This window comes from Panthera leo, assembly GCF_018350215.1.
Source record: "Panthera leo isolate Ple1 chromosome E1 unlocalized genomic scaffold, P.leo_Ple1_pat1.1 chrE1_random_Un_scaffold_57, whole genome shotgun sequence".
Classification (NCBI taxonomy): Eukaryota; Metazoa; Chordata; class Mammalia; order Carnivora; family Felidae; genus Panthera; species Panthera leo.
Genome location: NW_024962228.1, coordinates 1 through 141391, shown reverse-complemented (window position 1 = coordinate 141391; position 141391 = coordinate 1). Strand labels below are relative to the sequence as shown.

The 141391-nt window shown below is 45.7% G+C and overlaps 3 protein-coding genes and 5 long non-coding RNA genes across 27 annotated transcripts; 2 read left to right on the top strand and 6 right to left on the bottom strand.

The window, feature by feature from the left end:
- Positions 1 to 16: 16 nt before the first annotated feature.
- Positions 17 to 7933, bottom strand: LOC122212792 (integrin beta-3-like; the record flags this gene model as incomplete). The annotated part of the gene is made up of 6 exons (XM_042926755.1): positions 7907 to 7933; positions 6797 to 6992; positions 5409 to 5661; positions 3687 to 3849; positions 2899 to 3060; positions 17 to 112 (listed from the first exon to the last, which is right to left on the bottom strand). Coding segments are annotated over exons 1-6 (897 nt in total), but the record flags the coding sequence as incomplete, so codon positions are not given.
- Positions 7934 to 28197: 20264 nt separating this feature from the next.
- On the top strand, positions 28198 to 105389 carry LOC122212783 (integrin beta-3-like). 18 transcript variants are annotated; one of them, XR_006199317.1, is made up of 15 exons: positions 28198 to 28369; positions 45852 to 45937; positions 53441 to 53636; positions 54772 to 55024; positions 56580 to 56742; positions 57369 to 57530; positions 60317 to 60412; positions 60838 to 60927; positions 61631 to 61765; positions 63221 to 63650; positions 68616 to 68687; positions 69418 to 69498; positions 72755 to 72996; positions 73090 to 73144; positions 74598 to 74651. XR_006199317.1 is itself a non-coding variant. In XM_042926746.1 (12 exons), exons 1-12 carry the CDS (start codon positions 28213 to 28215, stop codon positions 75531 to 75533), a joined length of 1851 nt encoding a protein of 616 aa, XP_042782680.1. In that variant the 5' UTR covers positions 28198 to 28212; the 3' UTR covers positions 75534 to 75847. The 18 variants fall into 18 exon arrangements, 10 of the variants coding, with proteins under 10 accessions (XP_042782680.1, XP_042782685.1, XP_042782679.1 ...); XR_006199315.1 differs by having other exon boundaries at positions 74521 to 74651; XR_006199313.1 differs by adding an exon at positions 71456 to 71558 and having other exon boundaries at positions 72755 to 73144; positions 74521 to 74651.
- On the bottom strand, positions 69391 to 71761 carry LOC122212787. Its single transcript, XR_006199319.1, has 3 exons — positions 71720 to 71761; positions 70193 to 70337; positions 69391 to 69496 (listed from the first exon to the last, which is right to left on the bottom strand). It is a non-coding gene; the product is annotated as an uncharacterized LOC122212787 (long non-coding RNA).
- On the bottom strand, positions 74906 to 75634 carry LOC122212791. Of its 2 annotated transcripts, none has more exons than XR_006199324.1 (2): positions 75553 to 75634; positions 74906 to 75106 (listed from the first exon to the last, which is right to left on the bottom strand). It is a non-coding gene; the product is annotated as an uncharacterized LOC122212791 (long non-coding RNA). The 2 variants fall into 2 exon arrangements; XR_006199325.1 differs by lacking the exon at positions 75553 to 75634 and adding an exon at positions 75433 to 75521.
- On the top strand, positions 81715 to 131909 carry LOC122212785 (leucine-rich repeat-containing protein 37A2-like). The gene is made up of 14 exons (XM_042926753.1): positions 81715 to 87832; positions 90100 to 90171; positions 95428 to 95499; positions 110969 to 111040; positions 111604 to 111678; positions 119512 to 119630; positions 121657 to 121934; positions 122202 to 122402; positions 123990 to 125057; positions 125440 to 125544; positions 129723 to 129772; positions 131321 to 131375; positions 131455 to 131597; positions 131699 to 131909. The coding sequence occupies exons 1-14, from the start codon at positions 81915 to 81917 to the stop codon at positions 131799 to 131801; spliced, it is 8331 nt and encodes a 2776-aa protein (XP_042782687.1). The 5' UTR covers positions 81715 to 81914; the 3' UTR covers positions 131802 to 131909.
- LOC122212788 lies at positions 88765 to 102499 on the bottom strand. Of its 2 annotated transcripts, none has more exons than XR_006199320.1 (4): positions 102458 to 102499; positions 100931 to 101075; positions 100180 to 100234; positions 88765 to 88929 (listed from the first exon to the last, which is right to left on the bottom strand). It is a non-coding gene; the product is annotated as an uncharacterized LOC122212788 (long non-coding RNA). The 2 variants fall into 2 exon arrangements; XR_006199321.1 differs by having other exon boundaries at positions 100931 to 101071.
- On the bottom strand, positions 105644 to 118107 carry LOC122212789. The gene is made up of 2 exons (XR_006199322.1): positions 117980 to 118107; positions 105644 to 105844 (listed from the first exon to the last, which is right to left on the bottom strand). It is a non-coding gene; the product is annotated as an uncharacterized LOC122212789 (long non-coding RNA).
- LOC122212790 lies at positions 120199 to 121662 on the bottom strand. The gene is made up of 2 exons (XR_006199323.1): positions 121181 to 121662; positions 120199 to 120861 (listed from the first exon to the last, which is right to left on the bottom strand). It is a non-coding gene; the product is annotated as an uncharacterized LOC122212790 (long non-coding RNA).
- Positions 131910 to 141391: the final 9482 nt, after the last annotated feature.

Genomic DNA, 141391 nt, shown 5'->3' with positions numbered 1-141391 from the left:
CTGAAGGCACAGTCACCTGGTAGAGACTGACTACATTTTCCGTTACAGCAAAGATCAAATTGATGTTTTTCTGGGATAGCTTCTCGGTCATCAGCCCCAGAGAGGGATAATCCTGTAAAACGGGAGGATGTGGAAGTCAGTTAAGAATTCACCTGAATTCTACACCTTAGAACTTGGCTGATTTGGGCTGTGGCCCAGACGGTGGTGGTGCTGAAACCTTTTCACGCCATGATCAGTGTGAGGCAATGGACTAAGTGGCAACACAAACCCAGTTGTGAACTCCAGGGACAGATGAAGAGGCAAAGGCTGGTCAAAGCCAAGCATCTCAGGGCACCTGGCTGGCTCAGTTGGTTGAGTGTCTGACTCTTGATTTTGGCTTAGGTCATGATCTCACAGTTCATGAGACTGATCCCCGCATCAGGCTCTGCACTGACAGCGTGGAGCCTACTTGGGATTCTCGCTCCCTCCCTCCCTCTCTGCCCCTCCCTGCACACTGCGTGTGCTCTCTCTTTCTCTCAAAATAAATAAATAAACATTAAAGAGAACCCAGGCAGCTCAGTTGGTTGACGGGGTCATGATCTCACGGTTTGTGAGTTGAAGGCCCTCATCAGGCTTGCTGCTGTCTGCACAGAGCCCACTTCTGATCCTCTGTCTCCGTCTTTCTCCCCTACCCCACCCATGCATGCGCACGTGCGCGCTCTCTCTCCCTCTCTCTCTCAAAAATAAATAAAACGTTTAAAATAAATAAGCATAGGGGTGCCTGGGTGGCTCAGTCGGTTGAGCATCCGACTTCGGCTCAGGTCATGATCTCACGGTCCGTGAGTTCGAGCCCCGCGTCGGGCTCTGTGCTGACGGCTCAGAGCCTGGAGCCTGCTTCCGATTCTGTCTCTCTCTCTCTCTCTCTGCTCCTCCCCCGCTCACACTGTCTCTCTCTCCTTCAAAAATAAATAAACATTAAAAAAAAATTTTTTTTTTTCAACGTTTTTTATTTATTTTTGGAACAGAGAGAGAGAGACAGAGCATGAACGGGGGAGGGGCAGAGAGAGAGGGAGACACAGAATCGGAAACAGGCTCCAGGCTCCGAGCCATCAGCCCAGAGCCCGACGCGGGGCTCGAACTCACGGACCGCGAGATCGTGACCTGGCTGAAGTCGGACGCTTAACCGACTGCGCCACCCAGGCGCCCCTAAAAAAATTTTTTTAAATAAAATAAATAAGCATAGAAAGAAAGAAAGGAAGAAAGGAAACCAAGCATCTTTCTTCCTACTGGACTTTGATGCATTCACACCAGTTAGTTGTCAGGCCTCGTTTTTTCCCCCCACTAATTCGCTTAACAAACATTTATTGAGTGATACACATATTACAGTCTCTGCTGCCAAGGAGCTCAGAGTCTAGTGCCGAAGCCAGGTACATACGACACAAAGCGAAGTGCAGAGAGGGGCATCGCAAGGGAATGTTGGGGCTCCGAGGAGAGAGGGGCGGGTGACGAGCGGGAAGGAAGGAGGGAGCTGCAAGGCAGAACTCCGAGTCTCCCTACTCTCCATCCAGCATGTGTCAAGCCCCATTTTGAAGCTTCTTCTTGTTTTGCAACTACTGACAAACGCCTCAGCCTGGCGTGTGTAATCCTCCCCAACGTGGTCTCAGCCTTCTGGTCCACACGGCATACACCTCTCTCCCTCTTCCGCTGACCACTGAGCTGCCCCCCCCCTCCCCGCCATGGACTGGCCTTCTTTCTGGTAACCCTCCTCCTTCCTTAGGACCCAGCTCAGGTCCCACCTTCTCTGGGAGTCCTTCCTTGACTATCCCAGTTCATGATGAGCTTTCCCCCTTTGAATACCTAAAGCCCTTATTGAGCGTGCTACCCCACTGCACACTAATCAATCATGCATCTTGTATTCTTGGTAGCACGTCTCCTCAACTAAACCAAAAAGGGTAGGACCTTACGTAGTCCCTTTATCCCCCTCAGCCCCTGGTAAGGTGCCTTGCGTACATTAGGTGTCAATGATTACTGACTCACCCAGTGCCCGGTCCTGCCCACTTGGACATGGCTGACACCAAAGAACCCAAGCCACAATGGGGATGCTGGTGAACTGCGAACATGTCCCTGGGATCCTAGACCTTGCAGAGAACTCATGAGATCATCCAGCTTGGGGGCGGGGGCGGGGGGGGGGGGGGCGAGGAACTCCCGCCTTTACACAGGTGTACCGTTAAGCCACCTAGACAAGGAGGGGCTATACTGTCTTTAAGAGACGTAGAGTTCACACCTCCCCCCAGATGCCCAGGTATCAGTATTCTGAGGGTCTTACATTTCTTCCTGGCTTACAGCCACTTAACTCCTCTCCTGTTACTTGACCTACTAAGGCCATAGAAAACAACTTAGAAGAAGTCGTCTTCTGTATCAGCTACATCATCCTTTCACCTTCTTCCTTTTTGTCCCTTTAACCTTTCCTCACAGGAACAGATCGCCATTCTTCAGATGATCTTTGTCTCTTTTTCCTCTGTCTTCTTCCAATAATCACAAGTGAGCGCGGTATTCCAAGAAGAGGCTAATCTGTGCACAGTAGACAGGAAGGCCCGCTTCCCAGCTGGACCTGCAAAAGTCCTTTGGGTCCATTCTGGATGCCATGCTGCTGCTGCTGCTGTTGCTTCTGCTGCTGGAGGCAGGGGAGGTGGTGGCGACAATGCCACAGCCAGGACCACTTATAATGGCTGTGCAGGCCGTACCGGGGGTGAGGGTGTCCAGTTGGTATGGGGGGCAGCGGGAGGACAGGCTGAAACAAGCCTTGCACCCTGCCCAGGGGAAGTGCCGCCATTTCCACATTCACACAAAGACTCTGCCTGGGTTAGGGCAGCCTTGGCCAGAGTGAATTGGGACCATAGGTGGTACCAAGAATCTCACCATGGTAGTGGAGGCAGAGTAATGGTTGTCACTGCCAACGTGGCACTGCCCATCATTGGGCTGGACAATGCCTGCCAGCCTTCCATCCAGTGCAATATGGGTCTTGGCATCAGTGGTAAACACCAGCAAGTGGGAGGCATCATTCCTCCAGCCAATCTTCTCCTGTTAAAAAAAAAAAAAAGCAAAAGAGAGAAAGCAACTTAAGCCACATCATTGGTAGAAAACAAAGATCCAAGGACTTCCACGCGTGAAGGGCTGAACAAGTCGTCTCGAAGAGGGGCCTCAGTCCCAGTCCTCAGAACACAAGCCAGAGCTTTTCCAAGTTGAAGGTTTCTGTCTCTTAGGAAAAGAGTCTCAGCTGATTAGTTCAGGCAGCTGAAAGACACCTACTTCAACTCCAAATATAACTTTTCCAGTGATAATCACATGGCCCATCTAGAAAGCCACCGGCAAGTACGAGCCCGGGCTGGGCTAGAGAAATCCCAACTGAACACCTGCCCGCTTTGCTAAGGTTCATCCAGCCTTGACTCTGACACCCTTCTAGAAAAGGTGGGAAGATGCTCTTCCCAGAAAACATCTGGGATCACTGAGGTTCAGAAAAACGTCTGCTCTGGCCAGGGAACGATACAAACAAAGGCTGCATAACAGGAGAAATGTGCTGCTCATACTATACAAAACTCTTTGTTCCTCTCTCTTATTTCGCACAGAAACCCCCACAGTTGGACCACCTTCTTCCCCATTTTAATCTACGCCAACCACACCCGCCACTCCCTGCCGTCCAAACTCACATCACAGACTGTAGCCTGCATGATGGCATCAAAGCCACCCTCTGGGGCATCTCGGTTCCGCGACACACTCTGCTTCTTCACTTCCTCATTGAAGCGGGTCACCTGGTCAGTTAGTGTCAGCACATGTTTGTAGCCAAACATAGGCAAGCAGGTGTTCTTCATACTGGTGGAGGGAGGGAGATAATTGAAGCAGAAACCCTAACTGGAAAAGGCTGCATGAGGAGTAAGAGGGAGAAAGGGGGAGACAAGCATGGGTAGCACAAGGCCCAGGCCGATTCCATACAACCGCCACTACCCAGACTGTTCAGACTCCAAACCCCTCTAATGACCCAAGTCATCATGGTGGCTTTGCCTCCAGCTGGCCTCCAAGATAAGATAGTGAGCTATGGAACCAGTCTGCCTGGGTTCAAGTCCCAGCTCCTCCACTTACTAGCCATGAGACTGTCATATGATAGGTCAAAATGAGAGGGTCAAAATGATAGGTCATATCTCCTAAGAGTTATTGTGAGGCTTCCATGAGTTGACTCACGGAAAGCGCTTATATCAGAGTGAGGCTCCAGTTGTTACCATCACCTTGGACTTAACACCTCTCCAAGGTAACACTGACACAACAATAAAGCAAAAGCTCATCAACAACTTCATATCCGTGAACCACCAACAAATTGATAGATCTGCAGCAGACTAAACCAACCAACAGTTTAACTGATGGCTGACATCTTTACTGGGGAACTTAACAACCCAGACAGAAAGTCAAAAGGGTACCTCGTATAACTCTGAAAACGAAAAGGTAAATTCATCCATTGTCTGGCTCAGTAACCATCCTTTGAAATGATTACACTCCATGGATGTTCAGGGTCTTTACCAATTAAATAAGCCATTCAGTTATAAGCCAAAGTGTCAACAGAAACACACATATCAATTTTCAGACTATTAGAGAGGTCAGTAAATATCATTTCCACTCTTTTTATATTCCTCCAGGACTTAATCCCCCTTGCATATTAACTCTGTAGTACTCATAACCTTGATGATGAGGAGACAATGGAATCAATCCTTCCGAAATTATAATTCCTCTATTTATTCATCCATAAATGTCTCTCTACTTTTTTATCTCCTTTCCCTCTCGTTTTCTCTTGTCTCCTACTTCTTTGTAACAAGACCAAGAAGCTGATGAGTTTTCTTTCTGGAAATTCTCCACCCTTTCTTTTTTTTTTTTTTTTTTTTTGAATTTTTTTTAATGTTTTATTTTTGAGAGAGAGAGAGAGACAGAGTGCGAGCCGGGGAGGGGCAGAGAGAGAGGGAGACACAGAATCCGTAGCAGGCTCCAGGCCCTGAGCTATCAGCACAGAGCCCGACACAGGACTCAGACCCACAAACTGTGAGATCATGACCTGAGCCAAAGTCGGACACTCAACCGACTGAGCCACCCAGGCGCCCCAATTCTCCACCCTTTCTAAATGCCCATCTGTCTAATCCTCTTCCCAAGAGTCACAAAGATTTTGGCAGTTACTACACTCCAAACAGCCTTGGATTCTACTGCCACAATGCTCCGGATCAACAGGCCAGCTCACTTGCCAGACAGGAAGACCAAGGTAGAAAACAGACAGGATTTGGCCAGACGGCAGCCAACGAATCTACCCCAGAGCTAGAAACAGGCAACAGGACTTGCACCTGCCTGAGACAATGGCAAGTGATGCTGCCCTGGCTTCTCGGAGAGGGACTTACTCATAGCAGGGGTTTTTGAGGGCCTCTGGTGGGGAGATATACATGTACGGTGACACAGGCTTGTCCACAAAAGCCCCAAAGCCAATCCGCAAGTTACTGGTGAGCTTGCGCATCTGGGAGGCCAGCTTGGTGCCCAGGTTCTGGATGCTCCACAGATCATCCTTCATGGAGTAAGACAGGTCCATCAAGTAGTAGATGTCCACAGGGTAATCCTCCACCTGCCGGACTTGGACGGAGAAAATCTTCGAATCATCTGGAAGGCAAGAGGATGTTTGTTTTTCTCCTTTTCCCGCTCTAAGACTTAATAAGTGGATTTGGACACAGTTGGGATTGAGTAACTTCTTGATCAAACCAGACTGGAAAGCCCTGGTCCTTTCTCTTCTCCCCCTAATTCTATTCCTCTTACAATTCTTGATCCTCTTATTTTATTAATTAATTAATTAATTAATTAATTTATTTATTTATTTATTTAGAGAATGAGCAGGGGAGGGGCAGAGGGAGAGAGAAAGAGAGAGAGAGTGAGCGAGAGAGAGAGAGACCCAAGCAGGCTCCATGTTTCACGCTGAGCCAAACACGGGGCTTGATCCCACAACCGTGAGATCATGAGCTGTGCCAAAATCAAGAGTGGGATCCTTAACCAACTGAGCCACCCAGGCACCCCAATCCTCTTATTTTAACCTCTTTTTTTTTTTTCCACCTAAAATTCTCCACCCTTTCTAAATGCCCATCTGTCTAACCCTCTAGGTCCCAAGGGTCACAGAGGTTTTGGCAGTCACAACACTTTCAACTCTGTAAAAGGCACGAACTATGTCCCACCCTCCTCTGAACCCCCTAGCACCTAACACATGCCTTGCATGAAGAGGGTATTTGGTAAAATTCTTCTTGATGTAATTGGAGAGTCTAAATCAATGCTTCAAAAAGCCTGTCTCAGCCTAATCCTTGTCCCCCGAAAGTCTCCTGCCCCTATTTTATCTGCTGCCATGCCTTTGCCCTAATCTTACCTGGAAAGGGGGCTTACAATTACAGATTACTTTCTCATTTTGTATCTCATCGGAGCCTCAACACAAAGCTATAAGTTAGGTAAAACAAGCATTGGGAAAAGAAGAAATAAACATTTTTTCCAGTTCCTACTATCTTAGAAGAGTTAAGTAACTTGCGCAAGGTCAGATAGCTAATATATGGGGCAGTCAAGATTCAAACTCAGATCTTTCTGATTTGAAGTCCCAATACCTTTCATTTTCTTCTGTTCTCCTGCCCATACCACCCCCAACATCCTTCTCTTCCCACCCCATTTCCATTGTGAGCTACATCCCCAAGGTTCAGGCCTCCACCTTGTACCCTGTGCCCATCTGTCCGGGATCTCTCCCCAGAAAGAGCCCCATCCCTACCTGGCCGGAGCCGGAGCGCAATCCTCTGGGGGCTGACTTGAGTAATCTGGGAGCTGTCTCCAGAGCCCTTGTCGCTGAGGGGCCTGGCCTCTAAGATGCGGGCCTCACTGACGGGGAACTCGATGGACTCCAACGCACAGTCATCCTTCAGCAGATTCTCTTTCAGGTTACAGCGGGGCGAGCCCAGAGGGAGGGCCTGTAAGACAAGAGCCCAAGGTGAGGCCCTGTGGTCAGAGCCATGTGGCTCTCTGCGTCCTCCAGGCTTTGCCAACTCCCAACAGCCTAGAGTTTACCCAGCACTCCGGAGCTAAACCAGCATAAATGAACTCGGGTGGTCCCTCCTAAGAGAGCCCATTGTACAGAAGGGGAAAATTGAGGTACCGGAAATGCTGGGTGAGCGCCTGTTGGTGGATTGATAGCTAGGAAGAGGGCCAGTAGAGTAGGATGCCTGCTAGACCAGCAGTTTTCAAACAGAAATGCAACCCGCACGTGAGTCCCAGAAATCAATGTAGAGGATCTCAACCATCAATGTATTAAATAAAGTACAGAGCACAGGAGTAGACTGGCAGAGACTCTTCAGCACTGCCTCTTACTAGCTGGCTCCGAGGGCGAGTCACGGAAGCTCTCCATGCCTCGATTCCTCAGCTGTCATGTGAAGATAATAATAGCGCCCCACACAGGGATGTTATGCAGGACTAAATAAGACAATGCACATGAAACACAGAGTATAGTGCCTGCCTGAGGATAAGTGCTCAATAAAAGGTAGCTATTGTTATGAGATGCTCTATAAATAGTTCCTGGATAAGTCGGTTATAAATAAACTCCACAAGCTGGGGCGAATCCCATGATGCCAGGCACTGACCAGAGCCTCCCCTATCACTTTAAGCTTCCTCCCTTACCCTGGACACAGGGCATTGAGCGCCCTTCCAAAAACCCTGGCGTATATCCCACAGCCCTTGGAAGCTCTGTGTGTGTCTACACTGGAGTACTGAGTGGGGGGCATGCTGCACTGGAAAGAAATCAGGAAACAGGCTCAATGCTAGGTCTACCACTAATGAGCACGTGACCCCAGATAAGTCATTTCACGCCTTTGAGCCTCAGTTTCCTCACCTGTGGGACGAGGGGGTCAGGTGACATGGTGTTTTCAGTTCCTTCCTGCTCTGACGTCCAGCACATTTAGCCAGCACTAAATGTGGGCACAGATCCAGGAGGGCTCCTTGCCAGGTTGGGAGAACTGGCCGGAAAGCCGGAAAGCCCTTCCCTGGACCTATTTCACAATATTTAGGCCTTCAGGCCCTCGATCCTCACCCCCATCCCTACCCACTCCCTCTCACAACCATTTCCAGAAGTCAGCTGAACAGCCCGCACCAATATCCCAGAAAAACTGGTGTTAACATTTACTGAGAACTCACCGCATATCCCGCACAGCGACACGCACTTTATGTGGACACAGCTCTGGTTACAGTTCCCTCGTGCTGGAACTGTTGTTATTTTCTAAGTGAAAAACCTGAGGCCCGGAGGCTTCACAAATGAGGAACCCGATCTTGCAGGAAAGACATCTAAGGCTTGGAGAAGTTAAGTAACTTGCCCAAAGTTACAGAGCTAAGAATGGCAGAAGAGAGGTCTAACTAGATTATCTGACTGTAATTATCCTCTTAAAGTGATAGTTTGTATTAAATTCTGTATAGAGTGAGGAACAAGGCAGAGAAACAGGAGTGTGGAAGCGACGGTCCTGGGAAGAGTCACACATGAGAAGGCCCGGGTAGGGAACAGAATGCAGGATGGGGATGTGGCTGGTGTGGGAAGGATAGATAATGTTCTGCCTCCTTAGCCCCTGCAGGTGACTAGTAGCCATATTGCCAAGGGAGGGATGTGGCCACAAGGAACCATCCATACTCAAAAAATCAGGACTCTGTAGCCTAAAACTCCTCCTGATGCTTGAAGTCTCTCTCCCTCTCATGCCCAGCCCTTGCCTGATAGACTGAAAGTCTTCCCCATGTGGAGGGAAACATGAAACCAATAATGCTATAGACTGAATGCCTGTATCCCCCCCAGAACTCACATGTTAAACCCTAACCCCCAAGGTATTAGGAGGTTGGGCCTTGAGAGGTGATTAGGTCTTGAGGTGGAGCCCTCATGATGGGAGTAGTACCCTTAGAAAAAAGGCCCCATGGGGCACCTGGGTGGCTCTGTCAGTTAAGCATCTGACTTCGGCTCAGGTCATGGTCTCACGGTTCGTGAGTTCGAGCCCCGTGTCGGGCTCTGTGCTGACAGCTCAGAGCCTAGAGCCTGCTTCGGATTCTGTGTCTCCCTCTCTCTGTGCCCCACACACACTCTCTCTCTCTCTCAAAAATAAATAAAACATTAAAAAAAATTTTTTTTAAGAAAAAAGGTCCCAGAGAGCTCCCTGGCCCCTTCTGCCATGTCATAGCAAAAAGACAGCCACTATGGCACAAAATTTGCTGGTACCTTGATCTTGGACTTCTCAGCCTCCAGAATTATGGGAAATAAATGTTCTCAAGCCATCCAGCCTGTGGTATTTTAAGTTTATTTATTTATTTCGAGAGAGAAAGAAAGAGTTAGCATGGGGTGGGGGGCAGAGGAGCAGAGAAAGAGAGAGAGAGCCCTGATGCAGGGCTCGATCTCACAAACCGTGAGATCGTGACCTGAGCCAAAACCAAGGGACGCTTAACCGACTGAGCCACCCAGGCCCCCTATGGTATTTTTGTTATAGCTGCCTGAATAGACTAAGAGAAACGGAATGAGGACCATCCTGGCCCAGGCAAAAAGGCTATTAGCCAGACCTAATTGTAAAAATAAAAGAAATGGATCAATTGAAGTGAAGTGACTTATCCAAGGTCACAGCTAATAGTAGTCGAGCCCACACTCCCAGAATCCTATCTTTTCCCCATTTTCAACACCAACCTGCCTTTGAAATTTTTTTTCAAGTTAGGCTCTCGGGAGTCTTTCACTCTTGTTTACTCCCTCCCATTCTGACTGCTCTTTTTTGACCTTATTTATTTCTCCTTTTTGAAAATCACCCTCCCCAACTTGAAATCTGACATTCTTCCTCCACGTTGGGGCCTCATCAGATTTCCTCCCTTCTTTTCTTCATGAAGTGTTTATTGTTCACTATATGCATTTCTAAGGAACTGGGGCTAAGGCTCCCAATGATTACAAAACTGAAAGTGTTTTCCCTGCCAAAGAGTAGCGTATGGTCCAGTTCAGCAATGACAGAAGCATCCAGGGACTAACCAGGAAATGACTGCCCAGTGGCGTAACAGCAGCAGGATGGCTTCATCCTTGTAACTTATGGTGTAAGTTCCAAGAGGCCTGTAAGAAGAGGAACCAGAAGGAAGTGAGGTGTGACAGGGAAGATTTTCCTTGGGAGATGGGCTTGAAGTGAGACCTTAAAGATGCCCCAAGGCTGGTGCTCAGCCCCAGGGAGAAAGAAGGTCTCGAGCAGGGATTTTACCAACTCCTTCAATAGACACTGGGTGCCTGCTGTGTGGATGGCACTGGCTTGGGCCTTGGGGATTCACTGCCCAGCCATGGTCCCTGCCCTCATGGAGCCTACAGTCTAACAGGAAGACAGACATTAAATGGTTGTAATCACGTGACAGAGAACAGCCAACATTTTTGGAACACAGTAGCAGTTATGCTTGTGTTTGGCTGTGAGTCACGAAGACCAAAAGTGGCTTAAAAGAAACAAAAGTGCATCTTTCCCTCCCGTCGAAGTCCAGAGGCTGGCCGTCCACGGCTGGGATGGCAGCCATTCTGCACAAAGCCCTCCGGACCCAGGCTCCTTGTACCTTATGGCCCCGCTGTGTGTGACCTCTCTTCATGGTCTAACATGGCTGTTCTGGCTCAGCTACCGCTTCTACCGGGGGAGGAGCTCCGGAAGCATTTCCTACTTGGTGAGCCTCCTCGGGCACCAGCACGACCTCTGTGGTGGTGGGCTTGTTCACGCGAAGACAGAAGAAACCCCTGTCCTCTTAGTCACCCCTTCCCTCCCCAGCCTCCCTCCGGCCTGACATGCCAGTCAGCACTTGCCCCACCAGGGAAGAGGTGTGGGTGAAAGGCGACCTATTTCCAAGTTTTTCTTTGGACTGACTTCCAGGATTTCAAACCATGACCCGGGCCATGTCTTCGTCTGCTCGGGCTGCTGTGACAAATTGCCACAGACCAGGGGGGCTTAAACAAAAGGCATTTATGTTTCACAGTTCTGGGGGCTGGAAGTCCGAGATCAGGATGCCAGTCTGCTTGGGTTGGTGAGGACTCTCTTCCTGTCTTCCTGTCGTATCCCTAGAGAGGAGAAAAAGTGGGGAGAGAAGGAGAGGGAGAGAAGAAGAGAGGCAGAGGCTAACCCCATATGAGGGCTCTACAATCGTGACTTTGCCCAAACATGGTTATCAAAGGCCCCACCTCCAAATACCTTCACACTGAGAGTAGCAAGCTGGGGCTTCAACATACGAATTTGGGGAATTCAATTTGGGAACCGAATTTGGGAACATAATTCAGTTCTGTAGCAGACCATATACTCTATAGGAATAGGACTGAGCCCACTGTGGTCCCTTCCACCACCCTGAGGGGGGGCCGACTGTTGACCTAAGAGGGTGGCCCTTCAAGGAGGTCGAATGAAGGTTGGGGGAAGGGCCATCCCAGATCCTGTGCAGATGGGAGGAGGGCTCCGGCCTGGGGCTAGCAATGCCATCGTCCCCGTGGGGTGACGGCCAGTGATGGCACACGGAACAGCTGCTTTTGTGGAAGGATGAAGGCGACTGGATGTGCCCACAGGCCAGACTTCCCATCTCCCAGCGCCTGGGACAGTAAACACAGACCCTGGTGTAGCTTCCTCACCACCCGAGCCCTGCGGACAGATGCTGCAGAGGAAGCTTCCTGCTCCAGCTCAGAGAGGATGGGCAGCTTCACTGAAAGTTCCCACCATCAGAGGGGATGAACCAAAGCAGGACACAGGGAGGAGATTTAGGGAAGGTTCCTGCTTACACTCTCCCCTGCTCTGCCCCTTCACCACTGCCCGTCCAAAGGTCATTGTGTGCGTCCTGGCTCCTAAGCCCAGAGCCTGTCCTGCCCCCTGGAGACAAAATGGGGAAGGCAGTCACTAGGGCCAAGGTGATTACGGAATGGGGTCTGCTGAGGCCACAGGCAAATTTCAGAGAGATGACGATAAAGAGCATTATCAACTTAGCGAACACCTACTATGTGCTGGGCGCTGTGCTAAGCACTTCACTTTTTCTCATAGCAGCCTGCGAGATAAGAGTCCTTATCCCTGTTAAGATTTTTAAGACATGACAGAGAATGACAAGCTCTATTCTTTAGTCTCTTAATTTCCCTGCTGCAGTCGAAGGCTGTAGCATGGTATAATATTAATATTCCCAGAACGCCATTTTCATCAAGTTGCTTCCTCAATTAGGACTTCCAAAACCTCCCTAAAAGCTACTGGTCACTCCCAAACTTTTCTGTCAGTTTCTTCCTTTATTTGGCCCTATGCTCCTAGGGACACCACTTGCTGTGGCCAGCTGACCTCTTTCCCCTCAGTTAGCTCCCCCATTCTGCTTCCTCCTCCTCCTCCCTTCCTCCTCCTCCTCCTCCTCGTCTCCCTCCTCCTCCTCCTCCTTGTCTCCCTCCTCCTCCTCCTAGTCTCCCTCCTCCTCCTCATCTCCCTCCTCCTCCTCCTTGTCTCCCTCCTCCTCCTCGTCTCCCTCCTCCTCCTCGTCTCCCTCCTCCTCCTCGTCTCCCTCCTCCTCCCCGTCTCCCTCCTCCTCCTCCTCCCCGTCTCCCTCCTCTTCCTCCCCGTCTCCCTCCTCCTCTTCTCCGTCTCCCTCCTCCTCCTCCTCCTCCTCCTCGTCTCCCTCCTCCTCCTCCTCCTCCTCGTCTCCCTCCTCCTCCTCCTCCTCGTCTCCCTCCTCCTCCTCCCTGTCTCCCTCCTTCTCCTCCTCCTCGTCTCCCTCCTCCTCCTCCTCCTCCTCATCTCCCTCCTCCTCCTCGTCTCCCTCCTCCTCCCCGTCTCCCTCCTCCTCCTCCTCCTCGTCTCCCTCCTCGCCTCCACGTCCTCTTGATCCATCTCATTCCTCCCTCCTGATGCGTGCTCTTCTTTCTGCGCAAATGATTCCCACCCTTCAAGACCCAAGTCAGGCTGCCCCCCCGCCCCGCACCCCCAGCTTTCCCCGCTGCCAGAGGTCTGTGCTAATTATCGATGGCCACAATTTAGTCTCCTTAACACAGCTGTCAAGTTGGAACCCAAGATATCAGAGCTAGAGGAGACCCTGGAGACTTCCAGTGGAGTGTAATCACCCGAGAGCAGCATTTCGCGTAGTGACATCACGTGCCTGGGTGGCGGTCTGTAAAACGTCCTTGGTTACCAGGGCTTTCAGGTGGAAGGTGTGTTGGTGGAGACTGCCAGTGGTGCAATACCCGCCTCACACCGCTAGATGGCAGAATTGCAGCGGCATGTTTCCGCTGGGCGCCCAGGTGTGATCGCACAGCTGGACCCGAGAAGCGGAGGAAGAGGAATTCTCAGGCTGGGCTGGAAGGAACCCTAAGAAGTCACTCAGTCCATCACTATGCCTTCAGGAAAATGGGGGGTTTATTCACTTGCAAAGACTCACAACTATTAGCCAGCTTGCTTCAGTAACCCCACAAAATTTTGCAATGAGGGGTCAAAGGGAGGACACTATCCCGGACACGTCCAGTCGGCTCCTAAGTCGCTTCCGTGCTCGTCTTCAGTCCCACAGGTTGCAAAATGAGGAGGATGATGAGCTCATCGTTAATCCCTTGCAGCTTTCTGATACTGACCATTTAGAACTCGACAAACTTCTTGCTATTCAGTTTTAGTCCATTTGCTCTCTTTTCATAGTCATTGTGGTTCTAGAACTTTCAGTGGTAGAAAGCATTCACTCAGAAGAACTATGGAGTGCACCGTAGTAGGTGCTTTGGGAGATTAACAAAACAAAACAAAGTTTTGAGTTTAAGCTCTCTTGGAGGACAAACAACCTGCCTGTGAATAGTTAAACTACGTTAAAAGACGAAATAGAAGAAAGGACACCAGGCAGTATAAGTCTATGTATCAAAGGAGAGGCTTGGGATCCCACAGAGCAGTGGGAGCTCAGAGGAGATGTAGTCAGGGAGGGTTTCCCAAGAGGTGTGGCAAGCTTGGATCTCCACCAACTAGAACCAGTCTCTGTCTTTTAGGACTTGGTAAAAAGAAATAGGGAAGAATGAAAGGACAGGGAGAAAAAGAACTGGAGAATGGGACGAGAGGCGAGCAGAATGGAAGAGAGATAGAGGGGTGAGCAGGGACCACACTCTGGAGTGATGTGCACCAATTCAGAGGTAGAGAAGACATATAAAAACAATCTAAAGGTAAACTGGGAAAGTACTTTCTTTTCTCCCCTAACCTTGTAGAACCACAGAATTATAGACTTCCAGGCTGGGAAGAGACCTCTAGTTCAAACCCTTCCATCAGAGCTGTGTAACATGACTACCCATTGTTCACTCGAATACTTACCGTGATGTGGGACTCGCCACCTCTCAAGGTAACCCATTCCATTTGAGAGAAACTCTAATATTCTTCTTAGTAAGAATCTGATATTTACACTTCTGAGATTTCTATCAAATGGTCCTGGCTTTGTCTTCCAAAGTAACCCAGAAAAGATGTAAGAACATTCCCCATGACAGAAGTTGGCATTTCTTCTTTCCTCAGCTGAGGGCCTACCAGCAGGTGCTTGTTCCAGGCCCAAATCCTTGAATCCATTTAACGTGGCCAGTTGCTTTCTAACTTGTTCTATCTGGGGCTCAGTTCTCTCTTAGCAGTGTACTTGCACACTTAATTTTTTTTTAATGTTTATTTTTGAGAGAGACAGACATGAGTGGGGGAGGGGTAGAGAGAGGGAGACACAGAATCCGAAGGCAGGCTCCAGGCTCTGAGCTGTCAGCACAGAGCCCAACACAAGGCTTGAACTCACAAACGGCGAGATCATGACCTGAGCCGAAGTCGGACGCTTAACCGACTGAGCCACCCAGGCGCCCTACTTGCACACTTTAGAGTCTGGAAATTAATCTTCTGGACAGAAAAGATGTAATTGAGGTCAAAACTGCCAGCACAAAGGACTGTACTCTTCCCGTTCTTCTTGCTCTGAACATATGCACATCATATTCTTATTGATTCTAACATTAAAAAAATTTCCTCATTTAGGACTTATGCCTTCTTGGCCTTATTGCTCACAGCCCCATGCCCCAAGTTTATGTTCACAATCAGCCCTCAGCTGCCCCTCCTTCCACCTTTACGGATAAGAACCCTCAGAACCTCTTTCCTCAGCTCCATCGGCCTCTTTGGAGCTCCTTCCCCACCTTTTTCCTTATTTAGTTGTTTGTGATTTGCTTTTGAATACCATCCATTCCGCTGGTGCTAGGAACAGAGATTTAACCATAAAAGGCCCTTGTGGGCATATTCATGCTCTTTTTCCAAGAAGATTTATACTTTTCATCATATTTTCAAAGGGGTCAGAGAACCAGAAAAGGTTAATAACCATTGTTTCACAGTCTTTGTGGGATTCTGTTTATCTTTTCCCTCATTGTTCTGACATTGCATCTGGTGTGGCCAGAGTTCCTTCCAGACTACCATGACCTCTAAGATAGCTCACCCCCTTCTCGAAGGACTCTCTTCACTTCTGCCTCTCTCCCAGACATCCCTGAGTCACACTTAGGTTTAAAGAGGCAATTCCACTTCCTCTGTGGCCCCCCTTTGAGCTGACTAAATGTTCCTACCAAGCTGGACCCACGTGGGTGTGCACCACTGCCCCCCTCCCAGCTGGAGCTCGTTGAATTTCTACCGTCACTTCTCTTCCCTTATCACATTCGATGGCCTCCTCTGGGCTTCCAGACAGTGGGTTCCCTGTGGATGTGAGTCTTCTTGGTGGGCAGTATTCTCATGCCTACTCTCCTACCAGTTTCATTTTTCTTAGACAGAGTCCATTGTCAAATGGAGATGAATCCCATCTCATAAATTTTTGGTCATCCCCAAGACAGTATGTGCAATTTCTACAAGAACTTAGTCATTCTGTGTTTATATGAATCTTATCTGGTGCCTCTGGCAACTAAGGGCCACAGTCAGTGTGGAGATAGGGGCTTGGGGTTGTCTGCGTCTCAGTTTTCTCTGTGGCACGTGAGACTTTGGTCCCAGCCTTTGAGGACCGGGAACTGCACATCTGGCTGGGCTGGTCTCAGGGCTCCCTCAGCCTCCTGACCCTCAGGCTTCAAAGGAGATTTAAAGGTAGCCCCCTGGGCCCTACCACCCCTTCTCCCATTCCATCCCAACCCAGGCTCACTGTCTGAACTCAGCTCCTCTGTGCCCTACATGCTATGGAGAAGCCAGGGCTAAACATCCAGCGTTGACAGCGCGGTTACCAGTTGGAATGTGAAGAATTCCACACCGACTTCATGCGTTTTACTGCTGGTACTGCAACTTTTCGTTTGCCTTAGAATTTCGTCTTTGTGACAGTTTGCCAGGGTCTAGTCTCTTGTACTGAAAAAGCTGGCATGGTGCCAGGACTTTGTTGTTTAGGAAATTGAATAGAATCTGGTCCTTGCCCTCAAGGAATATCGAGACTGATGGGTAAGCTAAGACATGTTTTGTGCACAAACACGAAAACATCAAGCAGAAGACAAAGGCTTGTAAGACTGATACTCGCAAAGAAGTGGGGGGGGAGCTTGAGAGGGAGAAGCAGGCTTATTTCCAGTTAGGAGATCACAGAAAGCTCGTTGGAGGAGGAGGAGCTGACATTGAAAGAGTAGAGGTGGGGGAGGGGGGGGTTGATCCACACCCACAGAAGCGGTAGAGCAGTGGGTTAAGAGTAGAATCTCAAGGGAGTAGATCCCAAGCACTTGGGTCACTCAGTCGGTTGAATGTCCGACTTCAGCTCAGGTCATGATCTCATGGTTTGTGAGTTCGAGCCCCGCATCGGGCGTGTGGCTGTCAGCGCAGAGCCCGCTTCGGATCCTCTGTCTCCCTCTCTCTCTGCCCCTCCCCTGCGCATGCTCTCCCTCTCAAAAATGAATAAACATTAAAAAAAAAAAAAAGAGTATAGTCTCAGGGTCACAATGGGTCTATGCTCAGGAGCGGTGTGACCTCCAGCAAGTTTCTCAACCTCTCTGAGCCTCAATTTCCCAATCTACAAAATGGAGATAACAGTAGTACTGACCTCATTTGGTTATTAGGAGATGGATTAGTGAATGAATACATGTAAAACACTTAAAACACTGTCTGTCACTGTTTGAAGGATTCAGTAACTATTAGCTCTATAGGGGAGAAGAATATTCTAGGAAGAGGGAACAACTCCAGCAAAAGAAGGAAAATGGAAGAACAATTCTTCTTTAAAAAAAAAAAAAATTAATTCCAGTATAGTTATCATATGGTGTTATATTGGTTTCAGGTGTACAAGATACTGATTCAACAATTCCATATATCACCCAGTGCTCACCATGGCAAGTGCACTCAAGAGCTACTATTCTTTTGGGAATAATAAAATAATGATAAAAGTAATAAATATACCAAAATAATAAAAATACCTTGCAAACAAATGGAGAAGAAATAATGTTCATTAGAATACAATTGCCTTTACTGCATACCTATCCTGTGCTAATTCTCTTCTGTGCTTTCCATGCAATGTTCATTTACTGTTTTTTTTTTTTTAATTAAGATTTTTTTTAAAAAAGTTTAATTATTTTTGAGAGAGAGAGAGAGAGAGAGACAGAGTGCACGTGGAGGAGGGGCAGAGAGAGACAGAGACACAGAATCTGAAGCAGGCTCCAGGCTGTGAGCTGTCAGACAGAGAGAGAGAGAGAGAAAGAGAGAGAGAGAGAATCCCAAGGAGGCTCTGTGCTGTCTGCACAGACCCTGAGGCAGGGCTCGATCTCGCAAACCATGAGCTCCTGACCTGAGCCAAAATCAAGAGTCAGACGCTTAACCGACTGAGCCACCCAGGTGCCCCATTTCTTCTTTCCAGTACTCTTCCTGGGGCAGGCATGATTATCCCCATTCTACAAATGAGGAAACTGAGGCTGATAGAGACTAAGTATCACAAGAGCACTTAGAGAGCGAGCAGAAACTTCAGGAATCAGACCCGCATCCGTTTACTGCCTAAGCCTGGGTTGAGTTTCTAGCTATAGTCTCCTTGCCTTCCTTGGATCCCCCTTCCCCACCCCTGAGTCCTTCACCCCACAGCTTTGCATATACAAACCTGCCAGCAGGTTAAAACAAACAAACAAACAAACAAACAAACAAACAAACAAACCAAGGCTACAAACTCCAAAATACCAAGGTGATTTGGAATAAGGAAGTGACCAGAGACCCTTCCCAGGGAGCAGACCTCGAAGGAACCGGGGAATGCTACTCTGGGCTCCAGTTGAGAAAGTGAGAGGAGGGGACACCTCCCCGGTGACCCTGTCCCTTTCTTTGTAGCATCTGAGGCGTCTGGTTGAGCTGAATTTGAGGGTTGCTGGGTGGGGGAGATGGGACAGGAAGAGAGTATTCCAGGGCAGAGTCGGAGAGGCAGTGAGTCACTGGTGTGATAAGATCTGCTGCTTGGGTGGATAGGTTACTAAATTTCTTTTTTCCTGCAGGTTTGGACTTGTTAGGAGTAGTCCTGATACACAATCACTCCAGCATTTATTTGCCTTTTTTTTTTTTTCTATCTCGATAAGAAATACAATTAAAAATTGCTGCAGATAGATAGGGCTGGGACTTACGGCTTAGAGCCCGCGTAGCTCGTTTCTTGAATCTTCGGCGAGTTTGTCATGTGCTTGTCCTCCATGTGTTGCCACACTCCAATTAGTTTTTGAGGGACTTTGAAAGTTCTGTCCTCTTGCCTCAAAGGGCACCCATGGTCCCTGCCAGAGTGTCCCAAATGTCCATTATCAACCACTTTTGGCGGGCGTAGGCATTGAAGGGTCCTGGGTGTAGCTTGTTAATTGAATGTTTGGGCTTGGGAGTTGGAATGCCAGGGTTTGACGCTGAGGACTATGGTTTATCAATGAATGAGCTTGGGCGAGTGGACTGTTCCTTTCTGTACTTTATTGTCCTCATCTGAGAAATGGGGATAAAAACAATACTCATCTCGCTGAGGGGTTCTGTGAGGATTTTACAAGGTAACATGTATGAAGCATTTAGCACAGTGGCTGTGACATAATAAAATTGCCCTCAATTGGGGCGCCCGGGTGGCTCAGCTGGTTAAGCGTCCGACTTCGGCTCAGGTCATGGTCTCACGATTCGTGGGTTCGAGCGCTACGTCGGGCTCTGTGCTGACAGCTTGGAGCCTGGAACCTCCTTTGGATTCTATGTCTCCCTCTCTCTCTGCTCCACCCCTGCTCGTGCTCTGTCTCTCTCTGTCTCAAAAATAAATAAGCTTTGAAAAACAACAACAAAATAAACCCTTAATAAATGTTGGCTATGAAGTTGTTACCACTCTGTCATCTTGCCTTATTCAGTGGATTGCCCAGTAACAGTTCTGAGGCAAGAGGAAACATCACATTTTGTGATCCGGGCAAAGGAAAGCTCCAGAAAGAACAGGGCCTTCATTAAAGTAGGATGGTTTCAGTTGAAGATTTGATCACGTACAAGTTCCGCTGAGCATTTAAGGGTTGGGGGTGAGGGTGCAAGCTCCTAGGGAAGGACCAAAGAAACAGGATCAGGAGGACAGATGAAAGGTGGTTGGGAGAAACTAGCGAGGGATGGGGAATAAGGCCCTTGGGGTGGTCACAAGTGTGAGCCCCTGAGGGGAGGAGAATGGAGCAAGAGGGGTGGAGAGGAGAGTGGGGGGAGGGAGGGCCAGAGAAGTGGTGGTGTTCTCCTGCCAGGGGTCCTGGTGAGGGTGAAGGAGGCATGACTCTCCCCTTCCACACCTTCCTCAGTTCCTCAGGCCTCGTGGCTTCCAGGTCAGGGCCTAGGACCGCAGGTCTTACTGGGTTGGAAACAACAAGAGCCATGGGGAAGTGAGCCATACTGCTGATCACACTCCCAGCTCACCATCATCCCACTCTTTGTCATCCTTTCAGGGAAAAGCTGAATCCCAGGGGCCCTCTGTTCGGCCCAGACCTTGGTCTAGTGCCCAGGTTTTTCCGGTGTGGCTGCCGTATCTCAGAAGTCAGCCGGGCATGGCTGAGAACTTCTTATAATTGTCAAGACAGGAAGTGGTCAGGACCTGGAAATAGAGCAGTCCTAGGGGGTGGGAGGGTAGGGAGAAGGCTTTTCTGGTGGAAAAAGGCCTTGGGTGCCTCCATGGGCCATAATTCCCTTGCGTAGACTTCCTGGGCTTGACCTGGACTGCAGAGACCCTACGGGTAACTGTTTCTTTGTAGACTTCCCAGTTTTATCTCAGAAGTGGGCAGCGCGAGAATGTTGTATTCCAATAGGAATTTCTCCCATTAACATGGCAATGCCCACCTGAAACATTTGGGGGTGTCTGCCATCCTGTACCCACACTTAGTGTGAGGGAGACAATGGGTTGTAGAATCAGGTCAACCGGTTTTTGTTTTTTTTTTTTTTTGTAATGTTCATTTATTTTTGAGAGAGAGAGAGAGAGAGAGAAAGAGAGAGAGAGAGGACAGAGCATGAGTGGGAGAGGGGCAGAAAGAGAGAGAGATACAGGATTCAAAGCAGGCTCCAGGCTCTGAGCTGTCAGCACAGAGCCCAGTGCGGGGCTCAAACTCACAAACTGTGAGATCATGACCTGAGCCAAAGTCAGATGCTCCACCGACTGAGCCACCCAGGCACCCCAGATCAACCTGTTCTTCGTTCTAGCTTTACTACCTTCCACCCGGGTGCCTTGACTACTACTGCTACTAATTGCCTCTTTATCCCTCCAAGCCTTACTTTCTGCCTCTGTTAAAAGTTATTATGCGGTTATTATGAGGATTAAGGAAGATGATCAATATTTGTAAAGAAGGAGGTATACAAAAAGAGGAGGGTATATATGCAATGTACTATTGTATATGTGCCAAAGATCACCCATGGATCGGTACAGGGGCAGGGAATCTGACCTAGGAGCTGTCAGAGGATGCTCAGTTTGACCAGCAACAGCCTCACCCATAGCCTATAATGTCCTCCCACCTTAACTGGGCCAACATTGCCCAGGGGTCTAGCGATAGGAGCAATGAAGAAGCAGATGGGTGTCTTGACTTCTAGGCAGAATCTGGGGATTTTGACTAGGAATCCAGCAGAGATGAGTTGATCCTAAGGTGGAAAAGCTAACTCACATTTATTGACTACTTATACTACATGCCAGTGACTGTGCTGTCTTACGTTAATTTTTTTCCCATCTAACTCCCATCTTGCAGATGAGGAAACTGAGGCCGAGTGAAGTTAAGTAACTTGCCCCAGGTTACTAACAAATGGCAGAGCTAGTTTTTGAATCCTGGCCACCGGACTATGGTGAGTTCAATCCTGACATTACTCTCTCTTAAGAGGGGGAGTAAGGAGGGGCGCCTGAGTGGCTCAGTCGGTTGAGCGACCGACTTCGGCTCAGGTCATGATCTCGCAGTCCGTGAGTTCAAGCCCCGCGTCGGGCTCTGTGCTGAGAGCTCAGAGCCTGGAGCCTGCTTCCGATTCTGTGTCTTCCTCTCTCTCTGACCCTTCCCTGTTCATGCTCTGTTTCTCTCTGTCTCAAAAATAAAATAAACATTAAAAAAAAAAATTAAAAAAAAAAAAAAAGAGGGGGAGTAAGGAGAGCCTGAAAGGGCTAAGACATGTGTCTGGAGCCCAGCTGCAAGCTTGTATTCACTGGAGCAGAGACTCAATGACTGGGGATTTAGAAAGACACAAAACAGGAATTGGGTGCCAGAAGCCAAGCAGCAGCTCTGTTATCAGAACATGGTGTTACCCTGGCTTCAGGGTTGGTTGGGGAAAGGGCCTGAATTGGTTTCAGATGGAGTGTAAGCAGTTACGCTATGCCTTCTATGGGCATAGAGCCTGAATCCTTGAGTCTTGGCCAGGTGGTACCTTGTATGCTGAGCTGGGATGCAAAGTCCTCGGCTCTCACTTTTTTTTTTCTCAGCAGAGATAGTCCTGGTTCATGAGAGGATGCACCCCAAGACAGAAGTTGATTGTCTTGGGCCCAACTGGGCTCAAGCCCCAGGAGGGCGGGCCCCTGGTGTTCTTTGCTACTGTATCTCGAGAAGGACCTGGAACATAGCAGGTACTTGATATGTGCTAGGGAATGAATGTAAAATGCCAAGGCTGAGCTCCTCTCTCCCCAACTATCCTGATAAAATCTAGGAGTACTTTCTCAGAGAGCTCCCCGGAGTCTAGACATTCCAAGCTATACCAGTTTTAGTCATTTTGGACTCTAAAAAGTCCATTTTCCTTCAGGCCAAAGGAACAGCTAGGTCAGCCTTTTCTCAATGGACAGAAGGACCTCTGCCAAATGTGTAGGAGGAGAAGATTCTGAGCCAATTTGCGACTCCACACTTTGTCTCCTTAACTACAGGAATGGATTTGCATTGAGAGATCTACAGTCTTTCCACAAATAGTAACAATAATAATTACATATTCCTCTGTGCTTTTCAGAGTCCAAAGGGCTTTCACATCCATGGTCTCATAGAACCTCATAACGATGTGTGTGTGTTGAAGGGCGGGGGTTAGAGTTAGAGTGGGATTGGTGGTGAGGAAAAGGGCAGGGACCAGATGGGTTATTTTTTACAGATACAGGAAATGACTATAGAGAAGATTTGGACTTTTTCAAGATCACGTAACTAGTATGACTTTTAAGGCAAGCATGACTTTTAAGGCAAGAGGTCTAGGAAATGGCCAAAACCTGGTTCCTCCAATGAAGATCTGAACAGGGGTGGGGCTTCCCCAGTGGGGCAGATAACTGGTGAGAGCACAGGTAAAGGATCCCTAGTTTGGTGTCAGCTCAGCTATGGTCAGGCAAGGGGCCAGATAACATGATTTTTGCCTCTTAAAGGGGCAAAAGTCTTGGAGAAGATCTACATGTCATGCCTTCAACACCCCTCCCCTCCATCCACAGACTCTCAAGAAGACCGCAGAATGGACGCTCTGTGTCCACCATTGTTGCTCAATTAATATTTTATTTCATTATTTATTTATTTAATTAAAATTTTTAACATTTGTTTATTTTTAAGAGACAGAGCACGAGCAGGGGAGGGGTGGAGAGAGAAGGGGGGGGGGGGGACACAGAATCCGAAACAGGCTCCAGGTTCTGAGCTGTCAGCACAGAGCTCGACGCGGGGCTGGAACTCATGGACCACAAGATCATGACCTGAGCCGAAGTCGGGCGCTTAACCGACTGAGCCCCCCAGGCGCCCCAATATTTTATGAAAATTAGTTAAGAAATTAGTAGAAAGTAATTAGTAGTTAAAATTAGTTGCTAAGAAAGTAAGAAAAAAAAAATAGAAGAGATTCTCTTACATGCTGAGGTCCTACTGGGCGATGTAAAGATAACGAACTACAGTTCCCGCTCTCCAGGAGCTCATTGTTCAGCAGCGATGGAGAGGTGAGCGTGAAAAAACTCATAATCGCAGAACTTCTGCTTCTGACTCTGACAAAGTGGTATGGGGCTCTCTCTCCCATGTTAAACAATACATTTAGACAAAATGTTTGAGGAGCTGCTTTGGACGCCGAACTAAAACCACCGAGGGAAGGGAAACACGTGCGGTGAGCCCTACGGCTGCCCCACTTTCTGCTTGGGGGGACTGTCTGGATGGCATTGCGAGGAAGTGAACCTAAGAAGTGCATGGCGGTCTCACCCAAGAGCACAGCTTAGAGCTGGAGGCTGCTGAGGGGCTGTCATCTGTGGGGAAGGTTCTTAGAGTGGTAGTGGCTGACTGGAGAGGCGCCCCCAGAAGTCTGCATGGGTGTCCTCCGGGGTCTTTGGATGAGGGAGAAGCAGCACATGTACACGGTGAGGTTCTGGAAGTCTTAGCAGAAGGCAGCTGGGAGCTGAACAGAAGTTGCACATCGCCTAGAGACGTTGGAGTTTCAGCTCAGTCGGAGTGCAGAGACCTCACTGAACAACTTGGGTCCCTAGATGATACAGGAGGTCTACACGCTTTAGGAGTAAGGACCGTGTTCTATAGTCAAAAATAAAAACGACTCAAAATTAAAAATATATATAAAAGACTAGTCTTGTAAACGAATAAAACCAAGCTTGACTGCGTCAAGATTATTTGCCAGTAATTTAAATGCCTAATAGGACGACACTCAACGCTCTTCAAGGGAAGATCACATAAACTCTAAAATGAATCATCTACAATGTGTAGTATGCAGTCTAATATTACTATATATTTGAAGAAGCAGGAAATTGGGACCCACAGTTTTTAAAAAAAGCAATCAAGTAGAACAGTCCCTGAGAGGAGTCAGAATGAGCAGACAGGCATTTTTAAAGGATTATAAACATGCTTAAGGACATAAAAGGAACCATAGATATAATAACTGAAGATATGGTGAATCTCAGCAGAGAAACTGAAACTATGAAAGAGAAGTGAAGGGAAATTATTCGAACTTAAAAACACAATGTCTGAAAAATTCCCTGGATAGGCTTAGCGGCATATTAGAGACTGCAAAATATAGAATTGAGAGACTTAAAGAGAGATCAATAGTCTAATCTGAAAAACAAAAAGAAAAAAGGGATTAAAAAAAAAAGAATAGTGCCTCAGTAGTCTGTGGGATAATATCTAAATATTTATAATTATATAAATAATTATAAATATTTAGATGACATCTAAAATATGTGTAATTGGAATTTCAGAAGGTAAGGAGAGAGAACGAGCAGAAAAAATATTTGAAGAAATAATAGCTTAAAAGTTCCTATATTTGGTGATTGGAGTGCCTGGGTGGCTCAGTTGGTTAAGCATCAGACTCTCAATTTTGGCTCAGGTCATGACCTCATGGTTGGTGAGATTGAGCCCTGCATCGGGCTCTGCGCTGACAGAGTGGAGCCTGCTTAGGATTCTCTCTCCCTCTCCCTCCACCCTTCTCCCCCATGCACACGCTCTGTGTCTCTCTCTCTCAAAATAAAAAAAATATTTTTAAGAAAGTTCCTATATTTGGTGAAAAATAAGCCACTTACATATTCAAAAGACTCATCAGCCCAAAGCAGGATAAATACCAAGAAAACAACACCTATTCGCCTTATAGTCAAGCTGGTAAAAAAAGCAAAGATAAAGAGAAAACTTAAAAGCAACTGGAGACCATCCTGAGACAGTTTGAGCAACAAAATAATGATGGCCCTGCATTATGACTTGTGGAATAAAATAAATATCCACGAATTCATACTGATATAAGTAAATAACTGAAATTTTATTTTATTTATTAAAATGTTTTTAACATCTTTATTTTTGAGAGAGAGAGAGAGCATGAGTGGGAGAGGGGCAGAGAGAGACAGAGACACAGAATCCAAAGCAGGCTTTAGGCTCTGAGCTGTCAGCACAAAGCCCAATGCGGAGCTCGAACTCACAAACTGTGAGATCATGACCTGAGCCGAAGTCGGTCGTTTGACTGACTGAAGCACCCAGGCGTCCCAATAATTGAAATTTTAAAATAAGAGAAAAGGGGCAACTCTTCCTTATTGTGGAACTCCAATTGCTAGCAGTGAAAGGAAAAAAAGGAAGTAGAGATCACTCTTAATCAAACACCATGGGACCGATAGCAGTCAAGAACCATTAACAGGTGCTAAAATTATTGAAAGTATGAACAAAAACATATTTGTATAGAATTGAAGTGTCTTTCCATAAAACATTTATTTTTTTTTTATTTTTTTTTTTTTTATTTTTTTTTTATTTTTGGGACAGAGAGAGACAGAGCATGAACGGGGGAGGGGCAGAGAGAGAGGGAGACACAGAATCGGAAACAGGCTCCAGGCTCCGAGCCATCAGCCCAGAGCCTGACGCGGGGCTCGAACTCGCGGACCACGAGATCATGACCTGGCTGAAGTCGGACGCTCGACCGACTGCGCCACCCAGGCGCCCCAAAACATTTATTAATTACAAAAAGGAAAGCAGTAACTTTATGGTGAAGAAGTCTGGCACACACCACCTGAACCATGTGACCGAGGTTAACATTGTGGTTAACATTGACCGAGGTTAACCAATGACCGAGGTTAACATTGTAAGTAACAAGACATACTGTCATCAGGTACCACCTGATATGACGTGTCCACGAGTACATCATTACTGTGGTATTCTGTCTAGAATCCCTCAATACAATCATGAGAAAACATCAGACCATCCCAAACCGGGAAACATACTGTAAAATAACTGGCCTAACAATTGACACAAAAGTGTCAAGGTGAGGAAAGAAATAGGCTGAGAAGATGTCACGTTGGATCCTGGACTGGAAAAAGGACCTTAGTGGGAAGATTGGCAAAATCCAAATACTGTATCTCGATTCGTTAATACTATTGTGTCTATGTTAATTTCCTGCGTCCGATAATTAGGACTTGGTAATAAGATGTGGACATTAGAGGAAACCGGGTGAAGGATTGGAGAGAAGTCTTTAGTATTTTGTAATTTTTCTATAAATGATTTCAAAACAAATAAACAAAAACCAAAACCAGAGGGAAAAGACAGGGGAACCACAATGTTAGGGGTGGCTGACTGCTCATAAGAAACAGTGGAGGCCAGAAAACAGTGGAACGACATCTTTAAAGTACAAGAAAACCACCTCCCCTACCGCTGTCAACATAGAAATGTAGATCTAAGAAATATTGCAAACGAGCAGGAAACGAATGAATATTGAGCATATTTGTTGCCAGGAGACCTTCACTGCAAGGTTTGTTAAAGGAAGTTTTTCAGGCTGAAGGGGCTGGGGAGTGGGACAGCAGGTTTGTTGAACCTCCGGTGCCAACAGAGCTAGGCTGAGGAGACACCTGGGTGATTGGGAGATTGGTTATAATTGTGGGAATTGAGCAAATAAGTAAATACGCGGGCAGACATGTGACCAGGCCGTGTGATCTGGATTGTGTGCCAGGGCAAGGACAGCACTGTGAACATGGTTTAGAGACTCTTCCCCAGCTGAGAGAGGCATGTGCAGCTGGTGTCTCAAACCCCGGGTCAGGAAGCCCAGCTACCCTTTGTGGGCTGGCTCCTCCTCTGTCCCCTTCAACTTGCTAGTGACATTTCTGCTGATGGGTGCTGCTCTTTTGCTGTATCCTAATGTTTAGGAGGTCTGAGGAGGAAGTGCCCACCTCTGCAGAGGGTGGGGCTGGAGGAACGGGCCCAGACAAGCCTACCTGGAAGAGATTACATCGGGGATATTTTGAAAGAGAAGTGTAATTTTCCAGGTGGAAGATTCAGGAAGGTCAGTCAGATGGAAAGCCATGGAGTGTCTGAGAATGCCAAGTTAATTTCCTGGGCTTAGGGTGGGAGATGAGGCTGGAAAGCTGAGTCAGGGCCAGGTTTCAGGTATCTTGCGTGTCTCGAGAGGGCTTAGGGAAGCCCAGGGGCAGGTTGAAAGCCCTTAGGGGAGCCCAGGAGCTGGAGAGACTTCCATATCCTCTTTGATGCATCAGGTTTGGTTTTTATGTCATTAGAGCTACCCATTGCGTCAGGAGCACCAGCCCCAGCCCCTGGCGGTCTGCTGCTCACATCCGCGGCGTTTTGCCCCTCTGAGCCGGCTGATTTCTGGTCTTGGGAAAGACCCAGAGACCCAGGGGAGGGATTGGCGGGGGGGGGGGGGGGGGGGGGGGGGGGGGGGGGGGCAGGCAGAGAGTGGGAAGGAAACCTTGGAGGAAAATACGATAAAGCTGCAAAGCCTGTGAGTTTGCGTTTGCAGGAAGTGTATTGGCCCTACGTTGTTGATCACTTTCCATACGCAAGCCAAGTATTTGTAGAGAGAGGCCCTTTATGGACATCATTGCTTACACAAGCTTGAGATGCGGTCTTGTCAAGAGGCTTTCTGGAAAACCAAAGTAACCCAAAGGGGGAAAAACAGTGAATAACGAAGGACTAGACCGGTGCTTGGCATAGAGTAAACATTCAAAAGGTTGTCAAATAAACAAATTAAAGTGTGCATGAATGAAACTCAAGGTACAGAGGGAAAGTGCCTGGGAGTTCAGGTGAAAGAGAAAGCCCTCAGGAGGTGAGACTGGGTCAGGAGACGGGCCACAGGCTCCTGGCTTTTCTAAGCATACCCGGGATCCGGACGCGGACCCCGGGACCAGGATGTCTGCGGAGAACGTGCCCACGACCCCGCTCCGGTCCCAGCCTCGCCTCTCGAGGCGGGTCCCGGCCAGGCAGGGGGAGAGGAGCCGAGGTTTCCCACCACCCCCTTGCCGGCGCAGGGTCCAGGAAAGAGCGGGAGGGGAGGAAGCGCGAGTCGGCGGCCCGCCCCGTTTGTCCCACCCACCGCGTCCGCTCCCCTCCCCTCCCCTCCCGCTGCGGGAAAAATGGCCGCGGGCGCCACTACTCGCTGTGGGGCGGGCGCGGCGGCGGCGGCGGCGGCGGCGGCGGCGGCGGCGGCGGCGGCGGCGGACGAGATGCGAGCGCGGCCGCTCTGGGCCGCCGTGCTGGTGCTGGGGGCGCTGGCGGGCGTCGGTGTCGGAGGTGGGTGAGGCTCCCGCGCTGCGGGGACGCGCCGCGCATCCTGCCGCCGCGGTGTCTGCGGACTCGGAGCCGGGAAACCCGCGGGCCGCCCCCACGCGTCTGCGCTCCGAGTGCGCGGGGCCAGGCTGGGCCGCCGGAGCCCGCAGCCGGGGAGCTTCCCGACCCCGCGGTAGCAGGGCTCAGAGGCCACCTAGGGGCGGGTCCTCCAGGACGCCGGAGCCCTTAGGGGAGTCGGGCGCCTGCCCCCGGCAGCCTCGGCGCGCGCGCGCGCGCGGGGGGTGGCGGGCGCACCTTCGGGGCGGCGCGCATCGCAGGTGGTCTGGGGCGTGCGGAGGCCGGCTGGCTCGGGTGGGCGCGGCGAGCTGCGGCTTCCCGGGGCTGTTCCCGCGCGCTGTCGAGGGATGTGGTTGTAGCTGCTCGGGATGAGAGTGTGTGCGCGCGCGGGTGTGCCCGCTCCTGCACATTCCTCTCTCTCCTTGGGTTACACTTTCTCCCAAGTTTTCTTTTCTTCTTTTTCCTTGGTGGCTCCCGGCAGGAGCGGTTCGGAGGAGGGTGAGGGCTCTGGCTCCCACCCTCCTCCTGGGTCCTGGGTTACAGCAGTGCCTCCGCTTCCGGGATCGCCCTCCAGTATATGCGAGGAGCCACACCACGGGTCCCTGTTACTGGCTTCGATCCCTGGCTTTGTCTCTCCTGCTGTTGCACACACCATGCCAAGGCGGTTAGCATTCGATTCGGCCTCATTGGGCCTGGGGAGCGGGTGGAGGGGCAGAGATTACAGTCTAGGGATGCTGCCCGTGGTCCTTCCGGAGCCCTAGTGACCTTGCCAGGGAGAACTCTGGCTCCTGGTCCGCTAGGGCGTTCCTCTGCAGAGGACACCCATGTGTACATATATGTACTCTTAATGAAACCAGTAGTACTCCTTGTAAGACCATTTAAATCCTGCAGGAGGTATTTAAAAGAGATAAGTCCATATCAAAGATAGCTCTTCAGAAATACTTTGATGACTGCCTTCAAGATCTTGTGTGTGTGTGTGTGTGTGTGTGTGTGTGTATAAAAGATTATACAGGACAAGGCAACAATATTAAAAAAAACACTTTAGTGTATGGTTGACATACAAAAAGCTGTATATATTTAATGTATATGACTTGATGAGTTTGTAGATAAATGTACACCCAGGAAACCATCCCCACAATCTGTATGAATGATATGATGGGGGAGTTACAGATCATTTATAGGGGACTAAGCTGTTTTTACCGAAGCTTCCCATGCGATAGATGCTCAAACATGTCAGCTGATGTCTTCAGCCTACAGTGAGCAGCCTGGTGACCATAGGACAGAAATACGCATCTCCAGCCTTGTGTCCTGGGAGGTGTTAGAGCCGCGGTTCAGATGCTGCCTGGTGTCGACGAGGGCAGTGGGGCTGCCTGCTTCCGTGAACTTAAAACATTTTCTTTTTACGTCTACAGCTTTCTGAATTTCTGAATGATTTCTGAGTCTAATCATTATATTCTTATAGTCTTAGAAGGAAATAAAGTAACCTAAGGTAGAGCCTAGCATCGTGCAGGTGCCAGTATTAGTGAAGATGAGGAGTGTACCTGTCATTTTGGTGTCTCTTCCTCCACCCCTCCCTCCTGGTCTTTTTTGTAGATCTGGTTTACAGAGTTGTAATGATCCATATAGGATACCACCACATTGACATACTTAAGTTTGCATTAAATATCCTTTGGGAGATCTGTTCACAGATTCGTCGTTGATTGGGATCATTCCAGCTGTTGTGATGGGTTGTGCTGAGCCAGCCCCAGACTCCTTCTGAGAGCCAGGGTGGAGAAGTATTTAAGAGCTTGCTCTCTAGAGTCAGACCTCCAAAATAATAGACTCCTGGTAAAAGCAATTTCAATTACGTTTAAATCCCCTACCCCAGGGTTGAATCCCCCGCTGCTGGGTTGCAGGTGTTGTCAGATTCCTGGGGAAGCAGGAGGTTAGGATGAGAGCGGAAGAGGGTTGTTGGTCCACACAGTGTTGAAGGGACACACAGAAAGAGCTGGGTGGTGGCACAGAGAGGCTGTCCCAGAATAGGAGAGTCTGGTATGGGGAGAAGCGAGGTCGTTTGAGGGTAGAATTGAAATTTGGAATTTACATGCAAAGATGATCTTTCTGGCTTCACCCAAGAGGTATTGGGTTTTGTGGCTTCCCGAGTTTAAGTCTTTATTCTAACCTGAGACCTGAGGGACAACTAGTTTTGTTTGCTGTCACCATCTAAGTTGATTAGTTCTGAGCTGAAGTGCTAATTTCTTCTTCTGAGTTTATATCCTGGAAACTCTCCAGATGAAGCTTCTGCAGGAACCTTCAGGGCCTGGAGAGACATGGCAGGAAGGCTTGTTGGCTGGGGAAAGGGACAGCTATGGTTTAAAACCAGCCAGATGCGTGTTTAATTCTTGATTTTGCCTCTTATTGGCTGTGTGACCTTGGGCAAGTTACTTCATCTCTTGGGAATCTCAGTTTCCTCATCTGTAAAGTGGAGAAAACAGTACTTCGATGATTATGCCAATTAAATGAGATAAAGGCACAAAATAAGCATTCAACAAATGGCATTTACTATTTTATTATTATTATCAGTTATTATTTTAGAGAGAGAGAATGTGAGTAGGGGATCGGGCAGAGGGAGAGAGAGAATCAGCACAGAGCCCTACACGGGTCTGGATGTGGGGCTCGATCCCATGACCCTGGGATTATGACCTGAGCCGAATCAAGGGTCAAACGTGCAACCGACTGAGCCACTCAGGCACCCCAAATGGTGTTTACTATTGCCATTATTCCTATCCATGGTACCTACCATGTGTTGGAGACAAGAACTATTACTGCTTCATGCAGGCATGCAACCCAGGCTCCCAGAGTGAGACCAATGGAGTCCCTTATTCCATACCCTTGTGACATTCCGCCATTGGTGGTGTGGCATATCTCAGCCACTCTCACCCAGCAAGAAGCCACAGAAGAGACCAAGGAGAAAAGAGGCCCATCATTTGCTTTATATACTAGAAAACCTTAAGTTCTGTCTCTGGGAAAAGAGGAAAGTGAAAGACATTCACAAGATTTCAGGTGCTGTGAGGAGAAGGACATGTCTGTTTTGTTCAGTGCTGTAGGCCCAGTGACTGGCACCCTGGCAGCCAAAATAAATACCTAGGGAAGGCTAGCAAAAGGCATCTGGAGGTGATGTGCCTCATTGCAAGAAACCCAGTATTTGAATATCTGCACTGATTCACAGAGGAGCCTCCAGTGTTCCATCTGGGCATTCTGGAGATTTTTAGAATACAGCTGAGACCATGAATTCTTTGGGCATTTGGATCTCTGCACTATGGTGCCTTAGACCTCTGTTCTCAGGGGACCCTCTGTGGATTGTCTGCTTTTCTCCCCTCTCTCCTGGGAGGAGACACTCAGGAGGGAAGCTTTCTCCTTTACCTCCCTCAAAACCGTGTGAGTGGTAGAGATCTCCTGGGGACAGCATAAGATGGGGTAAGGAGGCGACAGTGAGAAGGGGGAAAATGGATATGACTCTGGAATTTCCTAATAGAAATTCTTCCTCTGTAACTCCCCACCACACTCAGGATCTCTGGTTATCATCCCCTCCCAGCCCTGCGAATCCTTCTGCCTCTGTTGGCAGAAATAGCCAAGAAGCATGCCCACAGGAACCACAACTCATGAATCAGCAGACAGATAATTAACTGGGGGAGTGACTGAGCAGCTTCAGGGATAAACCACTTGGCCTGAGCCAGCCCCCTCTGCTGCCCACAGAGCTGGCCTGCTACTTCACCCCATCGCCTCGCCTCCTTGCCCCTGAGCTCTGCCCGTTCCTAGATGGGAAGATCATTGTGTTTGAAGGAACTCGGTTCCTGAGTGCCAATGCAGGTGGGAGTGGGAGAATGATACTGTCTATTCCTGTGTAAGCTGCTGCTGTTTATTGCAACGTGAAACTATCCAGCAAAAGAAATGTGTAAAATCTGCCTTTTTCCCCCATGTACATAGTGTCTCCGGGAACACTCTTTTTATTATTTATTTATTTTTTAGAGAGAGAGTGTGCACATACAAGCAGGAGGGGGGGCAGGAGGTAGGGAAGGGGCAGAGAGAGAGAGAGAGAGAGAGAGAAAGTCTTAAGCAAGCTCCACGCTCAGTACAGAGCCCAATGTGGGGCTTGGCTGGGGGCTCCATCCCATAACCTTGGGATGGTAACCTGAGCCAATATTAAGAGTCAGACACTTAACTGACTGAGCCACCCAGATGCCCCTCCAGGAACACTCTTTTTAAAGTGAGGTTTACTGGAGGGTAATTTACATGCAATAAAATCCATCCTTTTTAGGTATATGGTTTTTTGAATTGTGACACACGTTTAATCAAGTATCCATCACCATGATCAAGATACAGAATATTTCCATCATCCCAAAAGGTTCCCTTGAACTCCTTTGTCATCAGTACCCTATCCCCACCTTTAGTTCCTGGCAACCTCTGATCTGTTTCCCGTCCTTACAGTCCTACCTTTAATGGAACGTCATATAAATGAAGTCATAGCCCATTAAGTCTGCCTTCTTTCACATAGCGTGACACATCTGAGATTCATCCATGTTGTGGAGAACCCCAGAAAGCCCAGGGGTTATCTAGGTCTACTTCATCTTCCTCAGGTGCTGAGGCGGTTACCCTGATGGGGTTCCTGGGTGGCTCAGTCTGTTAAGCGTCCGACTTCAGCTCAGGTCATGATCTCACAGTCCATGAGTTCGAGCCCTGCGTCAGGCTCTGTGCTGACAGCTCAGAGCCTGGAGACTGCGTCGGACTCCGTCTCTGTCTCAAAAATAAATAAAAACATTAAAAAAATTAAAAAAGAAAAGAAAGCAGGGGACCATGTGAATGAAACCCAGATGCAACTTTCCATTTCTAAATTTTCTAACGGGATCAATGCCTTTGAGCCATGTATAACCCATTTGATTTCCCCAGTGCTAAGTAGTGATCTCTTCAGGATATTGGAGAGGACTTTGCAGCAACCAGCACTTTTATTATTAGTCTGGAAAGGAATGCGTATTTTGTGGCCAAATATGGTACATCACAATCCTTGTTAAGTAAACCTGGAGCTATTCTACCTTTTAAAATTTTTTTGCGGGGGTGGGGGGCACCTGAGTGGCTCAATTGGTTAAGCGTTGGTCTTCACCTCAGGTCATGATCTTGTGGTTCGTGGGTTGGAGCCCTGCGTTGGGCTCTGTGCTGGCAGCTCACAGCCTGGAGCCTGCTTCGGATTCTGTGTCTCCCTCTCTCTCTCTCTGCCCCTCCCCCATTCACACTTTTTCTTTCTTAAAAATAAATTAAAAAAAAATTTAAAAATTTTTTAAAAATGTTTAATTAAAATTTTTGATAGCATATCTGAAAATAATAAGTCTTCCTTCTGGTTTTTAGTCATATTCCCACAAAAAGACTAGTCTCCTTCCCCGCCCCCCCCACCCAGCATTTCTTAGCTCAATTGGTGAAGACATTCAGACATTCAAGGAGAGAATGAGGTGATATGTGCTCATTTTAAGAAAGTCAAACATTGGAGAGTAAAATGGCTAGTTTCCCTTTAATTCTGTTCTCCCATAACGTTCAATATTAAATAGATGGTGTGTTCTATTTTTTTTAATGTTTATTTATTTTGAGATAGAGCACGCGTGCTCGATCACAACTGGGGGAAGGGACAGAGAGAGGGCGAGAGAGAGAGAGAGAGGGAGAGAGAGAATCTCAGGCAGGCTCTGCAGGGTCAGCACACAGCCCCAATGCAGGGCTCGGATTCATGAACTGTGTGAGATCATGACCTGAGCAGAAATCAAGAGTCAGACGCTTAACCGACTGATCCGCCCCAGTGCCCCCAGGTGGTGTGCTCGATTCAGATTTTCCTCCATGTATATATAATAATTCTCATGTGTGTTCCTATGCCTCTACCTAAACTTGTGCTATTTCTTTTTTTAAGCTTACAAAAAACACCTCCTTTCATGCAGGAAAAAAAAAAAAAAAGTCAGTGTGAAAAGATCTGCGGGTCGGAAACTGAGAAACCTATATTCGATTCCCAGCTGTGCAAGCTTTTTCATCCGTTTGCTGGGTGACTTTGCACAAGCCATCTTCCCCCTGAACCTGGTCGGGCTCTTGGTGTCTCAGGGGCTGCAAAATGGAAGGAGATGGAGGGAGAGACTTTGGTTCACACCTGCCCCTCCTCACCTTCAACTGGAGAAGCTTTTCCTTTAACTAATTCATATCATGGAACTCCATGTAAAGATTTCTTTGTGGGGGGTGGGGGGCAGGGAAGGGGGAGATCTACAGTTAAAAACAGGCTTGAAAAATTTCGCACCAGAAGAGAGCTCCAGAGGTTTGGCAAAAGGCACATTCAGTAGCCACTTTAAGAAGTCCCCGTAGTTATGGGGCGCCTGGGTGGCGCAGTCGGTTAAGCGTCCGACTTCAGCCAGGTCATGATCTCGCGGTCTGTGAGTTCGAGCCCCGCGTCAGGCTCTGGGCTGATGGCTCGGAGCCTGGAGCCTGTTTCCGATTCTGTGTCTCCCTCTCTCTCTGCCCCTCCCCCGTTCATGCTCTGTCTCTCTCTGTCCCAAAAATAAATAAAAAACGTTGAAAAAAAAAATTAAAAAAAAAAAAAAAAAAGTCCCCGTAGTTAACCTAAATCTCTGTGCTAAATGGGATTCCTGGGTCGAGAAACCCCGGGCCTGTGAGATCCACCCGTGGTTTCAAACCCTTGCTTTAGCCACTACACGAGGTAAGCTCCTCCAGGTTAAACCTCTGCTGGAGCTGCGGGAGGGCGGGTGTGACCACCTCTCTGAGATGAGGGGAACGTGGCTACATATTGAGACTGATGAGCGATCTGGGACTGCTACATATTGAGAACAGACCATACCCTGCTCTCTCCCGGGCGGTTCCTGAAGGGAGTGGGCCAAAGTCTATTCCTGAGTTCCCGCTGGATTTCAGATTCAAAGAGGCTAACGGGTGCTGATGCTGCAGATGTCCCGGCTTGTCGGAAGCCTGGCATGCTCTGGGGAGCCTACATGTAGGTGAATGCCAGTGTACAAAATGAGACAGGACTGACGACATTCAGAATTAGCTCTAATTTTTTTTTTTTAGCTTATAAAAGTAATTCCGCTTGTAAAAAAAAAAAAAAAAAGTTGAAGCAGTGCAGAAGTAGGATAATGCAAAGTACCAAGTCCTTTGTAGTCTTGTCCTTAAAGATACCCACTGTTAATAGTTACTCCAGTTTTTTTCCCCCATGTGTGTCACCATATGCAGTTATTTATTCTTATTGTTATTTCTTTTAAAAAAATTTTAAAACCTGTTTTGAGAGAGAGACAGTACAAGCTGTGCAGGGGCAGAGAGAGAGGGAGGCGTAGAATCCAAAGCAGGCTCCAGGCTCTGAGCTGTCGGCACAGAGACCGACCCGGCGCTCGAACTCGTGAACTGTGAGATCGTGACATGAGCCGAAGTCAAGACGCTTAACCGACTGAGCCACCCAGGCGCCCCTCGAAGCATGTTTTATGTCAGTTTATATCTTTCCATTATTTATCCTAAGAGATATAATTCTTGCCAGAAGGCATACTGTTATATGGATGTAGCAGAATTTACTTAATGGATTCCCTGCTGGCGGACTTTGGGATCATTCCCATGTATTTGCTACTACAAATAAAGCGGCAGGGAGTCTCCTTGTTCATTGTCTGCACCTTTGTTCAAGTGTTTCTGCAGGTTCAATTTCTTGAACCGAAGCTGCTGGGTCAAAGGACATGAATGTTTTACATCTAAATTGTAATAGGTTTTGCTGAGTTGTTTTCCAAAACGGTGGGAGTAATTTGCCTTCCTACCAAGACAGGGTGGGGAGGGGAGGGGGTGGGGACCGTGAGGACCATTGCCTGCTGTCCGTACCCACCAGACGTGAGCTGGAGGAGGAGGAGGAGTAGCAGAACTGGACAGCTGCATGCCAAGGAGGTCACCAACAGGGCACCGCTGGGCTGGGCCTCAAACAGAGCTTGGTACCAGCTCGCTTCTTCTCTGTGCTGAGTGTGTCACTTGGGAGGTGGGGCCTGTGCTGATAACATTTTCCAGAGCTTGAGATGCAGCATTTGAATCAAATGTCTGTCAAGCTGTTAAGAAGAAATGGGCGTTTGTGCATTGTGTGAGTGGTCTTGGGCCCAGGGATGCTAGGCCTCCTAGACTGGGAGTCACTCGTGATGCTTTCTGGCTGGAATATAGACGTCCAGGACTGGCGGAACCTTGAAGATCTTCTAACCCAACACTGTTTGCTTTACAGAGAAGGAGAAAGGGAGACCCTGAGCGTTGAAGGGACCCTCCCAAGGTCATACAGCTCGTTTAGTGGCATTGGTAGGCTCTAGCCCTGGGGGCTCTTGTCTCCAGGCCAGCGATTTCTTCAGCATATCCTTTTAGAGGCAGAGGGTCCTGTGAGTCTGACCCTGGGGCAGGGCTGGGGCAGCGGTGGGGATGGCATTCCTAACGCAGGAAGCAGTTAGAGGGAAGGTGAGGAGGAAGGAAGCCAACATTTACTGAGCATCCACCACAGGTGGTTCTTCCACATAAATTATCTCATTTAATCCAAACAACGCCTGAGATAAGTACTATGTCCATATTTGGGAGCATGGGGAAAGGAAGCAGCCATTTGGGGTCTCCCGTGTTTGGCCGATGTGGCTGCATCAGGCCCTTTAAATACCAATGAGCAATTACGAGTCCTTGAGTAGAGACTACAAGAGTCACTGTTGTCGGAGCCCCAGGGAGACGAATGGGCCTGCTGGAGGCTACCTAGCCGGCCGAATGGCAAAGAAGTGGCTTTGGACCTGAGATCCCCTGCCTACAGTTCTGCTTGTTTTCCCCACCACGTTCACTGTTACGCAATAATAATGATCATTGATTTTACCACGGCTGCCCTATGGTGTTGCTCAGGGTCTGGGTGTTAATGTTATATGACAACCATACAGAAGGTAGGACTCGGTCCGAGGAGGGGCCTTCTGCAGTGTTCTGCACACGGCTACCTCATTAACCCAGTTGGAGATGCAAACCAGGCATGATCTGGCTTTACTTACGAGGGCAGGGCCTACTGGCTGAAGAGTCAGTGAAAGGGTATGGCCGGTGGTGAAAACATTCGAACTTTGTCCAAGCAGGTCCACTTGCTAGGGAGCAAACCTGTCTTTCTACCGTGCCCCACATGCCATCCGGCAGTAAGTCCTTGGAACATGTCTAGGGTCTGACCACACTGTTAACACCATTACTATCCCGATCCAAATCCCTGCCGTCTGTTGCCTGAATTATTGTAATAGCTTCCTAACTGGTTTCTTTTCATCTTGTTCCCCTTAGGTCTGCCTTCCTTTCAGTGGCCAGGAGGACCTTTTCTCTACTCACGTTTGCTCAAATTCCTCTCGTGGCTTTCCATCATATGGAGAATGAAAGCCATACTCCTTACCATGGTTGTAGCTTTCTAGCGTTTTGGTCCCTGACTGCTTCTCCAGCCACTTCTCTGCCTCTTTCCTCCTCCCTCTCTCTTCCTGCTACTTCTTTAACAGGCTGAAGTCCATCTCGCACTTGTGGATTCTTTCTGGAATGCTTGTCCCCTAGATCTTCTCATGACCCACTTGTATCATTTTGAAATGTCAACTCAGAGAGGCCTTTCTTTTTCTCTTTTTTCCCCCTTTTCTTAATTGTTTTTTTTATTTGAGTACACTTGACATACATGTTACATTAGTTTCAGGTGTGCAACGTAGTGATTCAACATCTCTATACATTATGCTACATTCCCGAGTGTAGCCGCCCATTGTCCCCATGCGACGCCATTGTAATACCATCGACTGTATTCCCTATTCCCATGACTTACTCATCCCAATGCTGGAAGCCTCTATCTCCCAGTCCCCTTCACCCATTTTGCCCATCCACTTATCCCCTTTTCCCTCTGGCAAACATTGTTTGTTCTCTGTATTTATAGGTCTGATTCTGCTTTTTGTTCGTTCATTAATTTGTTTTCAAGATTCCACATATAAGTGAATCATATAGTATTTGTCTTTCTCAGTCTGACTTATTTCACTTAGCATAATACCCTCTGGGTCCATCCATGTTATCACCAATGGCAAGATCTCATCCTTTTTTATGGCTGTGCAATATTCTAGTGTGTGTGTGTGTGCGTGTGTGTGTGTGTGTGTGTGTGTGTATTACATCTTCTTTATCCACTTATCTATTGATGGACACTTAAGTTGCTTCCAAAGTTGGGTATTGTAGATAATGCTTCAGTAAACATAGGGGTGCATGTATCTTTTTGAATTAGTGTTTTTGTTTTCTTTGGGTAAATACCCAGTAGTGGAATTATTGGATCATATGATGTTTCTGTTCTTAATTTTTGAGGAACCTCCCTACTGTTTTCCATAGTGGCTGCACCAACTTACATTCCTACCAACAGTGAATGAGGGTTCCTTTTTCTCCACATCCTCATCAACACGTGTTATTTCTTGTCTTTTTGATTTTAGCCATTCTGACAGGTGTGAGGTGATATCTTATTGTAGTTTTGATTTGCATTTCCGTGATAATGAGTGATGTTGAGCACCTTTTCATGTGTCTGTTGGCCATCTGTAGGTCTCTGGAAAAATGCTTATTCAGGTTCAGAGAAGCCTTTCTTGACCATGTTCTCTAGAAGAGACTTCTTCCCCTCATTGATGTTATTCTTTTATTCTCCTTTTGTTTTTTTTAAAAGCATTTGCCACTGGTTGAAATTGTCCATTTTTGTTGTAAGTTTTTGTTTTTGTTTTTGCACTAAAATTTGAGCTCCACAAGACTAGGGGGCTTGTTTCGTTCCACAATATGTCTCCAGTGCCTAGGAGAGCGCCAGGCATAGGTAGGTGCTTCATGAATAGTTGTTGAGTAAATGAATGAATGAACACCAACACCACTGATGTATATTAGTATAAAAGTATAAAGCTGAAGTGGCCATGTTCCTATTATCTATAGATGGATTAGCCATAGCAAAATTTTCATTCCAGAATGGCTTTTTTTTTTCTCAATCACATAAAGTATTTAAGGGCAGTGTTTCTCGAAATCGTGTCATATATGCTATAGAAATGCAAAACCTTTTTGTATTATCTTCTTAGGGGTGCTACAACTGTGGGGCTTAACGCAATGAACTTTATTCTAGTCTCCCTGGAGGCTAGAAAACTGGAGGCAAGGTATCAGCAGGGCCCTGCTTTCTCAGAGACTCTGGATAGAATCCTTCCCTGATGCTTCCTGTCTCCTGGTGGTTGTTGGTACTCTGGCATTCCTTCCCTTCCAGTTGGATCACTCCGATCTCTGCCTCTGTCATCACATGGCATTTTCTCTGTATGTTTGTCTTCACATGGTGTTTTTCCCCTGCAAGGATATCAGTCAGGCTGGGTTAGGCCTCCCCTAAGGACCTTATCTTGATTATATCTGCAAAGATCTTGTTTCCAAATAAGGTCACAGTGGTAGGCACTGGGGGTTAGGACGTCAGCATATTTTTCTGGGGGCACAGAATTCAACCCATAACACATTTTAATATTGGTAGAGGCAAATTATACACAAATGCCTTCTGATGTCACATGCCATATTTAACGAACTGTGATGCACTTTTTTAAATCTCTGAAATTATGGTACATCCTACATCCATAGTCTTAGATATGGTGAAACGTGGAAATTTGGATTTCCTGCCATTTTGGGTGATGCTTCCTGGAGCTTTATGCTCAGAGGTGCGTGTTACCTTGAACTTCACTTTTCCCTTCCCCTTCCCCTTCCTTAGATTACTGAGCTGCTGCTACATGTAATGAAGGAACAAAAATAAAATAAACTTTCTTAGCAGATTGCTCTAAGAAAGCTCTAGAGAAACTTGTGGATCCATATGGCAGTTAGCATGAGATGTTTTGTTCTTGGATGACTCACTCAGCCAGGTGACTGCAATGGAAGATCAGGCCCCGCCAAGTCAGCCGGTGTCCCCGTGGACCTAATTGGGAAGTGACTAGTCAAAGGTCAGTGGCAGGGCTGGAGAGCCAGGCCAGACCTCCTTTCTGGCAGATAGCAAGACAGTCCGTGGTGTATGCAGTGTGGATCACCCTCCCTTCCCACTAAACACCTCTCCTTTTGACTTAGCCCTTTCCTGAAGCACCCTGGCTTCACTAGGGTGGCCCATTCCTGCATTCTGGCATCCTGGCTCATTGGACAGTGTGTCCTCAAAATAGCTCTCATTGACGCATTATGACTTCCACTTGTTCCAACTCCCTTCCTAGTTCCTCTTTTTTCCCCCATTTTCCCCATCCTTTGTCTCTCTTCTGGTTTTGTGAATCGGGCTGACGTGCCAAACCACAGCCTTTCCTTCCACTGCTTTTCAGGCAAATTTCTTGGCGGTCTTGTCTATATTTTCTTTTCTTTCTTTTTTAATGTTTATTTACTGAGAGAGAGAGAGAGAGAGAGAGAGAGAGAGAGAGAGAGATTGAATCCTAAGCAGGCTCCAAGCCACCAGCACAGAGCATGACGTGGGGCTCGATCTCACGAACGGTGAGATCATGACCTGAGCTGAAGTCAAGAGTTGGACGCTTCACCGGCTGAGCCACCCAGGCGCCCCTCTCTCTATTTTCTACTTGGCCTTCTCCTCTTGGCCATCCCTCCTGGACTGGATTTTCAAACACTAATATTCCTGACTCCATTTAGAAGTTAGATCTGACAACTGATCGTTTTACTGTAGTCTGATGCTTTCTGGCTCTGTGCTCCCACCACCCCCCTGTTCAGGGCATGCTCAGCAGTGTGTCTAGTGTCGTGTAGAAGAGTGGCTTCAGGGAAAAAGTAAGAAGAAAGTAAAACATTCACCTGCCTCAAACAGCTTGGGACTCAGGATGAAAACAGCAAGGACAAAAACGACAGCCACTGTAGCAGCAGCAGCAGCCTTTAGGGAGTGCTTCCTGTGTGCCAGCCCTTTGTGCTCAGAGTTTGACAGGGACTTGTTTCATTTAATCCTTATAGCCACCCTGTGAGGACCAGGGCCCTGTTTGCTTGCTCTGGCTAAACCATCAGAGGAAATGGGTGGTGGGGTTGCTGATTGTTTTCAGCGACAAAGTTCTGATGAAGATTGCCACTTCTCTGGCAGGGCTGAGTCTGGGCCCTTGAGGCTGAGCAAGAACACAGGCCTTATGAATGGCTGGAAACAGAGGCCCAAACTCCTTCCACATGTTCAGGAGGGAGGGGTGGTCTCAGAGCTGAAGCTCATTGAATCAGCGTGGCCCAGGCGCAGAAACTTCTGATGAGTCAGTCACTTTTAGCCACGGCGATCCGATCCGGGGAACCTGCCTTTGGTGGTAGGTCTTGGTGGGGGGTATTGTGGGGGGAATCACTGGTTCTCATGAAATCAACCTATGATTCACTAAGAGAGGAAAGGGGAACGGGCTCTCATGACTCCCCGGGCATGACTTCCTAAAGAACAGATCCCAGCGGCTTGTCTCATCCTCTGGGGTCATGGGCTGCCCATTCACCGGGAGGGGGCCTGCTGTTATTTATTTCCCATCTGGCAAGGCTTTCTATTGTGGCTACGAGAGTCAAGGGCTCCTAGGCAAATACATGCTAATTTGAGAGTGAATGGGTGGAAAAATGGATAGCCTGGGGAGAGTTTTCAAAAATAATTGGAGGTGCCCACACCTCCCATGGTCCTCTTCTCTAGTCTCACTCTTCCCGAGGTCTCCCCCTGCCTCTTCCCCCCAACCCCAGTGAAAACCGATGGCATTTATGTCTGGAATTACCCCCCTCGATGCTGATTCCCATGGAAACTTTGAGGAGGGAGACAGAGACCTAAAACATTTTGAGCTATGCTTCCAGTAAGGCAGTAAAGGTGGGGGGGGGGGGGGCGGCGGGGGGTGTGTGCTCACATCTGGCCAGGGAAAGAGCCACCACGAGCTGAGACATGGCCAGGCAGTCCTCGCAAGGGGAGGCCTCCTGGTTGCCTCGTGGATTCTGAACTGTGAGGTCCTCTGAGGCCAGCAGCTCCTGGCTACCTTCCTTCCATTATAGACAATGCGTGGCTGAGGGCTGCCCCAACTCAGAGGTGGCCTTGGTAGCTCAGGGCCAGGCCGGGAGCCACTGCTGTGATTCCCACGACACGGTCCTCGCGCTCGCTCGGTGAGAGTGTCAGTCAAGTCAGAGCCTGGGGCCCAGAGGTTCCTCATGGGCTGGTAGCGGCACCCCACTTGGGGAACTGTGGATTTGGGAAAAGCCTTTGAAAGTTAGACTCGAGCTCTGAGGAAGTCTGGGGCTTCCGGGATTCCACATGTGATGCTGGTGTTTTTAGGAGAACAGTGGAAGTTTAAATTGTCACAGGCACTGTTTCAATGCATTTGCATGTTTTATAATGGAACTCAATGCATAATTTGGAGACGTGAGCTCGGTTGCTTAAAAACACAAAATATAACTGATCCAGGCCAGTGCCTTTCAATGTGTTCCACTGTATATCTATGGAGCATCTCCTGTGAGCAAGGACTGGGGCTGGATGGGGCTGGTTGGGGCTGGACGGGGCTGGATGGGACTGGATGGGGCTGGACGGGGCAAGCCTCAAGAGGCTTATTAAAATCTATTGGGTGGCAGTGTTGTTAAGATAGATAGATGAACAATTGTAACGTTAGGAGTTACGAGTGAAGAAACAGGCTAAGAGGAGATGCATACTCTCCCAAGGCCACGTTAGCAGTGGTGACTCAACGAGGACCGCAGTCCACTGATTGCACGCTTCCCTCTTCTGTTAGCTCCCTCCACCCCCTGGTGAGGCCCTGAGATGGATATCGGTAAAACGTAATTTTTTAAAGAGGTAAAAGTACGTTACCATACAAGTGTAACACGCACATGTGCCAAAGATTTTATTCAGCTTAATTAATGAGGGAGTCAGGTTAAGTCAAAAGAAAATTCAGGGAAGGGAGGGGCGCCTGGCTGGCTCAGGGCATAGGACATGCGACTCTTGATCTCAGGGTTGTAAGTTCAAACCCCACGTTGGGTGGAGAGATTAATTAAAAATAATTTAAAACAATCTTTAGAAAATTCAGGGAAGGGAGATTTATAGTTGGTAGTTGAAAGGAACGCTGAAATCAGTTACCTAATATTTTCAAAATTGGTTAAAGGCAATAAAACCAGACAGAAATCATTTGCATCGCTGTTGGATAAGAACCATATACACTGTTATTATCAAGAATCATTTCTTTTTGTTTGTTTATTTTTATTTATTTTGGGAAAGATACAGAGAGCAAGCAGGGGAGGGGCAGAAAGAGAAGGAGACAGAATCCCAAGCAGGCTCCATGCTGTCAGCGCAGTGCCCCGTGCGGGGCTTGAACTCACAAACCATGAGATCGTGACCTGAGCTGAAATCAAGAGTCAGACACTTAACCGACTGAGCTACCCGGGCACCCCAAGAATCATTTCTATTGTTACTGGTTTTCTACAAGTTAACCTCTACTTTTATAGAGTTCTAAAATGTCCTAATCAATAGAAGTCAAACAAAGGTATGCACTCCTAGAAAATCAGATAATCCCTAAGTATGGTGGGTCTACTTGTCAACACTGGATACAACAGATAAAAATGGATAATTTTTCTTGACAATATTCTGTGTGTGTGTGTGTGTGTGTGTGTGTGTGTGTGTGTGTGTATGTGTGTGTATACACACATTTTCTGGGTATGTTTTGTCTAGGTGTTGGAAGGGAGTTCACACACGTTATAATAAAATAGACTTGAGACTTGCAGCTTGATAGGAAGTTTTGGGGGCATTGGGAAAACAATCTTTTTTTGATCAGGCTGATTTCCCTAAAAATAGATTTGCTGGTCTTACCAGCCGGGAGCAAAGGGACTACTTTAGGAAATTGGATGAAGGACCTGGGTCATGGAGAGGAATGTATCTTCCTCAGTATGTTCCTTACATTGGAAAAAGCCTTCCTGGGGACCACTGCGGAAGGGAGGAGGTTTACCTGGCTGAGCCCAGAAAGGCTGAACTAGGGGAAGCAGGGAGGATGAGAGCTTCCGCCCAAGCCAATGCCTGCGGTTTGCTTCCTGGCTAGGCTTCTCTGGGTTATTTCGATCTCTGTGGTGGCCTCTGCTCTTCCCCCTCCCTCCCCACACCCCAGGCTTTTCTCTGTCCCATGACAATGTGAAAACTGTTCACATTCGAATGGCCTTTTGTCATGTGCTGAGTGCTTCTCCTTCACCTCCCTGAATTCTTTGCACAAATCCTGTGAGGTGGGTGTTACCATTTCATAAAGGTTAACTGAGCAGCTCAGTTAGTCCTGGTACAGCTAGTAAAAGGAGCATTCAGAATTCAAATACAGGGGTGCCTGGGTTGCTCAGTCGGTTAAGTGTCCGACTCTTGATTTCGGCTCAGGTCATGATCTCGTGGTTCATGGGTTCAAGCCCCACATCGGGCTCTGCTCTGACAGCTCTGACATCGGGCTCTCCCTGCTTGGGTTTCTCTCTCTCCCTTTCTCTTTGCCCCTCCCCTGCTGTCTGTCTCTCTCTCTCTTTCAAGATAAATACATAAAAACTTTTTTTATACGTTTGTTTGTTTGTTTGTTTGTTTATTTATTTATTTTGAAGGAGAGTGAGAGAGACAGAGCACAAGCGCGGGAGGGGTGGAGAGAGAGGGAGACACAGAATCCAAAGCAGGCTCCAGGCTCTGAGCTGTCAGCACAGAGCCTGATTCAGGGCTCGAACCCACAGAGTGGGAGATCACGACCTGAGCTGAAGTCGGATGCTCAGCCGACTGAGCCACCCAGGTGCCCCTGAATATGAAAACTTAAAAATTAAAAAATAATTCAAATACAGGCCTTCCAACTCCAATTCCTGCTCTTCCAGCTTATCTCACTCAGCCTTTTCTGACATTTCTGGCATTCTCCCTGGACCATTCTACACCCTGACACCTTGATATATGTATTGGGAGTCTTGAGAGGGCTTCAGAAGATTTGCTTTGTCCTGGAAGGCCAGTGGAACACTGCCTGGCAGTGACCCCCACCACTGCCCCCCACCATATTTAGGCTGTGTGTTAATGTTAGTGCATCAGGGCCTGGGATCCCCACGTAGTGGCTGTGAATCCGTCGCACGAATAATTGGAGAGAGGGCACACTGCATTGCTCTGGGCCTCAGATTTTCCTGTGCACAATGTGGGTGTCAGACCAGTTGTTAATGAAAGCCTTTCCATCTGTTATGATCTGACACTGTGGGTCCATCTTGCTCCAAAGCTTGTCATCACTGGGGCCTCATCAGTGAGGGTGGCGGTGAGTTTCTCCTGACCTTTCTCGTTCTCTTTCCTCCTTACGAAACAGCCTGTGTTTGGTGAAGGTCTATGGTATGGTCAGACCTGCTGTGTGCATCTGAGAGCTATACATCTGAGCATTTGGGGAAGTTGGGAAGGATGGGGCAGGCCAGTTACCCTGTCAGGCCAAGTCGGTTGCTAACGCCTTTGTCTCCTTTGCAGTGTCCAACATCTGTACCACACGAGGCATCCACTCCTGCCAGGAGTGTCTGGCTGTGAGTCCTGCGTGTGCCTGGTGCTCAGATGAGGTAAGGAGAGGACATCTGACCTTCCTTCTTAACCCAGGCTTCGCTGCTTTTGTGCAGGAATGGACCCATAGGGTTATCTCCTCCCTGCTAAATACACAAGCCCCCGTGTCCCTTCTGAGCAGAACTAGAAGGAAGCCTTCAAATTGGTAGATGTCAACGTGAGCTGTCATGGGGTTGTTGCCGGGAACGCCGTCCAGACTCTGCGGTGTGACCCCCAGCACGAGCCAATGTGGTTAGGCTCCTGGCGTCACTGTAGCCATTGTCTCCCTTTGCCACACTTTGATTGCTTTTTTGTTGGGGTGGAGCACCCCGGGAAAGCAGGGTATCAAAAAGAGAGGCAGCAGAGGGTTATTGGTATAGAGGGGATGCTGGCATACAAACATCCTAGAGTTTTTAAAAGACCGGTAAAAGAAGAATCTTACACTTAACATGGCAGGGGTGGGGGACGTTCAGTCAGAAGATCTTTTCTCTTCCCTTTTCCTCTGTGATGTCTGGACCCCCACAGCTTTACCTGCTCCTCTCTCTCTTATTTTCCTCCTTCCTTCCCTCGCTTAGGTGTCAATGAGGGAAGGCGCTGGGCCCATTTGGTGAGGATACGAGGGTGACAGGAAAGGGTTAGCTGTGTCTAGGCAGAGGGTTTGTTGTGTCTGGGGCCCTAGGGAATGAGTGTGTCTGAGGGAATGGCTATGTTTGTGGCTGGGACGGGAATTTGGAGCTGGTGAGAGCTGGGGGGTGAGTGTGGCTGGAGGGAGTCCAGTGATTACAGACCGAGACTGAGTCATTGGCCTGGCCCCCGGCAGGTGTTTACCTGAACTCCTGGCCTGGCTGCTTCCCCACTACCTGAGGCGCCCTCTCTGTCACCACAGCACCTCTCTGCCCTCTGCAGTTTTCTGACTGCTCTAACCCAGCCTCCTCGTCCCTTTGCTTCTCTTCCTGATCTGCTGAGTTTCCTAAAAAGGCAACCTCCCTGGCAGGCTGGTGGGGGTGTGGGGAGAGAGAGTGGGAGCTGGGAGGCTGTGTTTATCCTTAGACAGGAGGACTGCCAGAGCTGCGGGGGCCAGCCCAACACACTACTTTGCCTCTGTACAGTTCAGCACAGGAACTGCTTCCAGAGGCAGCTGCCCAACATCTGGGCCACGTTGACTTCATTTAGCAAACGAAACATTCCCTGGGGCTGGGAGGGAGAGGTGGGGAGGGGGCGGGTGAATCCATCCTCCCTCCCCCCACCCCCATAGGTTCTCCACCCCTCTGGGCTGAGCTGGCTGCTCCAGTGTGATGGGGCCTCCTCCCTTGTCCTTTGCCATGTCCTCCTTCCCTTGGTTGCCATCATAATATCACTCAGCCGCTCTTGTAAGGAAGTTGGAATTCTGCAACAGAAGAAGGGAGAGCTGGATGGGGCGGATGCCTCCTTCTTGGATTGGATGGCCTGAAGCTGGCTGGAGCAGATGGGTAGCCAGGGGAGAAGCCCTAGTGTCACTCAAAGGATGCTCCCATCCCCTTTCCCTCCTTTTCAACCCAAAGTGAGAGAAAATGCAGGCAACTGTGGCCAAGAGGCATCTGGGGAAAAAGAAAACATATTCTTGGAGTGTCCGTCACCCCTTTTGCTCTGCATAAGGACATGCCCTGTAGCTGAGGTATGTTGAGGCCGAACCAGACAAAGCCCGTAGGTCATGTGACCAGATTTTGGAAATGCAAGTGCAGAATATTTATGGATGACCGTGGTGAATTTTGTCTCCTGGGGCAGACCAGGGGAGGATGGGGGGAGCGGGAAGGTGAGGGTAGGATCAAAGCGTAAGGTAGGACCTGCCTAGGAATGGTGGTGGTGGTGGGGGGGGATGGGGTGAGTCAGAGAGGAAATGAGTGTATCAAGGACCAAAGAAAACTAATGAGTAGAAGTAGAAGGTCCAATAAGATATTCTCTGGGAGAATGGAATATAAACAGGAAAGTGGGGGAGGCCAAGGGGTTAGAGAATGACTACAACTATCTCTGAGAAAGGGGGAGGAGGGGAGGAGAGATAGCGGAGGAGCCCAGTATGAGGCAAAGTGTGTCAGCCAGGGAGGAGTGGGGGTGTGGGAATCCCAGCCTGTAACCTGAACATGACTGCTGGTGGTGGTTGTTTTTTTGTTTTTTGTTTTTTTTTTTTGTCCGAGGGCTTCCCCTACACAGGCCAAGTTTAACTGCTGAAAGTGTCTTGGCTGTCGGCTTAAAAACCCAGAAGTGAACCATCTGGGCCATTTTGTATGTGACTTGTTGAATAATTGACCCTAGAGGGCCCTCTGCCTCTGCCTCCCTTACCTTAGCCATTGCAGGAAGGGTTGGCAGTGCCTGGAAAAACAACTGGTTGGGCTCAGCTTTCCCTTGGTCCTAGAGGACAGCAGCTCTGGGTGTGTATCACAAGTGTTTGGCCGGGTAATAGGAAAACATAGCCAAAGTGGATGAGTGCAGTTTTGGGTCCATCTGCACAGGGTGTGTTCCTGGAGGATTGGATACTGATACGGGTGGGGGCGGTGTACTGTCTCTGGGATGTGAATGTAACAAAGAGGCCAAGCTCCCCCAGAGATTCAACTCATGGTCTCGGCCTCCGTGGCGCCATGTTGGAATCTAGAACCTTCCAAACTTGCCTCGCTGTAAGAACCACCTGGGGTGCTTTTTAAATATCAAGGTTCCCCGGATGGATCCTGGACCTTTTGCACCAGCATGGGTTCTTATAGTAGCAAGTTTGGCAAATACTCCTGATCAAAGGGGCTGATCACTGGGGTCATGGTCGGTGGAGGTGGAGTTAAGGCAGCCAGCTAAAATTCAAGACACCCAGTAAAATTAGAATTAAATAACAAATAATTTTTAATGTAAGTATGTCCCAGATATTTGCTACATTTGGCAACTCTAAGTAGAGGGGAGGTACTAGAAATTCTTCTGTAGTCCTGAGTTTGCATCAGAAGGTGGACCAGCTGACACTCAGCCTGACAACCGAGGATGAAAGAAGAGGAATGGGTTTGGGTTTAGCTAAGTAGAAGACTCCAGTAGAGGTGACTTATTTTCTTCTCTGCATCTATCGGGGAAAGGTTTGAGGCTACTATTGAATTCTTTTTCAGTCGCATTATAATTTTGTTCTCACTTCTCTGCTGCTTTTTCTTTCTAGTTTTCTTTTAATCTGGAGGGTAAATGTTCATCTTGAGAGTTTTGCTAAATGTGTTATTGTAAAAATAAAAGGTATAATATTGAAAGTGTTCCCCTTCCCATAAACAATGGGGTATGGATACCAATAATCATAAACTAAAGTGCTTTTCTTTTCCTCTCCTTCTTTCTGTCCCTTCCACACTTTTGTCACTGTATGGTCAAGCGATTTCTTGTCCTCACTGGATGTCAATCAAGAAAACAATGTTAATTTATTTGGGTTGGAGGCATTTGGTAGAAAAGAGTCACCCTCTTTTTTTTTTTTTTTAACTTTATTTGAGAGAGAGAAAGAGAGCGAGAGAGACATTGTGCGTAGGGGAGGGGTAGGGAGCGAGAAAATCCCAAGCAAGCTCTGCTCTGCCAACGCAGAGCCTGACGTGGGGCTTAAACTCGTGAAACTATGAGATCATGATCTGAGCCAGAGCCGAGAGTTGGATGCTTAACCAACTGAGCCGCCCAGGTGCCCCCCAAACAGTCACCTTCTATTTGCATTTATTGGTTTATATCATATCAAAAGAGTTTGAGTATATTTGACTTCTGTTGAGATTTTTCATATTTTGAAAGCATTTCGTGCTCACAGTCTTATTTTATCCCCTGACCAAGCCTGTGAGAGAGGTAGGATAATGAGAGTTATTCATGCTGTACTTTTGCAGTTTCCAAATCAGGATGAATGGAGAATAGGACTAATAGCATGCATCAGTCTCCCAGGAGAGGGAGGGGATTCAGCTCACACAGCATGTGGGCTGGAACCTCCCACCCCTGTGCTCAGGATCTTCCCCTGGGTCTTGGTTATTTCTGTCCTTTTTGTGTCACATCCGGTATCACCAGGAACTGGAACTTTAACCTTCGTCCTCCCTCCTTTCAGTTTTTTTCTCTGAGTAACCTAGAGACGTTCCTTCTACCTTCCTAATCTGGGTTATTAAGAAAGGGAATGTTGCCCAAGTGTGTTGAGGTCACCACCTTGGTATCCTCCCGGGACAGGAGGCTCTCTGGGAGAGCGTGGCTGAAGGGCCCGCCTGTTATATTCCTGACCTCTGATGTCAGTGACCGCAGAAGGAGGGAGGGAGACAGTTTTTGTTTGTCAGTGTTTCTATTTCTAAGGAAATTCATAACAAACCATAAGGACTATCAGCAGGGCTTAGTACTTCAAACCTTCTCATAATAAGCACTGTCATATTGGGAAATGGGCACTCAAGAAACCCCGCCTTCAAGGGTGTAGCTTAAAGACCCACGAAGGCCTTGCTGCTCTCCTTCAGTTCCCTGGTCTCCCCTTTGCTCTCTCCTTTGGCAAATGTCTTAGTACTGGAAAGGGTCAGCTCCTCCGTGCATCTTGGTCTCTCCAGTCATTGCCTTTTTTGGAAGGTTTTCTCCCTGGGGCTTTGTGGGTAGCTGGGCTCAGAGATAAGGTAGGGAGCACTGTGAGCAGGAAGATGTTTCCTGGGGGAGAGGGGTTGGGAGAGATGTGCAGGGGCAGCCAGAGAAGATTGGGCACAAAAACTCCAAGTGCCCCTAAGTTCACTCCGCCATCTGTCCTTGGCCAGGGCTGGGAGCGGAGAGGACATTTTCATCTATCCCAGAGATTTGGAGGATCTGTGATGTCCCCGTTGGAATCTTTTGGGCCAAGAAGGTTAAGTCCTTTGCACTGTTTCCCACTGCTGATGTCATTTAATCACCTCATACTCATGAAGCTGAGAGGGAAAGAAGGAAGCTGCCAACTTCCAGAAGCTTTTTCCACTTTTTGCCTGGGCCAGGATGGTCCTCATTCCGTTTCTCTTAGTCTATTCAGGCAGCTATAACAAAAATACCATAGGGGGCCTGGGTGGCTCAGTCGGTTAAGCGTCCCTTGGTTTTGGCTCAGGTCATGATCTCACGGTTTGTGAGATCGAGCCCTGCATCAGGGCTCTCTCTCTCTTTCTCTGCTCCTCTGCCCCCCACCCCATGCTAACTCTTTCTTTCTCTCTCGAAATAAATAAATAAACTTAAAATACCACAGGCTGGATGGCTTGAGAACATTTATTTCCCATAATTCTGGAGGCTGAGAAGTCCAAGATCAAGGTACCAGCAAATTTTGTGCCATAGTGGCTGTCTTTTTGCTATGACATGGCAGAAGGGGCCAGGGAGCTCTCTGGGACCTTTTTTCTTAAAAAAAATTTTTTTTAATGTTTTATTTATTTTTGAGAGAGAGAGAGAGTGTGTGTGGGGCACAGAGAGAGGGAGACACAGAATCCGAAGCAGGCTCTAGGCTCTGAGCTGTCAGCACAGAGCCCGACACGGGGCTCGAACTCACGAACCGTGAGACCATGACCTGAGCCGAAGTCAGATGCTTAACTGACAGAGCCACCCAGGTGCCCCATGGGGCCTTTTTTCTAAGGGTACTACTCCCATCATGAGGGCTCCACCTCAAGACCTAATCACCTCTCAAGGCCCAACCTCCTAATACCTTGGGGGTTAGGGTTTAACATGTGAGTTCTGGGGGGGATACAGGCATTCAGTCTATAGCATTATTGGTTTCATGTTTCCCTCCACATGGGGAAGACTTTCAGTCTATCAGGCAAGGGCTGGGCATGAGAGGGAGAGAGACTTCAAGCATCAGGAGGAGTTTTAGGCTACAGAGTCCTGATTTTTTGAGTATGGATGGTTCCTTGTGGCCACATCCCTCCCTTGGCAATATGGCTACTAGTCACCTGCAGGGGCTAAGGAGGCAGAACATTATCTATCCTTCCCACACCAGCCACATCCCCATCCTGCATTCTGTTCCCTACCCGGGCCTTCTCATGTGTGACTCTTCCCAGGACCGTCGCTTCCACACTCCTGTTTCTCTGCCTTGTTCCTCACTCTATACAGAATTTAATACAAACTATCACTTTAAGAGGATAATTACAGTCAGATAATCTAGTTAGACCTCTCTTCTGCCATTCTTAGCTCTGTAACTTTGGGCAAGTTACTTAACTTCTCCAAGCCTTAGATGTCTTTCCTGCAAGATCGGGTTCCTCATTTGTGAAGCCTCCGGGCCTCAGGTTTTTCACTTAGAAAATAACAACAGTTCCAGCACGAGGGAACTGTAACCAGAGCTGTGTCCACATAAAGTGCGTGTCGCTGTGCGGGATATGCGGTGAGTTCTCAGTAAATGTTAACACCAGTTTTTCTGGGATATTGGTGCGGGCTGTTCAGCTGACTTCTGGAAATGGTTGTGAGAGGGAGTGGGTAGGGATGGGGGTGAGGATCGAGGGCCTGAAGGCCTAAATATTGTGAAATAGGTCCAGGGAAGGGCTTTCCGGCTTTCCGGCCAGTTCTCCCAACCTGGCAAGGAGCCCTCCTGGATCTGTGCCCACATTTAGTGCTGGCTAAATGTGCTGGACGTCAGAGCAGGAAGGAACTGAAAACACCATGTCACCTGACCCCCTCGTCCCACAGGTGAGGAAACTGAGGCTCAAAGGCGTGAAATGACTTATCTGGGGTCACGTGCTCATTAGTGGTAGACCTAGCATTGAGCCTGTTTCCTGATTTCTTTCCAGTGCAGCATGCCCCCCACTCAGTACTCCAGTGTAGACACACACAGAGCTTCCAAGGGCTGTGGGATATACGCCAGGGTTTTTGGAAGGGCGCTCAATGCCCTGTGTCCAGGGTAAGGGAGGAAGCTTAAAGTGATAGGGGAGGCTCTGGTCAGTGCCTGGCATCATGGGATTCGCCCCAGCTTGTGGAGTTTATTTATAACCGACTTATCCAGGAACTATTTATAGAGCATCTCATAACAATAGCTACCTTTTATTGAGCACTTATCCTCAGGCAGGCACTATACTCTGTGTTTCATGTGCATTGTCTTATTTAGTCCTGCATAACATCCCTGTGTGGGGCGCTATTATTATCTTCACATGACAGCTGAGGAATCGAGGCATGGAGAGCTTCCGTGACTCGCCCTCGGAGCCAGCTAGTAAGAGGCAGTGCTGAAGAGTCTCTGCCAGTCTACTCCTGTGCTCTGTACTTTATTTAATACATTGATGGTTGAGATCCTCTACATTGATTTCTGGGACTCACGTGCGGGTTGCATTTCTGTTTGAAAACTGCTGGTCTAGCAGGCATCCTACTCTACTGGCCCTCTTCCTAGCTATCAATCCACCAACAGGCGCTCACCCAGCATTTCCGGTACCTCAATTTTCCCCTTCTGTACAATGGGCTCTCTTAGGAGGGACCACCCGAGTTCATTTATGCTGGTTTAGCTCCGGAGTGCTGGGTAAACTCTAGGCTGTTGGGAGTTGGCAAAGCCTGGAGGACGCAGAGAGCCACATGGCTCTGACCACAGGGCCTCACCTTGGGCTCTTGTCTTACAGGCCCTCCCTCTGGGCTCGCCCCGCTGTAACCTGAAAGAGAATCTGCTGAAGGATGACTGTGCGTTGGAGTCCATCGAGTTCCCCGTCAGTGAGGCCCGCATCTTAGAGGCCAGGCCCCTCAGCGACAAGGGCTCTGGAGACAGCTCCCAGATTACTCAAGTCAGCCCCCAGAGGATTGCGCTCCGGCTCCGGCCAGGTAGGGATGGGGCTCTTTCTGGGGAGAGATCCCGGACAGATGGGCACAGGGTACAAGGTGGAGGCCTGAACCTTGGGGATGTAGCTCACAATGGAAATGGGGTGGGAAGAGAAGGATGTTGGGGGTGGTATGGGCAGGAGAACAGAAGAAAATGAAAGGTATTGGGACTTCAAATCAGAAAGATCTGAGTTTGAATCTTGACTGCCCCATATATTAGCTATCTGACCTTGCGCAAGTTACTTAACTCTTCTAAGATAGTAGGAACTGGAAAAAATGTTTATTTCTTCTTTTCCCAATGCTTGTTTTACCTAACTTATAGCTTTGTGTTGAGGCTCCGATGAGATACAAAATGAGAAAGTAATCTGTAATTGTAAGCCCCCTTTCCAGGTAAGATTAGGGCAAAGGCATGGCAGCAGATAAAATAGGGGCAGGAGACTTTCGGGGGACAAGGATTAGGCTGAGACAGGCTTTTTGAAGCATTGATTTAGACTCTCCAATTACATCAAGAAGAATTTTACCAAATACCCTCTTCATGCAAGGCATGTGTTAGGTGCTAGGGGGTTCAGAGGAGGGTGGGACATAGTTCGTGCCTTTTACAGAGTTGAAAGTGTTGTGACTGCCAAAACCTCTGTGACCCTTGGGACCTAGAGGGTTAGACAGATGGGCATTTAGAAAGGGTGGAGAATTTTAGGTGGAAAAAAAAAAAAGAGGTTAAAATAAGAGGATTGGGGTGCCTGGGTGGCTCAGTTGGTTAAGGATCCCACTCTTGATTTTGGCACAGCTCATGATCTCACGGTTGTGGGATCAAGCCCCGTGTTTGGCTCAGCGTGAAACATGGAGCCTGCTTGGGTCTCTCTCTCTCTCGCTCACTCTCTCTCTCTTTCTCTCTCCCTCTGCCCCTCCCCTGCTCATTCTCTAAATAAATAAATAAATAAATTAATTAATTAATTAATTAATTAATAAAATAAGAGGATCAAGAATTGTAAGAGGAATAGAATTAGGGGGAGAAGAGAAAGGACCAGGGCTTTCCAGTCTGGTTTGATCAAGAAGTTACTCAATCCCAACTGTGTCCAAATCCACTTATTAAGTCTTAGAGCGGGAAAAGGAGAAAAACAAACATCCTCTTGCCTTCCAGATGATTCGAAGATTTTCTCCGTCCAAGTCCGGCAGGTGGAGGATTACCCTGTGGACATCTACTACTTGATGGACCTGTCTTACTCCATGAAGGATGATCTGTGGAGCATCCAGAACCTGGGCACCAAGCTGGCCTCCCAGATGCGCAAGCTCACCAGTAACTTGCGGATTGGCTTTGGGGCTTTTGTGGACAAGCCTGTGTCACCGTACATGTATATCTCCCCACCAGAGGCCCTCAAAAACCCCTGCTATGAGTAAGTCCCTCTCCGAGAAGCCAGGGCAGCATCACTTGCCATTGTCTCAGGCAGGTGCAAGTCCTGTTGCCTGTTTCTAGCTCTGGGGTAGATTCGTTGGCTGCCGTCTGGCCAAATCCTGTCTGTTTTCTACCTTGGTCTTCCTGTCTGGCAAGTGAGCTGGCCTGTTGATCCGGAGCATTGTGGCAGTAGAATCCAAGGCTGTTTGGAGTGTAGTAACTGCCAAAATCTTTGTGACTCTTGGGAAGAGGATTAGACAGATGGGCATTTAGAAAGGGTGGAGAATTGGGGCGCCTGGGTGGCTCAGTCGGTTGAGTGTCCGACTTTGGCTCAGGTCATGATCTCACAGTTTGTGGGTCTGAGTCCTGTGTCGGGCTCTGTGCTGATAGCTCAGGGCCTGGAGCCTGCTACGGATTCTGTGTCTCCCTCTCTCTCTGCCCCTCCCCGGCTCGCACTCTGTCTCTCTCTCTCTCTCAAAAATAAAACATTAAAAAAAATTCAAAAAAAAAAAAAAAAAGAAAGGGTGGAGAATTTCCAGAAAGAAAACTCATCAGCTTCTTGGTCTTGTTACAAAGAAGTAGGAGACAAGAGAAAACGAGAGGGAAAGGAGATAAAAAAGTAGAGAGACATTTATGGATGAATAAATAGAGGAATTATAATTTCGGAAGGATTGATTCCATTGTCTCCTCATCATCAAGGTTATGAGTACTACAGAGTTAATATGCAAGGGGGATTAAGTCCTGGAGGAATATAAAAAGAGTGGAAATGATATTTACTGACCTCTCTAATAGTCTGAAAATTGATATGTGTGTTTCTGTTGACACTTTGGCTTATAACTGAATGGCTTATTTAATTGGTAAAGACCCTGAACATCCATGGAGTGTAATCATTTCAAAGGATGGTTACTGAGCCAGACAATGGATGAATTTACCTTTTCGTTTTCAGAGTTATACGAGGTACCCTTTTGACTTTCTGTCTGGGTTGTTAAGTTCCCCAGTAAAGATGTCAGCCATCAGTTAAACTGTTGGTTGGTTTAGTCTGCTGCAGATCTATCAATTTGTTGGTGGTTCACGGATATGAAGTTGTTGATGAGCTTTTGCTTTATTGTTGTGTCAGTGTTACCTTGGAGAGGTGTTAAGTCCAAGGTGATGGTAACAACTGGAGCCTCACTCTGATATAAGCGCTTTCCATGAGTCAACTCATGGAAGCCTCACAATAACTCTTAGGAGATATGACCTATCATTTTGACCCTCTCATTTTGACCTATCATATGACAGTCTCATGGCTAGTAAGTGGAGGAGCTGGGACTTGAACCCAGGCAGACTGGTTCCATAGCTCACTATCTTATCTTGGAGGCCAGCTGGAGGCAAAGCCACCATGATGACTTGGGTCATTAGAGGGGTTTGGAGTCTGAACAGTCTGGGTAGTGGCGGTTGTATGGAATCGGCCTGGGCCTTGTGCTACCCATGCTTGTCTCCCCCTTTCTCCCTCTTACTCCTCATGCAGCCTTTTCCAGTTAGGGTTTCTGCTTCAATTATCTCCCTCCCTCCACCAGTATGAAGAACACCTGCTTGCCTATGTTTGGCTACAAACATGTGCTGACACTAACTGACCAGGTGACCCGCTTCAATGAGGAAGTGAAGAAGCAGAGTGTGTCGCGGAACCGAGATGCCCCAGAGGGTGGCTTTGATGCCATCATGCAGGCTACAGTCTGTGATGTGAGTTTGGACGGCAGGGAGTGGCGGGTGTGGTTGGCGTAGATTAAAATGGGGAAGAAGGTGGTCCAACTGTGGGGGTTTCTGTGCGAAATAAGAGAGAGGAACAAAGAGTTTTGTATAGTATGAGCAGCACATTTCTCCTGTTATGCAGCCTTTGTTTGTATCGTTCCCTGGCCAGAGCAGACGTTTTTCTGAACCTCAGTGATCCCAGATGTTTTCTGGGAAGAGCATCTTCCCACCTTTTCTAGAAGGGTGTCAGAGTCAAGGCTGGATGAACCTTAGCAAAGCGGGCAGGTGTTCAGTTGGGATTTCTCTAGCCCAGCCCGGGCTCGTACTTGCCGGTGGCTTTCTAGATGGGCCATGTGATTATCACTGGAAAAGTTATATTTGGAGTTGAAGTAGGTGTCTTTCAGCTGCCTGAACTAATCAGCTGAGACTCTTTTCCTAAGAGACAGAAACCTTCAACTTGGAAAAGCTCTGGCTTGTGTTCTGAGGACTGGGACTGAGGCCCCTCTTCGAGACGACTTGTTCAGCCCTTCACGCGTGGAAGTCCTTGGATCTTTGTTTTCTACCAATGATGTGGCTTAAGTTGCTTTCTCTCTTTTGCTTTTTTTTTTTTTTAACAGGAGAAGATTGGCTGGAGGAATGATGCCTCCCACTTGCTGGTGTTTACCACTGATGCCAAGACCCATATTGCACTGGATGGAAGGCTGGCAGGCATTGTCCAGCCCAATGATGGGCAGTGCCACGTTGGCAGTGACAACCATTACTCTGCCTCCACTACCATGGTGAGATTCTTGGTACCACCTATGGTCCCAATTCACTCTGGCCAAGGCTGCCCTAACCCAGGCAGAGTCTTTGTGTGAATGTGGAAATGGCGGCACTTCCCCTGGGCAGGGTGCAAGGCTTGTTTCAGCCTGTCCTCCCGCTGCCCCCCATACCAACTGGACACCCTCACCCCCGGTACGGCCTGCACAGCCATTATAAGTGGTCCTGGCTGTGGCATTGTCGCCACCACCTCCCCTGCCTCCAGCAGCAGAAGCAACAGCAGCAGCAGCAGCATGGCATCCAGAATGGACCCAAAGGACTTTTGCAGGTCCAGCTGGGAAGCGGGCCTTCCTGTCTACTGTGCACAGATTAGCCTCTTCTTGGAATACCGCGCTCACTTGTGATTATTGGAAGAAGACAGAGGAAAAAGAGACAAAGATCATCTGAAGAATGGCGATCTGTTCCTGTGAGGAAAGGTTAAAGGGACAAAAAGGAAGAAGGTGAAAGGATGATGTAGCTGATACAGAAGACGACTTCTTCTAAGTTGTTTTCTATGGCCTTAGTAGGTCAAGTAACAGGAGAGGAGTTAAGTGGCTGTAAGCCAGGAAGAAATGTAAGACCCTCAGAATACTGATACCTGGGCATCTGGGGGGAGGTGTGAACTCTACGTCTCTTAAAGACAGTATAGCCCCTCCTTGTCTAGGTGGCTTAACGGTACACCTGTGTAAAGGCGGGAGTTCCTCGCCCCCCCCCCCCCGCCCCCGCCCCCAAGCTGGATGATCTCATGAGTTCTCTGCAAGGTCTAGGATCCCAGGGACATGTTCGCAGTTCACCAGCATCCCCATTGTGGCTTGGGTTCTTTGGTGTCAGCCATGTCCAAGTGGGCAGGACCGGGCACTGGGTGAGTCAGTAATCATTGACACCTAATGTACGCAAGGCACCTTACCAGGGGCTGAGGGGGATAAAGGGACTACGTAAGGTCCTACCCTTTTTGGTTTAGTTGAGGAGACGTGCTACCAAGAATACAAGATGCATGATTGATTAGTGTGCAGTGGGGTAGCACGCTCAATAAGGGCTTTAGGTATTCAAAGGGGGAAAGCTCATCATGAACTGGGATAGTCAAGGAAGGACTCCCAGAGAAGGTGGGACCTGAGCTGGGTCCTAAGGAAGGAGGAGGGTTACCAGAAAGAAGGCCAGTCCATGGCGGGGAGGGGGGGGGCAGCTCAGTGGTCAGCGGAAGAGGGAGAGAGGTGTATGCCGTGTGGACCAGAAGGCTGAGACCACGTTGGGGAGGATTACACACGCCAGGCTGAGGCGTTTGTCAGTAGTTGCAAAACAAGAAGAAGCTTCAAAATGGGGCTTGACACATGCTGGATGGAGAGTAGGGAGACTCGGAGTTCTGCCTTGCAGCTCCCTCCTTCCTTCCCGCTCGTCACCCGCCCCTCTCTCCTCGGAGCCCCAACATTCCCTTGCGATGCCCCTCTCTGCACTTCGCTTTGTGTCGTATGTACCTGGCTTCGGCACTAGACTCTGAGCTCCTTGGCAGCAGAGACTGTAATATGTGTATCACTCAATAAATGTTTGTTAAGCGAATTAGTGGGGGGAAAAAACGAGGCCTGACAACTAACTGGTGTGAATGCATCAAAGTCCAGTAGGAAGAAAGATGCTTGGTTTCCTTTCTTCCTTTCTTTCTTTCTATGCTTATTTATTTTATTTAAAAAAATTTTTTTTAGGGGCGCCTGGGTGGCGCAGTCGGTTAAGCGTCCGACTTCAGCCAGGTCACGATCTCGCGGTCCGTGAGTTCGAGCCCCGCGTCGGGCTCTGGGCTGATGGCTCGGAGCCTGGAGCCTGTTTCCGATTCTGTGTCTCCCTCTCTCTCTGCCCCTCCCCCGTTCATGCTCTGTCTCTCTCTCTCTGTTCCAAAAATAAATAAAAAACGTTGAAAAAAAAAATTTTTTTTTTAATGTTTATTTATTTTTGAAGGAGAGAGAGACAGTGTGAGCGGGGGAGGAGCAGAGAGAGAGAGAGAGAGACAGAATCGGAAGCAGGCTCCAGGCTCTGAGCCGTCAGCACAGAGCCCGACGCGGGGCTCGAACTCACGGACCGTGAGATCATGACCTGAGCCGAAGTCGGATGCTCAACCGACTGAGCCACCCAGGCACCCCTATGCTTATTTATTTTAAACGTTTTATTTATTTTTGAGAGAGAGAGGGAGAGAGAGCGCGCACGTGCGCATGCATGGGTGGGGTAGGGGAGAAAGACGGAGACAGAGGATCAGAAGTGGGCTCTGTGCAGACAGCAGCAAGCCTGATGAGGGCCTTCAACTCACAAACCGTGAGATCATGACCCCGTCAACCAACTGAGCTGCCTGGGTTCTCTTTAATGTTTATTTATTTATTTTGAGAGAAAGAGAGAGCACACGCAGTGTGCAGGGAGGGGCAGAGAGGGAGGGAGGGAGCGAGAATCCCAAGTAGGCTCCACGCTGTCAGTGCAGAGCCTGATGCGGGGATCAGTCTCATGAACTGTGAGATCATGACCTAAGCCAAAATCAAGAGTCAGACACTCAACCAACTGAGCCAGCCAGGTGCCCTGAGATGCTTGGCTTTGACCAGCCTTTGCCTCTTCATCTGTCCCTGGAGTTCACAACTGGGTTTGTGTTGCCACTTAGTCCATTGCCTCACACTGATCATGGCGTGAAAAGGTTTCAGCACCACCACCGTCTGGGCCACAGCCCAAATCAGCCAAGTTCTAAGGTGTAGAATTCAGGTGAATTCTTAACTGACTTCCACATCCTCCCGTTTTACAGGATTATCCCTCTCTGGGGCTGATGACCGAGAAGCTATCCCAGAAAAACATCAATTTGATCTTTGCTGTAACGGAAAATGTAGTCAGTCTCTACCAGGTGACTGTGCCTTCAGGGATTTCGGGAGTGGGGTCTGTATTGGGTGGAGCCGTCTCTGGGAACCCAGGCACACTAGCACGGGCCATGCTTCCCAACCGGGAAAGCCCCTCCTCCAGCCTATTCCCAGGGGCAAATGGTTCCTTTTTATGGTCTCTCTCCTCCAACCTTGAACCTCACGGGATGGGTGTGTTGGTGTTTGTGGTGCTGGAGGGGAGTAATTTATTGGGGGAGAGGGGTGTGAGAAGTTCTTTATAATTTTTCTCAGGGCTGCAAAACTGCTAGGTTTGTTCCTGGAAGTGACAAGTAAAATATCCCATCCTTCCCTCAATCTTCGTTTCAAGACCCTCATTCTGATTTGGGGAGGGCTTTTGAGATCACCCTCTTCATTTAGTCAGCCTTGCACATCTCTCTGTCTTACCTTCTAGAACTATAGCGAGCTCATCCCAGGGACGACAGTGGGGGTTCTGTCTGCCAATTCCAGCAACGTCCTTCAGCTCATTGTTGATGCTTATGGGGTAAGTGTCTCGCACTGGGGTTGGGTCTGCTAAGAATCCACCTCACTCGGCATTCCCCAGGAGGGAACGCAGATTTTGGAGTCCTGGATGTGAGTCCACGATGCAGCCTTCACTGCCTTCCTCTTATTCTTCTAGAGGCTGGCTGATGGCCAGCACTGGGAGGAATGCAGCCTTCTGAGAGGGAAATGGCTCAGAAAGAATTGCCAGGGAGTGTCAGGAGCAGTGGGTGGAAGAGCTTAGAGAAGGTGGAAAGGAAAGAGAGGTTGGGGGTGGTGATGAGGAAGGACAGGGTGAGGGATAGGGCTCCAACAATAGAGAGAAGAGGGAGCTGAGCCAAGGGGAAGATGAGGTTGGTTAAAAATTAGGTAAAAAAAGCTACTATCCAAGGTGACCAGTGCTAGCCCTCCCTTTTTGCATGTCTCTGAGGCTTGCAGGAGGGTGTGGCTGGTTTAGATTTTACCCAGATTCAACTAGACACCAGGGGGCACAGAGAGAGAGAGAGGAGCAGACCTTGGGCAGGAAATATTGTAAGAAATAGGCTCCTAAGGATGCTCTCCTCTGGCAGCTTGTAAGCAAACCCCAGCACCCAGCACTGCCGCGGTGAGTCCATGGCCACCTGGTATTTTACTTGGGGTGGAATTGGTTCCTGTCTACTTCCTCTCGGCTCATCTCCTTAACCTTCTTTTGCCCCCTTTCTGCTCAGAAAATCCGCTCTAAAGTAGAGCTGGAAGTGCGGGACCTCCCCGAGGAGCTGTCTCTATCCTTCAACGCCACCTGTCTCAACAACGAGGTCATCCCTGGGCTCAAGTCTTGTGTCGGACTCAAGATTGGAGACACGGTGAGGTGGGCTGGGCTGGGCAGGGGCTGAAGCTTCAGCTCTGACCCTGGCCTTTGCCCCTGAGCGTCTGTGGGCACCCTTCCATTCCTCCCCTGCACCTTCTTCCCGAAGGTCATTACAAGTTGGATATAACGGAGCTGCCAACCTTTTCCTCTGACTCCTGTTGTCTAAACTTCTCCGCTACGTGGAGATTTTTAAAAAACTTGCGTTTAGCTTACCTCTGTTTGTTTATGCACAGCTGATTGCAAATGAAAATATTTCTTACCTTTGGCCCAGTCTCCAGCCTCCCCTAAGGTAATACCTGTCTTTCCTCTACAATGTGAAATGGCAGTCACATCTACCGATAGTTGCTGAGCGCCAACTTTGTGCCAGGCATCATTCGCTGCTGGAGATTCAACAGCAAATGGAACAGGCAAAAATACCAAATACCCACTGTCATAGACTTCCAGAACGCAAATGTTCATTTTGCCTCTCAGGTCCCTCTGTGGCCTCTATGGCTTTCTTTCCTTACTGGTTCTCTTCTGCTTCTGCCGATGGGGGGAGGGGTTGGTGAAGAGGGAGGGAAGCAGAAAGGGGGATAGCTATATCTCTATCACCGGTATCATCTGTATCTCTATCATTTCTGTATCTAGGTCCATCCATCTGTCCGTACACCTATCTATATTCTAGAACATGTGCACATATCCTGTCTAAGAAATATTGGCCGGAAAGGTGTTTGACTGCACAAGTGATGATGTACTATATGGAAATTAAACAGTAGATCCTGAGCCTTTGGTCACTGTGTGGCATCGTGTGGTGCCATATAGTGCTTTGTGTGTCTGGCTGACTGACCTTGTGTATAATCAGTCCAGCTGGCTTCATTGGCCAGAGAAGAATTTTTTTATAAGATCACAGGTTCTGTTCTGCTTGAGCTGGCTTATTTCACAGGTGGAATTAAAACACACACACACACACACACACACACACACACACACATATCCAGGGGCACCTGGGTGGCTCAGTTGGTTGAGCATCCAACTTCAGCTCAGGTCATAATCTTGTAGTTCGTGAGTTCGAGCCCCACCTCAGGCTCACTGCTGTCAGTCTGTCAGCGCAGAGCCTGCTTCAGATCCTCTGTCCTTCTCTCTGCCCTTCCCCCACTTGCAGTCTCCCAAAAAATAGATATATATATAAAAAAAAACCAAAACCAACCTCTCTCCTGACTGTAAATTATGTCTGTGCACCCAACCAGATACAACTGGACAACTGTCCCCAGGCTTTTCTTTTTGCTTTGCAGACCTTGGTCATTTGGAGGCTGAGGAACTCCAGGTTGCTGGGGGATGAGACACCCAGTTTGGATATTCCCGGGCGGGGCAGGGCGGGGCAGGGCGGGGCAGGGCGGGGCTTCTTTCCCTCCAGGGCTGGAGTGATAACAGGGTGCGCCTGTGTTTGAATGCGGTCTTCCTTTCCACCCAGGTGAGCTTCAGCATTGAGGCCAAGGTGCGAGGCTGCCCGCAGGAGAGGGAGAAGTCCTTCACCATCAAGCCTGTAGGCTTCAAAGACAGCCTCACCGTTCAGGTCACCTTCGACTGTGACTGTGCGTGCCAGGCCCATGCTGAGCCTTACAGCCGCCGCTGCAACAATGGCAACGGGACCTTTGAGTGTGGGGTGTGCCGCTGCGGGCCCGGGTGGCTGGGGTCCCAGTGCGAGTGCTCCGAAGAGGACTACCGCCCCTCGCAGCGGGAAGAGTGCAGCCCCCGGGAGGGCCAGCCCGCCTGCAGCCAGCGGGGCGAGTGCCTGTGTGGCCAGTGCGTCTGCCACAGCAGTGACTTTGGCAAGATCACGGGCAAGTACTGCGAGTGTGATGACTTCTCCTGCGTCCGCTATAAGGGGGAGATGTGCTCAGGTGAGTGAAACTGCACACCCTCCCGCCCCTGTACCCGCGCACGCTCGCTCGCACATCCACAGCCTCTGGAAACTTAGGCCGGGGCTTAGGTGGGCACAGGAAGGCCCAGCAGGCAGAGCCGAGGGGATGGTCCTTCCACTCCAACGGCAGAAGACAGGAAGGAGGTTCTCTGTAATTCCGCTCTGCTCCCCGCGTCCTTGCTCCTGGGGTACACAGCGGAAGGGAGCCTCTGCTCTCCTGGAGCATGGGAACGAGTGGGGGAGCCTGAAGGTGAAGACCGTTATTTTCTTTTCTTCCACCTGCCATCCTGCTAATACTTTAAATCACTGGCTCTTGATCATTTCAAGGATGCGGAACAACTCCCTTTTTAGGTTAAAAAAAAAAATCTCTGGCTGCTGGTAATTAGATGTTTAGTAGTTACAGATTCGGAAACTGCATGGTATCAGAATGCGTAGTAAAGTTGGTAGTAATTATTTTACATGAATTTGTCTTTTCATGACAAGACTTGGAAAATAGTAAAAAAGCAAGGCAATGGAGCACGTTTAACAGCCAATACACTCGGAACAATGAGTGGAAAATCATAAGCTCTTTTTACACGCTGGCACTATTTTGTTATCGCTATTGGCACTATAACGTTTTGGATTCTAGATCTGTGCTGTCAGATATAGTAGCCCCGTGTGGCTATTTATTTGTAAATTAGTCACATTGAATTATAACTTAAATAAAATTTAAATAAATTTAAGTTAAATGAAAAATGAGGGGCGCTTGGGTGGCTCAGTAGGTTAAAGCTCTGACTGCACTGCCAGGGTGTTGACTGCATAGAGCCCGCTTGGGATTCTCTCTCTCTCTCTGCCCCTCCCCCATTGGAGGTTTTTTTTTTTTTTCCTCTCTCTCAAATGAACTTAAAAAAATTTAAAAAATAAATGAAAAATGAAAAATTCATTTCCTCTGTTGCTCAGGAGCTCCACGTGGCTCGTGGCATGCTGGACAGCACAGACATGGGAAAGGATTGCCATTGAGAGGCCCAGCCTGCAAACTGGGGGTTACGATTTTGGCTCCTTCTACCTGCAGGATACTTTTTGTCCTTCTCATTACAAAATTCAGTAAAGTCTTGAGGCCCACGGAAAATCTCAACCTGGTCTTTCCTTGCCCTAAAGACTGCTCCTAGGCTACTTCCCCAGCTAGACCAAGTGGAACGAATGTGAATGTCGTCTGTATGTGCTGACAATACTTGCAGAGGCAACTAGGCAGCCTGAGTAGTTCCTGGGGCACTGGGGATAGGTTTTCGCTGGATTATGGTCTCTGAGGCTTGATTCCTCTTGTGACAGAGAGATCAAAGACATTTGCAAGTTGTTTAGGATTGGTTTATGGGTGTATTGTGTGGTTAATTAACACAGATTATAATTGGCTTCTTTGGTGATCAAATCTATGGCGGAGATTGGCTTCCTTTGCAATGGGGCTTAAAGGAGCCGAACTAATCCAACCAGATGTTCACTTTAACATCTGCCTTTAAGAAAGCTTGATTAGAAAGGGCTGCCAGTGTGGTTCAGATGGTTAACTGACTCTTGATTTCGGCTCAGGTCACAATCTCAGGGTTTGTGAGTTTAAGCCCCACGATGGGCTCCTCCCTGACCCTGTGGAGCTTGCTTAGGATTCTCTCTCCCTCTCTCTCTGCCCCTCTCCTGCTTGAGCTCGCTCTCTCTCTCAAAGAAATAAACTTTAAAATTTATATATATATATACATATATATATGTATATATATATGTATATATATATATGTATATGAAAACTTGATTAGAAAGGTAAATCTATGTCATTCTTTTAAAAAAAAATTAAAAAGGGGGCACCTGGTGGCTCAGTTGGTTAAGCATCCTACTTCAGCTCGGGTCATGATCTTGCAGTTTGTGAGTTTCAGCCCTGCGTCAGGCTCTGTGCTGACTGCTCAGAGCCTGGAGCCTGCTTCAGATTCTGTGTCTCCCTCTCTCTTTGCTCCTCCTGTGCCCATGCTCTGTCTCTGTCTCTCAATAAGAAATGTTAAAAAAACAATTTGATTCTAAAAAAACTTAAAAAATTTTTTTTAATGTTTATTTATTCTTGAGAGAGAGAGAGAGAGAGAGAGAGAGAGACAGAGACAGAGCATGAGTGAGGGAGGGGCAGAGAGAGAGAGAGAGAGAGGGAGACACAGAATCCGAAGTGGGCTCCAGGTTCTAAGCTGTCAGCACAGAGCCCGACATGGGGCTCGAACTCACAAACCTTAAGATCATGACCTGAGCTGAAGTCGGAGGCTTAACTGACTGAGCCACCCAGGTGCCCCATAAATCTATGTCATTCTAAAACATGCCCAAGTCACATAAAAAAGACTTCTTTTTATTATCTACAACATTGTTTCCTTTATTCATGTCAGCAAAATTTGACAGAGATTGGAAAAAAATGGTAGCAGGGAGATTAGGGGAGAAAGAGATCAGGCACGGACCCCCCAACAGCAGTTTGAATTAGAGGGTGAGGGAGGCATTTCAGCTCATTTTACTAGTGAATAGTACTTACAGAGATACTAATGTTCTTTGCTATGGAGGTTCAGTGTTTATTCTTTGTCCATGCCATGCAAAGCTGTGTATTTCATTAATCCTTTTTTAAAAATTTTTTTAATGTTTATTTATTTTTGAGAGAGAGAGAGACAGAGTATGAGCAGGGTAGGCACAGAGAGAGAGGGAGACACAGAATCCGAAGCGGGCTTCAGTCTCTGAGCTGTTGGCCCAGAGCCCGATGCGGGGCTCGAATTCATGAGCAGTGAGATCATGACCTGAACCGAACGAAGTCAGATGCTCAATTGACTAAGCCATCCAGGCGCCCCTCATTAATCCTTATTAATGATGTGCTTTAGAAAATAGATTCTTCTTGCAAATGTGGAAGGCTTAAGGGTAGTGAGTAAAAAGAATCTCATATGACACTAAAAATAGTCCTTCAAATTATCAAACCTTCCAAGTCTTAGGGGACAACCACTTTGTATTGGTCTTCTTGGCTACCTCTGCCATCTGGGCTCCAAACATTACAAACACAGTTTGGAGAAAAACAAAAGAGACAAACTGCGCAATGGATAGGGCCTTTCATTATTTCTACTATGAGGTACTTTGTAAGCCAATTATTTCATGTCAGGTGAAGTGTTCTCATTCATTCATTCATTCAAAAAAAATGTGAATCAAAACCTAAAAAAGAATGTGACAGGCCCTATGCCCAGTACCATAGGCACGCAGATGGTTAAGACAGGCTTCCCACCCTTGTAGGAACTCATGATTTCACAGGGAAAATAAACAGAAGCTTAAACCATAACGCCTAAGCACTAAATGGATGATGAAGCACTGACAAAGTGCAGAAGAGGGAGCCACAAAGTCATAAAACCACATTTCTTTTCAGTCGTTTTGCTCCTTCTACTCACTACCCAGCTGTTAATTTATTTTATAAATATTTGAGTTTGTTCTTTGTCCATGCATCAGTTTTAAACACAGTAGACAACGCAGATGAGCAAGACTAGTCCATACTTTCATGGAGTTTATGCCCAGAGGAAATGGAATGCCAGAATAACTATATTAAGAAGAAATTGGGGCACCTGACCGGCTGAGTCAGTAGAGCATGCGACTCTTGATCTCAGGGTCGTGAGTTCAAGCCCCAGGTTGGGCGTGGAGTCTACTTTAAAAAATTAAAAGAAGGAGAAGAAGGAGGAGGAGGAGAGGGGGAGGGGAAGAAATGGATTTGGGCAATGAGAAGTATAAGTTGTTTTTGGAACACAGAAGAGGGGGGAAGACTTCAAGTTGGATCAGGGAAGTTACTAGAGAAATGCTGTTTGAACAGAACCTTGAATGGCTATGACGTATCATCAGATAGACATCTTGGGAAGAATATGCTTGCAAGATAGAGTGAGTGAAAGGCAAAATGCAGGAGAAATTTCTTTGGTATCTGTAGAGTAGGAAACTAGAGCCGGATTTAGGATTTTGAAGGCCTTGGATAATATGCCAGGCTACCGTGTTATCACAGCAGTGCTCTAGGACAAACTTTAGACTGCACCAGGGTCACCGGGAGGCCTTGTCAGAACACAGGTTCCACCTCCACAGTTCCTGATTCACTCAGTCCAGAGTAGAGCTGAGAATTTGCATCTTGAGTAAGTTCCCAAGTGACTCTGATATTTGAGAACCACTCCTGGAGAATTAATCTGGTGACTGTGTGCAGTATAGATTAGAATGGGAGAGACCAGAGATGAAAATGCCAGTCAGAAGATGGTGGTACCCATGTAGGTGGAAAGTGAGGGACTCGGCTGAAATCCATGGAAATAAGAGGGTCAACCATAATCAAGAATGGGTGTTTCCAAATAAAAATCCAGGACCATGTTGTTTTTTTGTTGGCCCCACTTGCAGCTGAAGCAATTGATAAATTCATAGACCGTTTAGGCAACGTACAACCAAAAATAAATTTCTATTAATATGATAATATAATTCTGAGTTCGTTCAAAGTTAGGTATTGATTAGAGGAGTAACTTCTTTTCAAGTTAAATGAAAAGGTATCTTTTACCTCTTCTGGTATTGACTTGGTGTCAAGAAATAGAACTAAACCAGGAAGGTGTGCTAATGTGAGAATATCCCTTTTAATATTAGAAATTATATGTGGCGATCACAACTTTGAGCTCATAATTTAGAAATTGATGAGGCCACAAACAGTCATTTAATCAATTCTTCTGCTCTCAGGAAAGATTACTTCCAAGATCTATCAAGATCTATAGTTGTATATTTTATGTATGAAGATCACAAAGGTGAGACTCTTAAGAAAGGTGAGGACAGGGTTAGGGGCTCTGGAAGGTTCAAATAACAATTCCTAATACTCAGAGTTTAGCCAAAAGCTACTTATTCAATACTACCATCCTACTAATTAGATATCTTATAGCTAATTGAGGCAATATTTTCCTTTTCCTTTTCCTAGAGATTTATCCTGCAATAAAATACAATCTATTGAAAGACGTACATTTGAATCACTACCTTTTTTGAAGTTTATGTAAGTTACAAATATAATTTCATTATATTTGGAATTTGTATTAAACTTAATTGTAAACCTCTTTGTTATTCATTTGGAATGAATGAAACTTTATTAGTCGAAAGCTACTAAAATTATGTAGCAAATCTTTTTTGTCTGTGGCAAAGTTTGGTGTGAGAGTTATTATAGAGATCAGAGTGAATCGTTCTAGAGCAGCAGTTCTCTGCCAGGGTGATTTTGCATCCAGGTGACACTTGGTAGTGTCTGGAGACATTTTTGATTGTCAGACTGTAGATGTGCTCCTGGCATCTAGTGGGTGGAGGCCAGGGCTGCTGTCACACCCTACAGTTCACAGGGCAGCACCCCCCCCCCCATAACAAAGATTATCCAACCATAAATCTCAACAGTGCTAAAGTTGTGAAACGTTTTTCTAGAGAAATAAACTTACTTCTCTAGAAAAAAATACTTACTTAACACAAGTATTTATTGAGCATTTACTGATTTGTATCTAATGCACCACATGTATAAACATGAAAGTATAAATCTTTCATGCAAATATTTTTTTAAAAAGGCAAGTATCTTTCATAGTGAGATTTCTTTAGTGTATGGAGAGAGTATTGTGGTTATGTTTCATTATCTATAAATTAGAATCACTGCCAAAGGATAAATATTCTGAAAGAATATCTTTTTTTTCTCTTTGTTTGTGTCTTGTTTTGTGTGTGTGTGTGTGTGTGTGTGTGTGTGTGTGTAGAAATCTTCGTTGCAATTTACTCACCGAACTGAGCTTTGGAACATTTCAGGCCTGGCATGGAATGCCGTTTTTACACAAGCTGTAAGTGAAATAGAAAATGAATACATGTAAAAAAAACAAACAAAAAAAAACTACATGTAAAAATATCATACAGTGATTGGTTAGGTGTGTGTTAATAAACCCAGTATGAATTCTGGAAAGTAGGTCTTAAAATCCATTTTTTTTTTCAAATGAGGAAACTAAGGTACAAAGAGGCCAAGGGACTTGTCTTAACTCCTAAATGGCACTCTCTGCCCTCCCTCGTACCCAGCTTTGTGTGGGCAATGAAAGCCCCAAGCAAGTAACACCCAAGTCAGTATTATCATGGGAATTCGTGACAGTGATGCTTCCCCAAGGTGTGCATGGTCCTTGAAATCCACTTTTGAATTTAACTTTGATTCCTGCTCATGTGCAAGTTTCCTATGCAAAAGAGAACTTCAAAGAACGAAGTTTAGCACAGAGTTCTCCAGGCAGCAAAAGGTGTGGGTGCTTCTTGAGCCATCAGGAAAGCAGAAAGAACTCCTGAATGCCTGCCACAGGGCACTGCTCTCCATGTGTTTTCTTTCCTGACCACTCTTCAATTAAGAAGTGTGTTATTCCCTTTCAGCCGGAAAATTCTGTGATTTCTCTGTAAAAAAGCAAATCATACTGGACATGTTCAGTGGCCTGAGGGGGATTTTTAGACTCAAGGTTGAAGACCCTCCTCTAAAGCAGACGCTGGAAAAGACTGTCTTACTGTCTTGTGGTTCAGAAATCCGATTTCACAACTTATCTTCCATTAGATGAAAGTGTTTACGGTGTGTCCGGAGCTGGAGTAAGTTCCTGCGGGTGCCCAAGAGCAGGGGCCTCCTCTCTCCTCTCATTAATTTGCTGATGCCTAACTTGGGGAAAGAATACTGAGGGTCAGTTTTTTGTTTTGCCGGCATGCCAGAGAACGGGCTCATTGAGTTTCTCCACCAAGAGGTTTTAGTGGTGTCAATATAATGTCTTAAAACTCACCACCTCTACTAAGCATCTTATAACACCGAGAGTCTCTTCTAAGAATCTGAATTTCATAGTTATGTAGGCAATACAGGACAAAATAGCGTGGAATCCGTTGATAACAATGAATGAATTCATTGAAAAACACTCAGTGCCACGCGCACTCTGTGTCGACAGTGTACTAAGTACTGGGGGTGCAAAGAATACACAGGGACTGTCCCCAAGAATCTTTCATACTGGAAGGAGAAAAAGATGGCCGTTGATGGGAAAACGTATGTGAGCCATGCTGGCATCAGTGCAGCAGGGTAACGAGCTAGGGGGTGACAAAGTAGGGGATGGTTGTGGAATAGAAAAGATTTGTCGTGGACAAGGCAACAACTTGCTTGTGTTGAGTTTTCACGTTCATCTTGATGAAGTTTTGGGGAGATGGTGGGGAGTCGGGAGCCGACGGCCAAGAAAGAATTCTTGAACATGTCTTTGGTGCAAAAAGGCGATTTTATGAAAGCACAGGGACAGGACCGTGGGCAGAAAGAACTGCACTGGGGTTGTGAAGAGTGACAGGTTATATGCTATGGAATTGGGAGGTCAAGTCAAAAGGGAAGTCTCCAGAGGGACTGTGATATGTGAAAGAGGACTCCTAAGATACCAGAGGCCTTGCTATTGTCAAGCTAAGGTTGTTTTTCCGTCTAGCAAAGCATTAAGACAGTAGGGAGTTCCTGGAGAAATATTTTATTTGCCTGCCTCAAGTATCTGTCAATAGGCTGCAGGTTATAAGGAAATTTAATTTTACCTGAGATTTCCTTCTTGCCTTTGTTCCCCATATCACTATGGAGGGGTGATGTTGGGGCTCCAGGAAGCTGATTCTGTAGGTTTCTGGCGATTAGGCTATTGATAAGATTGCCTTTTTCTTGTAATTTACTAAGATATTTGTAAACTGATGGAAACTCCTATCTTGCCCGACTGAGATCTCTTATCAGTTAACCATTTGTTTTCTTTCCTTTCCTTTGTCCTCGAGCAGCCAGAATCACACATATCCCACCTGGGGCGGGGGCATGTGCTAACTTGTATTTTGCCCTCAACTTGCCTCATGCTCCCTCATCGATCTTACATGACAGAAAAAGGTAATTAAAGAACCAGAGCTAGCTGGTATTGAGAATAAATTAATACTCATGTCATGTGTGTTATGCCCAGAATTCGTGATCCCCAAATACCGCCAGGGAGCCGAGTCCGATGTAAAAGCAAAAGAGCCTTTATTCGAGCTAGCTCGAGCTCAATCCCCTACCTGCACTGATGCAGAGGTGAGATACCGGGGAGAGAGAGCCAGTTTCAAAAGGACAAAGGTTTTATGGGGGCCTAGGGGCAGTTGGTGAGGTAATGGCTGTGGCCTCAGCTGATTGGCTGGGGAAGGGTCCTGGGGAAGAGTGCTGTTAGGCAGTTGGGGGGGGGGGGGTTACTCAAGGGGAGGAGGTGTGGTCAAGGTGAAGGACACAGAACAAGATGGAGTCAGCCGGCGTAGGCCCGCCCTTTCAATGTGGTTTGAATAGAGCTGTACTACTAAAACGAATTCACAGTTAACTTCCAAAAAATTATCACAGTACAGTAAGTGTGTATTGGAGGTTGGGCTCCTTGTTTGGGGCCAAACTTTTCTTTTCTTTTTTCTTTTTAACGTTTATTTATTCTGAGAGAAAGAGAGCATGCGCAAGGGAGATGCCATCCCGTGAATTCAGTCACGTTATTACCTATGTGACTTAATTACTGGGGTGTTTATAAGTTGAAACAATATTTTCTCCAGCATTAAATAAGTTTGTAAACCTTTTGGGCCCCAGCTGAGGTGGATTTATCTTGAACTGACTGAAGCTTAAACTTCAGGTCTTCTCACTTACATAGGCCCCTTCCGAAGTCTTGGGAGGGACCCTCGCAGTTCCTGTACGCATAATTTTGCATGTTTTGATGAGGCAGGATTTCCCAAAGTAGATGAGGTCCAGACCCTACAAGGCCTCGATTCACCCCTGGGTTTCAGGTAATTCTATCTCAGTAAGTTTTTTGAATGAAGCCTCTTAAGTTATTGATAAACACTGAGTGAACACGTTAGCGGTGTGGTAAAGTCTATTTTGAATCTGAAATCCACCTCAAAGCCATGCCAAGAGTTTATTAATAAGGTACCACTTTTTGAATGGTAGTAATAATCCTATTTCTTTCAGATGAAATCAGGAATGAAATATATTATGGAAAACCAACAGTGGTTGATAATCCTAAATGTTAAGTATACTTTTTTTTTCCTGACTTTAAAGTGCTTCTCCTTCATTCACCTACACAGGTGCAGACCGATGGCTTATTTTAAAAAATTCACTTCATTGCTTCTAACAGTACGAGCTCCATGAGTTTAGAAGCCGAAGGACTCTACGATGTAGAAAGGCTGTACCTTATCGGGATAGAGCACATTCACATGCTGGCTCGTCTGTGGCGCATCAGTATTGTGCCAAGAACATAAGCTCTAAGGGAGAATAAGGAAAATCTAAGCCTTACCCCTTTTGAATTATTGTTGAGAATATCGTTGAGGTAGGTGTGGCCACCCTCTGAAGGCAAAGTCGAGCCGCAGTCACAGAGACGCCCTAACGCTCCCCCAGTCAACCGCCATCTGCTTCCTTTTAGACGGCTGCGTGCCCACACAAGTTGACACACTTCAGGATATTGTCATCGCTTTTTGGTATGTACTGGAAATCCTGACAGCTTCTTCTCAGATTCAGAAAGGCATCAACGTTAAGGATGAAGATGACAACTCAGGGCTGTCCTTTTGGGGTGATTTAGGGTAACTTTTATTATTTTCCGTGTGTGGTAGTTCAGAAGCTTTGCGATAGTCATACCCAACTGTTACTTTTCTTCTCCCAGCTGCATCTGATTCTTCCCACGTATATGCCAAGGCATCTTCTTTCTCTGGGAAGCATGGTAGTTGCTCCTCTGCCCCATATCATTTCTTTAATACCTACCTCTGTTAGGTATTTACTGCGCTCCGGCACTACGCTGAGACCTTTCGCTTGTGCTGCAAGTAAGACAGTGTGTCTTAAACTCTTAGAATAGAGCTTGGCACGTGGGAAATGCTCCGGATGTGGCCCCTCACACGGCACTTCATTTTCGTTTTTCCAGCAACTCTTGTGATACAGGTAGTATCATCCTCATTTCGGGGATGAGGAAGTTGAAACTCAGAGACATCGGGTGACTTGCCTAGGTTCACACTGTCAATAAGTGACAGAACCACTTAAGAAGCTTCGCGAGTAATACAATTCCGCATTCCCTGGCACTAGGTAGGACCTGAATGACAACCGGCCTTTTGGGCGTCGTCCCTTGGAGTCAGCTTCTCACTGGAATAGGACCTTTCGAGCAGGGAGCTCCTTTTCCCTATGCTTCGGGAGCTCCTGGCCATGCCACCTATGGGCATCCCCAGGCTTCCTGCTCACCGCCTGGTGCAAATATCACATCGTCACTGCTAGGCACCCACTCTGTGCCCAGCCTTATGCTAGGTGCTTTGCACATGCTCTTTCCTTTAATCCTCAAATTGCCTTATGAGGTAAATGCTGCTAAAAAGACTCGGAGACGTTCGTTACTTAAGTCCCTTCACCAGGAAGTGACAGCCAGAATTCAGACCTAGGTCTGCCTGATTCCGGGGCCCTTGCTTCTTGGGCTGTTCCTCACTGCCAGAAACTCCTCTTCAAGGCTGTTCTCAGAACTTGAATTAAAACATGGGCTCACCATTTCAGATTCTTTAGGCTTCGCCCCTCCCCCCGCCCAACCCCTGAGAGAGGATCTACGTGATGCCGTTAGATGTCTTGTATTGAGGAGCTTCGCATGGGGAGTCATGTTCTCATGGCTCATGAACCTATGTAGATGAATAAAGGAAAGGGGTTATTCTATCCCCAAGTACTTCAAACATACTGGAATAGGGTCTAGATCACTCTACTTATTTCTTCAACTGCTTTCCTCCAAGGAGCCAGTTTTCCCTCCATGCCTTGGGATTCCAGCATAGAGAGTTTGGAGTCTGTCCTATTTGAAATGTATTTTCACTGCCTGCTTTGGACATTTTTTCAGCTAAAGCTGTTAGGATTTCAGTACATTCAGGACAGTGGTGACAAGCTTCAGTCCTCAAGTCTTCTCTGTCTCCTCAGTTAATAGAAAGGAAACGTAGCCCATCTGTCTGGACCTCTGTAGAAGAATTTGGAGAAAAAAAAAATAACACGTAAGAAATGTTCCCTTATTTTGTGAGCTACCTTTAGTCTGTCCCGTTGCTCTGCAACGGAAAGCTTTTGCAAAAATACTTGAGTTTTCCTCTTCAAATAAGATAGAGTTTTTTAAAAAACAAAAAAATATCTAGAACAGTATTTCTTCAACTTTGATTATGAGACAGTCTTTGAGGATAACTGTTGTTATGTTTTACTCCCATAAAGATAAGCCCACGAATATCCAAAAGCCAATAGACTGAGTCAGCACACGTTTTATCTGTAAAATGAGGGAATTGAACGGAAATGGAGATGATGTCTAGTGCAGCGTCCACCGTTCGTTCGTATCGCAGTCTGTGGAAAGACAATTGCTGTCGGTCCAGCAGATGTAACCTGTCGGGTCAGTTCTCATTCTCCCCTTGGCTCAGGCACAATAGCTCCATGAAGAGAAGGCGGCACTAAAGACAGGAGGAGATAGGATAACTTGGAGTGGCCTGTATTTTGTTTTCACTACAGATAAACACAGGGCATTCATCTCAGCAGGAGGGCTGCCTGGGTAAGAGGAAGCACCGAGCCGATGGGTATAAGGCCATGGGTGAGCTACCAGGAAAGAGGGGGGGACAGTGGGGGTAGAGCACTGAGATAGTTGGGGGAAGGATAACAAACTACTAAATTGTTTTGGCTGCATAATTCTTCATAGTCTTTCTTAATAGGGAGCCAGGGGGGCGGGGCGGGGGGGGGGGGAGAAGTGGGCAGGGGAAGACACACACGTGGAAGAGGTTACTTGCACAGAGCCCGCCAGTAAGCTTGTAGGTATTAATGCCATTTTTATTTTTTCAAAGCCAAAGGACATTCGGAGCCTCAAGGTTGAGGAACTGTGTTTAACCAGACATGTGACACTCACGTTCTTTCTCTTCATAACATCGTCTGACTGGATATTAACTAGTGTTACACAAACCCGACATGTTAATGGGCCTGAAAAAACGTAGAAGAAGGGGCTGGAATAGGAAGAATAGGGGAGTTTCCAAGGCAAGAACAAAAATGCATGGCTCCCAGCCGCACCGCTAACTCCCTCTGACCTCCGTTGTGGAAGAGTTTGAATCTTCGCTCCCCTTTTCTCCACCTACTAACATGTTTGATCTTCTGGCAACTGGTTCTCTATTTATCACAACATGGTTCTTTTTTTTTTTTCTTCAAATTGAGATATAGTCCGCATAATAGAATATGCAACATTATAAAGTATATAGTCCAATGGTATACTTTGATAGACAATAATCACTGCTAATTCCAGAACATTGTCATTGCCCCCCTCGAAAGAAATACCATACCCATCAGCCTTTACTCCCCATTCCCCCCTCCTCCCAGGCCCCTGGCAACAACTAATTTACCTTCTGCCCCTATGGATTTGCCTATTCTGGACATTTCATAGAAATGTGTGTCTAGTTTCTTTCACATGGCTTGTTGGCTTCAAGATTTATCCGGTTGTAGCATGTTTCAGTACTTCATTCCTTTTTTTAATGTTTATTTATTTTTGAAAGAGAGCGCACACACAAGCGGGGAAGGGGCAGAGAGAGAGGGGGACAGAGGATCCAAAACCACAGAGCCTGATGTAGAGCTCGAACTCATGAACTGTGAGATGACGACCTGAGCCAAAGTCAGATGCTTAACCGACTGAGCCACCCAGGTGCTCCAGTCACATTTTGTTCATCCATTCGTGAGTTATTGGACATTTGGATTATTTTGACTTTTTGGCTATTGTGAATAATGCTGCTATGAGTATTCATGTACAAGTTTTTGTGTGGTCATATGTTTTTAATTCTCTTGGGTACATACCTAAGAGTGGAATTGGCTGGGTCATGTAGTAACTCTATATTTAACCCTTTTGAGGAACTGCCGAACTGTTTTCCACAGTGACTACACCATTTTACATTCCCACCAATGTATGAAGATTCTGGTTTCCCCAAATCTTGCTACCACTTATCATTGTCTCTCTGTTCGATCATAGCCATCTTAGTGAGTGTAGAGTACTATCTCATTGTAGCTTTGATTTATATTTCCCTAATGACCTAAGACATTGAGCATCTTTTCATGTGCTTATTGGCCATTCATGTATTTTCTTTGGCGAAATGTCTCTTCAAATCCTTTACCCATTTAAACATTTGATTATTTGTCTTTTCACTGAGTTTTAAGAGTTCTTTATATATTCTGGATGTTCTGGATACTAGACTTGTATCAGACATATGATAGTTTTGGGTTGTTTTTTTATTTTTAAATAAAGTCCAGTTTATCTATTTTTCCTTTGGTTTGTTGTGCTTTTTGTGTCATGTCTAAGAAACCGTCGCCTAAATCCAAGGTCATAAAGATTTCTCTCCTGAGAGTTTTATAGCTTGAGCTCTTCCTTCTAGGTCTTTGACTCATTTTGAGTTAAAATTTATATATGGTGTGAAGTGTAGGAATCCAACTACATTATTTTGTATGGGGATATACGGTTGTCCCAGCATCATTTGAAAAGACTAGTCTTCCCACGTTGAATGGTGTTGGCACCCTTGTTGAAAATCAGTGGGCCATAAATGGGAGGATTTGTTCCTGGACTGTCAGTTCTGTTCCATCAACTTACATGTCTGTTCTTTTGCCAGTACCACACCGTGATTACTGTAGTTTCGAAGTAGGTTTTGAAACCAGGGCGTGTGAGTCTTCCCATTGTGTTGTTCTGTGTCAAAATCGTTTTGGAGCACCCGGGTAGCTCAGTTGGTTAAGTGGCCGGCTCTTGATTTCAGCTCAGGTCATGACCTCATGGTTTGTGAGATGGAACCCCGTGTTGCAATCTGCACTGACAGCATGGAGCCTGCTTGGGATGCTCCCTCTCCTTCTCCCTCTGCCCCTCCCCTGCTCACACTTGGGAATTCCCCACTCACACTCGCTCATGTTTGCTCTTCTGCACGGGTGTGTATGCTCGCTGTCTCTCAAAATGAATAGATAAACTTTTTTTTTTTTTTTAAAAAGATCATTTTGGCTATTCTCGGTCCCTTGAATTGACATACAGATTTTAGAATTAGCTTGCCAATTTTTGGAAAGAAGTCAGTTGGGGTTTGGATAGGGATTATACTGAAACCACAGTTCAATTTGGGGTATAGTGCCATTTTACCAATATTTTCTTCTGGTCCGTGAACATGGCATATCTTTACACTTATTTCAATCTTCTTTAATTTCTTTCAACAACGTTTTGTGGTTTTTAGTGTGATTCTTGCACTTCTTTGGTTAAATGTTTTCCTAAGTATTTTGTTCTTTTGAGTACTGTTATACATGGAATTGTTTTTCTAATTTTATTTTTGGAATAGTCATTGCTGATGTATAGAAATAAAGCTAATTTTTACATATTGATCTTGTGTCCTGTAACCTTGCTGAACTCATTTATTAGTGCTAAGGTTTTTTTTCTACATTCCCAGGAATATGTCTTGTGGTCTTCTAGTTACCCAGGAAGATGTTGGAGCATTTCAAAGTCCCTATGGACATCTCATTTCTCAGCTTTTTCCTTTTAGGCTTTTTGTTTAGGCTATTTTTTGTCTTGTTATCAATTGCCTCACATAGCTGCCAGATTAAAACATTTATCTATAATTGTTTTCAAAAAATGCCCCTTGGGAAGAGGCTATTTTAGCACTGTGCAGTTCTCAGTGAGGTCAAGGGCAAGGCTTTCAAGTGAAGTTTTTTAGGGACCCCACTAGACAGGTAAAACAATGACAGTTTGTTCCTTGGGAATGAGGCTTTAAGGAACTTGAGCTCCATTCTGTTCCCCTGGGATGTGGGCAATTTTTAAGGCTACCATCACGATGGAGAGCAGAGGTTGAGGACAAGTTAAAACAACAGAGCTCACTGTTCTCATAGAAATTAGTAATTTTTTCTTTAATAAATGCTCTCCGGGTTGCTGCAAGCCCATTGGTTAAAATTTCCAAAGTTCTGAGAAAGTTGATTTTGACCATTTTTGCTAGTTTTTTGTTGTTGTTGTTGCTTTTACGGAAGGATGAATTTTCAGACGTCCTTCCTTTCTCATTTTCACTGATTCACCTGTAACAGGGCTTTAAAATGTCTAAAGTCTCAGGGCACCTGGGTGGCTCAGTTAACTGCCTGACTCTTGATTTCGGCTCAGGTCATGATCTTGCGGTCATGGGATCAAGCCCCATGTCAGGCTCTGCACTGGGCATGGAGCCTGCTTGGGATTCTCTCTCTCTCTCTTCCTCTGCCTCTCCTTCACTCATACTCTTGTACTCTCTCTCTCAAAAAATAGAATACAAAAATAAAAAATGAAATCTCTAAAGTCTCAATGATCACAGGCTAATTAAATACTTAATCATGGGAGATGATTAGAGGAAAGGAATAAAAATAGAAAATGTAATTCTTAGAGAAGCTCTCCCAGATGGAGAGATGAAGTTCAGCAAAGTGTTTCTATATTTAATGCTCTCAAAGTTAAGTTTAAGGTAACGGCTATTTTAAACCCCCTTTTTTTTTCATACAAGTTAAATACAGGCTTTGGAGTCAGAACTGAGTTCAGATTCCAGCTCTGCTTCTTGACTGGCTTGACAAACTGGGACAAATTATACAACCTCTCTGTACTTCAGTTTCCTCACTTGTAAAATGGGGTAATGATGTATCTATCACATAAGGTTATTGTGAGGTTTAAATGTGAAATGCTGATCACAGATGCCCTATGGCTCAATAGTATTGGTTGTGATGATTATCCTTATAATTTTGCAAAAGTACAGTGATGATTCTTGAGCAGAGTCAACCTAAAGGCAGATTTTCTTTTCTTTCTTCCTGTTTCCTTCACTTTATTTTTGCTGTAAAGAACTGAGAAGAAAATCTACTCGGCATTTTGGAATAAAAACTTGTGTCAAGCAGTGACAAAAAGTTATTTATTCAACAAGCCTTCACTAAGTAACTAAAAAAGTTATTTATACTACAGCGTTTGAAACCATTATGCCATTCAAATAGGATGTATCACCCAGATGTCGGCATCTCATATATATATTGCGTGAATATCTTGCTGAAGAACTTTTCTGTAAATCACTCACATGGATGTCCTGAATTAGGGATTAAGTTGCCAAAATAATTTCTAAAATTTTTTTTTTTTTACGTTTATTTATTTTTGAGACAGAGAGAGACAGAGCATGAACGGGGGAGGGTCAGAGAGAGAGGGAGACGCAGAATCTGAAACAGGCTCCAGGCTCTGAGCTGTCAGCACAGAGCCCGACGCGGGGCTCGAACTCACGGACCACGAGATCATGACCTGAGCCGGAGTCAGCCGCCCAACCGACTGAGCCACCCAGGCGCCCCGCCAAAATAATTTCTAAAAGAAAATAGTAATGTGCCACATACAGAATGTTAAAAAAAAAAAAAAAAAAAAAAAAGCAAAAATGTGTTTCAGCTCATTGAGAGCTTAATTTGGGGCTAGATTTGTGAATTTTTTTTTTTAGATTTTTTTTTTTAATGTTTATTTATTTTTGAGAGTGAGAAAGAGCGTGAGCTGGGGAGGGGCAGAGAGAGAGGGAGACGCAGAATCTGAAGCAGGCTCCAGGCTCGGAGCTGTCAGCACAGAGCCTGGCGCGGGGCTCGAACTCACAGACTGCGAGATCATGACCTGAGCCGAAATCAGGCACTCAGCCAGCTGAGCCACCCAGCCGCCCCTAGATTTCTGAATATTTAACTCACCCCACAGTTGCAAAGTTTGTTTTGAAGGGAAGAGAGTGGAGAAAGAGAAGATGGTTACTTTCTGAAAAAGCACTGGAAGATTTTTCATGCAAAATAATAATGTTAATTGAATCTAAATCAAACCAGTCGAGGAAACTTCAGACGTTTCCAAGTTTAGGCTTTGAGAAGTCTCACTTCCTGGGGTGCCTGGGTGGCTCCATAGGTTGAGCATCCGACTCTTGATTTTGGCTCAGGTCACGATCCCAGAGTTTGTGGGGTCAGCCCCACGTCGGGCTCTGTGCTGAGCGTGGAGCCTACTTGGGATTCTCTCTGTCTCTCCCTCTGTCCCTCTCCTCCGCTCACGCTTTCTCTCTCTCAGGAAAAAAAAAATTAAAAAAAAAAAGTCTAGCTTCCTGAAAAAGGTGAAAAGATGAGAAAAAGATTCAGCATTGATGCTAAAGATTTCAGAAACCTGATTATAGCAACAGATCCATTCCTGCATGAGGCCAGTCTTGGAATCAGTTCCATATAAAAACTATTCCTGTGTGCTAGACATTGGGATTAAGATAAAAACCCCCTCTCTCTTGCATTTTACATGCTAGAGGTTGTGCCAGACCATAAGCAAGGACTAAAAATACATTAGAAAAGGGGCTGTGAAGGAAGTAAACTGAGTGCTAGTTGCAGTATTTCAAGAAAATTGTTTAACACGCTGACTATAACATCCTAAGTGCCTTCTCCATGTGGGCGCACAGAGTGGACCTCTGAAAAGTGGCCTTGTTACTTTTTCTAGATCAATGGCTATGTCCAGTCAAGATGAGATGGGGGAAGTTTTCCCACCCAGTGTAAATAAAGGGCTAGAATTGGTTTCCGGCCCTCTTTCCCAGAATGAATTGCTTAGCACTCCCCCCAAACTCCTCCTACAGACATTTAGGGGCCATCGCAGATTCAGTGGTAGGCCCCCATCTAACAGAGTGGTGAATTAATAATCAGCCATGGGTATTGAGAATTTAGAGGAAATGGCAACATTTTAGAATATCTGACTGTGAAGTGTGTTCTCCTCCCCATCGCCCTAACTGGTGCTTATTTTGCAGGTCAGCTACTTTTCTTGGAAGCAGTATGGCCAGGGGGAGGAAGAACGTCTCTCGGATTTAAGCTTTGAAGAGCAAGAGTTCAAATTGCTAGAGCTGGACTAGCATTTTTTAATTTCCCAGGATGCCAGGTCCTGTGGCTTCCTTGGAAGCTCTGCTCCACTCCCCCACCCTTCCACCCCTCAGAGCTGCGGGAGTGCGGGGCCACCCAGATCTGAGTCCAAGTACTACCTTGCTGTGAGCAGCCCCGGGCCGGGGAGGGGGGGGGAGGGGGGGAGGGGGGGAGTGGGGGGGAGTGGTGGCCTTTGCAGGGTGGAGGGAGGCCTGGGCCCCAAGTGATTCTGGGAAAAGGGCCCGCTCTGCTGGTGCGGAGCCCATCTCCAGGGAGCTAATAAAGGTGGTGTAAATAAAGACGTCATAAATAAAGGGTGGGACGTTGGCGGGGGAGGGGCGCGCAGTTGCTAAAGGTGCGCGCGCGCATCACGGGGCTGCCATAATGGTTTGGCTCCCGCTCAGGGCCCAGCGCCAGTACCCTACTCGCCTGGGTCGCTGCGCCCCGGAGCCTCCGCCTGTCATGTCCCGGCTGCGCCTGTTGGCCCCACTGCTTCTCTTTATGTGGCAACCGTTGTGGCTGCTGGTCCAGGCAGCTCAGCCTCCGGAGTGGGCCCTGGACCCTGCCCAGCTGACTTCCGACCCCCTGGAGGCGGCTGAGACCTGGTCTTCGCGCTCCTCTGATCCCCCGCCCGAATCGCCCCAGGCACTTACACCCCCAGCTGAGCCGGGGGGCTTTAATTACCTGGGGTCCTCTGCTCCAGCCCAGATGTTGGCCCCGCCTAAGGAGTTGACCGAGACTTTGGTTCCATTGCTGGACACGGATTCGTTTGGAGAACTACCCCCAGGGCCAGATGAGGATCTGAATGACCAGCTAACCCAGCATCAAAGGCTCCCAGAGGTGGTTCCAGTGCCAGGTTGGGATCAGAATCAGACCATAGCTCCGCCTCCTCATCTCAAAAGTAAGACTAAAACTGTAGGTTTAGATCAGGCCGAAGATCACCAGTCATTTGATTCCAATATGGGTCTCCTGTATCCTGAGGAGAACCTACCTATGGGTTTCCCAGGGGGACCAGATCAACTTCCAAACTTCTCTGAGGAGGCTGAAATTCCTCCACCCTTGCAGAAGACCCCAAATCATCTAGAGTCCCCTGAGGAAGCTGAATCTTTTTTGCCCCAAGGGGAGGCTCAGGCTCAGCATCCAGAGCCCTCTGAAGAGACAGAAACATCTCTACTTGAGCAGGAGGCTCCATCTCAGCGTCCAGAGTCCCTTAAGGATGGAAATTCAGCAAACCCACAAGAGGCCCCAGCTGAGCCTTCAAGTACCCCTGAAGAGGTCGAACCTTCTTCAGTCCAGCAGGAAGCCTCAGCTCACCCTACAGAGGCCCCCGAGGAAGTGGAACCTTCTCCAACCCCCCAGGAGGCCCCTGCTCAGCCTCCAGAGCCATCTAAGGACATCATATCTCAACTGTTAGCACATCATGAAGTAAATGTGCTATCTCCAAGTCAGAGTGAAGCTCAGAAGCCAAGCTTCCCCAATGTCACTGTTAAACCTCTGGATCTTACCATAACTCTAACTCAGCCTGCGGAGCACCCTGAGGAGGCTGGACCTACCCCAGTCCAGCAGGAGGCCCCTGCTCAGCCTGCAGAGCGCCTCGAGGAGGTTGAACCTACCCCAGTCCAGCAGGAGGCCCCTCCTCAGCCTGCAGAGCGCCTCGAGGAGGTTGAACCTACCCCAGTCCAGCAGGAGGCCCCAACTCTAGTTCCAGAGTTCCCTATCGAGTATTTAACTCAACTTGCAGTAAGTGATGAGGTGACATCTCTACCTCTAGGTCAGTATCCAGATTATTTAATGTTTCCCAGGGTTATAGGTAAGCCTTTAGATGTGGAATTTACCACAACTCCAGGGCCTGATAAAGGTGTTGAATCTTCTATAGCCCAGCAAGAGGCCCCACCTCAGCCTCTTGAACACACTGAGGAAGCAGAACTTTCTCTAACCCAGCAAGAGACCTCGGGTAAGCCTCCAGAGGAGGTTGAGCCTTCAAGTGAGCAGGAGACCCCAGGTCAGCCTTCCGAGCCTCCTGGGGTGATTGATCCTTCTCTAAGGCAGCAGGAGACCCCAGCTCAGCCTTCAGTGCCTCCTGAGGAAGGTAAGCCTTCTCTAAGCAAACAGGAACCCCCAGCTCAGCTTCCAGACCGTTTTGGAGAAGCTGAACTTTCTCCAACCCAGGAGGAGGCCTTAGCTCAGCTTGCAGAGCTCCTTAATGAGGCAGAATCTTCAACCCAGCAGGAGACTCCAGCTCAGTCTCCAGGGGAGATAGAATCTTCTGCAACCCTGCAAGAGCAACCAGCTCAGCCTCCAGAGCTGCCTTCCAGGGAGGTGGAACCTTCTCCAACCCAGCAGGAGCACCCAGCTCAACCTCTATGGCATCATAAGATGACAGTTTCACCTCCAGGTCACTACCATGATCAACATTTAAACCTGCCCGATGTCAGTGTGAAACCTCCAGATGTGCAGCTTACCATGACTGCAGAACCCACTACAGAGGTGGGACCTTCTGCAGTTCGGCACGAGACTATAGCTCAGCCCTCAGTGCCTCTTAATGTGGAACCTTTTGAAACCCAGCATGAAGCCCCAACTCTGCCTCCACAGTCCCCTGAGGTTGAATCTTTGCCAGTTCAACAGGAGACTCCAACGCAATCTCCAGAATCTACCACACAGGAGAAACTTCCAACACAGCAGGAGACCCCAGTTCAGTATCCAGAATATCCTGGAGAAGTTGAACCTTCTACAACCCAGCAGGAGGCCCTAGCTCAGCAATCACAGGCCCCTGAGGAGGGTGAATCATCCTCAACCCAGGAGGAGGCCCCGACTCAGCTTCCAGAGGCCCAGGAAGAGGGTGAACCTTCCCCTCTCCAGGAGGAGGGCCAGGGTCAGCACCCACAGGCCTCCGAGGGGAGTGAACCACCTACAACCCAGGAGGAGGCCCCAGTTCAGCATCCACAGACCCCTGAGGAGGTTGAACCTTCTTCAACCCAGCAGGAGGCTCCAGCTCAGTATCCTCAGGCATCAGAGGAGGGTGAGCCTTTTCCAACCCAACCAGAGACCCCAACTCAGTATCCAGAGCCCCTTGAGGGGACTGAGCCTTCTCCAGCCCAGTCAAAGGCCACAACTCAGCATCCAAATCCCCTTGGGGAAGTTAAACCTGCAACCTATCAGGAGGCCCCAAGTCAGCATCCACAGACCTCTGAGGAAATTAACCCTTCTGCCACTCAACAGGAAGCCACAGCTCAACATCCAGAGCCTTCTGGTGAGGTTGAACCTTCTCCAACCCAACAGGAGGCCCCAGCTCACTCTCCAGAGCATCAGGTGGTAACAGTTTTTCCTCAAGGTCAGAATCAAGCTCAGCTCCTGCTGTTGCCTAATGTCACTGTTAAACCTGTGGATTCCTCAGTTACCATGACCTCAGAATCCACTAATGAGGTTGAAGCTTCTCCACTCCGAGAAGAGGCCTCAGCTCAGTCTGCAGTGTCCCCTGAGCAGTTGGAACCTTCTCCAATCCAGCAGGAGGTCCCACATCAGCATCCAGCTGCCCCTGAAAATGTTGAGCCTTCTCCAATCCCGCAGGGAGTCTCCACTATGCCTGAAGATCTTCCTGAGGAAATTGGACTTTCTCCAACCCGGCAGGAGGTCCCACATCAGCATCCAGCGCCCCCTGAAAATGTGGAATCTTCTCCAGTCCAGCATGAAGTCTCAACTCCACCCGAAGATTTTCCTGAGGAAATCGAACTTTCTCCAAGCCAGCAGGAGAGCTCAGCTCTGCCTCAAGTGCCTGTTGCAAGTATAGAACCTTCTCCAATCCAGCAAGAGGTCCCAGCTCAGCAACCAAAGCCCAATGAGGGGGTCGAGTCTTTTCCAGTTCAGTATGAGCATCCAGCTCAGCCTCCAGGGTCCTCTACAGATGTTGTAGCTCAGTCTCCAGTACAGCATGAGGTGACATTCTCACCTCCAGGTCCAGGTGAAGATCAGCATCCAGTGTTGCCTAATATCACAGGTAAACCTGTGGATCTGAGGATTTTCCTAAGTCCCCAGGCAACTAAGGAGGTGAAACATCTTCCAGTGCAGCAGGATGTCCCTGCTCAATCTCCTATTCCCCCTGAGAAAGTCGAATTTGCTCCAGCTCAGTCCAAGCATCTTTCCCAGTCTCCAGAGTCCCCTGAAGATGAGTCTTCTCCAGGCCAACAAGAGGTCCTAGCTCAGACTCCGGACCCCCCTAAGGCTGTGGACCCTGCTTCAGGCCAACAGGAGGCCCCAGCTCAGTCTGGAGTCCCCCAGCTGGCCCCAGCTCAGCCTTCAGAGCCTCCTGAGAAGGTAGAACCATCTCCAGTTCAGCAGGAAGTCCCAGCTCAGCCTTCAGAGCCCCCTAATGAGGCAGAATCTTCTCCAACCCCGCAGGAGGCCCTGGTTCAGTCTCCTGTCCCCCAGCAGGCCCCAGCTGTATCTCCTGAGCCCCCTAAGGAGGTAGAACCTTCTCCCACACTGCAGGAGGCCCCAGCTCAGCCTTCAGAGCCCCCTAATGAGGCAGAGTCCCCAACCCAGCAGGTGGCCCCAGCTCAGTTTCCAGTCCTCCAGGAGTCCCCAGCTATATCCCCTGAGCCCCCTAAGGAGGTGGAACCTTCTCCCACACCTCAGGAGCCCCCAGCTCAGCCTTCAGAGCCCGGTAATGAGGCAGAATCTTTTCCAACTCAGCAGGGAGCCCCAGTTGTATCCCCTGAGCCCCCTAAGGAGGTAGAACCTTCCACACAGCAGGAGGCCCCACCTCAGCCTTCAGACCCTCCTGAGAAGGTGGAACCATCTCCAGTCCAGCAGGAAACCCTATCTCTACCTCTCGAGCCACTTAAGGAGATAGAACCTTCTCTAACACAACAGGAGGTACAAGCTCAGCCTTCAGAGGCCCCTGAGAAGGTAGAACCATCTCCAATTCTGCAGCAGTCTCCAACTCAACCTCCGGAGCCCTCTAAGGAGGCAGAAACTCCTCCAGCCCAGCAGGAGGCCCCAGTTCAGCCTCCAGAGCCACCTGAGGAGGTTGTAGCACAACCTCCAGTCCATAATGAGGTGACAGTTCCACCTCTAGGACAAGAGCAAGCTCAGCATCCAAACTTGCCCAATGTTACTGTTCAGCCTGCTGACCTGGAGCTTACTGTAACTCCAGAACCTACTGTGGAGGCTGAGCAGTCTACAATCATGCAGCAGACTCTAGCTCCTCCAGAGGACACTGAGGTGACACCTCCACATCCAGAGCAGGTCCAGGCTCAGCATCCAAATTTGACTGAAGTCAGAGTTCAGCCTTTAGACCTGGAACTGACCATAACTCCAGAACCCACTACAGAGACTGAACCTTCTCTAACCATGCAAGAGACCCCAACCCAGCCTCCAGAGCCACCTAAGGAGGTTGTTCAGTATCCGTCCCAACAGGAAGTGACAGTTCCTACTCCAAGTAAGGATCAAGGTCAGCAACCAACATTGCCCAGTGTCACAGCTCATCGTGTGGACTTGGGGCTTACCATAACTCCAGAACCTACTACAGAGGCTGAACATTCTACACCCGTGAAGGAGACTACAGCTCCTCCTCCAAAGGACCTTGAGGTGACACTTGCACATCCAGAGCAGGTTCAGAGTCAGCATCCAAACCTGACTGAAGTCACAGTTCCACCTATGGACCTGGAACTTACTGTAACTGCAGGATCCAGTGTGGAGACTGAACCTTCTCCAACCATGCGAGACACCCCAACTCAGCCTCCAGAGCCACCTAAGGAGGTTGTAGTTCAATATCCATTCCAGCAGGAAGTGACAGTTCCAACTCCAAGTAAGGATCAAGGTCAGCATCCAGCATCACCCATCATCCCATTTCGTCATGTGGAGCTTACTATAACTCCAGAACCTATTACAGAGGCTGAACATTCGACAACCCTGAAGAAGACTACAACTCCTCCCCCAAAGGACCTTGAGGTGACACTTGCACATCCAAAACAGGTTCAGAGTCAACATCGAAACCTGACTGAAGTCACGGTTCCACCTATGGACCTAGAAATTCCTGTAAGTCAGCAACCAGAGTCATTTGAGACAGGTTTTCCTCCAACAACTGAACATCCTGTGGTGCATTTTGTAAACTATACCTCAGAAAAGGCATACACAACTTTAACTTGGCAACCAGAACAGAATGCCACCACAGACCTCAAAATATGTGAGCGCTGTACCTGCAAAGATGAGACACTGTCGTGTGTTGGTCTCAGCCCACAGCAGAGGCTCCGCAGAGTGCCCGTGCTGGAGCCCGACACCTACAACGGCACCTTCACCATCTTGTAAGAATCGCCTTTACTTGTTTGTTCTCTGCCTCCTGCTTGACATGGCAGTCTCTTCCTCAATGTCGTCCTGGGCCTTCCTCATCTCCCCAACCACGTTGACTGACTTTCTGTTTTTAGCTTTTCTTTGTCAACTATCCCTTATCTTCATTTTCCTTTTTACTACTGTTCGCCCTTCTCCAATCTTTTACTTGTAATTGTCCTTATTCTTTTTCCTTATCCAATTTTTAGCCCCATTATTTCATTCCTTAACCTCTACTCTCCCATTTTTGCTCCATCCTCTATAATAGGATACAACAGAGTAGTGAAGAGTAGAGATTCTGGAACTAGATTGCCTGCGTTTGGGCCGAGGTCTGTCATCTATTAGCTTTGTGACTCAGTTTCCTTTTCTGTGAAATGGAAATTATGATAGTTACCATCTCATGGGATTATGGTGAGATCTAGATGAGGTAATACATATGAAGCACTTGGATCAGTGCCTGGCGAAATAGGAGTGTTAGCTGTTATTATTTTGATTCCCCAGACCTCATCTTTGACGCCCGGCCTTCCACATACAGTACTCAGTTTGGGCCCAACCCAAGAGTAAGTACTATGGGCGCCACACTAGGATGAAATCGTCTTCAGAACATGAAATGACAGGTGGGAAGAAAGGAAATGGTCATAAAAAGGGAGGTGGCATGTAATTAAGTACTAAAAGAGGTACCATGGGTGTTGGAATTCAGCAGACTCTGTAATCAGCGGAGTATGGAGGTCAGGGAGAGCTGCATGGATAAGCTAACACTTTAGCTGAGACTTAAAGAGTGGCTCTGATGTGTTAAATAGAGAAAAAATGGGTATAAGTCTAGGCAAAGGCACGGCTGCAGGAATGATCAGGAATTAAGAATTAGGTTAAGCAGTTAAAGATCCAATTACGAGAAACCTTGACTATCAGCTAGAGAGGTTTGAACGTTAGATTCTGAGTTAGAGAGAGCCATTGAAAGTTTTCAAGCATGAGATATACAGACCGCTGAAACAGGATTATTTTCAGTTCCCCATATAGGCCGATCTGGAGAGGAGAGCTTGATCCAGCGAGACCAGATAGAATGTTCTAACAAAACCTGGGAATAAAGTAACAAGGGGCCGACTCAGAGTGGCTGAAAAGAGTAGAAAGAAAAGCCTTGAGAGCACTGCAAAGGAGGAAGTGACAAGATAGACTAACTGATGACAGTCGCGGGTGGGGTGTGCACGGGAAAGAGAAAACTCAGATATTACTCTGAAACTTCTGTCCCAGATAAGGAGAATGATGGAAGTTGAGGCATCTTTTACCAGGGAACACAGAGCAACCAGAAGGCTTCAGGTTGACTGGAAATGTCCACCAGGCACATGGGCAGATGGGTATCTGTTTTGAATTTATTCCTGACTCCCCTGAAAAAAATGTGTATATAAACTGACCAGGTAAGCTGTTGCTGAGGGAAGAGGACAAAACTAAAGGTAAAGATTCAAAGTCATACGCAGAGTTAGCGGTTGAAACTGAACCTCAGGCATTTAATAGCTTCTCTTAAACATGTGTAATTCATGGATACATGAATTATCATGGATACTTTTTTTTGTTTTTAATGTCACAGGTATAGAGGATAAAACGTGAAAATCCCACCCCACCCTCCCTACCACTCATAAGATAACTCCTGTCACCTTTTTGGTGTGTGTCCTTCCTTCCCATCTCTTTCCTTTGCATTTTTTCCTAATTTCCTAATGAGGGGATACTTTTTAATTCCTTGCCCAGTGATTTGTTGCTTTTCCCTATACAATATGTCTAAGAAATCTTTCCATGTTAGTTATTCTAATTTCTAACTTCCCTTATCCTTCTAACACCTAGAGAGGTTTCAGTAGAGGGCTTCTTTACATTTGTTTGCTGATAATGGTAAATTTTTTACCATTTTTTTCGTTGAATTATTATTTTCTCATTGATTTGTGGAAGGAACCATTTTAGACACATAAGTGATTTGGGGAAAAAAAATACTTATCTCCAGAGTAATTAACAGGCGTTATCTACCCAAGGAATGGAACAAATAGGAAGTTCAGGTTCTAAGGAGCTGGCTTGTTTGTGCCAGTGGCCCCACGCTATCTCTTTATTAATTGCACCACCTGGGATGCTGATAGCCGCGGAAATTAGAAAGTTGGCATTTACTGCATTGGAATATTCCCCACAAGGTTGCCAGTGATTCTTTTATTTATTCTGTTCATTCCTTTCCTACCTATTCAAGGATCTGAACTGTGTTTCTTCACAGAAATTTCCAAGGAAACTCTATTTCTCACATTGATGAAAATGTATGGAAGGGATACCGTTGGGCTGAGAAACTGTGAGTATATTCTCTCCAAATACGAATACAAAAAAAAAAAAAAAAAAAAAAAAAAACTAACTGCATTCTAAGGTCCTTCTTGGTCCAGAACTTTGAAGTCAGTAGCTCTGAGGAAAGGTGTTTCCCCTTCCATATCCCAACTCGACCTCTACCGATTGCAATTCTGTGTTAATTTTTTTTTTTAACGTTTATTTATTTTTGAAACAGAGAGAGACAGAGCATGAACGGGGGAGGGTCAGAGAGAGGGAGACAGAGAATCTGAAACAGGCTCCAGGCTCTGAGCTGTCAGCACAGAGCCCGACGCAGGGCTCGAACTCACGGACCGCGAGATCATGACCTGAGCTGAAGTCGGCCGCTTAACCGACTGAGCCACCCAGGCGCCCCATCTGTGTTTATTTTAAAAATTAAATTTGGCAGGTTCCCTTTAAAATTAGAATCAATTTCAACTTATTTTCCATTATACAAGGAATACGTGATTATAGTCTCAATATATAAAAATGAAATAACAGGGGGGCCTGGGGGGCTTATTCGGTTAAGTGTCCAACTTCGGCTCAGGTCATAATCTCAACGGTTCGTGGGTTCAAGCCCCACGTTGGGCTCTGTGTTGACAGCTCAGAGCCTGGAGCCTGCTTCGGATTCTGTCTCCCTCTCTCTCTGCCCCTCTCCTGCTCATTCATTCCCTCTCTCTCTCTGTCTCAAAAATAAATAAACATTAAAAAAATTTTTTTTGATGAAATAACAGATCTAGTGAACACCTGCCTTATGTTCTAATCCCCCCACTGCTGGGATAGCCACTACTCTGGATTTAGTATATATCCTTCCAGACCTTTTTCCATGCATTTGCCTACATACATATTTACAGCAAAATAGGTTTGTTGTGTGAGTTTCTTATCTTTTTTTTACATAAATTGTAACATCCTACAACTCGATTCTTTTGCTTCGTGGTATGTCTTAGACTTTTTTTCTTCCAGTACATAGAGGGTTACCCCATCCATGCAAGCTGCTGCATAATATTCCATAGTATGAGTGTATTACGATTTAGTAATTCCCCTCCTGATGGATGTTTAGGCTGTGTCCAGTTTTCTTATTACATGCATTGCTGCATGGACCACCTCATACATGCATCTTTGTGTACGTGGGTGGGTATTTCTGTAGAATAGATCCCTGGAAATGGAACTGTTGGGATGAAGACGATGTCGATATATACAATTTTAATTGCCCTCAAAAAAGGTGTGCCAATTTACACACCAATCCATACACCATGACAGCATTCATTTCCTCCTACCCTCCCACTCTTGGATATTCTCCATTTCTTGGCTGATCTGGTGGGTGAATAAAATGGGTCCCTTCTGAATTTGAATTTTTCTGATTACGTATACATTTAAATATCTCTGTATGTTTCCTGGGCATTTGTGTTTCTTGTCTGAATTTTCTGTCCTTTGCCAATTTTTTTGTTATCTTTTTTTTAAATTGATTTGTAGAAAAAGTCAGTGTAGACACAAGTAATTTTGGAAACAATATTATACTCAAAGTAACTGACTGGCATTTTTCATGACAGATTGTGTGTCATATCATCAGTTCAACTTGGGTAGATAAGTCATAAATGACTTCTGAATTAATAATAAAAGACATAACAGTCATAGTAATCTAAATGTAGGGATTATGATCCCCCTAAAGTAGATTCCCCCCTGCCCCTTAGTCTGATAACCTTACTGGTAAGGGACAAATGGTAGAACAAGGTAGTTGTTTTCTTATGAATTTTATGAATTTCTTAAATACTATATATAGTTTATATTTTCTCATGATAGTATCTAACTTGGAGATCTTATTTCCCAAACTTGTAAGAAAAATGAAAGTAATTTGGCACAAGGAACAAGAGAGAGTGGAGAGAGTGGGTAGGCTGAGGGACAGGGGTAGGAGAAAAACTTTGAATTGTGTATTATATACCTTTGGAATTCTGAGCCATGCAAATATATATTACCTATTAAAAAAAATAAACTGAAATTAAAAAAATATTTTTTGAAAAGCGTGTATTTGGTAGTTTATATACTAGAAGATGAATCTGGTAAGATTTGATGATTCTTAAAAAATTTTTAAATGTTTATTTATTTTTGAGAGAGAGAGAGAGAGAGAGAGAGAGAGAGAGTGAGTGAGCAGGGAAGGGGCAGAGAGAGAGGGAGACACAGAGTCCAAAGCAGGCTCTAGGCTCCGAGCTGTCAGCACAGAGCCTGATGTGGGGCTCGACCCCACAAACTGTGAAATGATGACTTGAGCCGAAGTCAGACACTTAACCAACTGAGCCACCCAGGTGCCCCAAGATTTGATGATTTCTAATTCAGCTTGAGGGTTATGCCTTGTAAGACAGAAGTTTTTAACTATGGGTCAATAGTCCCCTGGGGCAGGATTTTTAACCTTTTTTTCTATATATCAAATTTAAAAAAAAATTTTTTTTAACATTTATTTATTGCTGAGAGACAGAGCATGAACAGGGGAGGGGCAGAAAGAGAGGGAGACACAGAATTGGAAGCAGGCTCCAGGCTCTGATCTGTCAGCAGAGAGCCCAATGTGGGGCTCGAACCCACGAACCGTGAGATCATGACCTGAGCTGAAGTTGGACACTTAACAGACTGAGCCACCCAGGCACCCTTCTATATATGTATTGATGATCTGCAGAAGCTTATGTTCTTGGGATAATGTTTTCAAATGTATAATAAGTTAAAATATATAGGAAAAGGAAATTATGTGGAAATAGAGTTTTCAAAAATTTTTAAAAAAGATTAGTGATATAGCAATAAATCTGCTTCTGTTAGAATATTAAATAACAAAATATAATGGTACGCCTACTAACTATTATAACTTCAAGGTACTGATGAGAATAAATGATATTTTGAGATATCCACGCCAAATATGTGATATGAAAATATCTGATTTCTGCTGGGGACCAAATAAACTACACTAATCTGTGGTTTGTTGCCTGCATTCATAATGGAAGGAAATGCTAATTCTAGTTAGAGGTTTGTGAAAATAGAGATGTGATTCTATTTCCCATCCAAGTTTGGCACCCACAAATTCAGTCCATTCTATTCACGGACCTGAGCCCTAAAGGGATGGTCTGCAAATTGAAATCGCATGCACACCTTTGCACGTATTCAAGAAAGTACAGTTTTCTAGGGAAAGGGTCCATTCCATAGCTTTTATGAAATTCTCAAAAGGTTCTTGTCTCAAAAGATTGAGTCACAAATTGGGGTGGAGGTGGAGAAAGACATTTGTTTTCCTGTGAAGTTGTACTTATTCTCATAAATGATGATAAATGAATGATTTGTTTTAATTAAAAGTAGTATATTTGCAAATTGATACCTGTCACTTTCTGAATTCATTCAACAAATATTTATGGAGCATCTCCTATGTCCCAGGAACTGTTTTACGTGCCAGGGATATAAGCTCAAGAACAAAACTGACCAAATATCCCACTTGTCAAGGGGTTTACAAATATATAATATAAAAACAAATATGTAAATATAATAAATACATAGAATTTCAAGTATTGGTAAGAAATCAGTGGCCAGATCTCTCAAGTTTTCTAATTTATTCAACGACCGTTTCTGCTGCTCATAGACTGAGTTTTTTACTAATGATAATACTTTTCATTCATATAATCTTGAGTTGGTTCTTTTTATTAGATGTACTGTTTACCTCTGTCTGAGGATATATTAATGATGCCATTCTAAATTTTGTATACTGTTTATTTTTGAGAGAGAGAGAGAGTGAGAGACAGAGTGCAAGTTGGGGAGGGGCAGAGAGAGAGGGAGACACAGAATCTGAAGCAGGCTCCAGGCTCTGAGCTTCAGCACAGAGCCCAGTGCAGGGCTTGAACCCATGGACTGCAACCTGAGCCGAAGTCGGATGCTTAACCGACTGAGCCACGCAGGTGCCCCATTAATGTTGGTATTCTCAAATCCTTTTGTGTTTTCTCTGTTAACTGTGTCATTGACTATAAGCTGTTATATTTGTTTTTTATTTTCTGTCCTGAATAGAATTGGCTTTCTCACTCCATTTGGTCATTCCTGAGTGCAATTTATCTTTGTAGTTGAGATTTGACTTGCTTCTGTTTTCTGGTCCTAAGGAAGAGGTGAAATGAACCACGGGGCTTGTTATTGGTGACAGGTCCCCCTGAGAGTTAAAGAAGAGGTGGGAGGTGACTTCTAATGGCTAGTCAGAGTGTATACCCTTCCTCCAGGGTTCTGGGACCCTGCCCCCTTCTAACACCAATGGCTCCTGCCTGGAAGAAAACACCCTTTGCTGCCAGATCCAAGGAGGAAGGATGTGGGGTTGATGTGCTGTCCTTGGTCCTACTGCAGTATCCCAGCTAATCACCCTGTAGGTGGCTCCAAGGCATTTCTGGTGGGGAGTGTTTGTAGAGCTACTCCCTTGGCTTTGAGCTAAGGTTGTGGATTTTCTAATTGTATCTTTTCTAATCATCCTTAGGGACTTTGGTGGAGTTTGGAGTTTGGTAGAGACTTGGCATGTTTCAATCTGCCAGCTTGAAATAGCACAACCTCTTAGGAAGACAATTTTGTACCCCTGTTAAATCCTGGAGAAACTTAGGCAAATGTGTACTAGGATATAAACAGAAAAATGTCCAAAGCAGCACTGTTTATAATAACTGAAAATTAGAAAAATCTAGTATCCACCAACAGTAGAATGAACAAATAGTGTTACACGGGTATTTACTCTATAGTTATTAAACTGAGCATTTATGTTATGTGCATTTTATGCACATTTTTAGTTCTCACAGATATTTTTTAGATGGGGAAAAAAATTAGATGGCTTTACTTGTAGCACTGATATGGTTATAAATAGGGCTTCCACAATAAAATTTGGGAAAAGAGAGGAGGAAGTGGCAGTTCTGTCCATGTTTTTGCCACTCAGGGCTGGGTTCTAACAGAGATTTTGTGATCCAGAGAGTAGGCATTAAATGTACATTTTGGTGTGAAGAGTGGATAGGGGTGTGTGTGTGTGTGTGTGTGTGTGTGTGAGAGAGAGAGAGAGAGAGAGAGAGAGAGAGAGAGACAAAGGAGTATGTGAGAAGAAAAGATTTGAATCAAACAGCAGAGATCACCATCCCTACATTAAATAAGAATTAGTGTATTTGGTGGCACCATTACCCAGGTTTCTCTCACATCTAGCGGTCCTGTGTAGCAAATAGTTGTAGTTATTTTTGCATTTTGACCCAGAAATGACCTTTTCATTTTGCAGAATTCTCAGTGACAATTATCTGACCGAATTACATAAAGACACATTTGAAGGCCTGCTATCCCTCCAGTATTTGTAAGTTAATCAGTTCATCATTTATTATGAGTTTTTAGTTATATTATTTATTAAAAAATACAGGGTTCAAATTGGATAATTGCAACAATTTCTTCTAACAGTAGAATTCTATAATTCTCTATAGTGGAATTCTATAATTCTCTCTATTAAATTCTATAACTCTGTAAGTCTGTGGGGACCCAGCCCATCTCTAGCATTAAATACCTCCTATGCATTTTCAACTTTTTAATTTTATAGACAAGATATAGGAAAAAGCCCTTCAGTTGTAGAGGAAAAGGGGTAATGAAGTCTGAGCAATTATGGACACCCATATGAACCTTGTTATGTAAGTGTTCATATACCATCTGCTTTTATTTATATTTATTATTTATGGCCCATGGATCAAATCCTGTGTATGGTCTGTCTTGATACAACCTATGAGTTCAGAATGATTTTCATGTTCTTAAAGGGCTGTAAAAGAGAAAAGAAGAGAAAGAAACAGAGAATATGTGACGGAGACCGTATATGGCCTGCAAAGCCTAAAATATTTACTGTCTGGCCTTTACAGAAAAGGTTTGAAAAAGTTGGCTTAGTAAAATGAGAGGAATTGAAGTTAACCTCAAATTGTCACCTACAAGACAAGAAAATATAGAACACTTACATTAATTTGAATGCCATTAACCCAGAATTTTTAAATAATTTAATCTAAATTAAATATTTAAATATTAAATATTTAACTAAGCAGGTGAATTATGTAAGCAGTATTACCAAGTACATATTAAATTATTAAGAGATTAAGGATTTCAGTGTGGGAAATTTTATTAGTTTATTTTTTTATTATTATTTTTTATGTCATTTATTGTTAAGTTAGCTAACATACAATGTGCACTTGGCTTCAGGAGTAGATTCCTGTGATCAGTGTGGAAATTCTTATGCCACCATAAAAATAGATGTTTAAAATGATGGTTAAGGGGTTGGGGCTCCTGGGTGGCTCAGTTGGTTGGGCGTCCGACTTTGACTCAGGTCGTGATCTCACAGTTTGTGGGTTCGAGCCCCGTGTCGGGCTCTGTGCTGACAGCTCAGAGCCCGGAGCCTGTTTCAGATTCTGTCTCCCTCTCTCTCTGCCCCTCCCCCACTCATGCTCTGTCTCTGTCTCTCTCAAAAATAAATAAACATTAAAAAAATGATGGCTAAGGGGCACGTGGCTGTCTCAGTCATTAGAGTCTGCAACTCTTGATCTCGAGGTTGTAGGTTAGAGCCCCATGTTAGGTATAGAGATTACTTAAAAAAAATGAAACCTTTAAAAATATAATGATGGTTAAGTGGTATAGTTAGAAATGTTTACACTAAACAAACATCAGAAATGCCTCTAACTTCGCTAATTACAGAATAAACATCTCTCCAGCCTCATTGTCAAGGAAGAAATGTTTGCATATATCTCTGTACATTAGACATACAGAGATACTAATGTTCTTTGCTATGGAGGTTCAGTGTTTATTCTTTGTCCATGCCATGCAAAGCTGTGTATTTCATTAATCCTTTTTTAAAAATTTTTTTAATGTTTATTTATTTTTGAGAGAGAGAGAGACAGAGTATGAGCAGGGTAGGCACAGAGAGAGAGGGAGACACAGAATCCGAAGCGGGCTTCAGTCTCTGAGCTGTTGGCCCAGAGCCCGATGCGGGGCTCGAATTCATGAGCAGTGAGATCATGACCTGAACCGAACGAAGTCAGATGCTCAATTGACTAAGCCATCCAGGCGCCCCTCATTAATCCTTATTAATGATGTGCTTTAGAAAATAGATTCTTCTTGCAAATGTGGAAGGCTTAAGGGTAGTGAGTAAAAAGAATCTCATATGACACTAAAAATAGTCCTTCAAATTATCAAACCTTCCAAGTCTTAGGGGACAACCACTTTGTATTGGTCTTCTTGGCTACCTCTGCCATCTGGGCTCCAAACATTACAAACACAGTTTGGAGAAAAACAAAAGAGACAAACTGCGCAATGGATAGGGCCTTTCATTATTTCTACTATGAGGTACTTTGTAAGCCAATTATTTCATGTCAGGTGAAGTGTTCTCATTCATTCATTCATTCAAAAAAAATGTGAATCAAAACCTAAAAAAGAATGTGACAGGCCCTATGCCCAGTACCATAGGCACGCAGATGGTTAAGACAGGCTTCCCACCCTTGTAGGAACTCATGATTTCACAGGGAAAATAAACAGAAGCTTAAACCATAACGCCTAAGCACTAAATGGATGATGAAGCACTGACAAAGTGCAGAAGAGGGAGCCACAAAGTCATAAAACCACATTTCTTTTCAGTCGTTTTGCTCCTTCTACTCACTACCCAGCTGTTAATTTATTTTATAAATATTTGAGTTTGTTCTTTGTCCATGCATCAGTTTTAAACACAGTAGACAACGCAGATGAGCAAGACTAGTCCATACTTTCATGGAGTTTATGCCCAGAGGAAATGGAATGCCAGAATAACTATATTAAGAAGAAATTGGGGCACCTGACCGGCTGAGTCAGTAGAGCATGCGACTCTTGATCTCAGGGTCGTGAGTTCAAGCCCCAGGTTGGGCGTGGAGTCTACTTTAAAAAATTAAAAGAAGGAGAAGAAGGAGGAGGAGGAGAGGGGGAGGGGAAGAAATGGATTTGGGCAATGAGAAGTATAAGTTGTTTTTGGAACACAGAAGAGGGGGGAAGACTTCAAGTTGGATCAGGGAAGTTACTAGAGAAATGCTGTTTGAACAGAACCTTGAATGGCTATGACGTATCATCAGATAGACATCTTGGGAAGAATATGCTTGCAAGATAGAGTGAGTGAAAGGCAAAATGCAGGAGAAATTTCTTTGGTATCTGTAGAGTAGGAAACTAGAGCCGGATTTAGGATTTTGAAGGCCTTGGATAATATGCCAGGCTACCGTGTTATCACAGCAGTGCTCTAGGACAAACTTTAGACTGCACCAGGGTCACCGGGAGGCCTTGTCAGAACACAGGTTCCACCTCCACAGTTCCTGATTCACTCAGTCCAGAGTAGAGCTGAGAATTTGCATCTTGAGTAAGTTCCCAAGTGACTCTGATATTTGAGAACCACTCCTGGAGAATTAATCTGGTGACTGTGTGCAGTATAGATTAGAATGGGAGAGACCAGAGATGAAAATGCCAGTCAGAAGATGGTGGTACCCATGTAGGTGGAAAGTGAGGGACTCGGCTGAAATCCATGGAAATAAGAGGGTCAACCATAATCAAGAATGGGTGTTTCCAAATAAAAATCCAGGACCATGTTGTTTTTTTGTTGGCCCCACTTGCAGCTGAAGCAATTGATAAATTCATAGACCGTTTAGGCAACGTACAACCAAAAATAAATTTCTATTAATATGATAATATAATTCTGAGTTCGTTCAAAGTTAGGTATTGATTAGAGGAGTAACTTCTTTTCAAGTTAAATGAAAAGGTATCTTTTACCTCTTCTGGTATTGACTTGGTGTCAAGAAATAGAACTAAACCAGGAAGGTGTGCTAATGTGAGAATATCCCTTTTAATATTAGAAATTATATGTGGAGATCACAACTTTGAGCTCATAATTTAGAAATTGATGAGGCCACAAACAGTCATTTAATCAATTCTTCTGCTCTCAGGAAAGATTACTTCCAAGATCTATCAAGATCTATAGTTGTATATTTTATGTATGAAGATCACAAAGGTGAGACTCTTAAGAAAGGTGAGGACAGGGTTAGGGGCTCTGGAAGGTTCAAATAACAATTCCTAATACTCAGAGTTTAGCCAAAAGCTACTTATTCAATACTACCATCCTACTAATTAGATATCTTATAGCTAATTGAGGCAATATTTTCCTTTTCCTTTTCCTAGAGATTTATCCTGCAATAAAATACAATCTATTGAAAGACGTACATTTGAATCACTACCTTTTTTGAAGTTTATGTAAGTTACAAATATAATTTCATTATATTTGGAATTTGTATTAAACTTAATTGTAAACCTCTTTGTTATTCATTTGGAATGAATGAAACTTTATTAGTCGAAAGCTACTAAAATTATGTAGCAAATCTTTTTTGTCTGTGGCAAAGTTTGGTGTGAGAGTTATTATAGAGATCAGAGTGAATCGTTCTAGAGCAGCAGTTCTCTGCCAGGGTGATTTTGCATCCAGGTGACACTTGGTAGTGTCTGGAGACATTTTTGATTGTCAGACTGTAGATGTGCTCCTGGCATCTAGTGGGTGGAGGCCAGGGCTGCTGTCACACCCTACAGTTCACAGGGCAGCACCCCCCCCCCCCATAACAAAGATTATCCAACCATAAATCTCAACAGTGCTAAAGTTGTGAAACGTTTTTCTAGAGAAATAAACTTACTTCTCTAGAAAAAAATACTTACTTAACACAAGTATTTATTGAGCATTTACTGATTTGTATCTAATGCACCACATGTATAAACATGAAAGTATAAATCTTTCATGCAAATATTTTTTTAAAAAGGCAAGTATCTTTCATAGTGAGATTTCTTTAGTGTATGGAGAGAGTATTGTGGTTATGTTTCATTATCTATAAATTAGAATCACTGCCAAAGGATAAATATTCTGAAAGAATATCTTTTTTTTCTCTTTGTTTGTGTCTTGTTTTGTGTGTGTGTGTGTGTGTGTGTGTGTGTGTAGAAATCTTCGTTGCAATTTACTCACCGAACTGAGCTTTGGAACATTTCAGGCCTGGCATGGAATGCCGTTTTTACACAAGCTGTAAGTGAAATAGAAAATGAATACATGTAAAAAAAAAAAACAAAAAAAAACTACATGTAAAAATATCATACAGTGATTGGTTAGGTGTGTGTTAATAAACCCAGTATGAATTCTGGAAAGTAGGTCTTAAAATCCATTTTTTTTTTCAAATGAGGAAACTAAGGTACAAAGAGGCCAAGGGACTTGTCTTAACTCCTAAATGGCACTCTCTGCCCTCCCTCGTACCCAGCTTTGTGTGGGCAATGAAAGCCCCAAGCAAGTAACACCCAAGTCAGTATTATCATGGGAATTCGTGACAGTGATGCTTCCCCAAGGTGTGCATGGTCCTTGAAATCCACTTTTGAATTTAACTTTGATTCCTGCTCATGTGCAAGTTTCCTATGCAAAAGAGAACTTCAAAGAACTAAGTTTAGCACAGAGTTCTCCAGGCAGCAAAAGGTGTGGGTGCTTCTTGAGCCATCAGGAAAGCAGAAAGAACTCCTGAATGCCTGCCACAGGGCACTGCTCTCCATGTGTTTTCTTTCCTGACCACTCTTCAATTAAGAAGTGTGTTATTCCCTTTCAGCCGGAAAATTCTGTGATTTCTCTGTAAAAAAGCAAATCATACTGGACATGTTCAGTGGCCTGAGGGGGATTTTTAGACTCAAGGTTGAAGACCCTCCTCTAAAGCAGACGCTGGAAAAGACTGTCTTACTGTCTTGTGGTTCAGAAATCCGATTTCACAACTTATCTTCCATTAGATGAAAGTGTTTACGGTGTGTCCGGAGCTGGAGTAAGTTCCTGCGGGTGCCCAAGAGCAGGGGCCTCCTCTCTCCTCTCATTAATTTGCTGATGCCTAACTTGGGGAAAGAATACTGAGGGTCAGTTTTTTGTTTTGCCGGCATGCCAGAGAACGGGCTCATTGAGTTTCTCCACCAAGAGGTTTTAGTGGTGTCAATATAATGTCTTAAAACTCACCACCTCTACTAAGCATCTTATAACACCGAGAGTCTCTTCTAAGAATCTGAATTTCATAGTTATGTAGGCAATACAGGACAAAATAGCGTGGAATCCGTTGATAACAATGAATGAATTCATTGAAAAACACTCAGTGCCACGCGCACTCTGTGTCGACAGTGTACTAAGTACTGGGGGTACAAAGAATACACAGGGACTGTCCCCAAGAATCTTTCATACTGGAAGGAGAAAAAGATGGCCGTTGATGGGAAAACGTATGTGAGCCATGCTGGCATCAGTGCAGCAGGGTAACGAGCTAGGGGGTGACAAAGTAGGGGATGGTTGTGGAATAGAAAAGATTTGTCGTGGACAAGGCAACAACTTGCTTGTGTTGAGTTTTCACGTTCATCTTGATGAAGTTTTGGGGAGATGGTGGGGAGTCGGGAGCCGACGGCCAAGAAAGAATTCTTGAACATGTCTTTGGTGCAAAAAGGCGATTTTATGAAAGCACAGGGACAGGACCGTGGGCAGAAAGAACTGCACTGGGGTTGTGAAGAGTGACAGGTTATATGCTATGGAATTGGGAGGTCAAGTCAAAAGGGAAGTCTCCAGAGGGACTGTGATATGTGAAAGAGGACTCCTAAGATACCAGAGGCCTTGCTATTGTCAAGCTAAGGTTGTTTTTCCGTCTAGCAAAGCATTAAGACAGTAGGGAGTTCCTGGAGAAATATTTTATTTGCCTGCCTCAAGTATCTGTCAATAGGCTGCAGGTTATAAGGAAATTTAATTTTACCTGAGATTTCCTTCTTGCCTTTGTTCCCCATATCACTATGGAGGGGTGATGTTGGGGCTCCAGGAAGCTGATTCTGTAGGTTTCTGGCGATTAGGCTATTGATAAGATTGCCTTTTTCTTGTAATTTACTAAGATATTTGTAAACTGATGGAAACTCCTATCTTGCCCGACTGAGATCTCTTATCAGTTAACCATTTGTTTTCTTTCCTTTCCTTTGTCCTCGAGCAGCCAGAATCACACATATCCCACCTGGGGCGGGGGCATGTGCTAACTTGTATTTTGCCCTCAACTTGCCTCATGCTCCCTCATCGATCTTACATGACAGAAAAAGGTAATTAAAGAACCAGAGCTAGCTGGTATTGAGAATAAATTAATACTCATGTCATGTGTGTTATGCCCAGAATTCGTGATCCCCAAATACCGCCAGGGAGCCGAGTCCGATGTAAAAGCAAAAGAGCCTTTATTCGAGCTAGCTCGAGCTCAATCCCCTACCTGCACTGATGCAGAGGTGAGATACCGGGGAGAGAGAGCCAGTTTCAAAAGGACAAAGGTTTTATGGGGGCCTAGGGGCAGTTGGTGAGGTAATGGCTGTGGCCTCAGCTGATTGGCTGGGGAAGGGTCCTGGGGAAGAGTGCTGTTAGGCAGGTGGGGGGGGGGGGGTTACTCAAGGGGAGGAGGTGTGGTCAAGGTGAAGGACACAGAACAAGATGGAGTCAGCCGGCGTAGGCCCGCCCTTTCAATGTGGTTTGAATAGAGCTGTACTACTAAAACGAATTCACAGTTAACTTCCAAAAAATTATCACAGTACAGTAAGTGTGTATTGGAGGTTGGGCTCCTTGTTTGGGGCCAAACTTTTCTTTTCTTTTTTCTTTTTAACGTTTATTTATTCTGAGAGAAAGAGAGCATGCGCAAGGGAGATGCCATCCCGTGAATTCAGTCACGTTATTACCTATGTGACTTAATTACTGGGGTGTTTATAAGTTGAAACAATATTTTCTCCAGCATTAAATAAGTTTGTAAACCTTTTGGGCCCCAGCTGAGGTGGATTTATCTTGAACTGACTGAAGCTTAAACTTCAGGTCTTCTCACTTACATAGGCCCCTTCCGAAGTCTTGGGAGGGACCCTCGCAGTTCCTGTACGCATAATTTTGCATGTTTTGATGAGGCAGGATTTCCCAAAGTAGATGAGGTCCAGACCCTACAAGGCCTCGATTCACCCCTGGGTTTCAGGTAATTCTATCTCAGTAAGTTTTTTGAATGAAGCCTCTTAAGTTATTGATAAACACTGAGTGAACACGTTAGCGGTGTGGTAAAGTCTATTTTGAATCTGAAATCCACCTCAAAGCCATGCCAAGAGTTTATTAATAAGGTACCACTTTTTGAATGGTAGTAATAATCCTATTTCTTTCAGATGAAATCAGGAATGAAATATATTATGGAAAACCAACAGTGGTTGATAATCCTAAATGTTAAGTATACTTTTTTTTTCCTGACTTTAAAGTGCTTCTCCTTCATTCACCTACACAGGTGCAGACCGATGGCTTATTTTAAAAAATTCACTTCATTGCTTCTAACAGTACGAGCTCCATGAGTTTAGAAGCCGAAGGACTCTACGATGTAGAAAGGCTGTACCTTATCGGGATAGAGCACATTCACATGCTGGCTCGTCTGTGGCGCATCAGTATTGTGCCAAGAACATAAGCTCTAAGGGAGAATAAGGAAAATCTAAGCCTTACCCCTTTTGAATTATTGTTGAGAATATCGTTGAGGTAGGTGTGGCCACCCTCTGAAGGCAAAGTCGAGCCGCAGTCACAGAGACGCCCTAACGCTCCCCCAGTCAACCGCCATCTGCTTCCTTTTAGACGGCTGCGTGCCCACACAAGTTGACACACTTCAGGATATTGTCATCGCTTTTTGGTATGTACTGGAAATCCTGACAGCTTCTTCTCAGATTCAGAAAGGCATCAACGTTAAGGATGAAGATGACAACTCAGGGCTGTCCTTTTGGGGTGATTTAGGGTAACTTTTATTATTTTCCGTGTGTGGTAGTTCAGAAGCTTTGCGATAGTCATACCCAACTGTTACTTTTCTTCTCCCAGCTGCATCTGATTCTTCCCACGTATATGCCAAGGCATCTTCTTTCTCTGGGAAGCATGGTAGTTGCTCCTCTGCCCCATATCATTTCTTTAATACCTACCTCTGTTAGGTATTTACTGCGCTCCGGCACTACGCTGAGACCTTTCGCTTGTGCTGCAAGTAAGACAGTGTGTCTTAAACTCTTAGAATAGAGCTTGGCACGTGGGAAATGCTCCGGATGTGGCCCCTCACACGGCACTTCATTTTCGTTTTTCCAGCAACTCTTGTGATACAGGTAGTATCATCCTCATTTCGGGGATGAGGAAGTTGAAACTCAGAGACATCGGGTGACTTGCCTAGGTTCACACTGTCAATAAGTGACAGAACCACTTAAGAAGCTTCGCGAGTAATACAATTCCGCATTCCCTGGCACTAGGTAGGACCTGAATGACAACCGGCCTTTTGGGCGTCGTCCCTTGGAGTCAGCTTCTCACTGGAATAGGACCTTTCGAGCAGGGAGCTCCTTTTCCCTATGCTTCGGGAGCTCCTGGCCATGCCACCTATGGGCATCCCCAGGCTTCCTGCTCACCGCCTGGTGCAAATATCACATCGTCACTGCTAGGCACCCACTCTGTGCCCAGCCTTATGCTAGGTGCTTTGCACATGCTCTTTCCTTTAATCCTCAAATTGCCTTATGAGGTAAATGCTGCTAAAAAGACTCGGAGACGTTCGTTACTTAAGTCCCTTCACCAGGAAGTGACAGCCAGAATTCAGACCTAGGTCTGCCTGATTCCGGGGCCCTTGCTTCTTGGGCTGTTCCTCACTGCCAGAAACTCCTCTTCAAGGCTGTTCTCAGAACTTGAATTAAAACATGGGCTCACCATTTCAGATTCTTTAGGCTTCGCCCCTCCCCCCGCCCAACCCCTGAGAGAGGATCTACGTGATGCCGTTAGATGTCTTGTATTGAGGAGCTTCGCATGGGGAGTCATGTTCTCATGGCTCATGAACCTATGTAGATGAATAAAGGAAAGGGGTTATTCTATCCCCAAGTACTTCAAACATACTGGAATAGGGTCTAGATCACTCTACTTATTTCTTCAACTGCTTTCCTCCAAGGAGCCAGTTTTCCCTCCATGCCTTGGGATTCCAGCATAGAGAGTTTGGAGTCTGTCCTATTTGAAATGTATTTTCACTGCCTGCTTTGGACATTTTTTCAGCTAAAGCTGTTAGGATTTCAGTACATTCAGGACAGTGGTGACAAGCTTCAGTCCTCAAGTCTTCTCTGTCTCCTCAGTTAATAGAAAGGAAACGTAGCCCATCTGTCTGGACCTCTGTAGAAGAATTTGGAGAAAAAAAAAATAACACGTAAGAAATGTTCCCTTATTTTGTGAGCTACCTTTAGTCTGTCCCGTTGCTCTGCAACGGAAAGCTTTTGCAAAAATACTTGAGTTTTCCTCTTCAAATAAGATAGAGTTTTTTAAAAAACAAAAAAATATCTAGAACAGTATTTCTTCAACTTTGATTATGAGACAGTCTTTGAGGATAACTGTTGTTATGTTTTACTCCCATAAAGATAAGCCCACGAATATCCAAAAGCCAATAGACTGAGTCAGCACACGTTTTATCTGTAAAATGAGGGAATTGAACGGAAATGGAGATGATGTCTAGTGCAGCGTCCACCGTTCGTTCGTATCGCAGTCTGTGGAAAGACAATTGCTGTCGGTCCAGCAGATGTAACCTGTCGGGTCAGTTCTCATTCTCCCCTTGGCTCAGGCACAATAGCTCCATGAAGAGAAGGCGGCACTAAAGACAGGAGGAGATAGGATAACTTGGAGTGGCCTGTATTTTGTTTTCACTACAGATAAACACAGGGCATTCATCTCAGCAGGAGGGCTGCCTGGGTAAGAGGAAGCACCGAGCCGATGGGTATAAGGCCATGGGTGAGCTACCAGGAAAGAGGGGGGGACAGTGGGGGTAGAGCACTGAGATAGTTGGGGGAAGGATAACAAACTACTAAATTGTTTTGGCTGCATAATTCTTCATAGTCTTTCTTAATAGGGAGCCAGGGGGGCGGGGCGGGGGGGGGGGGGAGAAGTGGGCAGGGGAAGACACACACGTGGAAGAGGTTACTTGCACAGAGCCCGCCAGTAAGCTTGTAGGTATTAATGCCATTTTTATTTTTTCAAAGCCAAAGGACATTCGGAGCCTCAAGGTTGAGGAACTGTGTTTAACCAGACATGTGACACTCACGTTCTTTCTCTTCATAACATCGTCTGACTGGATATTAACTAGTGTTACACAAACCCGACATGTTAATGGGCCTGAAAAAACGTAGAAGAAGGGGCTGGAATAGGAAGAATAGGGGAGTTTCCAAGGCAAGAACAAAAATGCATGGCTCCCAGCCGCACCGCTAACTCCCTCTGACCTCCGTTGTGGAAGAGTTTGAATCTTCGCTCCCCTTTTCTCCACCTACTAACATGTTTGATCTTCTGGCAACTGGTTCTCTATTTATCACAACATGGTTCTTTTTTTTTTTTCTTCAAATTGAGATATAGTCCGCATAATAGAATATGCAACATTATAAAGTATATAGTCCAATGGTATACTTTGATAGACAATAATCACTGCTAATTCCAGAACATTGTCATTGCCCCCCTCGAAAGAAATACCATACCCATCAGCCTTTACTCCCCATTCCCCCCTCCTCCCAGGCCCCTGGCAACAACTAATTTACCTTCTGCCCCTATGGATTTGCCTATTCTGGACATTTCATAGAAATGTGTGTCTAGTTTCTTTCACATGGCTTGTTGGCTTCAAGATTTATCCGGTTGTAGCATGTTTCAGTACTTCATTCCTTTTTTTAATGTTTATTTATTTTTGAAAGAGAGCGCACACACAAGCGGGGAAGGGGCAGAGAGAGAGGGGGACAGAGGATCCAAAACCACAGAGCCTGATGTAGAGCTCGAACTCATGAACTGTGAGATGACGACCTGAGCCAAAGTCAGATGCTTAACCGACTGAGCCACCCAGGTGCTCCAGTCACATTTTGTTCATCCATTCGTGAGTTATTGGACATTTGGATTATTTTGACTTTTTGGCTATTGTGAATAATGCTGCTATGAGTATTCATGTACAAGTTTTTGTGTGGTCATATGTTTTTAATTCTCTTGGGTACATACCTAAGAGTGGAATTGCTGGGTCATGTAGTAACTCTATATTTAACCCTTTTGAGGAACTGCCGAACTGTTTTCCACAGTGACTACACCATTTTACATTCCCACCAATGTATGAAGATTCTGGTTTCCCCAAATCTTGCTACCACTTATCATTGTCTCTCTGTTCGATCATAGCCATCTTAGTGAGTGTAGAGTACTATCTCATTGTAGCTTTGATTTATATTTCCCTAATGACCTAAGACATTGAGCATCTTTTCATGTGCTTATTGGCCATTCATGTATTTTCTTTGGCGAAATGTCTCTTCAAATCCTTTACCCATTTAAACATTTGATTATTTGTCTTTTCACTGAGTTTTAAGAGTTCTTTATATATTCTGGATGTTCTGGATACTAGACTTGTATCAGACATATGATAGTTTTGGGTTGTTTTTTTATTTTTAAATAAAGTCCAGTTTATCTATTTTTCCTTTGGTTTGTTGTGCTTTTTGTGTCATGTCTAAGAAACCGTCGCCTAAATCCAAGGTCATAAAGATTTCTCTCCTGAGAGTTTTATAGCTTGAGCTCTTCCTTCTAGGTCTTTGACTCATTTTGAGTTAAAATTTATATATGGTGTGAAGTGTAGGAATCCAACTACATTATTTGGTATGGGGATATACGGTTGTCCCAGCATCATTTGAAAAGACTAGTCTTCCCACGTTGAATGGTGTTGGCACCCTTGTTGAAAATCAGTGGGCCATAAATGTGAGGATTTGTTCCTGGACTGTCAGTTCTGTTCCATCAACTTACATGTCTGTTCTTTTGCCAGTACCACACCGTGATTACTGTAGTTTCGAAGTAGGTTTTGAAACCAGGGCGTGTGAGTCTTCCCATTGTGTTGTTCTGTGTCAAAATCGTTTTGGAGCACCCGGGTAGCTCAGTTGGTTAAGTGGCCGGCTCTTGATTTCAGCTCAGGTCATGACCTCATGGTTTGTGAGATGGAACCCCGTGTTGCAATCTGCACTGACAGCATGGAGCCTGCTTGGGATGCTCCCTCTCCTTCTCCCTCTGCCCCTCCCCTGCTCACACTTGGGAATTCCCCACTCACACTCGCTCATGTTTGCTCTTCTGCACGGGTGTGTATGCTCGCTGTCTCTCAAAATGAATAGATAAACTTTTTTTTTTTTTTTAAAAAGATCATTTTGGCTATTCTCGGTCCCTTGAATTGACATACAGATTTTAGAATTAGCTTGCCAATTTTTGGAAAGAAGTCAGTTGGGGTTTGGATAGGGATTATACTGAAACCACAGTTCAATTTGGGGTATAGTGCCATTTTACCAATATTTTCTTCTGGTCCGTGAACATGGCATATCTTTACACTTATTTCAATCTTCTTTAATTTCTTTCAACAACGTTTTGTGGTTTTTAGTGTGATTCTTGCACTTCTTTGGTTAAATGTTTTCCTAAGTATTTTGTTCTTTTGAGTACTGTTATACATGGAATTGTTTTTCTAATTTTATTTTTGGAATAGTCATTGCTGATGTATAGAAATAAAGCTAATTTTTACATATTGATCTTGTGTCCTGTAACCTTGCTGAACTCATTTATTAGTGCTAAGGTTTTTTTTCTACATTCCCAGGAATATGTCTTGTGGTCTTCTAGTTACCCAGGAAGATGTTGGAGCATTTCAAAGTCCCTATGGACATCTCATTTCTCAGCTTTTTCCTTTTAGGCTTTTTGTTTAGGCTATTTTTTGTCTTGTTATCAATTGCCTCACATAGCTGCCAGATTAAAACATTTATCTATAATTGTTTTCAAAAAATGCCCCTTGGGAAGAGGCTATTTTAGCACTGTGCAGTTCTCAGTGAGGTCAAGGGCAAGGCTTTCAAGTGAAGTTTTTTAGGGACCCCACTAGACAGGTAAAACAATGACAGTTTGTTCCTTGGGAATGAGGCTTTAAGGAACTTGAGCTCCATTCTGTTCCCCTGGGATGTGGGCAATTTTTAAGGCTACCATCACGATGGAGAGCAGAGGTTGAGGACAAGTTAAAACAACAGAGCTCACTGTTCTCATAGAAATTAGTAATTTTTTCTTTAATAAATGCTCTCCGGGTTGCTGCAAGCCCATTGGTTAAAATTTCCAAAGTTCTGAGAAAGTTGATTTTGACCATTTTTGCTAGTTTTTTGTTGTTGTTGTTGCTTTTACGGAAGGATGAATTTTCAGACGTCCTTCCTTTCTCATTTTCACTGATTCACCTGTAACAGGGCTTTAAAATGTCTAAAGTCTCAGGGCACCTGGGTGGCTCAGTTAACTGCCTGACTCTTGATTTCGGCTCAGGTCATGATCTTGCGGTCATGGGATCAAGCCCCATGTCAGGCTCTGCACTGGGCATGGAGCCTGCTTGGGATTCTCTCTCTCTCTCTTCCTCTGCCTCTCCTTCACTCATACTCTTGTACTCTCTCTCTCAAAAAATAGAATACAAAAATAAAAAATGAAATCTCTAAAGTCTCAATGATCACAGGCTAATTAAATACTTAATCATGGGAGATGATTAGAGGAAAGGAATAAAAATAGAAAATGTAATTCTTAGAGAAGCTCTCCCAGATGGAGAGATGAAGTTCAGCAAAGTGTTTCTATATTTAATGCTCTCAAAGTTAAGTTTAAGGTAACGGCTATTTTAAACCCCCTTTTTTTTTCATACAAGTTAAATACAGGCTTTGGAGTCAGAACTGAGTTCAGATTCCAGCTCTGCTTCTTGACTGGCTTGACAAACTGGGACAAATTATACAACCTCTCTGTACTTCAGTTTCCTCACTTGTAAAATGGGGTAATGATGTATCTATCACATAAGGTTATTGTGAGGTTTAAATGTGAAATGCTGATCACAGATGCCCTATGGCTCAATAGTATTGGTTGTGATGATTATCCTTATAATTTTGCAAAAGTACAGTGATGATTCTTGAGCAGAGTCAACCTAAAGGCAGATTTTCTTTTCTTTCTTCCTGTTTCCTTCACTTTATTTTTGCTGTAAAGAACTGAGAAGAAAATCTACTCGGCATTTTGGAATAAAAACTTGTGTCAAGCAGTGACAAAAAGTTATTTATTCAACAAGCCTTCACTAAGTAACTAGTAAATAACAAGCACTCTGTCAGGCACAGGGACAAAAATGACAATAGAGTATGGTCCCTGCCCTCAAGGAGCTGGCAGTCCAGGAGATGGATAAGGAAACGGGATCATATGCCACCTAACAAAGGCTGTCATAGGAGAATACACATGGTGGGGGTATAGCTTTCACCATTTCCTCTTAGATTAATCCCTTTGTCTTTGGCCCCCAAACTGAGGAATTGGTCCTATTTTTGTCTTTAACCGGGTGTTTTAAACTGTGGAATTTTTTACATTTCTAGAGATAAAGGAAAAGCACCTAGAATTACAGAGGACACTAGAAACAGTATTTCCTACAGAGCCTGGGCTTCCTACCAGCATAGTCACTTCTAGGATTTTCAGCCCAAAAAGTTCTTTGGCATATCTTTGCTTTGCTGTCCACGTAAAAAAAAAAAAATTTTTTTTTTCCTCTTTCTGTTCTCCACTTTATCGTCCAGAGAGCTGGGTAGTTCCCAAAGGAAGAGTGCTTTACAGAATCTAAGGGTGATTTATAGGCAAAGGCAGAAAATGATTAGTTTTCACCTTCCAGTTCCATACCCCCAAAATGAACATAAACTTTCATGGTAGTCATTACTGGAAATGCAGATAATTTTAATTCCATTGCATTTTTCAGAATTATCAGTCGTAACCCTCTGTCAACTGTTGAAGATTCCTATCTTTTTAAGTTGCCAGCATTAAAATATTTGTAAGTATTGCAACAATCTCATGGCTCATGAGATGATTTCTGATCTTTTTTGTTGTCATCAAAAGATTAAGTATTTTGCGTTTTGGTTAAAAAGTCGTAATTTAAATTTTAACTGGGTTATTGAAATAAGCATTATTAGCAAAGAAAAAACGTATATGGGCAAGATAGCCTGCAGAGGAAGGAGTAGTATTGAAGAACACATAACAGACATGGGACTTGTAGATGTAGGTAGAAATACCATTTATCTCAAAGTGGAAAGTGGAGTAAGGTGTATATTAAAAGAAAAAAAGACTAATCAAGAGAGGTGGATGCAATTGAGAATGAAAATGAGGATAAGAGTAAAAAGGATTGTACTGTTGAGCACCAAGGTGATTAATTTGATGATGCACATAAAATGTCTTCATTGGGAGCTTTCTGAAATTATTGTCCATAGCAAGAAAACTCTTGAGCTGACTTGACAAAGAAGCCAGAATTGAAGTAATCACATGTTGCTAAGTATCTTTTTAGGTACAGAATTTTTATCCTTGGGTTCAAATCACGCATGTTTGGGCTTTCTCCTTCAGAGACATGGGATCAACACAGGTGTCACTTACAACAGTTGAGAGCATCCTCATGATGACCGTTGAATTGGAAACACTGTAAGTTGATTTTTCTTATGTGTATTTTCACTTAGTTGTTTACTTAGATTTGTTTTATTGTTTTCTTAAGTCAGATTTATTGAGGTATAAAATTTACTCTTTTTAAGCATACAGTTTGATGAGTTTTGACAAACGTGTAGTTATGTAACCACCACCACATTTGAGACGTAGAACGTTTCTGTCACCCCAAAAGGCCCCTATGTGCCTTTGCAGCCAATCCCCTTTTCTCACCACCAGCCCTGGCAACCACCAACCTAATTTTTGTCCCTATAGTTTTGCCTTTTCTACAGTGTCTTATAAATGAAATCATACAAGGGGCACCTGGGTGGCTCAGGCAGTTAAGCGTCCGACTTCAGCTCAGGTCATGATCTCGCGGTCTGTGAGTTCAAGCCCTGCATCGGACTCTGTCCTGACAGCTCAGAGCCTGGAGCCTGCTTCGGATTCTGTGTCTCCCTGTCTCTCTACCCCTTCCCCATTTGCACTCCATCTCTCTCTCTCTCTCTCAAAAATAAATGAACATTAAAAAAAATAAATAAATGAAATCATACAGTATGCAGTCTTCTGTGATTGGTTCCTTTCAGCATAATCCTTTTGAGATTCATCCATGTTTGTTTTTTTTTTAACTTTTTTAACGTTTATTTATTTTTGAGAAACAGAGAGCATAAGCAGGAGAGGGGCAGAGAGAGAGAGAGAGAGACACAGAACCCGAAGCAGGCTCCAGGCTCTGTCAGCACAGAGCCCAATACAGGGCATGAACCTGCGGAACATGAGATCATGGCCTGAGCCAAAGTCGGTCACTTATCTGACTGAGCCACCCAGGCACCCCAGAGACTCATCCATGTTTTTGCACATGTCAGTAGTTCATTTCCTTTTTATTGCCGAGTCGTATTGCAGTTGTGAGGATATACCAGTTTGTTTATGCATTCATCAGTTAATGGGCATTTGAGTTGTTTCTAGCTTTTTGGCCTTTATGAATAAAGTTGCTTAAAACACTTACATGCAGGTCTTCGTGTGAGCATATGTTTTCATTGGGGGAGGGGGGCAGGTGGTAAAATACCTAATGGCAGGATTGCTACATCATATGCTGAGTGTATATTTAACTTTTTAAGAAACTGCTTACCTGTTTTCTAAAGTGGATGTACCATTTTGCATTGCAGCCAGCAGTATATGAGATCTTCTATCTATCCTTTCTTCTAATGTCTTTATCTATTTTTCATAAGGTGAATGTTGGCCTTAAAATTGAGTTGGGAAGTATTCCCCTCTCTTCAATTCTCTAGTACAGTTTGTGCAGAATTGGCATTATTTTTTCCTTAAATGTTTGCTAGAATTCACCAGTGAAGCCATGTGGGCTTGAAGCTTTCTTTGTGAGAAAGTGTTAAACTACAGATTTTATTTTTGTAATAGTGCTACTTAAATTACATACTTTATTTTTTTGAGTAGTTCATGTCTTTCAGGGAATCTATTTCATCTTGAAGTTATTGACATAAAGTATTTTATAATAATCCCTTATTATCCTTTTAGTATCTGTAGAATTGTAGTGATGTCATTCCTCTCATTTTTGATATTGATAATTTGTGTCTTCTCTTGTCTTTTCTTGATAAATCTGGCCAGAAGTTTATCAGTTTTACTTATCTTCTCTAAAAAGTGCCTTTTCATTACAGTGACTTCTCTATTTTTGTTTTCCTTTTCAGAAATTTCTGCTTTGATCTTTATCATTCCATTTTCTCTCCTTACTCAGTGATGAATTTCCTTTTCTTTTTCTAGTTTCTTAAAAGTGGACACTGGGGAAGATGAATACTATATGAGCAACATCCCACATGTTGACATGTTGTGTTTTCAGTTTCAGTTGGTACAAAATAGTTTCTAATATCCATTTTGACTTATTTGACCAATAGGGTTACTTAGGAGTGTGTTGGTTAGTTTCTAAATATTTGGAGATTTTACAGATCTGTTAATTTGTTATTTAATTCCATTGTGGTCACAGAACAATATGTTGGATGACTGAAATCCTTTTAAATTTATTGAGGCTTGTTTTATAGCCAATGAATTCTGGTGATAGATGAGAATATGGCCTATTTTGATAAATATTATGTGTCCACTTGAAAGAAAATATGTAGTCTGCTGATTTGGTGTGGAGTATTCTATAAATGTCAACTAGGTCAAGTAGGTTGGTAGTATTTTTCAAGTCTGATGTATCATTACTCATTTTCTATATATTTTTTCTGTCAATTATTGAGAGAGGGATATTGAAATCTCCAACTATAATTGAGTGCTTATGTGTCTCTCTTTCCTATTCTCCTTAATATATTTGGAAGTTCTATTATCAGATACATAAATTTTTAAGTTATGTCTTTTCTAATAGTTGACATTTCTATCACAATGGAATAACCTCATTTATCCCTGGTAATATCTTTGCTTTGAAATTGACTTTGTCCTATAGTAAATATAGCCACTCAAGGTTTCGTTTGATTAGTGTTAGCAAAGCATAATTTCTTCCATATTTTTAACCTACTTATATCTTTGTATTGAAGATGAATCTTATAGACAGCATATAGTTGGCTTTTGCTTTTTTATCCAGTATGACAACTCTATCTTTTAATTAGGTGATTATACCATTTATATTTAATGTAATTATTTATATGCTTACATTTAAAGCTACTGTCTACTCTTTTCTATGTATCCCATCTGTTCTTTGTTTCTTTTCTTTTTCTTTTTCTTCTTCTTCTTCTTCCTGCTCTTGGGTTGATTTAGTACGTTTTATTATTTTTTGGTGGGGGGATAAATAGTTACAACTCAGGTTTTGTTATTTTAGTAGCTGTTTAATGGTTTGTAGTGTTCATGTTTAACTTATCACAGTCTATCTTCAAATGATATTATATGATTTCATGAATAGTATAAGAACCTTACAATAAATAGTGTACTTCCATTGTTCCCCTCCTGACCTTTGTGCTATTGTTTTCATACATTTTACTTTTAGCACACCATATTATTTTTTTTGTTTAAATAGTCAGTTATCTTTTTTTATTTTTGTATTTTTGAGAGAGACAGAGTGCAAGTGGGGGAGGGGCAGAGAGAGAGGGAGACACAGAATCTGAAGCAGGCTCCAGGCTCTGAGCTGTAGACACAGAGCCTGATGTGGGGCCTGAAATCACAGACTATGAGATCATGACCTGAGCTGAAGTCAGATGCTTAACTGACTGAGCCACCTGGGTGCCCCTCAATTATCTCTTTTATTGAAGTATATATAGATCATGTAATATTAAATTAGTTTCAGGTGTACAACACAGTGATCTTTTATATACATTATGAAATGCTCACAACACAGTGATCAATTATATACATTATGAAATGCTCACCACAATAAGTATATTACAGTATTATTGACTATATTCCCTATGCTGTACTTTTCATCTGGTGACTTATTTATTTTATAACTGCAAGTTGGTACCTCTTAACCCTTTTCACTCATTTTGTCCATATCCCCAGTTTGTTCTCCATATTTACAAGTGTTTTCTCTTTTTTGTTGTTGTTTATTCATTCATTTGGTTTTTTGTTTATTTTTTGTTTATTTTTTACCTTGTTTTATTTTTTATTTTTTAAAATTTGCATCCAAATTAGTTAGCATATAGTGCAACAATGATTTCAGGAGTAGAGTCCTTAGTGCCCCTTACCCATTTAGCCCATCCCCCCTCCCACAACCCCTCCAGTAACCCTCAGTTTGTTTTCCATATTTATGAGTCTCTTCTGTTTTGTCCCCCTCCCTGTTCTTATATTATTTTTGTTTCCCTTCCCTATGTTCATCTGTTTTGTCTCTTAAAGTCCTCATATGAGTGAAGTGATAGGATTTTTGTCTTTCACTGACTAATTTCACTTAGCGTAATACCCTCCAGTTCCATCCATGTAGTTGCAAACGGCAAGATTTCATTCTTTTTGATTGCCAAGTAATACTCCATTGTATATATATACCGCATCTTTCATCCATTCATCCATCAATGGACATTTGGGCTCTTTCCATACTTTGGCTATTGTTGATAGTGCTGCTATAAACATTGGGTGCACATGCCCCTTCAAATCAGCATTTTTGTACCCTTTGGTTAAATGCCTAGTAGTACAATTGCTGGGTTGTAGGGTAGTTCTATTCTTAACTTTTTAAAAACCTCCATACTGTTTTCCAGAGTGGCTACAGCAGTTTGCATTCCCACCAGCAGTGCAGAAGGGTTCCCCTTTCTCCACATCTGTTGTTTCCTGAGTTATTAATTTTAGCCATTCTGACACATGTGAGGTGGTATCTCATTGTGATTTTGATTTGTATTTCCTTGATGATGAGTGATATTGAGCATCTTTTCATGTGTCTGTTAGCCTTCCGGATGTCTTCTTTGAAAAACTGTCTATTCATGTCTTCTGCCCTTTTCTTAACTGGATTATGTATTTGATTTTTTGGGTGTTGAGTCCTTTATATATTTTGGATACTAGCCCTTTATCAGATTATGTCATTTGCAAATATGTTCTCCCATTTCATCAGTTGCCTTTTAATTTTGTTGATTGTTTCCTTTGCTGTACAGCTTTTTATCTTTTTTTAATGGATGTTTGTTTTTGAGAGAGAGAGCACAAGAGTGGGGTAGGGGCAGAGAGTGAGGGAGACAGAGGATCTGAGCAGGCTCCGCACTGTCAACAGAGAGTCGATGCGGAACTCGAACTCACAAACCGTGAGATTATGACCTGAGCTGAAGTCAGAAGCTTAACCGACTGAGACACCCAGGTGCCCCAGAAGGTTTTTATCTTGATGAGGTCCCAATAATTCATTTAAAAAAATGTTTGTTTGTTTGTTTGTTTGTTTACGTTTATTTTTGAGAGAGAGAGACAGAGTGCAAGCAGGGGAGGGGCAGAGAGAGAGAGGGAGACACAGCATCTGAAACAGGCTCCAGGCTCCAAGCTGTCAGCACAGAGCCTGACACGGGGCTCAGACTCACGAACTGTAAGATCATGATCTGAGCCAAGTCAGATACTTAACCAACTGAGCCACCCAGGTGCCCCTATTAATTAATTAATTAATTAATTAAGAACATGGACACACACATACATGTATACATGGGGGGGAGCAGAGAGAGAGGGAGAGAGAGAATCTCAAGTGGAGAGAGAATCCTGATGCGGGGTTCAATCCACGACCCTGAGATCACGACCTGAGCCAACACCAAGAGTCAGGCATTCCACCCGCTAAGCCACCCAGGCACTCCTCAGTAGTTCATTTGTACTTTTGTTTCCCTTGCCTCTGGAGACGTGTCTCTAGTAAGAAGTTGCTTTAGCTGAGATCAAAGAGGTTTCTGCCTGTGTTCTCCTCTAGGATTTTGATGGTTTCCCGTCTCACATTTAGGTCTTTCATCCATTTTGAATTTATTTTTGTGTATGGTGTAAAAAAGTGGTTTAGTTTCATTCTTCTGCACGTTACGGTCCAGTTTTCCCAACACCATTTATTGCGAAGACTATCTTTTTTCCATTGGATATTCTGCTTTATCGAAGATTAGTTGACCATATATTTGTGGCTCCATTTCTCGGTTCTCTATTCTATTCTATTGATCTATGTGTCTGTTTTTGTGCAGTACCACACTGTCTTGATGATTCCAGCTTTGTAATACAGTTTGAAGTCCAGAATCATGATGCCTCCAGCTTTGTTTGTTTGTTTTTTCCCAACATTATAATTCGGGGTCTTTTCTTGTTCCATACAACTTTTAGAATTGTTTGTTCTCGCTCTGTGAAAAATACTGGTGTTTGATAGGGATTGAATTGAATGTGTAGTTTGCTTTGAGTAGTATAGACATTTTAACAATATTTGTTCTTCCAATCCTTGAGCATGGGATGTTTTTCCATTTCTTTCTGTCTTCTTCAATTTATTTTCATAAGCGTTCTATTGTTTTCAGCATACAGATCTTTTACCTCTTTGATTAGGTTTATTCCTAGGTATCTTATGGTTTTTGGTGTTTGTTTTTTTTTTTAATTTTAGAGACAGAGTGTACAAGTTGGGGAGAGGGGCAGAGGAGAGAGAGAGAGAGAGAGAGAGAGAGAGAGAGAATATCTTAAGAGAATCTTAATCTAATCCATGCTGAGCGTGGAGCCTGACACAGGGCTCGATCTCACGACCCTGAGATCCTGAGCCGAAATCAAGAGTAGGATGCTTCATTGACTTAGCCCATCCAGGCACCCCTTGTTTGTTTGTTTTTTTCTGAGATTCTACATATAAGTGAAATCATATAGTGAAATGATATACATACATATAGTGAAGTGAAATCATAACCTATATAGTTACCAGTTCTAATGTTCTTCATTCCTTTGTGTGGATCCACATTTCCGTCTGCTATCCTTTTCCTTCTGCTTAAAAATACTTTCTTTAGGGGCACCTGGGTGGCTCAGTCAGTTAAGCATCCAACTCTTGATTTTGGCTCAGGTCATAATCTCACAGTTTGTGAGCTCAAGTCCCGCGTTGGGCTTTGCTTGGGATTCTCTGTCTCCTCAGTGCTCTTTCCCCCTTGCACACGCATACTGCACGTGCCCTCTCTCTCTGTCTCTCAAATAAACATTTAAAAAAATACTTCCTTTGGCATTTCTACAGTGTAAGCCTGCTAATGATGAATTCTTCCAGCTCTTGTATGTCTCAGATAGTCTATCTTGCTTTTATTTTTGAAAGATTTGGGTATAGAATTCTAGCTTGATGGCTATTTGGTCCCCCTCTCCTTTTCACTGCCTGAAAGATGTTGCCCCACCGAGTTCTGGCTTACATTATTTCCAACAAGAAATATGTTGTCATTGTTATATCTTTGTTGCTCTGTGTGTCATGTGTGGTTTTGTTCCTTTGGCTGCTTTTAAGATTTGCTCTTTATCACTGGCTTTGACCAGTTTGATTATCATGTGCCGTGGTGTAGTTTTATCCGTGTTTAATGGATTAAACTAAACATGTAGTTTAATCCATGTTGTGCTCAGATTTCATTGACCTTGCTGGATTTGTGAGTTTATAGGGTTTACTTATTTGGAAATGTGGGGGCTATTAGTTTTTCAAATTTTTTTTATATCTCCTCTCCTTCGTGGACTCTAAGTATACATATATTAGGCCACTTGAAGTTGTTGCACAATTCATTGAGTTAAGGAGAGGCATGGGGTTTTTTCCATATATGAAATACTGTTATAATAACTTTTTTAAATGTCCTTGTCTGCTAATTGTAGCATTTGTGTAGATTATGGATTAGTTTTTGATTGATTGCTTTTTAAAAAAAAAAATTAACATTTATTTATTTTTAAGACACAGAGAGTGATCAGGGAAGGGGTAGAGAGAGAGGAAGTTAAATCTGAAGCAGGTTCCAGGCTCCGAGCTCTCAGCACAGAGCCTGATGTGGGGCTCAAACCCATGAACCACGAGATTATGACCTGAGCCAAAGTTGATTGCTTTTTATCCTCAGTATGGGCCATATTTCAGATTTATTCAAACTCTTAGAAGTCTACCCTCTTTCTGTGTGCTCTCAACCCGAAGTGAGACTTTTGGCTTGGAAGGAGTTACCTGTGTATTAAACTACTGATCAGTGTCACCCAGTTCTAATCTCTATCTCATTCTAAGGGTACCATACCCCATGTCATCCTTACCTTTCCGTTGGGCACCTCTGTCCTTCTATCTGTGTATTTATAATATTCAAGAGCAGCAGTTGGCCAACTGGTCCCTACCCAACCATCCAGGCCATGTGCCTCAAGAATTCCTTTTTGCAAAGCCCTGTGATGACTTTGGCCCGCCTCTTCTACCTACTCGAGTAACTCCTTTACCACTAATTTAATTGTCTGTGTTTCCATTTATAGGATTTTACCTAGCCGTATGGCCTGCTGTCTCTGCCAATTTAAAAATACTATTGAGGTTGTCTGTAAGACCGTCAAGCTACATTGTGACAGTGCATGTCTGACAAATGGCACACGTTGTGGTAAGTCCTAATTGCCTGATGATAAATTTGTAAATTTTTATTTTATTTGTGGTTTAACTTTTATTTTTAATCAACAATGATAATTTTTTTTAATGTTTATTCATTTTTGAGAGAGAGAGCATTCACGTGCGTGAGCTGGGAGGGGGCAGAGAGTGAGTGAGGGGGACAGAGAATCCGAAGCAGGCTCTACACTGACAGCAGCAAGCCCCATGCGGGGCTGAACTGTGATATCATGACCTGAGCCAAAGGGATGCTTAACTGACTGGGCCACCCAGGCACCCTAACAATGGTAAATTTTTAAACTAATGATGTCATTGCATTATTTTTACTCATTCAGAGTTCAGATCCCTAAATTTCTAAGAACTATTCCTTTGTTAAAAGTCAGATTCTCAGTTACATTATTAAGTCAACTACCCCCAAATGAAAACCTGTTCACATAGTGCATCACAGCTTATAAGCTGATTTTACGTGCGTTAGGTCTCAGGTGCCCTTTGTCTTATAGGACAGGTGGAGATACCTTTTTGTTTATTTTGTTGTTTTTATAAGTGTGTAAGAGTACAAGTGATGCTGATTTCTGAAAAAGTTTTATTTGGAGCCTCTGTGTTTCTGTGCCCTAACCAGAAGCTGCTACCCAACCGTTCTAACGGATGAGAGGGCTCTTCTATCCTTGGGCTGTCCAACTCTTGTTCTGAATCTTAAGCTTTTCTATCCAAAACACGGGTGCTTTTAGGTATTTTTCTGTTCTTAGGTTTTATTGGCACTAACTTGGTGACTTCCAAAATGTGCTTTTGCACCTGGATAGCTTGAATATGGGTCCCTGTCAATGGTCTAGGGCACAGCATAAATTACACGTTGCTACTTCTATAAGTGGTGTTGCTTATTTTCCAAAACAGTGTTTTACCAATTATCTTACTCCCTTCTCCCTTAGAGGTGGGCAGAATAGGCATTTTTTTTTTTATCTCCTTTGACAGGCGAGGAAAAATGAGATCAGAGGTGCCTTAGCCTAGCACTCGAGTCTCCTCTCCCGTTTTGGGCGCTCCGCCAGCCCGCTGCTCCTCCTCTCTCGTGACCTTTATCACCTCCTCCTCCGACTCTCACCAGCACCACTAAAAATACTTTTAATTCTTCTGGAAAAACCCAGCTGCACAGTGCTGTTCAGTGTACACAAGCTGTACGCTTGACCTTCATGTAGTTGGAAGCTCTGGATGGTTCTCTCAGTAAAGCTAGAAATCTGGAAATGAAAGGAAATGAAAGCAAAGTAGGCATTTGACCAAAGTTTCTTTATCCCTTCTGCATTTTAAAACCTCAAGTATCATTCCGTTGATTTTTTTGAACGCCCCACAGTGGCATCTCTCTCATAGCTGGAAAATCTCTTAACCTATACCCCACATCTCTGCCCAAATTTAAGCAAAGAACCAGGGTGGACTTAGCGGGTCTTGTGTTTAGTTTTTTCTGTCTAGAGCTTATGTTACGGGAGGTGCGATATATGGGAGCAGGGACCAAGCAAAAGAATTGGTGGGTGGGCGGAGAGGGCGTGTCCAGATGAGGACCTGCTGGTGACGGGTGTTGTCCCGGGCATATGTGATGGTAGCAAGAACTCAAGCCCACTGAAGACGTAGAAGGAGGAAGACTCGCGCTCCCTCTGCCCCCGAAGCAGGACAGGGTGGGGTATGTGAATGCCAGGAGTCGCACTAGAGCTGCACACAGTTTAGCCGAGTATCTTCCGGCCTTGGCTTTTCTTGAGGCCTGGGCAATCGGCCCTTAGGGACCAATGGAATAACTCTAAATATACTTATTCACACTGTGGAATGTTCTGAGGAAATAGCTACTTTTTCAAAACACATCTTTTTGTCCTTTTGTTGTTGCCAATCGTGGGTCCAAGTTTGAGTTCGTCTCCTCTCTAAATGGCGCTCGAGTATTTGCTGATTCTTAATTTGCTTGACTGGGACGTATGACTGTGCATTGACAAAGAGCTGTGCTGTCAGTCTTTCATTATCAAAACTCATCTCTTCTTCTTCTTCGACAGATCAGGAAGTATACCTAAGGAAGGCAGAAGGATCATTCATGAAGGTATTGACAGCTCGAAAGAAGAGCGCCAGCACGGAGCTGACTATTGAGCCAGAGAAGGCGTCCTCAGACATAGATCGTGTCAGTTTGTCAGCCTTTATGAACGAGCAGCTAGACTTCAATGACGAAAGTGATGTCATTAGTGCACTGAATTACATATTGCCTTATTTCTCGGAGGGCAATCTAGAAGACGTAGAATCGACGCTGTTACCGTTCATTAAACTTCTGTTTTCAAATGTGCAAGAGGGAGACAAGCCCGTGGGTCACTCGATGAACGACACAGGGGACCCTTCTCTTAAACCTGGATCCAACAATTCAACTTACAAGAATAAACTGAGAAAACTCTACTTTCTGGAAAATTTGTTAGATGCAGAAATTCAGGAAAAAATTGATGACGTGAAAAAGAAAGAAAAAATGGCCATGCTTATACATTCCAGCCTTTTAGGTCCCAAGTTTAAACGTCAAATCTTTCCAAAGAAATTGGAAACTGCCCAACCGCAGGAGAAGAGCCTAGACGAGGTTGAGAGTGTGGGGAAAAAGTTCCTGAGAGTGAACAAGGTCATCAAGGGCCCAAAGGGCATACGGAAAAGGCACTTAAAAGAACTGAGACGTCAGAACATCCAGAGGAAACAGAGCGCCCAGCCATCTGTGGAGAACATGGCCAAGGAAAGAAGGCTCAGGACACCATCCCCAGGGGAGCTTCCCGTGGCGCACAGGCCCAGCAAATCAGTGGGAAGCTCCTTCAATACAGAGCCTTCGTTCATAGATGAGCACAAGGCAGCGGTCTCTTCTCTCATGAAGCAATACTTTTTGGACAGGCCTTCTGCCACCCCCGCTCCCAAGGAAAGAAGGCTCAGGACACCATCCCCAGGGGAGCTTCCCGTGGCGCACAGGCCCAGCAAATCAGTGGGAAGCTCCTTCAATACAGAGCCTTCGTTCATAGATGAGCACAAGGCAGCGGTCTCTTCTCTCATGAAGCAATACTTTTTGGACAGGCCTTCTGCCACCCCCGCTCCCAAGGAAAGAAGGCTCAGGACACCATCCCCAGGGGAGCTTCCCGTGGCGCACAGGCCCAGCAAATCAGTGGGAAGCTCCTTCAATACAGAGCCTTCGTTCATAGATGAGCACAAGGCAGCGGTCTCTTCTCTCATGAAGCAATACTTTTTGGACAGGCCTTCTGCCACCCCCGCTCCCAAGGAAAGAAGGCTCAGGACACCATCCCCAGGGGAGCTTCCCGTGGCGCACAGGCCCAGCAAATCAGTGGGAAGCTCCTTCAATACAGAGCCTTCGTTCATAGATGAGCACAAGGCAGCGGTCTCTTCTCTCATGAAGCAATACTTTTTGGACAGGCCTTCTGCCACCCCCGCTCCCAAGGAAAGAAGGCTCAGGACACCATCCCCAGGGGAGCTTCCCGTGGCGCACAGGCCCAGCAAATCAGTGGGAAGCTCCTTCAATACAGAGCCTTCGTTCATAGATGAGCACAAGGCAGCGGTCTCTTCTCTCCTGAAGCAATACTTTTTGGACAGGCCTTCTGCCACCCCCGCTCCCAAGGAAAGAAGGCTCAGGACACCATCCCCAGGGGAGCTTCCCGTGGCGCACAGGCCCAGCAAATCAGTGGGAAGCTCCTTCAATACAGAGCCTTCGTTCATAGATGAGCACAAGGCAGCGGTCTCTTCTCTCATGAAGCAATACTTTTTGGACAGGCCTTCTGCCACCCCCGCTCCCAAGGAAAGAAGGCTCAGGACACCATCCCCAGGGGAGCTTCCCGTGGCGCACAGGCCCAGCAAATCAGTGGGAAGCTCCTTCAATACAGAGCCTTCGTTCATAGATGAGCACAAGGCAGCGGTCTCTTCTCTCATGAAGCAATACTTTTTGGACAGGCCTTCTGCCACCCCCGCTCCCAAGGAAAGAAGGCTCAGGACACCATCCCCAGGGGAGCTTCCCGTGGCGCACAGGCCCAGCAAATCAGTGGGAAGCTCCTTCAATACAGAGCCTTCGTTCATAGATGAGCACAAGGCAGCGGTCTCTTCTCTCATGAAGCAATACTTTTTGGACAGGCCTTCTGCCACCCCCGCTCCCAAGGAAAGAAGGCTCAGGACACCATCCCCAGGGGAGCTTCCCGTGGCGCACAGGCCCAGCAAATCAGTGGGAAGCTCCTTCAATACAGAGCCTTCGTTCATAGATGAGCACAAGGCAGCGGTCTCTTCTCTCATGAAGCAATACTTTTTGGACAGGCCTTCTGCCACCCCCGCTCCCAAGGAAAGAAGGCTCAGGAGACCATCCCCAGGGGAGCTTCCCGTGGCGCACAGGCCCAGCAAATCAGTGGGAAGCTCCTTCAATACAGAGCCTTCGTTCGTAGATGAGCACAAGGCAGCGGTCTCTTCTTTCCTGAAGCAATACTCTTTGGGCAGGCCTTCTGCCACCCCCGCTCCAAAATCCCCACCTGACGTGAAAAAAGAATCAAAAGACTTAACGTACACCATTTTTGTTTTAGAAGATGCAAATGCTAGAGTTAGAAATATGAAGGCTTTCAGACCAGCCTCACTCCCCAGAAAGACACACCGCTTTCATAAAAGTCGCTCCCGTGTGGTCCACAGAACACCCAAGGCCAAACTGAATCGAAAGTCCAGAAAGGAAAGTTCACTCAGTAATAGACAGCTGCTTGCAAAGAGGCCTCCATCCTCTGCAGTCAGGAGCCTCATAAATTCCCCTTCACGAGAGGATTTTTCATCTCCGGGAGAACTGAGTCCTCAGAAAAATCCTTTTCCAGAATTATTTGCTCCTTCAGGAACTTACAGAGAAAACACTACTGTAGAGAACACTACTGCTCAAAATGTTTCTGAAGAAAATATTTCTACAGGAAACACTACTATGCCAGAACAAACCCTCCCTGAATTCACAGACCGTAAGAATCTTTCCACTGCTAATTCTACTGTTACTGCAGACAACTCTATGCCGACCGTTAAACAAACCAATGATACACAACGGGAATACCACAATGCGGGCACTGGCTTGCCCCCAAAAGCCACAGGCTTCACTGTGTCAAAGCTCTCGTCCTCGGGTGATCTGTTTGAAATTCAGTTAAACCAGCAGCTACAGTCCCTCATCCCCAGCAATGATGTGAGAAGGCTCATTTCTCATGTTATCCGGACTTTGAAAATGGACTGCTCTGAGACCCAGGTGCAGCTGGCCTGTGCCAAGCTCATCTCCAGAACAGGCCTCCTGATGAAGCTTCTCAGCGAGCAGCAAGAAGTAAAGGTGTCCAAGGCAGAGTGGGATACGGACCTATGGAAAAATGAGAATTATATCAATGAGAGCACAGAAGTCCAGAGTGAACAGAGAGAGCAGGAGTCAAGGGAGGTGAGGATAAATCCCCAAATGTGGGGTCTCGACATTTAGGTGGTTTAGGACATGGACCCAAGCACAAGGACCGGGGGCTCCTAGTCCGGGTCTTGTCTTGGCCACATAATTTTGGCTAAGGCAGTGATCTGCCACTTTGCTCATTTAGGAAACAGTGCCGCTGTTCCCAGAGGAGACAAAAAGAGGACCTAACATACAAGATACATCAAGTCTTGAAGAAAATGCTAATGATTAAGATTACATATCACATTAGATTTGGTATATTCCTTAAGAACCTATAAGCGATTCATCGGAAAGAATGGGGTTTTAGAGTCGTTAAAGAATAGTTAACTTTCATCCTATCTCTGTTTTCTAAAAAAATTGTTCTTTCCCTTTTTTTTAGCTCACAAAAGAAGTTCCAGGCTATGGCTATAACAACAAACTCATCTTGGCAATATCTGTGACTGTAGTAGTGATGATTTTGATCATAGTGTTCTGTCTCATTGAGGTAAGGACAACAATTAATTCCGATTCCCAGACTATATTCCTTCTTTACAGTAGATTCAGAACCCACAAACTGAAAATCAAAGCCACTTTCCCACCTATCACGACGTGATATCCCTCTTCAGTCTGGAGGACTGAGATATGCTTTGTCCTTTTATTGCAAAGTATATTCCAGGGATTTTAAAAGGAACCCCACTGCCGGGAGACATCTGTGGATTGTAACCAAGATAACAAGCCATTAGCTTGTTCTGAGACATTAGGTCTAAGAAGGCCACAGTTGACATGATAGTAAAATTTCTTCAACTCAAAAAAATGATGTCGATTCGATGCACTCACCAGTCATCCTCCTACTACCACTGATTTCTTTCCTCGTTGGCTAAAATGATGAGAGAGAAATAGTCTTCACCCTCATGGAGCTATCAGTCATCTTGGAAGAAAGGGCATGGCTTAGAGATAAAAGTGTCATCTTGTTGATTAATTAGATGTGCCTACAGCTCTCTCCTCCACTTCGCAAGGCATTGTGTAAACAGGTTCAGTTAAAACCCTGCAGCTAAAATCCTGCATCAGGCTACTCAGAGCGTGTCATAATTACAGTTGCCTATTCCTGGAGCTTGCCTGTTTACCTTTTATTCAATTATGTATGAATTGAATATATATTCAATATATTTATTCAAATATACATATGCTTATTATATATCTATATCTATATCTATCTATCTATATATATCTATATCTATATCTATATTGCCATCTGTCATGGCAACCCTCCATTTCAGCCAAAGCAGCCCCTCACCATCCCCTAGTCAGACCATGCCCATTCCTACTTTTGTTGGTGACTTTGCCCACTTGAAATTCCTTTATTTCACTCTGCTGGTGGAAGTCCCGTGAGCCTTCAAAAGCCAACTCGAGTTCATCTTTCTTCACAAAGCCTTCCCCGAATACTGTAATACTCCTGGACCTAGTCCTTCTGTGAGATTGTCACCATTTCTTAGGGTCTGCAGTGACGCATTCCCCTCCCCTGATAACAAAAATATGCTAAACAGTTTGTTAAAAGGCAGCTCCTCAAGAGAGAAATATCAGGGTCATGGATCAGAGCAGAGATATGTAAGGCTTCCTGGTCTATCAGACTTGAGTAAAACCTGACTGGATGTATTAACTGCTAAGGAGAAACATGTCTGTCTTCTGGAGGGTTGGTCAGTAGTAAAAGCATAGAAATGGTGAGGAAGAGACCAACATGGGCAGTGCCCACCTAGCCTTGCCTAAGAGTAGAGATGGCACCTCAGGCAGCAGATGAGAGTCAGGCCCACCAGCCGGGCTGTGCCCGCGGGGCAGATGGATGGATCTAGCTACCTCCGTCCTTTCCATGAAACACTGGATTCAGCTAATTACTTTTCTTCCACTTCTCTTCTCACCAAATAGCCTTCTGATTATACTTCAGTGTGCCACAGAGGCCTGTCTCCACAGGAGACAGGAGTCCCAATCATGTGGACACAGATGCCCTATCTGTGGAATGGGTGGAATGGATGTTTTCCTTATTGTCAAGTCATGACCTGACATTCTGATTTTGATCAATCCTGTGACATTGGTAAGGTGATATTGCCTCCATGCAGAAAGAAGTGCGTTCTCTCTTGATGAGATCAGAGTCTGATTTCTCAGCCTAAGAGCCTAGGAACTAGCGTGGGGTCAACTTACCATGACCTCTGGGAAGAGAAATCATTGGCCATTGTCCAGTCAGTACTCTGCATCTTGAGGTGGCCTGCAGCCTTTTGCTTTTGGGAAGTTCTATAAACTCCTATTGCTGTTTTAAATTCCTATGTGGTTTAACCTTGTGTTTATATTTTTTTATGTGGTTTCATTATTTCCTCTCCCTACTTAGATGATACACTTTTTGAGGTCAGAGACCATGCAGTTTTTTTCCTGTAGTGGACAATAATGATGTTCAAAGGAAGAGATGAGGCATTGTGTCAATTTCACAATGAGGAATAATGCAACGTAATATTTATGTGAAGTAGCCTACAGAGTCCAGCAATAGACAGATCCGTGGGTGACTAGGACTTTTAAAATGTTACCTTTTAGAGGCGCCTGGGTGGCTCAGTTGGTTAAGCGTCCTACTTTGGCTCAGGTCATAATTTCATGGTTCAGGAGTTCGAGCCCTGTGTTGGGCTCTGTGCTGACAGCTCAGAACCTGGAGCCTGCTCTGGATTCTGTGTGTGTGTCTCTCTCTCTTTGCCCCTCTCTCACTCTTACCCTCTCTCTCTGTCGCTCTCAAAAATAAATAAATAAACATTGAAATGTTACCTTTTAGTATTCAAATCAGTGGAAGAAAATAAATAAATGGTAATAGAACAACTGCTTAATTATTTGGGAGGAAAATAACAACAGATCCCTATTTCTCACCTTAAAAAAACATATTTCAGTACATGTAAAAAAAGAGAAACAGGAACCCATCAAAGTGCTAGAAGAAAACAGAATCAATACTTTTATAATCTTGTGGTGAGAAAAAGCTTTGTGACCTGATACCACATGCAGAAACATTTGATAGATTTGATCGTCTTGTCTGATTTCTGCTTGGAATAAACCAGACATCTGATTTAATCCCCACAGTCCTGTGAGGATGATATCACCATCCTTCTTTCCTACATAGAAGGGGATCAGCTTAAGGCCCCTGTGGCAAAACCCAAAGCAGAACCCAGCTGTGCCTGCAGTCAGCCTGTGCTCCTATCCCACTGTTCCGTCTCCTTCACGATAAAAACACTGACAAATATTTGAAACATTGAAATTCAGTGAAAGCCCTTGAAAGGATTAATATATTTCATATGAAGAGAGTTTTATAAATCAACAGGAAGAGGACAAACAATCCAGGGGATCAAGGGGGCAAGGACTACGATGAACAGGGGGTGTGGACAGTCCGTCACCATATCTGCCTCATGGCTTATGGGACATGGGCCTCGTTAACAAGGCCTTTTCGCCTCATGGTATAAAAATAGTCTCTGATATTTTCTTCTGTACTCTTATAATATTTGTTGTGATTTATTTATTTTTAATCTGTATGGAATCTGTCTGGTGTTTTGGTACGGTCGAGGTAGGGGATCTAACTTTTTTCCCTTGCATAAAGATCCAGTTACTTTAAAATCTTTTATTGAATGGTTCATTCTTTCTTCATGGATCCAAAATACTAGTGTTATCTGGACTCTATTCTATCAACCTGGTTTTCTTTTCCTGTATCAGTATCACGCTACATACTTAACTGCAGTTGCTCTGTAAGAACGTATTTTAACGTCTGCTCTGTGATCTTCTTCATCCATTTTGTAGCTATGCTTGCACATTTTCTCTACCAAATGTCAGCTGGCCAGTTTTTGTTTGAAAAACTGTCTTGGGATTTGAATGGGATTGCCCCGAATTTGTAGGTTAATTTGAAGGGAACTGACATCTTTACACTATTCTCGGAAAATAGTGTCTCACATCACGTATTCGTTTCTTCTTAATGTCCTTCAGAAGAGCTTTAGTGTTTTCATCTCATAGGTCTTACCCATTCTTTGCTAAGTTTATTCCTAGGTACTTTATGCCTTTTTATTGATAATTGTAAATGGGATAATTCTTCCGTCTTTTGATTAATTATTTATGGAACATAGGAAAGTCATTGAGGTTTACATGTTGATCTCTTGATTTTATATATATCTAGCCATCTTGCTGAATTCTCATGTTTCTTCCAACAAAATTTTAGTTGATTCTCTTGGGCCTTTTAGTTTGTCTGTAATTTCATATGCAAATATGTCTTAGTTCTTCCTTTCCACGACTCCATTTTTCCCCAGTGCATCAGTTAGGACCTCCTCAACACCAATGAATAGCAGCAGTGATAACAGACATCCTACTCTTGTCCTTGATTTTAAAACAGTGCTGCTGTTTAGGTTTCTGGTAGACACTTTTCTTTTCCTCCTCCCAAGAATTTTTATTAGGAATTACCTGTTGAATGTTATCTGAGGCAGTCAGTAAAATGTATTACCAGCTGCACGCGAGTTAGGTGTTATTGAAGAGTCAAAGGACTATTCAACAAATTCCTGTCCTAGGAAAAGTTATCATCTCACTGGGTAGATAAGACCTAAAATGCAAAGGAATGAATAAAGATGTGGAGGGAGTGGTTATTGTGATGGGTAACTGTGATCATGTTTTCTTCCAAAACAGATTTATTCTCATAGAACAGCAGCCAAGGAAGGTAAAGAAGGAAGCTCAAGGTAAATATTAGTCTGGCAATCGTTAAAGTAGAATTTTAGAACTAGATTTTCAAACTCATCTATTTCAATCCCCTTGTTTTACAGCCAGGAAATCACCAAAGGCAGAAAGAATACATATTTGGCCTAATGCTTTGCCTGGATCCAGCAAAGTTAGCTGCCCAGCCAAACCCGAGTTAGAATGGGACTGGCACAGAGCACCTGCTCACTAGACCTTTAAAGAAAGATCGTGGGGGGACGGGGGTGGAAATGTTCAGACCCGTTCCCGCTGGCGGTGGGCATCAGGCCTGGCCACAGACCTTCTCAGAGGCTCTGGAGAAGGGATAGGGAGGGCCAAAAGTCGTGGGGTGAAGGGGCTAGTCTTCAAGCATGATGGAAGGTAGAATACATGAGTCCCTCCCGTAAAGTAGGGGGAAAACTTCCTTCTTCCTCCTTCTGGTTTTCGAGGCCCCGCTCTCCATTCCCTTTATCCAGACCCAATAGAATTTGAACTGGGAGAGACCTTAGATAATCATTTATCTCTTCCTTTTATAATAATGAGATGGAGAAGGAGAAAAGGAAGATATCTTGCCGGACGGTTGTATCACTAGTACCACTAGAACCAGAAAGAAGATGGTTCCTTTCCAGTTGGGCACGTCTCTGACTACACTGTTCTTGGGCTGTGAACTGCATTTTATGTCACAACTCAGTGCACACATACCGTATAGACATAAGTACCTTCTAAAACAAACTTACCATACACTCTGATTCTTTCTGTTCTGTTTTTTTTAAGTTTATTATTTATTTGGGGGGGAGGGTGGAGCAGAGAGAGAGAGAGAGAGAGAGAGAGAGAGAGAGAGAATCCCAAGCAGGTTCTACACTATCAGCACAGAGCCAGACACAGGGCTCGATGTCACAATCTGTGAGATCATCACTTGAGGCAAAATCGAGACTTGGGCTGCTCACCTGACTGAGCCACCCAGGTACCCCCTATTCCATTTGTATTCAAAAAGAGTATTTTGTGTTTTAGCGCTAGCCGTGTGTTTTCAGGTGATTTCACGACTCACTCACTCATCTGCCTGCAGTGTGAAAGTCAGTGAGCTAGATAACTGCTGGTTGGACTCAGGCATTCACTCGGTGCGATTCATCTTGTAAGGTAAAGCAGCTAGGAAAATAGAAACACCTCCCCACCCGCCAGCAAATGATGCCTGTGAGGCTAAGCCTGGCGGGGACTGATGTAAAATGCTTCTGGAGAGAGTTAGGTGCTTCTGCCGTGTGGTCACCCAGTTTGTTGACTGCACAAGGGCACTTGGCCAAGGGCCAGAAGGTGAGCAGGGTGAAAATCCTGCCTATACTTCATGTCAAGTTACATACAAAGGTCTCCCAGGGACACTGTGGGGCCATTATGGACAGACACAGGAAAATTCTGAAAGCCCAGCATGTATGGAATTATTTCTGAGATCCCAGGTCTGTGTTGATTTTGCTTGCTAATAAGACTGGAGAAATACATTGTGAGAGGCATGGAAAATGGTACGAATCACTAATTGTCTGTGTGTGTGTGTTTCCTTCAAGGGGCTTCTTTGGATCTCTGCTGCGTAAGAGATGCTCAGAGGAAAGTGACAATCAGGTAAATCTGAGGAGGATAAAGTACCGTGGCTGGAGAAGGCAGGGGAAACAGACCTAACGTTGTCCTTTCTGTTTTCTAGGAGGGCTTTTTCTGGAGAAGGCAGCCACTTTGGCTTAGGGACATGTACAGACCCCTCAATGCCACACGCAAGAAAAACATGGCACAGAAGCTACACGACAAGGATTCTTCTGATGAAGATGAGATTTTCAAGATGGAACTAGGGTACGTGATTGGGGAAGATTTTCTCTAAAACGAGGAAATTATGAAGAGTTGAATTGTTCCTTTCGAGAGTCAAAGCCTTGGCATTCTTCTCCTTTTCCCAGGGAGGCTGGCAAAGCCACAGCAGAGAAGACTCGGACCACAGATTCCACTACTGAAGAGCTGGGTGACGAGAGTGAGACAGCATGTGAGATTGTCACAGAGTGAACGCCGTCCTGCCTCAGGCCACCTACAAAGTTTACTTTCCGATACTGGCTTCTCAGCATTGCTTATAAAATACTTGTTTTTCTCATATTAAAATGTATAAATCCATAACCAATTCTAGCCACGTGGTAAGGAATTAAAACGTAAACGGTTAAATATTTATCTACAGACAACAGGGGCCACAGGCGAGAGAAGCAGGACTGAAGCCAGAGTCCCTCGTGGTAGCCAGTATTTCCACAAGACACAGTATGGGCAAAGTAGGGTGAACGGGGCATCTTTCCGTCATTTCCCTGATACGGTCAGTCTCTGGAAACTGGAAAACGTATCTTCAAGGGGCTTAGACTATTAAGTTAATTAACAGCCTATTCTGGTGCTCTCTCCCCTGGCTCACCAAATACCAGTTATTCACAACGCGCTTGACCCCCTGCCCATAGAGGATCATCTCTCTCTGGCCCCTCTGTGAGGTCTTTGGGGTTGCCAGAATATTTGGATCGCTGAGCCGACCTCCACTGTAGGGCTGAGGCCTGTCTTTCTTCCCAAGAGCTCAAACTCAGACACAAAATGTGTAGTTGGAAGTAGGGTGTTCCTCAACCTTACAAGCTAGTAGATAATTCCCATTGGGTTTTTTTGTTTGTTTTCTTTAAAAAAAAAAAAAAAAAAAAGTCCCCACCCTCAGAGAGCTAGCAGGGAGATGCTGGAGGGTTAAAGAATGTGTGAGAGCAGTAATTACCCAGGACTGCCCTGCTCAGGCCTTTATTTCAGAAAACTTATTGGTGGGGGCACTTACTGTTCACCTGTACCCCACTAGCCTCTGCTGACCCCACTGAGGGTCGGATGCGTGCGGCTGGGCTCTCTCCAGTTCAGCCCAGCACCACACCTACCACTGCTTTCCTACCCAGCTCAGATCAGGGCTGCACGATTCCAAGAGATAATGCAGCACAACGTGCAGAAGACGCAAACATCCCTCCACTTCTGCAGAGGAGGGCGTTAACCAGTCACATTTAGGATGTTGGGAGGAGTCGGGGTGCCTGGGTGGCTCAGTCCAGTGAGCATCCGACTTTGGCTCAGGTCGTGACCTCATGGTGTGGGAGTTTGAGCCCTGCATTGGGCTCTCTGCTGTCAGCACAGAGCCCACTTCAGATCCTCTGTCTCCCTTTCTCTCTGTCCCTCCCCCCAGCTCACACACTGTCTCTCAAAAATAGATAAACATTAAAAATAATGAAGTCATCTATGCTTTCTGAGTACATGAATGACAGGTTTTAGAAAAAGGACGTCAGAGTCAAAATACAGTAGTGAATAAAAGAAATCCTGAATTAACAAGGTTTGATAATCTCTTTTCTTAATGTCTGTTTATTTTGAAAGAGAGCAAGGGGGGAGGGGCAGAGAGAGAGGGAGAGAAAGAGTCCCAAGCGGGCTGTGTGCTCAGTGTGGAACCCGATGCGAGGGACTCGATCTTACGACCGTGAGATCACAGCCTGAGCTGAAGTCAAGAGTCGGATGCTTAACCGACTGAGCCGCCCAGGCGCCCCTGACAATCTCTTTAAATGCCCCCAAATAAATGCTGGTGGCTTAGCGATAGGTGATGGAATATGGCACCAACCGCTGGCCACCAACAGAGTCCCCCGAGGGGACAGTAGGACTGGGGCACAGCCCAGCAGGTTTGGCAGGGTTGGTAGGAACGGTTCCAAGCGGGGTGATTGGCCCATCAGTGCCTCTTCGGCTTTATTAGTTTGCTGCTGCTGGGCAAGGACACCTGTTCTCCTGGTGCCTGCTCCCGTTCCCCCAGCGTTTTAGTGAGAACGGCCACCAAGTGTCTGTCTCTGTGTGGTGACTTCAGTGAGCCAACAAATAACTGTGTTGAAAGCACAAGACTAGAGAGTAACAGTAATCGGAAGCGGCAGCAGCACCTAGTTTACTATTTGCTTACTTGGTGTCAAGGCCTGGGTTGGGTGTTTTGCAGTCTTAATTTAGCCCAACAGTCCGTGAAAACATACTTTATTATCCCCATCTGGCAGATAAGGGGACAGGGCTTAAAGGATGTAGGTACCCTGTTCAGGTGCCCAAGGCCGCAAATCCAAAACTGCCAGGTAGGGGTTTAATCCAGGCCTGTTAACTCCAAAGCCTGCTGACGGTTATACTGCCCTGCTGCAGGGTGCAGGGGTACAGAGACGTCTAAGCCATGGTTACCATCAAAGAATCAATAATTATAACGATGAGGATGGTGGCCGCTACTGTTTGTTGAGCACCTGCTTTGAGCCAGGCGCAGTACTAGGCCCTTTAGTCACTCTTAGGTCACAAGGGCAGAAACTCCTCATGCCAGCTCAAACTCCTTCATGAGCTGGGTGGAGCGGGGGCCGGTGGTGACTTTTTGAAGAAGAGAGGTGGACACAGAGACAGAGCTGACGAGAAACCAAGAAGACCCATCTGTGCATAGTTGGGCTTCCCGAAGTGTGGGCCGGGATTCCAGGCAACTCCATTCTCCTATTTTGGAATATTTCCATTAGCTCAAATGTGGTTCATAAAGTGAAGCTTAGAAAATGTTGTTTCTATAACACGACCTCAAATTTGCACAATACTTATCAGTCTCAAATGCTACCTTGCCGTATTTCTTTTAATTTTTTTAATGTTTATTTTTGAGAGAGAGGGAGAGAGAGAGACAGAGCATGCGGGCAGAGAGAGAGGGAGACACAGAATATGAAGCAGGCTCCAGGCTCTGAGCTGTCAGCACAGAGCCCGATGCGGGTCTCGAACCCATGAACCAACCACGAGATTATGACCCTCTCTGCCACCCCTCCACTCGCACTCTATGTCTCTGTCTCTTTCTCTCTCCAAAATAAACATTTAAAAAAATTTTTTAAAAACAACAATAAACATTTATTCCTCAAAAAACATCTTTTTTAATGTTTATTTTGAAGAGAGAACAAGAGAGAGAGGGAGACACAGAATCTGAAGCAGGCTCCAGGCTCTGAGCTGTCAGCACAGAGCCCAATGCGGGGCCCGAAGCCATGAATGGTGAGACCATGACCTGAGCCAAAGTCAGACGCTCAACCAACTGAGCCACCCAGGCGCAATACCCATCCCCAACCCTCCCCTCCCTCCCACCCCCCATCAACCCTCAGTTTTGTGAACATATTTTAAAACTACCATAGCCAGGAAAACAAACCATTCTAGATATTTCAAACACACACACACACACAAAGGTCATACAAGCAATTGGTGCTCACCACTGGTGGGGCTCGCGGTGGTGAAGGTCAGGGCCAGGGGGGAATCGCACCACTAGCTCTCAGGTTACTTTACCACAGTTGCTCTCCATAGATTCAAAGCTGCTGCTGCCACTCGGTCAGGAAACTTCGGGAAGCCGCTGCCGGGGTCACTACAGCCCCATGGCCCCAAGCCTGACTGGTGGGGAGTATGGACTCCAACATTCGGCCCGCATGTCTGCTGCTACAGAGGAGAAAAGCATGGCTTCCACCTCCTTCCACCTCCGCCTTCCAAATTTCACACAGGTACGCTTTATTGGCACAATTCTGCTGTCGAGGGAATCTGTCAACGATGGTTCGTGGGTTTCCAGGACCTGCAAAGAAGGGGCTAGAAATGGGTGTCAAGAGCCAACCAACATCATCCAGCAAACCCCTCCTGATGGGTGGGTGTTCAAAGGCTTTGTAAAAGGGGGGTGGTGTCCACGTGGAGTAACCTGGTGGTCGTGTTCCTAAGTCAGAAACCCTGAAAGGTGTCATTCTAGCTGGGCAGCAGGTGAGGCGCTAGATGCTGACGACATACACTCAACCCCAGAGGTGACTGGAGAAGCGCCTGGCGTTGATTCTTAGTTTCATCTCTGGAACGTTCTCACTGGAATTAAAGCTGGATGGACTATTGGCAATGCAGTATCTGAGAAAACATAGCCCCCATTCAAAAGGGCTGCCAGAGAAAAGATCTCCACAGGGAAACATGATTTCTCAAAATACAGCCTTTGGACCTCTATACGCAAACATCCCTGGGATGCTTACTTAAAAAGCTGATCCTGAAAATAATTTAATTTCAAAGGCTGTTGGGGCACCTGGGTGGTTCAGTCAGTTGAGCGACCGACTTCGGCTCAGGTCATGATCTCACGGTTCTTGGGTTTGAGCCCCACGTCGGGCTCTGTGCTGACAGCGCGGAGCCTGGAGCCCGCTTTGGAGTCTGTGTCTAACTCGCTCTCTGCCCCTCCCCCACCCCCCTGCTTGCACCCTGCCTCTCTCTCAAAAATAAATATTAAAAATAAAAAAATTAAAAGGCTGATCCTGCACACCTCCCCTGATGAAAACAAACAAAAGCAGACACTACTTAAAGTAATCCAGACAGATTTCAGTCAGTAACATAGTATTGCAGTGCCGTAGGGGAAAGGGTTCATCGTGAGCAGGCACCCGACTGGGATTATTACAGAGGTGATGGGGTATTTCACAGGGAGAATGAGGGACTAGGGAAGGGAATGAGTGGGGGGCTCTATGATCAGAAGTGAAAGATGACAAAAAGCAGGAAGGCGACGCTGGCCCATATGAGACCCATCTGGCTTTGCTGACACTTCTCAAAGTTAAGCTCCTGCCCTCTCACAGAAGCTGGGAGACAGGGGCCCGATCTTCAGGCATTGGCTGGACTCAGCAGCCAATCCTTTAGACAGCCAGGAGTTTTGCAGGCAGGCACTTTAAGGGAGGCTAGGGTCCTACTAGGGATGCGGCCACGAGCTGCCAGCAACCACGTCCGTGTTTGTTCGCCTTCACAGGCCAAGCAAGGTCGAATCAAGAAGAGGGCTCGGAGGAGCCTGGCGAGCATTTGGAGAAAGAATCTGTCACCCTCCGAACCCACATGCCCACCCCTCCTGAGCCCATCCCCCAAACAGAGGGACCACTTTGACAGGCCTTTTTATGCTCACCAAACGACTGAAGTAGGACAAGGCGGACGGGGAGGTGGGGGAAGCAGAGGTTCTCCGGCTTCTTCAGGGCTGGAGGTCGGCAGGGATTTGGGGGTGGGAGACGAAGGGCAGAGCAGATTGAGGATGACCAGGAGGCTCAACTGGATTCTTAACCTGGGAGTCCCGACTGGTGGTCATGCTGGCCGGCTCCTGCCCCCACGGAGGTCAGGGCCTCTCAGTCCTGAGGACCACCAGGCACGACCAGCTCTGGCTCCTGTGGTCCGTGGTGGGGGTATGTTGTTGAGACCTGGGGGATGGCGTGGAGCACCAGCTGGGGGGCGGGAGCACACTCATTCAAGAAGAAGAAAAGTCCCGAGGCCCAGAGCAGAGGCAGGAATGGTGCTTAGGCTGCGTGTGTTTCCAGGGCAGCGGCAGAGAGCGGTCTGGCGCCACACTGTGGAGGAAATGAAGATTTCAACGGTACAAAGGCCTCGTCTGGATGAGGGCTACACCCCAGGGTGGTAGAGCAGGAAAACAGAAGGAGCCTGGCTCCCTGACATAAGAGCCACCGAACCAGCCCCAGATCCAGTACTTAACCGGATTATCATATGAGAGATCAAGAAGCTGCTTCTTAAAAAAATTTCTTTTCAATGTTTACTTATTTTTGAGAGACAGAGACAGAGCATGAGCAGGGGAGGGGCAGAGAGAGAGGGAGACACAGAACGTGAAGCAGGCTCCAGGCTCTGAGCCGTCCGCACACATCCCGACGTGGGGCTCGAACCCATGAACGGCAAGATCGTGACCTGAGCCAAAGTCAGACACCTGACCGACTGAGCCACCCGGGTGCCCCCAAGAAGCTGTTTTTTAATTTAACCCACTGTTGGGGCGCCTGGGTGGCTCAGTCGGTTAGGTGTCCGACTTCGGCTCAGGTCAGGATCTCACCGTTCGTGGGTTCAAGCCCCACATCGGGCTCTGTGCTGACGGCTCGGAGCCTGGAGCCCGCTTCAGACTTTGTGTCTCCCTCTGCCCTTCCCCCACTCAATCTCTGTCTCTGTCTCAAAAATAAATAAACATTTAAAAACAAAGGAATTAAAGGGCGCCTGGGTGGCTCAGTCGGTTAAGCATCCAACTTCAGCTCAGGTCACGATCTCGGGGTTCGTGAGTTTGAGTCCCACATCGGGTTCTGTGCTGTCAGCCTGTCAGCACAGAGCCCGCTTTGGATCCTCTGCCCCACTCTCTCTGCCCCTCCCCCGCTTGCACTCTCCCCCCCGCCCCCCGAAAAAAAGGATTAAAAAAAAAGAATTAAAAAAAATCACTTAACCACTGTTGTGTTGGGTCTCTACTGCAGCAGCTGAACCTGTACGTAACCTGATAACGGAGGGAATCCATGTATCTGTTATCTTTTGCCACAACAGTGCTAACTAATAGACCATCCTCAAAACTCAGAGGAGGCTGGGAAACCGATTCTCACAGGTTGGCCGTTACCGCTGTACTTTAATGCCCTGCTGGCTGGATCGGCGCTGCTTCTCACTGCTGGTCTTTTCTCCCTGTGTTGCTGCCGGGACCCAGGCTGAAGAGGCAGCGGCTACCCAAGAGAAGCGTAAGAGAGCAAGCAAAAGAGCCATCGGGCCTCTTCGAGCCTAAGCACGGAACCAGCCCCAAGCCCCAAGCCAGGGGATGGGAAAGTACACTGTGGCCACGAGGAGACACAGCAGGAGCGGGGATGCGGGGAGGGCCCATAATTCTCTCTCCCAGAATGTGACAGAGTCCTGGGTCAGAGGCTACAACACGGTGGCCCTGCTCTTCTAGGCGTCACCTACGAATGGCGCAGAGTGAAAGACAGCGTCCGTCCATGTGAAGACTCAACCGCAGTTTCTCTATTAGGTCAGGAGCCCTGACAAGACAAGAATCACATCTCCTTCCTCTTCCCAACGCCTAGGGCCAGGCCCTGCCCTCAGGGCTGACTCAGGGAGATTACTGTGGGTGAATCTGAGACCATTTCTTCACTCTCTGCGTAGGATTCCTTATGTGATACAGACTGACCTCCTAAAGGTCAGCACACAGTGCTAGGGGTTTGCCCGCAAAGCTGCAAAGGGACTGTGCCATTGGGAACTGAGAATGTGTACCGAGGTCTGTCTACACCGCATCCTGGATCCACTGCCTGCCAGAGGGACCTCCAGAAGAAAGGACTTCCACAAGTTAAATATCGCAGACTTCACACTCCAAAGGAGAACCGTTTGAAGAGAGCCATGGTTAACCCTGAGGAATGCCACCATCACCACAGAATTCCAGGCACCGGGCATGTGGGTAGAAAGCATATTTTAGGGCAGTGACTCATGGTAAGTCGTTTCCTCCAGTCCCTAAAACGGGCTATTCAATGTCAAGCTGTCTCAGGCTCAGGCTGATAACAGGGCAGCCATAGGGGACCTAGTGGGAGCTGCGTTGTCACGGTCCAAGTCTGTACGCACCGCTTGTAAAATAACCTGCCCAAGTTCACAAAGACAGGATATCAGTCGCCGCTCTTTATGCTCCCAGTGAAAGAAATCCAACTAAAAATATGCTTAAGCCAAAAATGTCATACGGTGTATCGGCTCACATAACCGGGAAGCCTAAGATCTTCAAGCTGGCCGCATCTAGCGCTCAAACGTCATTCTCTCCCCAACTATCCCTCAGTTGTGCTTTCCTCCATGACGGCTTCAGGCTTCAGGATGGATGCCCCAAGACTGCAAAGATAGTCGTTAGTAACTCCAACTCTCCACTGAGGTTGAGCAAGCCTCATAAAGGAAAGCCAGTCTTCAAAAAGCCTCTGATTGGTCTGCTTGGACCCTGTATCTGGCAGGAGGAGACCCTGATTGGCCAGCCATGGTCAGCGTGCACCTGCAAGGTGGGCCTTAAACCAGTACTTAAGTCTCTGCTAGGGCACAGGAACTGAATAGAAAGTCAAGAGAGGGGGTTGTCTCACGGCAAGTTGAGGGGGCGAGGTGACAAATGGAAGACCAGACATTGAGGCTAGATTGAACTAACCCTAAGCCTAAACTTTGAACAGGCTTTCACACGTTCATAGATGCTATTGTGAGTAAAACACAAATTCACTTAAGAGCAGGAGTGCCTTCATAGTAACTTTTGGTCTTTCTGTATTTTTTGTCCCAATTAATAGATATCGAAAGGATCCCTACGATCACGAGCAGGTCCGAAGACCATTCTATTTTTTAATATTAGAAAGGGATTCTTAACTGCAGATTAAGAGAGAGAGTAAAGAAAGCAAGAAGAGAAGGGAGCCAGGAAAACCCCAGCCCAGGAAGCAGCGAAGGAAGGTTCCAGGACAGCAGCGTATGACAGGTCAAGGAGGTAGCCGAGGGAAACGGCACTAACTGTCATGCCAGAGCACTGGAGCGGAGTGGAGGAGTGATCGTGGCGGGCAGCACAGAAAGAGAAGGAGAAGAAATTTAAACCCCGGGGGGTCAGGGGACAGAAACGAGTGCCATCGGACTACATGAGCAAGCTCTGCGGTGAACAATGCTTACCTAGTCACAATTCTGCAACCACTATCAATCATGGGGCAAGAGTGACAAAACTAAACCCCAAGAATGGAATGGGTGGGGGGGGTGTTAAAGACCTAACTCCTTGCCTGTGTTGCTAGGAAGTCCACAGATAGTGTCTAAAATGGATGAATCAGAGCACCTGGGTGGCTCAGTCGGTTGAGCGTCTGACGTCAGCTCAGGTCACGATTTCACGGTTCGTGGGTTCGAGCCCCGCATCGGACTTTGTGTTGACAGCGCAGAGCCTGCTTGGGATTCTCTCTCTCCTTCTCTCTCTTTCAAAAAAAAAAAAAAAAATTAAAAAACTCTTTTAAATGGAAGAATTAAGAGCTAGAAACACAAGATAGGTGGAGATAAGCACCAGAAGATCCAGCGAGAGGTAAGGAGGACCGAGGACTGGCGAGCTGGCCCAGGAGGGTGGGGATGGTCGAGGCAAGAAGCTGCTGCGGGTCATTCTGTTTCCTCACCACTTCATTTCGTACTATTTGAACTGTAAACTATGTGTGATAACATTTGGGAGGCTTAAAGAGTCCATTCTTTTGTCAACGGCACCTCAAAGCTGTATTTGTGTCCAACTTTATTGAGATAGAATTGACACATAATTTTTACGAACCCTTTAAATCCATTTTTTAAAGAGAGTGGGAAGAACCAGCTTCCTGCAACAGAAGCCATGAGAACATTACCTATTCCGGTTTCAAAAGAAATGGTGGCATTAGTTCTGCTTAGATGATTTCGGTCAGAGACCAAGTAAGCATACATCTGGGGTTCAAACAAGAGAGGCTCTCACTCCAGTGCTCAAAGACCAGTTAGAAAACGGAGATCTGACTGAACTGGGTAGGTACGAATTAGCCAAAAACTGTAACAATAATAATAATATTAATAATAATAATATTAGCTAGTTATCCTCAAGTGCTTACTTCAGACCAGAAACCGTCCTGAGGATATTATCTTATTTTAATCCTCGTGGCAACTTGATATTTTCCCCATTTTACAGATGAGGAACTGAGGCTCAGATAGTTTGGGGAACTTCCCGGAAGTCACACACTCTGGCCCCTCTGCCTGAGGCGGAGGGGCCTCAGCGTGTTGTGATTTACTTCTCTTTTCTAACCACCAATCAAACTTAGAAGTTTCTATCTCTGGTGCCATCTCGAGGGGCCTATGAAAAC

Bases quoted from the DNA above. Each gene is read 5' to 3' on its own strand.
- LOC122212785 (XM_042926753.1), top strand. From the start codon at position 81,915: ATGGTTTGGCTCCCGCTCAGGGCCCAGCGCCAGTACCCTACTCGCCTG. The intron at 95,500-110,968 runs GTAAGTTAATCA...TGCATTTTTCAG, and splicing joins CTGCTATCCCTCCAGTATTT to AATTATCAGTCGTAACCCTC. The intron at 111,041-111,603 runs GTAAGTATTGCA...TTTCTCCTTCAG, and splicing joins TTGCCAGCATTAAAATATTT to AGACATGGGATCAACACAGG.
- LOC122212783 (XM_042926743.1), top strand. From the start codon at position 28,213: ATGGCCGCGGGCGCCACTACTCGCTGTGGGGCGGGCGCGGCGGCGGCG. The intron at 60,413-60,837 runs GTGACTGTGCCT...CTTACCTTCTAG, and splicing joins ATGTAGTCAGTCTCTACCAG to AACTATAGCGAGCTCATCCC. The intron at 61,766-63,220 runs GTGAGGTGGGCT...CTTTCCACCCAG, and splicing joins GACTCAAGATTGGAGACACG to GTGAGCTTCAGCATTGAGGC.